General features: G+C 42.2%; 8 protein-coding genes across 21 annotated transcripts in view; 2 read left to right on the forward strand and 6 right to left on the reverse strand.

Annotated features, from left to right (window-relative positions):
- The window catches only part of LOC119032749 (tetraspanin-8-like), a 9,056-nt gene extending 8,933 nt beyond the window's left edge, over positions 1-123 (reverse strand). Inside the window, exon 1 of the mRNA XM_037122260.1 lies at positions 1-123. This exon is cut by the window's left edge and continues 33 nt beyond it. Within this exon, the coding sequence (XP_036978155.1) occupies positions 1-66 (66 nt within the window). The 5' untranslated portion in view covers positions 67-123.
- Positions 124-13,606: 13,483 nt separating this feature from the next.
- LOC119032524 (CD63 antigen-like) lies at positions 13,607-20,744 on the reverse strand. Of its 3 annotated transcripts, none has more exons than XM_037121839.1 (11): positions 20,638-20,744; positions 20,166-20,262; positions 18,868-18,950; positions 16,828-16,893; positions 16,515-16,640; positions 16,360-16,434; positions 16,001-16,096; positions 15,733-15,839; positions 14,978-15,080; positions 14,793-14,876; positions 13,607-14,603 (listed from the first exon to the last, which is right to left on the reverse strand). In XM_037121839.1, exons 2-11 carry the CDS (start codon positions 20,191-20,193, stop codon positions 14,481-14,483), a joined length of 891 nt encoding a protein of 296 aa, XP_036977734.1. In that variant the 5' UTR covers positions 20,194-20,262; positions 20,638-20,744; the 3' UTR covers positions 13,607-14,480. The 3 variants fall into 3 exon arrangements, with proteins under 3 accessions (XP_036977734.1, XP_036977732.1, XP_036977735.1); XM_037121837.1 differs by lacking the exon at positions 20,638-20,744 and adding an exon at positions 20,377-20,523; XM_037121840.1 differs by lacking the exons at positions 20,166-20,262; positions 20,638-20,744 and adding an exon at positions 19,068-19,212.
- zgc:161973 (uncharacterized protein LOC556635 homolog) lies at positions 20,651-79,570 on the reverse strand. 5 transcript variants are annotated; one of them, XM_037121785.1, is made up of 11 exons: positions 79,363-79,570; positions 62,436-62,489; positions 49,771-49,833; positions 49,016-49,120; positions 48,564-48,800; positions 48,044-48,244; positions 47,841-47,964; positions 47,632-47,714; positions 47,184-47,329; positions 46,959-47,083; positions 45,633-46,346 (listed from the first exon to the last, which is right to left on the reverse strand). In XM_037121785.1, the coding sequence occupies exons 3-11, from the start codon at positions 49,776-49,778 to the stop codon at positions 46,080-46,082; spliced, it is 1,296 nt and encodes a 431-aa protein (XP_036977680.1). In that variant the 5' UTR covers positions 49,779-49,833; positions 62,436-62,489; positions 79,363-79,570; the 3' UTR covers positions 45,633-46,079. The 5 variants fall into 5 exon arrangements, with proteins under 5 accessions (XP_036977677.1, XP_036977680.1, XP_036977681.1 ...); XM_037121782.1 differs by lacking the exons at positions 45,633-46,346; positions 62,436-62,489; positions 79,363-79,570 and adding exons at positions 20,651-20,750; positions 50,085-50,787; XM_037121786.1 differs by lacking the exon at positions 62,436-62,489.
- Positions 22,889-33,340, reverse strand: LOC119032531 (tetraspanin-8-like). 2 transcript variants are annotated; one of them, XM_037121850.1, is made up of 9 exons: positions 33,186-33,340; positions 32,595-32,716; positions 26,084-26,146; positions 25,775-25,894; positions 25,552-25,626; positions 25,370-25,465; positions 24,313-24,423; positions 24,130-24,213; positions 22,889-23,145 (listed from the first exon to the last, which is right to left on the reverse strand). In XM_037121850.1, the coding sequence occupies exons 2-9, from the start codon at positions 32,649-32,651 to the stop codon at positions 23,068-23,070; spliced, it is 684 nt and encodes a 227-aa protein (XP_036977745.1). In that variant the 5' UTR covers positions 32,652-32,716; positions 33,186-33,340; the 3' UTR covers positions 22,889-23,067. The 2 variants fall into 2 exon arrangements, with proteins under 2 accessions (XP_036977745.1, XP_036977744.1); XM_037121849.1 differs by lacking the exon at positions 33,186-33,340 and having other exon boundaries at positions 23,026-23,145; positions 32,595-32,729.
- Positions 33,399-39,141, forward strand: LOC119032515 (E3 ubiquitin-protein ligase TRIM21-like). Of its 2 annotated transcripts, none has more exons than XM_037121812.1 (3): positions 33,399-33,511; positions 37,299-37,557; positions 37,783-39,141. In XM_037121812.1, exons 2-3 carry the CDS (start codon positions 37,308-37,310, stop codon positions 38,862-38,864), a joined length of 1,332 nt encoding a protein of 443 aa, XP_036977707.1. In that variant the 5' UTR covers positions 33,399-33,511; positions 37,299-37,307; the 3' UTR covers positions 38,865-39,141. The 2 variants fall into 2 exon arrangements, with proteins under 2 accessions (XP_036977707.1, XP_036977708.1); XM_037121813.1 differs by lacking the exon at positions 33,399-33,511 and adding an exon at positions 34,618-34,842.
- Positions 50,940-71,742, forward strand: dyrk2 (dual-specificity tyrosine-(Y)-phosphorylation regulated kinase 2). 6 transcript variants are annotated; one of them, XM_037121753.1, is made up of 8 exons: positions 50,940-52,704; positions 58,242-58,482; positions 59,820-59,923; positions 63,425-63,767; positions 63,874-64,037; positions 64,513-64,902; positions 64,994-65,084; positions 66,012-70,647. In XM_037121753.1, exons 4-8 carry the CDS (start codon positions 63,443-63,445, stop codon positions 66,659-66,661), a joined length of 1,620 nt encoding a protein of 539 aa, XP_036977648.1. In that variant the 5' UTR covers positions 50,940-52,704; positions 58,242-58,482; positions 59,820-59,923; positions 63,425-63,442; the 3' UTR covers positions 66,662-70,647. The 6 variants fall into 6 exon arrangements, with proteins under 6 accessions (XP_036977648.1, XP_036977644.1, XP_036977645.1 ...); XM_037121750.1 differs by lacking the exon at positions 50,940-52,704 and adding an exon at positions 52,774-53,768 and having other exon boundaries at positions 66,012-71,742; XM_037121751.1 differs by lacking the exon at positions 50,940-52,704 and adding an exon at positions 52,774-53,768 and having other exon boundaries at positions 58,242-58,399; positions 66,012-71,742.
- A 5,619-nt stretch (positions 79,571-85,189) lies between the features above and the next one.
- On the reverse strand, positions 85,190-90,307 carry LOC119032537 (interferon gamma-like). The gene is made up of 4 exons (XM_037121857.1): positions 90,001-90,307; positions 88,949-89,020; positions 86,630-86,881; positions 85,190-86,000 (listed from the first exon to the last, which is right to left on the reverse strand). The coding sequence occupies exons 1-4, from the start codon at positions 90,118-90,120 to the stop codon at positions 85,863-85,865; spliced, it is 582 nt and encodes a 193-aa protein (XP_036977752.1). The 5' UTR covers positions 90,121-90,307; the 3' UTR covers positions 85,190-85,862.
- An 8,866-nt stretch (positions 90,308-99,173) lies between these two features.
- On the reverse strand, positions 99,174-113,673 carry LOC119032540 (interferon gamma 1-like). The gene is made up of 7 exons (XM_037121863.1): positions 113,527-113,673; positions 113,196-113,328; positions 111,728-111,784; positions 111,042-111,182; positions 101,477-101,551; positions 100,707-100,952; positions 99,174-99,503 (listed from the first exon to the last, which is right to left on the reverse strand). Exons 4-7 carry the CDS (start codon positions 111,159-111,161, stop codon positions 99,414-99,416), a joined length of 531 nt encoding a protein of 176 aa, XP_036977758.1. The 5' UTR covers positions 111,162-111,182; positions 111,728-111,784; positions 113,196-113,328; positions 113,527-113,673; the 3' UTR covers positions 99,174-99,413.
- Positions 113,674-116,131: the final 2,458 nt, after the last annotated feature.

Genomic DNA, 116,131 nt, shown 5'->3' on the forward strand with positions numbered 1-116,131 from the left:
TTTGAGGCATCCGTTAATTTTCCCCATCTTCAGTTTTTTGAGGCTCTCAGAGATGAAGCAGTTCATGAGTGTGCATGTAACACAGTGTGTGCTGAGATAAACTGCCTGTCGAGTCAATGTGAGCACAGAGCTGCGTCACACAGAGCTGATCTGCAGCCAAACCAACTGAAGTCCTCACAGGTCCCACGCAAGACGTCCAGGAACGAGTCCCGGCTTGAAGTCACACAGAGAGAATAACCTTCATACACCTTGTGATTCATTTGAACTTAAAAAGGTCAAAAAGACCAAAATAGACGATTAACATGCAGCACACAAAAAAGAATGAAAGAGAGGAACAACTTTTTTCTTTTAAAATGACAGTAATTGATTGTGGCCTGTGAAAATCAGGTTTATATTGTAGTGATTCCACATCCAGGGATTTAAACACAAACTTCAGAGACTTCGGAACAAAATTAAGATTATCTGTCTACAAAATTATCTGCTGGGAGAAACTAGATGAAGCATCTGACAGATAAGGACAGGAAGTGAACAAGTTGCTGTCAGAGATCAGCTTGTTAATTGTTTATTTTTCAATGTTTTTGTTCACATTCCGATGAAAAAGGCAAAACAAACGTGATGGATGGCATAAAGAGTCCACATGGTCTCTCTCGTCAGACACAGCAGCTCAGTCAGTGGCCTTAACCTCTTCGGACCCTGCGTCCATTGGAATGGATCTATATAAAACATCAGTTACCAAAAACAAGTTTTTCCCACTTTGTATTTATGTTGAAGAGGAATCAGCCAAAAAAAGGTGTTTTTAAGATTCACTGTATGATGGTCAACCTCCTCCACTGGTGAGAGTTTCTGACCGGAAGCGATCTGCAGTTAGTTTACGTAGTTTGGACTTTTATTAATGTTGAACTGTTGAAACAAACATCTTGGTTAGACTCAGGCTCCAGAACATCTTGGTTAGGTTAAGAATGCAACTTCAAACAGGAGGGTCACTGACAAGGCTGCTGTATTTAACAAGTGGTGAAATCTTCACTTTTACTCAAGTTTTACATTTGGGTGCTTTTTACAATAATCAATAGTTTTGGTTTCACACAGGTGAAATGACGTGCGGTAAGAAAATCTGGCCTCCTGGTTGAACATCCTGTGGTTACACCATCCATCCACATTTGCCTCCTTCCATATGTGGACTGTCTTTCTCATCACAGTACACCAAATTACTTTCTTTTTTCTTTTTTACTGTCTTTCTGACTGTACTGTAGACATCGATCTTTGAAAACAAATCTAAGTTACATTTTTAGTAATGGTTATTGTTTCCCTTCCCGGTGATGAAGGAACATGTGACTCAGTGCAATAGTGCGTCTCACGGATGTGTTTTTAATAGTTTTAGGAAGGAAGATCCATCGGGACTTAAGAGAAAAAAGTCTGTCTTTACCGACACGGGTAGGAGAGGTTCTTGTGAGGAAAATGTAAACATCTGTCTGTTTTAGGAAATTCATTCATTCAGTTATTTTGTTCAGGTGTCAGAAGAAGATTGTTGTTTTTGCTTGAGGTCTTTTATGGGTTTTTTTGTGTGTGTTGCTGCCTCACACTGTCCGCTACAGAGTCTAAAGCAGCTCGGGACGTTTTTCCGTTAATTGTTTACTCCAATGAATAAACCAGGGTTAGCAAAACAGTTACAACCTGCGTTTGTATGACTGTTCAAACAAAGTAGTAGATGCAGAGGTTGAGAACAGAAACAGAACCACTTGTTCCCCAAACACCACAAAACACACAAAACCAATTTCCTTAGTCATCTAAACAGGAATGTGGAATGAATCTGATGGACGTCCGGGAGGGCTCATCGTCTTCTTCCTCTTTCAGTGAGAGCAGTGGATGAGTCATGTGAGTTGCTCAAATGATTTCAGTCTTAAAATGAATCTGTTTGCTTTCACTGCCATGTTGTAACATTTGCAGGAAAAGGAAGCTCATCATCCACCCTGAGCCCGCGGCCTCCTCGGGTCAAGAGGGTCTCAAGTGTCAATGAATTCAACATGGCAGTGAAGTTGACAGTTTAAAGGCCTTAAAGATACAATGCTAACTGTTGTTTGTACTTGTATCATGTGGAAGCTTGATATTAAGTACAAAACACTTGATACTGTGTATAAGAATCTGACTACAAATTACTTAATACTGAGTACGCTAAAGCTGATTAAGTACAAAAAAACTTGACATTGAGAACTTTTTGCTGTAATTAAAGCAAAAAATACTGTTTTGTTTTTGTTAAATATTGTTTCCCAACTCAGCCTGACATAAATGAGTGATGACATCATGAAATATGATGTAATTGGAGGTGGATAATAACACCTCAACAAAGATGTTGAATGAATGAATGAATAGTTTTATTTTGGTCACAATATACATACATAAATATACACAAATACTTAAATTATGTGCAGTCAACTAACAAAATATTACCACACATGCTTCCACTCAATAAGATTTTAAACAAACCCAAATGTTAAAATCCCGTCGTGTCCTCTCTAACTGATCTACATCTATGAAGTGTTTACCAGAGGTCTGATGGAGGAGACCACACCCCCTGTGTTGGGGGGGGGGGCTCTATCCTTCCTGCTGAAGTCTGAAAGAATGTGAGGAGAAAGATAATATGCTGCTTGTCTCAGAGGGGCGAGTGGGTAAAACAGCTGGAACAGACAAATCCAGTGTCAGAAACAAAGTTCTGAGAGAAGACAGGAACCTCTCAGATGTGGTCAGTATCCGAGTGTGAGTGTCAGATTCAATGCTTAAAAAGGAGGGGAAAGGGAAATACTGTGGACTGAACAGAGGAGCTGGCACGCCTCCAAACATCCGAGCTGTCACTGAACAGATACAGATGCTGAGGAACAAAAAAAATTGTCTTCTGCTGGTCCGTCCTTAAAGCCACGGTCCAGGAGTAAAGCTGCTGTCATCAGATCAGATGACATCAAGGCGTGAAGGTTACCTGAGATGAATTTGGTAGTTTTTTTGGACACTTACAAGCAGCGGTTGAGAAACAGCCCGAGGCTCTTCACTCCTCAGCCCGGTTTTCACTCTTTGCTTTCAGTCAGAACGTCTTAAAGGAGAAGTTCACCTACAAAACCCAGTCCTCCGATCCTCCCTCCTGATGATATGAAGTCAAGTGAAGTGTCGTAGTCCACAAACAGCGGTCAGCCTCAGTTTGTTGGTCTTGGTGGTTTCATCTTGTCCAGCCTTATCAGACACCTGCAGACCAATCAGAGTCCTGGATTCTCTGCAGCTTCTATGTCTGGAGTTTGTCTCTGCGCTCAGGAATGTGCAGGTCTGTGCACGGCGCTGTCGGGATTTACGAGACTTATTGTTAAAGGTTTTTTACGAGAGGAAAAGCTTCATTCTGGTCCCAGTGATAAACACCCACTCCACAGGACGCAGCAGACTACACAGAGGAAGTCACTGAAAACCCGAGTTAAAACTCTGACTGCAGGGAAAGTTGTCTATTTCATTTAGAGTTAAGATTCTTCTTTTTGCATTTTTAGATGAGAGGGAAATAGCTCAACAACTGCCAGCAAGATCCTCAGAAAACATTCTGTAGATAATTGTTTTTCTTTGAATTGACTAAATTTGATGATCCGGTTAGATCCAGACCTTCAGCTCAGAGATGACTTATCTGAGAGTTTTACTTCAAATGAACGAAACTCCACATCACCATCCGTGGAGGAGGAAGACAGCGTTGGTGCTTCAGCTCCGAAACTTTTAGTTCTGCTAGAACCATCATCCAAAAGAAAGTTAACAAGCTTGTAGCACTCGTAGCTAACAAGTTCATGAAGTTGCACTTTTAAATATCAGATTGTGGCTATAAGAGCCTGAGCCTCATTCTGAGTTTCACCCCTGTATTAATGCCGAATTCTAACATCATTTTGTGTGTTTTTTTGGAACGTTTTGGGGTTTTTATTGTCATGATGTTGTTTTATTAAAGGTGCATTAAATTTGATGTGCAGGCAGGTCACTAGATTCGTCTCAAGTCTGTTGACTTTGAATAAGGCAAGAAAACAGTTCGACGATGTCAACGTTGTCACTCTGGAGCCAAACATGCAACAGATGTGACATTTTCAGTCCTTGTGGGTAATTCTATGCTCTCTTGTGTTTTCTCATCTTATTCTAACATTTCAACCTGCTGTGGTTTCTGGTCATGACTTCAGCTGGAAACATCCTTTCTGCATGAAGCGTGGCGTGTGGGCAGAACACCAGACTGATGTCAGCAGAGTAAAGATGTAAATGTTACATTGCGTCTGACGTTCCTATTGATTGAACATTTAAAGGTTCATGCTATAAATAATATGTCAGTAACAGGTTACAGGCGCTACCACCTGAAGTGAAATGTTCATCTGTTTGTGTGAGAACCCACCACACCAACAGGCCTGCGACCTTCAAAACTTGAAGGAAAAAAAGAGTCTCCCATGTTTGTTCGCCTCCCAGAGGATACGATCATTAGAGTGGAGCGTGAACTCTGGCCAGGAAGGAAGCTGAGGGAAACTCTCCACAGCCGGAGAGTTTTCACCCAGATACTGAACCAACCGAGAGACGATGACAGCAGGCAGAAAACAAAAGGAGGATGAGAACACAGATCCAGATTCTCTGGATCTCAGACTGTCCTGACTGACCAGCTTCGAGCTCGTACATCAGACTGTGATCTTCTGTCCGCCGGCTCGTCGCAGCGCAGGTGATTTTACAGAATCAGGTCAAACAACACAAAACTGTGTGGCGGCGTGCCGTTACAGCATGCGAATGAGGCCACGACGCAGCGCTGTGGCCCTCAAACACTTTCCGTGGTTGGCAGCTTCAGAAGTAAGACTGGAGGAGGTCGGTTGGTTTGTACTGAGAATGTTCTTGTGGCTTTCACACCTCCCAAGCTAAACTGGATGGAAAGTTCCAAAGTGAATCACAAGAACAGGAAGTGGCCACAGCTTCTGATCAGCAGCAGTCAGCGGCCTCGTCTCCTGTTCTCTTACAGATACGTTGTGTTGTGTACGACTCCAGCAGCTTCCACTAGTTACTTATTGAACTAATTGTTCCTGGACGCTACAAACCGCAGTCTGGATATAGATTAAATACCAGAACACACTTGTGGTATAAAACTGCATGTCAGACGCTGCAAACGTCATTTTAATTCAATTTATTTAGGCGTGTTCAGTCTGAGACGACCAGAAGAGTTTAAACAGGCTTAAACCACAGAGGACACTTTGCCCTCCAACAGGAAGGAGAACCAAACACAGACGAGGTAACTTCTTCATGATAACTGACAGAACTGAAGAACAGGTGAAGGAACTGCAGAACAGGTGAAGGAACTGCAGAACAGGTGAAGGAACTGAAGAACAGGTGAAGGAACTTAAGAACAGGTGAAGGAACTGAAGAACAGGTGAAGGAACTGAAGAACAGGTGAAGGAACTGAAGAACAGGTGAAGGAACTGAAGAACAGGTGAAGGAACTGAAGAACGGGACGTTCGAGAGGTAAACAGAAGTCGGCTCGTCCAGAGAGAACAAAGAAATGTGAGCAGAGCGACGCTGAGGACAGAATCACAGTCACCTGTCGCTCCTCACCTGTCTTAAGCCTTCAGAAAAGGGCGTCGCCTCACTCTGATTGGCTGAGAGCTGAACCAAGCTGCTCTCACTCAGTCATCAGCAGCCGGCCTGCACACCTGAGACAGGTGAGGAGGAGGAGGAGTCTGACTGGAGCTGCAGGGGAAGAAGAGAGAGAACCAGAGTGATGAAGGCAAAGGTTGTACTTTTTATCTCTCTACTTTAATAACTTCAGTTATAGTTACTCTTCAGATTACTTTCTGCATCAGAGACAATCGAGTCCATGTTCACAGTAAAGTGACTCATTTTATCAGCAATCAGATAAAAAACACAATAATTCCAATAATCTGATGATTGATTGTACTTTCAAATGATTGATAAACTTTTTCAAGCAGCTCACAGTTGTTCTTGAGTAAATGCACTCAGTTACCATCAGGTGTCTCCTTAGTTACTATTGTCCCTCAGTCATGATCAGGATCTGGATCCAGAGTGAGTCCACAGTGCTCAGACTGTCCAGTGCTCATGATTTGAGATTTAGTGTTTTCCTGATGGAAGACGAGGCGTGTGCGGTGCGGTGACGGATGAGTTACTCCAGCCGTCGTCTCCTGGCGGTGTTGGCCTGAGTCGTGTCAGGTGGGAGGTGTCGCGGCCGCTCTGCTGACAGCGGCGAGGACTCTCCTCGTACGGCCGAGCGGTCGGACTCTGGATTATCTCGGAGACAACGGCGACACTGATCGAGAGGTCGGCGTTTATCTCACCGTAAATAGAACGAGAGATCTCACGTGAGTCTGAGACGACCGCAGTGCTCAGACAAACAAACTCTCTTTGTTTATATGTGGCGGACCCTGCCACCTCATTTTCCTCCGAGCAGTTTGTTTCAGTCTCAGTTTATTGTCCAAAGCGACTCATTTAAAATAAAACAAATTAAGTAATTAACACAAACGGAAGCTGCAGCCTCCATCTATCAGCTCACGTGAGGCCGGTGAGCATGAACAGAACCGGGGAGTGGACTCGACGTGGACACCTGCCCTGAAACCTCCACACACCTACGTTACAACATCACTGCTATTTTAAACCTGTGTTACTGTGTTATCTACTGAGAAACGTAACGTGTCACAGGACGTTAGAGTTACCAAAGATTCCAGTCAAACCTCTTCGGGACTCGTTGTGCATGTGGGTTCTATCGTCCAGACGGCGTTTGACTCTACATGAACCTTTGAACGTGTCGATGCTCCTGAAGGTCCAGGCCGAGGGCTGCAGGATAAACATCCAGCAGACGGTTAGAACATCGTTCTTTCTACAGCAGTTTGACGAAACGATCCAGGAGTCAAACGGTTCGCCTCTGATCTGTTCGCTTCACGTGCTCGCCATCCATTTCTTCTGCCAAGTACGACGGACACGGCAAACCAAAACCCTTCAGAGAGCCTCCGCAGAATGTAAAAGGTGGGACATCAGAGTTCGGTCACAAACAATCCACCATCAACAAACTCCTCCGGCTGCTGTAAGAAGCTGTCCTGTCTGATGGATCGAATCAAAAGACCGGTGCACTTTCTCCAACATCGAATCTGATTAATCTGTCGGGACACAGGAAGCACTCAGCTGATTCTACGCATCCTCAGCTCCATCACAGAAGAACTGTGGGAATGTTTCTGACTCACTAAGTGTGTTTCAGTAAATGTCAGGCTTTTTGGCCGGCGGATCGTTCTTAGTTAACGTTTTTATTGTCAAACACAATCTCGGTTTTATGGGGGAGAAAGTTTCTGCTGAAGGTCGTCGTCGTCCGTCAGTTAGATGTTGAGGTTTGTTTTTGTACAGGTGGAAGTTTTATCTAAAGGTCAAAAGTCCAGCGAGTTGCTGCTGAGAATCACTGAACAGAAGCATCTGATGCTCTCCGACACGATCCTCCTCTGGACTCTCCTGCTTTGCTTAGTTTTCTGCCGATACTCCCACGACCTCAGCAATTACAGACATGTCATGTTGTTGTGTCGAGGACGCTGAACTTTCTATTTAAAGCGCATTTACTGTGACGAGCTGAGAATAGACGAAGGACATCAATTTAACATTTCCTGTGTCACTGACAGGCGATTTATTGATTCTCCACAGACTGTTTGCTGTCAGTCAATCAGTCGATCAGTAAAAGTCAGAACCAGACACTTTTACAACTTGAGCAGGTCTGGACCAGAGTCCTCCACTCATTTATGTACAGAGAGCCGACATTTCCCCCGTGACATGGAGACAGTGTAGAGAAAACCAGGACATGCGGCGACATCAGTGAAGCAAAGATGGCCGATCGCGTGTCGCACGAGTCCTTCAAAATGTTTTGCAGTTGGTGTCACAAAGCTGAAGTCTGACAACGCAGCAGAACAGACACTTCAAATAATAATGTTTGAATTCACGTGCGAGTTGATGTAATATCAAAAACAATAATCAGCCTGCGGTCGCGGTCGGCCATCAGCAACCACAACGTCTCCTCTGAAACGTCTGGGTGGGAGAGAGAGTGGAGCCGGCGGTTTCTTTAATCGCTGCGGCTGGAATATTTGTATTGATCTGATTCCTGTGAGTCAACAGACAGCTTTCCTCTTTCAGCCTGCATGTGTGAACAAACCAGCAGATGAAGGAAGCAGAAGTGAGGAGCGAGGAGGCAATCTGTCAGAGCAAACACAGCTGCAGGAAGTCAGGCCATCATCGGCCTGCCGGCGCCGTCTGTCCACCGGCTGCTAACTCAACCATCTCCACGTTATCAAGTCAAAGACACCGAGAGCAGAACGTGTCAAACACAACAGGGTGAAACGTTCAAACCCTCAGAAACTCAGGACATTAGAAAACAAGTTCTTCATCTTCCTAGCTGAATTTTATCTGTGGAGTTTATCTTGATGAATAAAACGAGTCATCAATCCAACTCAGTTCTCCCACAGAGGGAAACCGAGCGATGCTAACTTCAGGGTGAGCCTACAAAATTATATCACCCCTTCAACAATAGCAGCCCAAAGAACACTGCTGCCAGAGAGAGACGTCAGACAGGACGCCTCAAACTGCAAACAAGGTCCATTATGGATGTTTTACATTATATTATAAATCCAGGATGTCGTCAGAGAGTCGTCACTCTCACGCTGATCCTCCCGTCTGATATTCTCTTCTCTCGTCTCCAGTGAAGAGAAACGGCTGCTGATGACAGCAGAGAAAGTTCTGAATGATGGAAGAGAACAAAATGAGGGATGTAGGCGCGTCGCAGCTTCTGGGAAATCAAGTGGCTGTTGAGTTCAGACTGTACAAGCAGACGGAGCCGCTCTGTGTTTAAAGGCCTCCATGATTCCAGAGACGCCATTAAAAAGAAATCAGGTCTGTATGAGATAAACACAGACAGCAACACAGAATCAATCTTGATGGACAGCAGGCCGAATTTCAAAGTAAAACTCGTTAGCGACGTTAGCATTCAACCACTTCCTAGCAAACATGCAGTTTGATTCCATTACTCAGTGAAAAGTGTCCAAGATGTAACTGTGATGTAATTTATCGTATCAAGCTGTCAAACAGTAGCGTTAGCCGACCGTTCGACTAACGGAAGCTATCGCCTCAACCTTTCTTTGACGTTCTGCTCGATCGGAACAGAAACTATTTTCTCGCCTTTTCATTTTTTCGTGTTGGAGATAAACGTCACGTCTGACTTGGATCAAATTTGACTAAACTTGCTGCGCAGTCTGTTGGTTTTTAGAGTCGCCCTGATGTCTTTAGATGTCTGATGTCTTAAATACCTTCAGTAAAAACTGAATCTGCAAGATAAAAATTGCATCATAACGCTCAGAAGATGCTGCCAAGATGCCAAAATCCCCAAACGGCTGTTAGGTTTCATTTTGATACTGCGTGAGTTTTATTTTGTCTGTCTGTGACTTCACCAGCTCACTCATCTGAACATCCATCACAGTTAAATGCACGTTTTCAGAGGCTGGCAGCGAAACTTCTTAGTTTGTTTGTTTTACACAGATTTGCAGGTAGCACCGTGTTTTCTCTCCTGGGATAACAATCTGAACTGTTGCAGATCTGCAAAAACAAAAATCAGTTAGGTTTCATTCTGATATTTTCATTTTACCAGAAATGAAAGCTGCTGTTCACACACAAAGAGGATGTGCAGATCGAGGCTTGTGAAGAGTTGTGACACAGATTCAGGATGATTATGTAATAAAAACACCAGACGTGTTGGACCAGTTGGACATGAAACGAAACCTCCCTGAGGGGCTGTAAGATGCTTTATATTCTGTTTGTTTCCCTTCTTAGATTTACTATCATTCAAAACAGGTCAAACAAAAAGGCTTTCCCATGTGCCTCGGATCCTAAAGGTGTATTTCTGACACACTGGAGGCCGGAGAGACTCAGTCCGGTTTGTAAGACTTTGAGTCTCGCTCTGAAGCCGTGGGATCGAAGGGTCGACAGACAGTTTATGACGAGTTCGGAATGACGACGCTGTTGAAATACTTCATTACAAGTAAAAAGCTGAAATCCTACTTGGTATTTGTTGAGTTGTGTTCTTACATTATCTCAAAAGTTGCCTGTTTCGTCCTGGATTTAAAAAAAAGCTGCTGAATGTGACTAAATTGAACACAATTAAAACTTTAATATTTGTGTCCGAGTCACGTCAGAGTTTTGTTGTGAAGTGAGTTTGAACGCAGGACGGTTTGTGTTTATCTGCTCCAAACAGCAAAATGAGCTCCGGGTGTTTATTCCTCCACTAGTTCCGGATCTACTCGACTCTCTAGCTGGAAGATTTTCAGACCAAGTTGAGGAATAAAAACGTTTCTGGTTCTGTTGGTTCTGAGCTTCTGACTGAATCATTTTATTGAATGAGAATCCTTTCGTTTATTCAACCTGTAGAGACGAGCGGTCGCAGCAGATTCATTTTAATTCCTCTTTAATGTCAAACTGCAGAATCCGCCCACGTAACAGAAATAAGAAGGTCGGATGCTGAAGCTCACCTGAGCTGAGTCGCCCTCCACCGACTGAACTTCACCTGTGCTGACATTTAACTTAACTCACATGACTGAACATGTTAGTCATGCTGTTCAGTCCAAACCTTTAACTGTCAGCAGCAAAACCACTTCTGTCTGAGAGCGTTAACAAAGCCTGAAGAGGAAATCGAGGTTTTGGGAAATTCAAGTGTTCTCATTTAAATGCAACCGTCTACTTGTTGTCACCTGCATTAACGTTCCTGCAAACCCTGAATATGTTGCAATACGTTGCAACACAGTCCTGAACAGTGGTCTCTGGTTTGGTGTCCGGCAGCTCTGAGTTGTTTCTCTCTCTTCAGATGAAAGTCAGCTCGTGAACCAGGAACATGAACAAATCTGAACGTGGCTGCAGAAAGAATGAAGCGTTGTTCTTAACGTGGTTGTGTCGGTACTTTGACAGCAGAACGTTGATGTGTGGTTTTATGCCAACCGACAGCTGCAGGGCTTGACGAATGAAACCGGATCACACCTAACCGTTGGGCCTCTTTTACCGCACCTTTTTTTGTTGTTTTGTTTTGAACTCTTCATGCGGTGATTGATGAACGACTCCATCAGCCTCAGTCCTGCTGCTGCGTCCACGTCACGCTGCAGCAAACATCCTGTTCCTGACTGACTCTGGACTTCCCACCTGATCCTCTTGTGGGTCGACAGGACGTGTTTGCCTTTGGCGGCACCAGGGCTCCTGTAATCCACCTCCGGACCTGAACGTGTGATCTGAAATCTCTCTGATTACGTCGTCGATGCCGAGTGTTTACTATCCGTCACATCGTCAGGAGTCTTCTGCAGGCATCAGTTCGACTGAGCTCACAGCTGTTAGGACAACAGCACAGATCTCAGAGCTGATGGTGGTCGAGCGATGCTCCTGCCACAGCAGATCAATACATGTTAGCAGGATATTTTAGGAAACCATCTGTAGCGCCTGACAGGAAACACACCAACACACCTCATCCTCCTGCTGCGGCTGCGACAAAATAATCTGCGGTTCATATCTGACTTCAGATGTGTGAGCGGTAAATGTTTAGACGACTTTCAGTCAGAGATCGCAGCGATGATTGAGGAACGAACGAAGTGACAAACATGTTTTCATCTCAGCTCCTCCAGATTCAAGATCTTATCAGATATCTGAGCTGGATTAGCAATCATTAGCACTTTAGCACTGTAGCATTTACAGATTAAAGCAGAGTTAGCGCTCATTAGCTGCTCGCTGTCTTACCAAAATTAGCATTTATTAGCAGTATTATTAGCATCTCTTAACAAAGCAAAGCTAACATCTATACTCCATTTACTGTAAGCCTTTAACATTGTTCATTAGCAAAGCATCACCTGACTGAGGAGGTAACTATAGCAACTATTTTCCTCTCCTGTTTTTTATATTTAACTTAAAAAGCTTTATAGCTTCGACCAAACTGAGAAACAGTGATAACAAACGATATGAATATGAACATTCGGTTGTTAAGATCATTAACAATAACAACAGAGAAGCAACATGACAGACTGGAAATGTAGCTGCAACAACAGCGTTAAAGACTTTCAGACGCTCCTGTGGTTTCCTGTGCAGGTCGAAGGTGTGGAGGATTTTACAGTCGTCGGTCATCAGCTGCAGTAAAGAGGAAATTCTGCAGTAGAGGGTCTGAAACCGAGACTCTCACAGAATCAAAGCCACAGAAACATGTCGGCCTGAGCTGCTTCTACAGACGGATGGAAACCTTCACTGTCTCAGGCTGGATCATCAACCTGCCGCCATGTTGGGATTTAAACTTCCCTCAGTCACGCAAAAGGATGAATTATCACATTACAAACATCTCAAATACTTTATTATTCTCACTTCTTATATTCAAGTGTATAAAAGTGTATTTTTATCTTGAACAAGTTATTTGCACATTGTGCCACACTTCACAAGAAACATTGCACATTTTACTCCCTGATTAAACATCATTGCAACAAACTGTTTGTCAGACACAGATGGAAATAAATTAATGTAGATCATCAGCTGAATTAACAAGAAGGTCCAAATAATGCAGAATGAGTCAGAGACAGAGTTTCACAGAGTTTATAAAGTGTCTCCAACTCAACAACTCACTAAATTTAGCGTTTTTTAAATGGAGTCTGGGGACTTTCTCCACGGGGACAAAGAAGTCGCCTATATTGTTCCTGTTTAGTGTCTTTGTAACATGTGACATGTTTAGATCAATAACATGTTTCTTATTTCATAAATGGAGTGTAAATGGTGAAATCAGTGTAAACAGTGTGTTCAAACAGCTGATCAATGTTGGCAGGTAAGACTTTAGCACTTTAGACACAGAAGCAGACAGGCTGGTACAGACATGCTGCCACAAACTGACACTTTTTACAAGGAGACAAACAACTTCAGCTGAAACATTTAATGCTGAATTTACAACAAGGACACAATGAGTCAGAATCTGTCAGAGACTCAGTTTCATAGTGTTTATAAAGTTTTAAGCTATGGAACAACTCCTTAAATCAGCTGATTTGTTTAGGGAGTCTGGTGACATGTGGTTAGTAGTTGACTTAATGTATCATATTTAATGCTGAATTGACAACAAGGAGACAATGAGAAACTGTCAGAGAGTTTCACAACATTATAAATTTTGTTTTAAGTCAACAACTCTTAAAATCAGACAATTTGTTAATGGAGTCTGGTGCTGGTTACATAAAGCTGTCGTCATTAGAAGCTTGTTTATGTGTTCAGACGTGTTTACTGGTGGTTGAAGGTACTTTTGGCATTCTGGTTAAATGGGCAACAGGTTTCAGTAATGAGGTCACTGTGTGTGTGTGTGTGTGTGTGTGTGTGTGTGTGTGTGTGTGGGGGGGGGGTGTTTGTGGGTGATTTGTTCATGTAAATAGATAAAACTGTTTTCCACAACCCTTTATAACTGAATCTGTGAAGAAACAGGCTGAAAACTGAAGAAATGAATCTTGTTTTAAACACTAACGAGCCGCCGAGACGACGACCTGCCGCATCATTCACATCGTCACCGCCATCTTGTGGCTGCAGAGGGGAACTACAACAACAGGCCACACAAACATCAGAGACAAAATAAACTTTATTTATAACACACCGCTCACAGATGAGAGCGAAACAGAGACTCTCCTGGTTTAGATGTCGACAGTCACACAAACATCTGGACTGTTTCCTCGCAGCGTCACAACACTGATGTCAGTGTGAGACGACATCATCACTCCGTCTCTCCTCCTCTCTGCTTTCGATTGTAAAAAAAAACAAAACACAAAGAGCAATAAAACCAGTAAATCGTCCTTTAACACGGACACAAAACATGAAATATGTCTCAACAAGAACATGGAACAAGATTATAAAGTTCAGAGGAGACGAAACAACTGGCACCATTATTAGCTTCATCACTTTGTGTAAGTTAGCATAGCAGCTAGCGTAGCAGCTAGCGTAGCAGCTAGCATAGCAGCTAGCGCAGCAGCTAGCATAGCAGCTAGCATAGCAGCTAGCAAACAGCGAACCTCGTCTCTACTCGTAGCTGAACCAATTATATCTGTTAATTAAACTGGATTCTCTCAGCTGTCGTGGTGAATTTCAAAATAAAGGCTCATCTTGAAAGTGACGATTCAGATCGATGTTTTCTCTCTTGGATCGATGGATCGTTACAGCTCTGTCGAGCAGCCCGACCTCGATGGATCCACACGGTTTGTAAATGTCGGAGGGGACGACGCTGAAAAATAAAATGTGCTCGGTTTTCTTAAATTAAACGTTTTCTACCTGAAGCCGCGAACTGTCACCTGCCAACGAGACGTCGTACAGCTCAACCAGGAAACAGTCCGATATAAAGCTTCTGAGTGGATGTTGTTGTTGATCATCGCAGCTGTGTGGAGCGATGGTTCGGGTTCAGGCGACGGGTCGGAGGTCGGAGGTCAGAGGTCAGGGGTCAGGGGTCAGGTGAGGGAGGGTTTGGGTTCGTACTTCACTCTGTTGAAGTCGTCGACGGTCGTTTCTACCGGAGGCGTCTTCCAATATTCCTCCAGACCCAACGCCAGACACAGAGCGATGGCCGTTATCTGCATCACACACACACACACACACACACACACACACACACACACAGATAGATCGAATCACAAGAATCTGAGCTTTCTTATGATCTTTGGACCGAGTGACTGAAAACTACGACGTCAACACGGAGAGAAAAACAGAAGTTAGAAGAGAAGGTGGTGACGCTGAGCGGAGGACAGTGTGTGATGACGTACCGCGATGGTGGCGAAGGCTGAAATGATTCCTATCCTGAGTTTGATCGGGAAGCTCAGGTAGCTCTTCAGGATGGGACCGCAGGGCTGCAGAGGTCGAAGGTCAGCACTCAGCATTCACAGGACACAATGTCAGTGTAAAAAAAACAGGAGCTACAGAAAAGTCAGAGACAGGAGACGTGATTTACCTTCGAGTGAACCCATTTCTCTGTGACCCGAGAGGTCCGAGGTCGAAGGTCACCGTCCGCCATCACACAGGCTCCGTCTGAGCTCGTGTTACCAGACTGACGGCTGCGACAGGAAGAAGAGAAGAAGAAAAAGAAACTGAGGCGGCGTCTCCAGATCATAACCGAGACCGGAGACACAAAAACAAAATCAAACTGTTTTTTAGCTGATTTGCTGCTGCAGCCTCATGATGTCATCACCTGTTCAACACCTCTGGAACATAAAGACAAATTCTCCTGAAACTGATCTGTAAGATCAAATCTCATCCTTGAACTAAAAAAAACCAACAGCTCGCTCAGGAACTCAAACTCTAAAATCTCTAACAACTCCACAAACTTCCCGAACTTTTCCCTCCACAGCTGTTCATCTGAAAATGAACAATTTAAGTAACTGTTAAACTCTAGAAGCTCAAAAGTTCTACAAGTAACTCAAATAATGCAGAACCATCAAAAGCCCAATAAGAAAATGAAAAACTGTCTAGAAAACTCAAAAATTAACTCAATATTTCTCAAAATCTCTCAAAGCCTGAGAACAAACAAAACGACCAGATTAATTTCTCAGTCGCTCAGAAATACGTGAATGAGAAAGAAAAACAAAACTTTCTTTAAAAACTCTAAAACATAATTGATGTATGAAAGTGTCTCGTACGTGAACGACCCGCTTTAACAGAGTCAGAACTCTTTCAGGCTGTTGGAGAATCTGGACAGCGGGAGGTTACCTGGGCGGCAGGTGGGAGGTGGGCGGGGCGGTGGGAGGCGAGCAGAGGCAGGAGTCAGGAAGTTGATCCTCCCAGTCGTCAAAACTCCTCAGACCACAACACGAGTCCTGAGACACACAGCGACACCGTGAGACGCAAAGTCCAGTTAGGTTCTTGTGGTTCTGACCAGTTCAATCTGGATTGAAGATGTTCTGTGAAACATGAGCTAAAGATTGAAGAGAGCTAACAGGCTAACAGGCTAACAGGCTGCTGTTTCTCCGTGTCGTACCGACGTCTGCAGCTTCTTCAGTTCGCGCTGGATGTACGGCTCCGCTTTGTGGAGAGGAGTGACGTTCAGGAACACCTCGTCCACGGCGCCGTCCAACTGCACAGCACGAGACAGAACAACGCAGTGACGAAGGGAACAGGAGGGAGAAAACATCGGTACACAATCAGAATCAGAATCAGAAGCGTTGGTGCGTCTCTGCTCCAGAAACATGAAAACAGGATGTTCACAGAGAGGAAACACACGTCAGTCTAAATGTTGGTTCTGATTCTGGAAGAGTTCTGAAACTGTTCTGATGTCTCTGAATCGTTCAGTGTCTGTGATGAGCCCTGCAGGGGGCAGCAGTGCACAGGAAAAGTTACCTGAGCCTGGACCTGAACCAGCGGCGAGGCGACGACCATCAGAGCCACAAACTCCACAAATATCAGAGCCGAGAACTGAAGGAGAGGATGAGAGGTTAGCTCCGCCCCCTCTGTGTGTGTGTGTGTGTGTGTGTGTGTGTGTGTGTGTGTCTCACCACCAGCAGCAGAGGTTTGAGGTCCAGCGTCGCAGCACAGACGCCCAGAACAGACAGAATCACTGTGATGGGACCGAAAACCTGCAGCACCAGAAGACCATCGCTGCTCGACAACTGGTTGAACAACTGGGAGAGACACACACACACACACACACACACACACTTGAGTATTTCCATTTTCTGCTACTTTCTTTACTCAGTTTATTCTTGCCGACTGTTTGGATCCAGTATTCAACATGTACATCCGAGTCAGTGTTTGTTGGCAGGAAATCTTTAACACGTGTTGTGACTGAACACTCAGAGACACGTTTACCTCGGCAACCGGCGTGTTGCCATCGATGGAGGAGAACCCGACTCCGATCATCACCACGCCCGACACCTGCAGAGAGACAGAACCGGGTCAGACGTGGGCTCAGGCGGCTGCGACCCGGAGTTTGTTGTTGTTCACAGGAAGTCTTTAACAGCAGAGACATTCCTCTCAAACTGTCGTGTTTCCCCGGAGACGCTCCGTCAGCTGGGAACTCTGACGCTCAGACGTCACAGTTTAAAGTTCCCAGCTCTGTTTGCAGAACAGTTCTACTAAATGTTCTGACATGGTCGGCTGAGAACAACAGACACAAACCAAACAAACACAGACTGAACCATCGACATCATGAGAAGACTGACGGCCGGGTCGACAATCAGCTGATGGAGAGTCAACAACAACACGACTGGAGCCAAAACAGGAAGCAGCGAGCAGAGTTATCAGAGATCACTGCAGTGTTTCACAGACGAGGTGAAAAGGAATGAGTGGAGGAAGCAGAGGGAGGGGAGAGGAAGAAAACAACAAGAGGAAGTGATAACGCACTAATTACACAACTCAACATGTCTCATGTGACAACCTGTTCTCAGATCAGCCATCAAACAGCATCAGAGTATAAATACTGCGTGAATACTGCATAAATACTGAGAATTTATTACTCTGACATGTGAACATCACATGCCGCCTTCCCAACATCAGCAGACTGATGTGGACCAATCAGACGCAGCGAGACGAGACAAAGACGTAAAAGCCGTAAGAAGCCGTAAACAGACAGAGAGGGAGGCTGGAATGTGGAGAAAAGGCGTGTTAGTGTCTCGTATCTGCAGAGAGTTTCTGATTTTCTCTCTTTGTTGCTGCTCGGGACGCTTTACCAACCCAACATGTGTCTATTTGACGTCCTGGGAATGAGACTCAACAATCAACTGTCTTTGTGGTGCGTTCAGGAACAGCTGGGACAAATCCTACTGATTCTACCTTTAACTTTAATAGTCTTTGAATTCTGTTAATATGACGTGAGCTTCAGTTAGCTTTGAGCACAAATGTCCTTCAGAGGGAGACTTTTTACTCTGATACTCTGAGTCCATGTCAGAGCCTGTAGTTTGCCATCACACTTTATTTTGAAAGTCTAACAGGATGTTGTGTATTACGTATTATAACCGACACTAGAGGGCGACGTGGAGCTTCAGTTTGAATCTTAAGGTCACTGAACAAGTTGTTTAGTTTGAAGCTGGTGGTGAAAATCTGCTGGTTGTTACTGAGCAAATAAACTCATAGAACTCACGTTATTAATAACACAGTAACAAAACTTATAAACGATTTAAGTGAAATCTAAAATATGTAAATATCTAAAGCAGCATCAGTTTCAGTCACATCATCAGCATAAAGAAACATGTTGAACAAACTGACACAAAAACTGTTTCATTAGTTTAAGAACATCATCTGTTTACATGGAGACTCACAAACGTCTCACCATAATCAATAATTACAGTCAGTTTGTGGTTGTTTGTTATTTCTGTAACAAACTGAGTGATAATCAATGAGTTGGTTTTTGTTATATTGCAGTCCTGGGTAAATGAATCTAATTGCATTTTACTTTATAATCTGATCCAGATCATCACTGTGTTTTTGTTTGTAAAATATTATTTCATAAAACAATGTGCAAATAAAGTTGTGAAATAAATGAGCAATTATTAAAAAAAACATCATGACAAATGTAGTGAAAGACTGAATATGAAACTGAACCTGCCAAAGAAAAAACACCTTAAATTACACATTGAGCAGTTGTTTTATAATAACTTCTTTATTAATCAGCTTTAATTCACATTTTCCTCCAGAATAAAATTCCAACTGTAAAAATTAAAAGAAGCTAAATTAAAAGTTAGAAGTTCAAATTATAAACTCAAATACACATTTTCTTTTCTTTCCATTTTCCCATCAATCTTTGAACTAATGAACATTTGAGCAGTTTATTTTTTCACCCCCGTCCCAACCAATCATAAACAAGCTGTTAGCAGTTAGCGGTTAGCAGTTAGCGGTTAGCGGTTAGCTTACCATCAGCAGCACAGTGACACAGATGGCGAGACCTCGTAAGTAACTCCTGCAGCGAGCCATGACCGCCGTCTGAGAGAGCCGAGCTGAAACAGAACCAGAGAGACCAGAGAGCAGCTGAGAGAGAGAGAGAGTGTGTGTGTGTGTGTGTGTGTGTGTGTGTGTGTGTGTGTGTGTGTGTGTGTGATGGATGTTGTTTAAACCTCAGGAGTGTTTGGCTGCAGGACGGAGAACATGACCAAGTTTGGAAGATCAGCTGGAGAGGAGAGGAGGAAACGAGGAGAGGAAACAAGCAGAGGAAACTAAAGTGGAAAGAAGGAAACAAGGAGTGGAAACAGGGAGAGGAGAGGAGGAAACAAGGAGTGGAAACAGGGAGAGGAGAGGAGGAAACAAGGAGAGGAAACAAGCGAGGAGAGAAAACAAGTAGGGAGAGGAAAAAAAGGGAGGAGCGGAAACAAGGAGAGGAGACAACAGAGGAGGGGAGGAAATGAGGAGAGGAAACAGTGAGAGGAGGGAAGGTAACTGAGGGAGGAAACAAAGGAAGGAAACAAGGGAGAAGGAAATGAAGCAAGAGGAGAGAGGGAAACAAAGAGAGGAAACAAGACAGGTCAGGAGATAAGAGGAGAGGAAGCTAGGACGGTTAGGAGAGGAGAGGAGAGGAGAGGAGAGGAGAGGAGGAGAGGAGGAGAGGAGGAGAGGAGAGGAGAGGAAGAGAGGAGAGGAGAGGAGAGGAGAGGAGAGGAGGAGAGGAAGAGAGGAGAGGAAGAGAGGAGAGGAGAGAAGAGGAGAGGAGAGGAGAGGAGGAGAGGAGAGGAGGAGAGGAAGAGAGGAGAGGAGAGGAGAGGAGAGGAGGGGAGAAGACAGGACGAGAGGAGAGGAAGAGACGAGAGGAGAGGAGAGGAGAGGAGGAGAGGAGAGGAGGAGAGGAAGAGAGGAGAGGAGAGAGGAGGGGAGAGAGGAGAGAGGAGAGGAGAGGAGAGGAGAGGAGAGGAGAGGAGGAGAGGAGAGGAGAGGAGGAGAGGAAGAGAGGAGAGGAGAGGAGAGGAGGAGAGGAGGTGACTCCAGGTAACAGAATCATTGATGAGGGATGAAGGATGAAATCAGGACTCCTCCTCCAGGTTCCATCTGATCCGGTCCTGGTTAAATACTGTGACTGGTTTCATGTTGAAGGTCGTGTTGACGTACGCTGCAGCTAGCATTACGTTACTACGTTAGCATCAGTAGCTTAGTAGCTCACACCTCCGAAACATCGAAGGAAACATTGCAACAACATCTCTGATGTTAAATCAAGATCCACTTACTGATATTTTCTGGGAATTTCAACCACATCTCAGCGTCTTCCTCAAACGCTCCGATTGAATTTTGCGATCAGGTCGGGTGACTGAGGAAGACCGGGAGCTGCAGGTAGAACCCAGAATAAAACCTTTCACGACTGACGCAAACATAATTAAGTCAATTAGACCAAAACCAAAACAACATGCAACACATGGTGACGTGTGAAGTTCTGCTGACCAGATAAGATCAAATCAAAAGGAACAGAGAGGAATTCAGTGGAGTCGTTAAGCAAAGCGCCGTGTTGACTTTAGACTAAAAATAACTGGAGGGGACGAACCGACTGGCTGACCATGTGTGTGTGTGTGTTTATGCCCATAAATGTGTGTGTGTGTGTGTGTGTGCTGGTTTCTCGGCAGACACTCGCTGTGTTTAAAGAGTATAAATATCCTGACGAACAGCAGCGATGGCGATAAACAGCGACACACTCCAGCTGCTCACGTGATGGAACACTCGCATCCGTCAGCGTCTGGCGGTTCTGCTATGGTTCAACACATTTCAGCCTCCAGGGGGCGCTGTGCAGGATTCACACTGTGAGCGGCAGCCAGTCCATCCTGTTAATACAACAACAACGTTCAGATAGAGACACTTTCATCGAGGAGTTTAACTTTTATAAAACTGGAGGAAACATGGTGGAGTTTTCTGCATGTTTGTGCTGTGAAACGACTGAAACACAGCGACACCTGCTGGAGACAACAAGTCTGAGCAGCTGTGTGTTATCAACACATCTGGAGTCTTTGTGTTGCGTTAACTGCAGATGTTAATGTGTGATGTGCTGATTAAATGATTAGCAGTAATTAACTGGAGGTGTCATCAGTTCATCTGACACCATCGGCCCGTTTCTGTTGGTCGGTGGAAACGTTTCAGATCTCTGCAGGCAAGTCTTTAATTTTCTACGGAATGTTTTATCATATTTATTCTGCGTATTTGGCGCAACAGTTGACACAAAGATGGACGTGTGGTGGTTTTGTGTCTCTTTGTGATGATTTTGAGTCTCTCGGTGGCAGTTTTGTGTCTTTTTGCAGTAGTTTTGTGTCTCTTTATGGTGGTTTTGTGTCATTTCTGGTGGTTTTGAGTATCTTTGTGATGTTTTTGTGTCTTTTTGCAGTGGTTTTGTGTCATTTCTGGTGGTTTTTGAGTCGCTCTATGATAGTTCTGAATGTCTTTGTGATGGTTTTGTGTCTTTTTGCAGTAGTTTTGTGTCTCTCTGTGGTGGTTGTGGGTCTCTTGTGGTGGTTCACTATATAAAACCAATTCAAGGAAACTCCCAAAGGTCCAGTGACGCTTTATAAATGCTGAATGTTGAACTTTACATACTTGAGTTTTCATTCCTGTAATAAAAGGACAGTTTGGGGGGAAGTGAGTCCTGGCGTTTCTCAGAAACTGAGCACTTCACCTGTGACAGACGGAGCTGTCCTTCATCACTTCTCCTCCTCAGACAGCTGGAACGATGATAAAACCATCTGAAAACAGCTGCAGACGTTCACACAGGAACATCAGGTTCAGTGTGTCATGATAGCAAACGAACGACATCCTCTGTCAGGTTTTTATCACAGTGTGCAGATCAGTGATGCTCAGAGAGGCGAGGGGGACAAAGAGGCCGGGAGTCAGAATCAAGTCATTTATCTTTGTGACTGAACTTTTATTTGGAGTGTTAAAGAATCTCTCTCTCTCTGGTAGGAGAAGAGTTTAGGATAAAACAGACAAGCAGTTTTTTAAAACTTTTCTGTAGTATGACACTTCATGTCCCAAACTAAAGGTGACAAAAATACACAATAAAAACATTCTTACAGTTTTCAACCGGTGCCAGTACGAAAAAACAAAGTGTTCACATATAAATGCAACAGCAACAAGATTCAGTGCAACGACTCAAAGACAAGAAACCAAGTCTGCTCCACAAGATTAAACCACTTTTAAATCAAAAGTTAAATTTAGTACTATAACAATTTGGTCCAATACATTACATCTATGCTGCAGAGTTCAACTGAGGGCGTATTGTTTGATAATGACAGTGATTTATTGATCTATTTATTTTTAAATATATGATGAGAAGCTAAACTTCCTGAGGATTACTGTGTGGAAATGGCAGCAGACATGAGACGCAAAGTTACAGCAGTAAATGTTCGGACAGAAACTACGGAAGCCCATCGCTGCCAAAAAGCTTTCATCAACCGAGAAGAAGAGAAAGAAATACAGCTCTCACAGATATCTAATTACTATGATTTAGCACATAATATTAATAATACCACATTGGATTGTTTGCATACAGAAATGATCTAAAAACACTTGGCTGAGAGGATTCCAGTTATACTTCAGGCACAGTACAAGTTTCACTTCACACAAAACAAACGTTTGCATCTTCTGAAGAGGTTCGAACTGACGAAAATCCAAATTGTTAAAATGAAAAATGTTCCTTTTTTAAACCCAGTCAGACATTTTCTAATAATTTCTAATAGATGAGAAGAAATTGACTGATGTTTAAATCGTATGAACCTACTTTTGTATTTTCATTTGCTCTTTTTTTTTGGCAGTAACAGGCTTCCATACATAAAGTCCTGCACAGCACAGAACTGATTTAAACACCAGTCGATCATTTTCCACCATTTTGTTCCTTGAGGCTGCAGTGTGAAGGGAAACAGAGCTGAGTGGTTTGTTTCTGTGTTTCTGCTGAAGCTGAAGGAGAACTTTCATATTTTGGGAGAGACGATCGTGTTGCAAGCAGTTTTATTTCTGTGCATCCAAGATAAAAAAAACAAATTCAACCAAAACATATCAGCGTGTTCCTTCACAGTAAGAGCACAGGTCGAGTTACAGAAGCACTGAGGATACATGGTGCATGTTGCAGCTGATTGGCCGCGGTCACGTGTGTGTTCAGGCGTTGGTTGTGGTGCCTTCGCCTTTCTTGCCGATCTGACAGTAGAGGATCATGGCGAAGACCATGCCGAAGATCTGCAGAGAGAGGAAACGCATCAGAGGAGCAAATCCGAGAGACGACCATCGTACTCCAAAGTTAAATACAGGACGTGTTTTCAGCAGGATTAATCAAAAACAACTGAACAATTTTCAGTGAAACATGGATGGAGGAACGTTCTGAGACCAGAATACGTCCCGTTAACGTTTGGTGTGAATCTGGATAAAGGAGAGAGCCTGAAGTTTTTCTTTAGCGTTCAAAGAAATGTTGTCTTTCAACATTTTCTCAGAGGTGCGTGAGTCCTGATGAAGAAAACTCTGGTATCTATGATGCCAGTTTAATCTGACATAGAGCCATTTAAACATCCAGATGTAGCAGATGTTGGCTTAGACTTCAGGCTTGGATTAGACATTTGCAGGAAATTCAGTGTTTCAGGTGTAAAATATTGAAAAATGGCTGAAAAATAATGTGATGATATTGTTGGATTTGTCACATTAAAGTGAAGGAAACTGATGTCAGGCGTCAGGAGTTCATCCCAGCCTGTATTCGGTCACCTGGCTTTTATTTGTAAAAATATGGTCCACTGACCTCAGCGCTGAATTTCATCCAGTACAACATGAAGGTTTGACAGTTCTAGACAGATTTAGGTCTTATTTAACAACCACAGACTTTCTGTTCAGGAAGAGTAAATGTGTCGTGTAAGTTTCCATCACCAGGCAGATGAGACGATGTTCCAGATCGTGTTTACAGTTTCAGTCTCAGGTATGAACCATATAGTTTGGTTGTCTCCTAAAAACCTGAAGCTCTGAAGTATATTTTTACTGCATGTATTCTTATTTCAATGTGTATCATGTTAACGTCTCTTCAGATGGCAGTAAAGAAACTTGATGTGGCTCCAGGACACAAATCATCTGCATGGATTTTTTTTCTCCTGGGAAATTAAACTGTATGCCTGTGTGTGTGTGTGTGTGTGTGTGTGTGTGTGTGTGTGTGTGTGTGTGTGTGTGTGTGTGTGCGCTGACCAGCAGGATGGCGATTGCAAATGCGATTCCAATCACAACCTCCATGTGTTGCTCCATCAGACTGATGATTCTGGTGGAACAGGGCTGCCGGAGGAGACGGTGATGTTATTATACATCAGGTGGTTTTATGTTTCAGCTGATATTCAACCACTGACATTTTCCCACAGACCATCTTAAACTCACCGTGCTGTAAACTCCGTTACCGTTGCAGTCTGTGTCCGTTGCGTTGCAGCGGCAGGAGTTTGGAACTGGCTGCCAGTCTGCCGGTCCGTTCACCAGACCACAACACTTCAGCTGGAGGGAAGATTGTTCAAAAGTCATTCCTGCAGATTGATGATTTGTACCCTCAAATAACAAATCACTGACAGATGAATCATCACTGTGCACAATAGTTTCATTTCTATCAGTAGAATACCAATGTTATCCTTTTTAAAAACAAGTACATAGCTGACAAGTTGTCGGGGAAAAAAACGTGTAGTTTACGTTTCTACAAACCAGCGATACGTTCACATTTATACGTCACAGCCTGAGGACCATACGGACATTTTCTAAAACAGCATGTCATATACAGCATCTTGTGATTTTCCTATCAGCAGGCAGAGGGGATGAAGAGGATGGTGGTGAAGCTACAGGCGAGAAGGTGTGCGATGCCTGTGTCTGACACCTGTTTTAAAGGAAGCCTTGGACAGTTTCCTGCCATGTTTGTGGTGAAAAAAAAATAGGTATTTTAAGCCAAATCACTGTGTTTTTATACCTTAACCACTTATACCTTTTGTGTTTAAATCTAACCTGATCACACACATACAGCATCTATGTAAGAAAAACGGGGCCACTGAACCAAAAGGTAAAGAAACCACGTTTCAACATGTCTGGTTCACAGAAACACAACCTGCCAACATCCTCTGTTGCTGTTTGAGTTGAATATTGGACCAGGACTGAAAACAGCCTTCGGAAAAATGCTTTAAATCGTGAAATAAATCCATGTCTGATTCTGATGCTTTAAAAATAAAACTCTGGCAACGCTACATGTTCAACCAGACGTAGAAAGCTCAGGTGTAAACTCTTCCCCTGGTCTGATATTCGGTCGGAGCTACAACAACCAGTCACGGCTCTGCTGCCACCTGCTGTGACATTCAGCAAAATGCAGTTTTGAGTGAAAATGGGAGAATTCTGTGTCTTTGGCTGGAAACGAGTCACAGCTCAGAGGACAGAAGTGTGTGTGTGTGTGTGTGTGTGTTACCTCCGTCTGCAGTTTCTCCAGGTCTTCCCTCACATTAGCTGGCTGAGACGACAGCGGGGTGAACTTCTGCAGACGTTCCTTCATCCAGTCCTTCACCTGCACACAACAAATTCACAGTGAACCTTCCTGAACGAGCTGACGAGACGACAGGTGCCTGACGATGGCGTCACTTCCTGTTTTACCTTCTTCTCCTCCACAGCTCCCAGGATTCCTGCCGCCAGCAGGAGGATGAAGATGATGAGGAGGCTGATGAAGAACTGAGGCAAGAGAGAAATAATAGATGGGTTGAGTTTCTGATCACTTCATTAACTGCCTTCTGTTCTTCCTCTTCCATGAAATATTCATTAATTGATTCAGAGAATATCTGATCAGATCACGTAGGAAGAATAATGTGATGATTCCCACCAGCAGCAGCATGCAGCGGTTCTCTCTGATGGCTCCACAGCAGCCCAGGAAGCCGAGCACCATGATGATCACTCCGATGGCGATCATCAGGTCGATGCCCGGAAGAGATTCATTGGTGATCTACAGACAGGAGACGGTGAATCAGTATTTTACACATATAACAACTCAAACATGTAACAAAAACAACATCTGCACTGTGAAAAGTTCAGGAAGTTGGATTATTTTTAGGTGAGCTCAGGTTTAGATGAAGATCTTCACACACATGTTCAGATTCATCATCTGCATCAGATAATAAACTGTCAGGCTCACCACATTTCCATCCTTGCTGACTTTCAGGTAGATGGAGACACCCAGGATGATGCAACCACTAATCTGTAGGAAGAGAAAGAAAGAAAGAGGTCAAAAGTAAGAACAAAATGTGCAACAAGCATCACTTCAGTTTATTGGGGAGATCTTGGCGACATCTGGTGGACAAAACCTGCAGCGACGCCAAAACTTCACACAAGATCCCTCAAAATCTTTATTCTGCAGACCTGTGACTTTTCTTCATCTTAAGAATGGAGCTGCAACTTGCCATCATCGAAAAATCAGTCCAAAACCCAAAGACTGTAATTAATGTCAAGAAAGAAACCATTAAAAAAAAAGAAAAAAAGAGTCGAGGAGAGAACAGAGTTCGTCTTTAAACTTTGAGATTAACAGAGTGCAGCTTTTCTAGACCTCAGGATCGACAGGTGTGGAGGAAAAGAGACAAAATCAGGACCGAGACTCCCGCACATGATCCTCTTCACTTGCTCTTAAGTTTAACGACATCAGTGTTTCGGTTCATCAGGTGAGCTTGACCTTAAACTTTTGGGAATAAAACTGTGATTGAACTTCACTTCATGAGTGAACAGAAGAGATGGTAAAAATGAAAGACGCTGGAATAAAACAGAAAGAACCAGAGTTTCTGGTGAGGGTCAGGGTTTGGGGGAAATAAACCAGCAGTCAAATTCATGAACGTGAAGTGAAATTCACTGTAAGTTATGTGTGAACACAGACAGCTTGTTAGCCTCACTGTAGCTAGCTTGATAGTTTGTTGAATTAACCAGGCTAATCCACTGACACTCCTCCTCTTCACCTCTGTTGTCACCTGGGGGTCGAGTCAGGTGCTGTCAAGATGGTGAACATGGTCAACATTAGCTTTGTATGTTAGCATGCTGCTCTTCATATTAACAGCTCAACATTAGAGAGCTCCGTCAGTCTCCGTCAGACTGCTGTAAACAAGCTACAGCGCTTCTCTCTACGTTACATATTATGTAACTGACTGACACATTTCTTTATCAGTTCTTACATTTGTCGAACAATAAATGGAGCTCGACAGGACGGAGATCAAACTGGACCGAAGCCAAAACGAGCAGCTGATCCTCGGTCGGGATCAGGACTCTCTCTGCTCGGTCTACACAGAGATGCTCCTACATGGGCAGGGTTGAGGATTGATGACCGACATGTATTATTCAGGACTTGTACAATTAGCCGACACAAACAAGCTACTGTGAGTAATTATCTGCCATCAATATTTCATAATCAGAGCTGTCAGCACGCAGCAGACGGAGCCGAAAACCAGAAAGCAGGCGGAGGACACGTCGCATGGGAGGCTAATTACAGGATGTCGAGGAGATGAAGACACAGAAACACTCTGCTCGAGCCCGAGAGTCTGTTCATTCAAATCAAAATTAAAAGCTGAATTTCTTTCTCTATGTCGCAAAAGTGCTGTTGGGTTATGTGAACGAAGTGTCAAGTAAAAGTTGTTTATTTGTTAATCTTACCTTTTTATTATATTGTTAATTGCAATATTAGTGTCTTTTGGCTGCTGTGACTAAAGAAACGTTAATGGAATTCTGATTCTGAAACTTAAATTCAAAATGGCTGAGTTCTGGTTGGATTTAGGTCACGGCCACAAGAGACGTTTCTGAAGGCGTCGCTGAGATCCAGGTGAACCAAATTCCAAACATGAAGGTGAAAGCAGTGCCGGGGCTGCGTTTCAGGGGGCGCTAGTGAGCCTTTATCCCAAGCCCAGGACCAAAATCCCTAAAATACATAAAACCCAGGGCGTTTTAATTTTGTGTGAGTACATCTGGCAGCTAAAACAAACTTTAAACACAGATAAGAGATAAAAAACGTTGGATCATTCACTCGACTTGTGAATGAACGGAAACAGACGTGACCTCTGTGCTGTGTAGCACAAACACACATTCATCTAATGTCACCACACCCTCAGCCTATTTATACTGCACTCTGATTCAGGAAGGCTGAATAAATACAAAGAGCAAGCTGAGGATTCAACTGCTGTTTCTCAGTCACACCTCCAGAGACACACGCCTGACCAGTGAAACCAGTGCAACCACAGTCCCAGTTTGGACAGAGAGTGAATAAAATCAATGCTTAATGCTGTTAGGCTGCACTATGTTGACACGCCGTCATTGACTAAACACGTTTGATATCCATTTAAACGCGGCTATTTTCAAACCACCAGCTGAATCTGCCGTCAGCTCTGTGGACCTTTGTAGCCCCTTGTTCTTCTGTTCCGCCACAACTTTAGTTTTTCGGTTTTCTCTCAGCGCTAAAAGCCCCAGCAGACAGATTACAGACTAGCTGGTGAACACAGTGAAACACCTTTTGTTGTTCCATTTGCAAAACAAATAAGTACTTCCTTAAATAAACCTCACCACTGACTCACTGCACATGGAAATCAAACCCTAGTCTCATGGGTCCAAACCAAACCCAAACTTCTCACACTGAGGACTTTCTGGCTCTTTCTACCATGTTCTGTCTTTTCTCCTGTTTTTATCCGCCCCATCACACTCACATCCTCTAGACGGCTTTATTAAACTCTATCTTTGTGGCTGACTTGGTTTCACAAGCAAAACCAAAGTACAAACAAGCAAAAGGATAAATGAGGCCGTGCTGGTTCATTCATCCTCTGGGGACCATGAATGTCTCTACAGAATTTAACCATTTAGAATTTAAGCCAAGTGTTAGCATGGCTTTCTTTGGAAAAGTAAACAGAGCTGCAGCACTGTAATTCAGATTGTTTGCACAACAAACACAAAGGCGGGCAGCCCGCTGGTGGCAACAGCGCCTGACGACAAACCGACTCACACCAGGTTTGTTTTGGAGACATCTGCCCTCATACGATAAAGAGCTTAGAGACGACACGAACTCAAACTGCTCCAGCTGATCAGGATCGCTGTGGTTTTCACATCTGCAGGTTTTAAAGAAGACCTCGTACTCTGCTTCTTCTGTCTCTCTGCTCGTTTTTACTGTCAGTCCTGAATTCCACTGGCTGTAATTTAATTTTGGATTCATCACTTAATTTTCCCCTTCTGTAACAAAACGGTGCTCTTTGGACGCTACAGGTCTAACCTGTTCTGTAGTTTCATGAAGAGACCTTGGCTGCTACGAGCTCCCGTTCTTTGGTGCCTGCATACGTGAAGCAGCGCTGCTGAGCCAGTCTGGCATTTGCTCTTTTTACAAGACCTTTATTATCATCTTGTAACATGAACACACACAGAAAACCCACAGAACTACATATCTGATCTGAGTGGGTGAACATAGAACCAACCCTCTGTGTTCGCCGCAGCGTGTCAGCTCTCACACTGAACCCAGATAAAGGAAATGATCCTGTGTAAATCACATTCTCGTTTATTTACAAGCCTTTACGTCCCGGCTGGGTTTCTGCACACATATCAATGAATTGTTGAAATCACTGAGTCACAAAGTATTTCCCCCTCTTGTGAAACAATGAACACCGTGATAACAAAAAAAACAACATCTCTCAATTGAACGGGAGGTGGGGGCGGTTCATTCCTCAGGAGTGACTCACAGAAGTGGGTAACAGTGGTGATGAGTCACTTTGGAACTGAAATACAAAGTGGATCTGCAGACGAGACGGTGTCATTACACAATAACCACACACAGGATTGTGGCAGTGACACAACTAACAGCAGGCTGGTGTGAACAGTCACGAGCCACCGAGCTGATCAAACACACCCAGCAGGGTTTTCACCACATGTGAGATCCATTCAACAAGGACAAAGTTCAGACAGACACTGTACAAGTGATGGCTGACAGTTCTCTTCTTCAGTTTAACTTCAGGATGAACATATGAACCTGACAGGAACACATGATGATTCTGGGAAAACATGGAAACAAACTACGTTTTTCTTATACTCGTCTCAAAGTGGACAAAGAACCAACCAGCACCTACTAATATCTGGCTTCTGTCCTCAGTAGGAGAGCAACAATCAGCTCTCAGCTGCAGGTCAAACGGCTCTGCAGCAGTCCTGCGTGTCCAGCTCCAACTGGCTGTCATGAACGTGCCGCCCGGGTGGACACAGTGATGTTCGCTCTAGTTCTGGTGCGACGCTACGACAGGTGCTGAAGTTAAAGATGTAATCTAATATCAATTTCCTTTCTAAATTTGTTTCTGAATGTAAAATTCAACAACCTCAACATACTGTAAGCTCTGTAGTACTACTTCTCCTGCAAGAATGGTCCCTGAATGCAGCATCTATTATTCATGGGGCTTATGTGCACTCTGCTAAAAGGCGTTAATGTACAGAGGCAGAGCCACACATTACTGCTCACTTCTTTTTCATCAGAGGCCATAAAAGCGCAGCTGTCTGACAAGTTTCTCTGTTACGAGTTCAGCCAAAGAACAACTGCAAACTAATGTTAAGACAAAACAATGTAGATAAAATAAGTGACGAGACGTTTCATGATATTTTCCCCACACAGTCCCCTCAGACTTCATGATGGTTGCATTGTTCAGTATCACTTTGCGACTGAGAGCTACAGCAGAGCCACAAGTTAAGAAACTACAATAAACGGGCTTTACAGTAAACAAGAAGCCGACCCCACCCTCAGCATCAGCATCATTAGGTAAACACATCATGTCCACCATGTCCACTGAGTGGTTAGAATCAAGTTAACATCGATTTAGCATCATTTCTGGGAACATGATAGAAGGACTGAAATAACCTCAGCGGGCAGCCGGAGGTTATTTTAAACAAAAACGTGGATCTGGAAAGTGGACGACATGGTAGCACTCATCTAAAAAAGGAGAACAAGAAGGATCTGACGCAGGAGATCTGCAGAATATTTTGAAGCCTCAGTGGTGGAACGTAAACAGAGTACATTCACTCAAATACTGTATTTCTGTATAGCAGCTTTCTTTTGGCCGCTGGACCACCATTAAGTTTATCCTGGTGTCTCTCTGATGGATCAACATTTTGACCATGTACACTTACTGAATGTTCCTACATTTCCCAAGATGCTTCAGTCGATTTAATGATGTCATCATTAAGCAACCAAAGGCAGAAAAGCAGAAACCAGCAAAGGAGGTGAGGTACTGCGTTTACTTCCTGTTTTATTCTGGTGATTAAAGCCACTAAAATGTTTGTCACGTGCTGAACGGTGGTGTAATAACAGCAGGACTGCAGGAGAGTCCGCTGGTTCACAAACAGCAGCAGCTACGAGCTAATTTTAGCCACCTGCATCTGGTCATATGCAACCACGCAAGACTGTAGCCACAACACACCTACCCAGTTCAGGTTATTAAATAAACTGGTTATTTCTTTATTTAAACATAACACAGCAATACATTATATCTACGCTAAATACGAATTTTAAATTAAATTGAGCTGCGGCTGGAATCTAATTCGTAGTGAGAGGACGGATATCAGTTTCATCTCTTTATGTCCAGAGATGAATTCAGAAAGTTTCCACAGGTCCAACGTGCCTGAAAGGTTTGATAGGTTAAAGTCTGTCTATATGATCTAAATAGTCTTGAAATGTACGTATACGTCTTACTGACAAAGCAACAATTTTAATGAAATGTCAACGTTTACAGGTTTAACCGGAGTCTCTCAGAGGCTCAACTGTCTGGTGAAATTGAGGAAACACGGGACAAACTGATTATAAAGTTGATATCTTGTGTTTAAAGTTATAGTTCTTCAGGGAGACTTACACTGAAAGTCGTCTGACTAACAACCCTTAAAGTAGTTGTAGGTAGCTCCATCTCCAACCTCCTCTCTCCATACCTAAATTCCACCATTTAAAACAACAACAATACCTGCATTGCTACAGCGTTGTTACAACACACCGACAAGTACCAACACGTTTGTGTGGAGCAAGATCTTAAAGACTGATTGGAGCTATAGAGTAAGCAGCGTCTGGGTTTGAGTGGAAACTCCCAGCAGAGAACAGACAACATCAACTCATTCATTTAAACTCTGAGTCGTGATGTCAGGCTGCAAACGCTGCCGGGGCCACACCCAGAAACTGACTGAATGTTTGCCTGTGGAGGGAGAGGCAGATGATAGAGCCGATACAACCTGTTCTACAGTACTGACTGAAATAACAAAAAGCTTGAGCTGGATGAAAAATACAACACACAAAGTTTAAAAAAGATCAAAGAGAGAAACACCAGTTTGACAGAGTTCAGACATGAAGGTCTACGTTAAAACCTCCAACAAAAACCCCAGAACACAAATCAGGTTGAACATTTTTGAAATAAACAAAAACAAAAATAGAGTAAACAGCAATAATATTCTGACCAAGAGAAACTTCTAACTACTTCAGTGACAAACTAAAGAAACCTCCTCTTGGAAATATAATTAATGTGATTTAAACATGCAACATTATCTCTGAAAATGATATCAACCATTTCTTCGTATATCAACACATGTCCCACGCTCTGCCTGAAAATTCAAAGTGTTAGGAGATTTGAAATCACACAGAAATATACTAAAATTTAAAGTGTTTTGACTTCTAGACTCACCCAGAACAGAAGGTTGAAGAAGAAGAGAAGATATTTGATGCATTTATTCACAGCCATGGTTTCAGTTCTTCCTGACTCGTCGTTCCTCCTCCGGCAGCTTCTCTCGCTCAGACTGGTGCCTCCTTAAAGCAGAAGCAGAGAGACTGACTGAGGCTCGACCAGCCGGCTCTACCTGTTTCCTCTCAGAGAGGAGGCGTCCCTATCAGCTTTCCTACCCTGAACCCTCCTTTTCTTCCTCTGTCTTTTCTTTTCCAACCCTAGCCTCTCATGTTGTCTCTGTTAGTTGTCCGGGTCACCTAACAACAGAATATATAATTCAAGTGCAAAGTCATTCAGAAAAACATTTGTATTTCTAAATAAAATCTGTCCTACTTTAGTCTGAGAGGTTTGGTTGGATAACTGCACAAACCTGCTGCTAAACTTACCAGAAAAGTTTAAACTGCTTATGGAAAAGTCTTAATTTAACACTGATGCCTATATATGACCTTCATATTCACACTGAGACTAACAGTGAGAAGATTGTCCATTTCTTCTGAGTTATTAGTCTTGCTGTTAACCACGTGCTTAGGAAAAGAACACGCTTCGTCTTACCTGCTTCTGTTGCCACAGATGCAGCTGGAAAATATCGCGGTTACAGATGTTGAATGCCGCCGCGTGTCGGTTTCTCTGTCATGATTCTGTGTCTTCTTCTTGTGTTTTGATTTTGATATTATGCTCTTGTGTGCTTCTCCCTCTCCGTGTTTCCCCCTTCGTTACCTCACCTGTCCTTTTGCCCTCCTCACTCGTCTCACCTGCTCCTCATCTCCTCGTTAGTGAGTCTGTATTCAGTCTTTTATCTCCCTGCACTCTCTCCTCGTCAGTTCTTTTCATGATGTCCTTGGTATTCCTGGTCTGTCGTTCCTCGTGTCTCCCTTTTGGTAGGTTTTTGGTTGCTGCTTTGTTTAAGCTGACACTGTTTTTTGGTCCATGACTCAATTTTGTTTTTCTGGTTTGTCTAAATAAAGCTTGCTCTTGTTTCTCCCCCATCCTGCCTCTAGTTTTCCCCCCTCAGTCTAACAGTCTCGAGCTTGGCAGCCTTCTATCCAAACTGAAACACCACCAACTTCTAATTCTACACAACTGTGCTGATCCTGTCATCTGTCATCTCATCGTTTTAATTTGCTCTAATGTAAACTCTCTTTTCACACATTTCAGACTAAACACAAACTATAGTGTAGATAGATATAACTATATTCAGTATATTTCTGAGGTTTGCTTGTAATGAACCACAGAAACACACTTAAATCTAATTTAGCATTTGAAGCATGTTAGCAAACTGGTAATCCTCTGTGGTGGATGTTTGTTTTCAGCTACTTTAACAGTGTAAATTAATGACAACATACAGTGCTGAAAATCAAAAATCGACAGGATGAGTTTCTTCAGTAAGTTTGTCTCAAATGAGTCAATAACAGCAGTTTACTGTCAATCTGTGGCTGGAAAACACAGCAATCGATCTCAGCGGAGAAGATCAAATGAAAACAAATATTTAAATAAGAGTCACACTTTGAATTTACTCTGGTCCCCTAGAATGTTTTTATCATGTCAAATAAAAACGTGCTGTAAAGCTGAAGTAGTAAAACTCATGGCACGGTCACTACAGGGACAGAAGAGATGACTATCTCCATCTAGTGGCAGCTGAACAGGACTGCAACCCCACCAGCAAACACTCCTCTACCAGTCTGACCACCAGTCGGACTGCAGATACAGTCCTCAGGTAGACTAAAGGTCCAGCTGGTTTAAAACCAACTTATCATAAAACTGATGTCTGATCTGCAGATCTGTGTTTATTCAGTTCTGCCTCAGATTAGAGCCGCCCTGATTAGTCAATTAATCATTTGGTTAATTGCCTTAATGAAAGCATGCAGTCGAGCTGGCATGGACTCCACAAGTTAATGTGAAATCTGATCTGACAGTGCTCCACAAAGCTTCTTGTGATGTCATTGACAGCTTGTCTAAACTTGGTCTCAAACTTTTGGACCCTACTGGAATTTGAGAGGAGGGATGTGTCCGTGTGGCTGAGGGGGAGAGGCGGGATGAGAGGCGGGATGGACGAGTATACGTGGATAATGAGGCGGAGAGAGAAAGGATAGATTTCATGTGCTGCTGCAGCTGCGTGGGAGAGACAAAGAGTCCAGAGGCTGACAGGCCGAATCTCTGCACATCTGTGTATAATCTTTCCCTTCGAACATCGGCTGTTTTTTTCAGAACGGTAATATGATTTACATCTTTGTACGATTTCCACTGAAGGTTGGTCATCGTTTAGTCTCTGTAGCTGTTCCTGTTGTTGCAGCTCTTTGTGTTTGTAGAGCTCTATAATCCATTGTGACAGTGTGTGTGGTGGAATGTTAAGTTGCTGTGCTTTTTAAGTGTAGGAAAGTCTCCGTCATGGCGTTGTTATAGTGGTAGAAGAAGAACTGGGTTTTAAGAGTTTTAACTGAGTGTTGTTGGCTTTGGCACAGTTTCAAGAAGCAGCTCCTTCACTGTGTCATCTACAAGTGTTAGGAAAAGGAATTTAATAGGAATTCGCTTGGCGCTTCGCTCTGCAGTGGCAGCTTCAAACACGTGGGTCTTTAGGGGCTCGGGCCCAAGTTCACTAGTTTAGCTCTGCCAGAGATTTATTTAACATTATCAAAACGTTCATCAAGTGTCATTTGATACTTTCTCATAAAATTATTGATCCTCGCTGCTTTAAGGTGAAGGAAAGATTGTGGCTACAGTTAAAGATAGCAGCCATTAATGCAGCAGGTCTTAGATGGATGCAGTTGCTCACACTCACTTACTATGATGCTACAGGTTGACCTGTAGTATGCTACAATCAATATTTTTACATTAGATCTTTTGATATGAATAATGAACCATATGATATACTGTTGAGAAAGGTTCGTCTCAGGTATTAAAGTTTTCTTAATGATTACAAATGTCAATATATTATATTAGAGTTCTCTTATCTCTTGAACCTAGAACAGAAGTTTCAATTTTACGTCTGAAAATGCTCACGTTACTGTAACAGGTTCTGCTTGCTGTAATCACTCAGTTTTAGTCCTACTGGCCCTGAAGTGAACCAGTCTTCCAGTGCTTTAAATGTATAATACACAGTTCATGTTTATTTAAATGTAAGGTTTGAGAAGTTTCATCATTTAGTCATTAAAAATGGCAGAAACTTTTCCACATTGTTTATTTTGTCCAACCAACAGTTGAAAACCCAAAGACTCCTCATCTCCTTCTGTAAATGACAATGAAAAGCATCCAATCCTCACATTCAAAAAGTTTGACAATTTAGCTTGAATTTGAACAATTTTCTTTCTTAAATTGACTAATCGCTGCAGCTCTGTTCAGCAGTTTGAGTAAGACAGAGAAAGACTTTGTTCTAAAAGACAAACTTCAGAAGAAAATCACTCAATTTGCATGCCAGTATAAAAAAGAGGAACAATTATAGCAAAATTTCATTATGAACAAATTAGACTTTGTCCTTGAAGCCCCAGCATGTTTACCAGCTATTCTCCGTTGCCCCTGTGCCAGTTTGTAAATGCGGTGATACTTCCTGCTTCCTGCCTGAGCCATATTAGTATGAACTGCAGCACGCAAGCAATCCGGTCTGATGTCATAGTTTTTTCATGCTGCGAAGCTAAAAGTTTCAGGGTTTACTGCAGTCAGACACTGAGAAGAGAAGCAGCAGTTGTTACCTCATCAGCGCGACTTTAAAAGGTAAGATAAAGTTCAGGACACACCTGGTAAATGTACCATGACCTACTTATGGCAGCGAAGCAGTAAAACACACTCGTATCTGAAAACTGCGATGGGTTTATCAAACGGTGTTTATTTAAATTCCGTTCTATCAAAACCGTTTTCATGTGCAAGATCCAGCGTGTCAGTACCGGTCTCAGAATCCTTACAACACTGTCAGAGCAGGGACAGGTTTTTTCCATTCTTCTGTCTCTACTGTTATTGAGTCTGAGTACAAATTTGCATTAAGATGATTCAACACCGCAGCCTTTGCGGATGTCAGACGTGTGAGGTTGTGAGTCCGTTTGTTGAATCTGATGTTAAATTAGTGGGCTGGAGATAAGTTTCTCCCACAGACACATACAGTAAGTTTTGTGATTATTTCATGATTTTCAAGCGAGTGTATTTTATATCTAATATAAATACTTGGATATAAAATTATAGCGCAGCAGTTTGTTTCCAGTTTGGAGGGAGATAAGTTTCAGTATCATTTTATAGAAAACGCAATAAGTCTTTGTTATTGTTTCCTGGAGAGTAAAAGTGCATATCAACACCGAGTCACCAGGGCTGCGTAACACACTGATATTTTATTGTTATTGTGATTTGTGACTATATATTGTGTCAGATTCTGGATTTGTTACATCGTGATATAGCATCATCTTCGTTCCTTTTTTCCGGTTGTAAAGGCTTCATTACAGTAAAGTGATTCATTACCAGACTGATCTACTTGTTCCAACAATCTTTGTTGATCAGAAATCTCACTGTGTTTATATTTTGTGAAAGTGCCAATAAAATGGGAAAAAATAAAATATTAAAACTTTGTTATCTATTTACCGAGGAGAAGCTGATTTGTATTCAAGAAGCACATTTACAACATTTATACTCGTGCAGTGGAATGAGTAAAGATAATTAATTTCCTCCAATTTCTTTTATATTTTGCAGTAATCCTTAATGGCTAAACTTTCGGAGGAGCTGTTGAAAACGTTAATGGACTTAACAGAAGAGGAGTTTAAGAAATTCAAGTGGTTCTTGAAACAGGATGACATCCCAGTGGCTCGGCTGGAGAGGGCAGACAGGCTGGACACAGTGGATCTGACGGTACAGAAATATCAGGGTCCCGGCGCTCTGACGGTATTTTTAAAGGTTTTAGAAAAAATCAGCAGGAATGATCTGGTGCAGAGTTTGAGAAAAACACAAATAGGTAAGTTGACGAAGAGGCCTGACATGCATCTCAATTTGTACAATAATTATGGATTGATTATTTTCAAACAATTATAAAGTTTTAATTACGATGCAACTAATGTTCCAAGCCAATTTCAACAATAATCAGCACATTTTAACGGACAGATTTCACCCAGGTGAAACCCAAGGAAGCCATGATCTTTTCATGACTGACCGGATGTTTTTGTGTTCTGCCTTGTTTTAGACACCAACAACCATCACACAGTTCCTCTCACAAGAGATCGTGAAAGAAAGAAGGCCGAGTTGGGGGCTAAAATGAAGCTGATGATCCAAGAGAGACAGCTGAAGATTGAAGAAATCAGACGCTCAGCAGAGCTCAGCAGCAAATCTGCAGACAGACACATTGCAGACAGCGAGCGGGTCTTGAAAGTATTGCTGCAGTCTGTCATGAGAAGTCAAGCTAATCTCATTGACGCCATTAATGAAAAACGGAACACGACTCATAAACAGGCTGACAAATTCATCCAAGAGCTGGAGCGGGAAATCTCTGAGCTGACAAAGAGGAGCAATAACATCGATCAGCTCTCACAAACTGACAACAATTTTGACTTTTCGAATAATTATATTCCAACCACCAAGAATTGGACAGAAGTGACTATTCACCCACCATCTTATGAGGCAAGTGTGGGGGTCGCTCTGAATCGGCTGGAGGAAGAATTCAGCACAGAGAAAAAGAAGCTGATTGCAAAGGCCAAGCTGCACAGGCTCCAGGAGTTTGCAAAGGATGTGACTTTAGATCCTGATACAGCAAATCCTTTCCTTATTTTGTCTGACAACAAGAAACAGGTTTACTGTGGTGACATAAAACAAACTCTCCCAGAAAACCCTAAAAGATTTAATACCGCTACCAATGTCTTGGGAGAGCAAAGTTTTTCTTCAGGAAGATTTTACTTCGAGGTTCAAGTTACAGGGAAGACTTCCTGGGATGTAGGTGTTGTCAAAGAGTCGATCAGAAGAAGTGGATCGATCAGTGCAAGCCCAGAGTCTGGCTACTGGACTATATGTTTAAGGAACGGAGATAAGTACAAAGCTTTTTCTGCTGATCTCAGTGTAAAATATCAGCCGAAGAAGGTAGGAGTGTTTGTGGATTATGAGAATGGTTCAATTTCTTTCCATGATGTAGACTCTGCAGACATTATCCACTCGTTTAGTAACTGCTCCTTCACTGGGAGACTTTACCCATTCTTCAGTCCCGGTTCTCGTCATGGTGGTAAAAACTCCGCCCCTCTGATCATCTCGCCCGTCAATTATGCTGATCAGATTTGATAAATCATCCCTTGGAAAAACTGATTCCTCAATTAAATAATAGTTTGAAAAACCATCATGTATCGGTGTTTGGTTGGTGTACCAGATTGTGCCACTAGGTGGTGCCACTTTCTTTTAACGTACTGGAGACAGACGTGAGCTGTCCTGCTTGGCTCCAGAGTTCATTCTCTTGATGAAGAAATTGTTCTGTGCATATCCGTGTTCGAAAAGTCCTGTATGAAAAGTCAATGTATTGCCCAGGATGGTGGAGGAACACACAATAAAGTAATATCCCCAACTCGTCGGTCTGTTGGCTTTCTAAGTTAAGTGAGTGTTGAAGAAAACGTAAAAGTCTGTCTCAGAAGCTTAACTAAAATGTATAGATATACATTGAGCTTGCAGAGAGAGAGAGAGGGTGGGTCAGAGATGATGAGCCAACCAAGAATAATGTGAAGATATCATAATCATAATATGATTCATCAGGACTTTGCAAATCCAGCTGCCTTGCAAGGCAAACTACACTATGCTATTTGGTAAATCCATCTCTCTAAACAGCATTTCCCCTCCTGAGCACATCAGCCCAAGAATATACCTTTGTCATAAAACTGAGGATAATTTATTTTCTCATACTTTTGCACATGACCAGAGTCATTTTCTTACTATGCACCTAATGCCAGTGGGCGAGATGTAAATGGTAAGTGTCTTCAATTCAAAATCGAAAACTGTGGCCATAAAATCTTTATTGGCAGCTATTGTGTTGATACATGGAATTTGCCCCTGAACAGAGTTCAGCTCAATAAATTACAAATCATTCAAAGGTAAAACCAGACAAATGATTGGACTGCCAATTAAAACTGCATTACTCTCATTTAGTTTGAGGATTTTGCATTAAGAAAGCAATGTATCATGGTTTGTTTGAAGCCTGAATGTTGCCAGGCAAGTAGGTTTCTGTTCACAGTATTACTGCAAAAGTAAGTCTGAAAAAGAACTAGTAAGACCAGTTAACAGGAATTATCTGTGAAATACCTGATGAGTGGTAAGAAATGTAAATATTAAACACATTTGAGCAGATTACAAAGAATAAGTGGAGAGAATAAACCACTGAAAAGTGAAAGTTGGGCAAGTTTAAGTGCAACGTATGACAAGAGGTGACAACGGTAAGTTTATTTGTGTTCATGCGTATACTGATTCTCATGGAAAACATTCATCATCTTGAAGGTTCTACATCAGTGTGGATGACACCACTATCCCCAAACTTAAGTTTAAGTAATGGGCCTTGTATGTGCTTTGTATTATTTTTTTATGTATTTATCCTTACTTCTAAAAATGCCCAATTGCTACTTCCTTGATTCCCATTGTCATGTCCTTTCACTTGCACTTGCCAGTTGAGACTTTAGTATTTTATTGCTACTACATACAGTGAAATTACACTAGAAATCATGGGCTGTATTATAAAATGTCAAAGAATCATAACAGAGTCTAAGATCAGCAATAAAGCCATAAGGTTAAACTAACAATAGGTGGAGTATGGCTTTATCAGTGGATTCACACAAGGATTCTAACTTGAAAAATGTAATGCACATAAAGTTTGCCTTTGCTTTTAAAGGAAATACAGGTTCCTGATATTGCTGATAAGATGACAAGTGAAGAAATGCATGCAAGTGAAACTGAAATTTATACTTTAAAATGTGGTCAGCTGCTGTTGAAGTTCATGAGAGGTCTCACGTCGAACCTTGCAGAGAGGAAATCAAACGCTGCTATGTAAATGTTTAGCATCCTGTTTGCTTTTATTGTCCATGCACTGTGGCTGAAACTTTGAATTTATGATCAAGAGGTGAGATGTAGAGACGTTAGTCTGACTCTGACATTTTGCATATGTCAAAAATATATTGCAAAACTGAGAGTGTGAGTTTCATTTTAAATATATTTCTATAGCTGTTTTTTTTAACAACTCCATTCCCCCAAAAATATGATCTGCTAATCCATTTTTTTCATACTCAGACAATATATTTAACGTCATCACATCAACTTCTGGTCTGATGTGCTGTACTTACGTAAGCCCAACCTCAATAAGGAACCTCGTGTGAACATTACCCAAAATGGTTAAGGAAGGGCTTTTAGCTTTTATGGTTAGAAGAGTAAGTCAAGGTTCAGAAAGAAAGAAACCACCTTTTCTTCACTGAAGACCACAAACTTCATCCATAAACTAAACAGAGACCTTTAGAAGTGTTCGACTGAAGAGTTTACTTTGACTGATTTGACTTTCTACATGCAGTAAATACTCAGTGCTGAACTCTACTTGGTGAGTTGAGTACTAACAGATGTTAAAAACACTTTTGTTCAGTAGAAAATCCTTCGATCGTATTGATCTTTTAAACGATTACTCGGCCTGTTGCGACTCTGACATTTAAGTACAGTGCGTCATTTCACGCCAACTCACGCTAAAGTCCAGAACTTTTCAAGTACATGTCATGGATTTTCTTGAAAAAAATAAATAAATAAAAATAAATCATTATTTCATTATAATAGTTCATTTTAAAATCATTACAATCAGTAGATTTATGGGACCTTGCAACATCCTATAGCTCTACTCTAAATACTAAATAATAAAGGTTCATTTTAAAGGTTTTATTTTTGCAAGGTCTCATTCAATAGAAATTTTAACAGGAATTTCTTTCAAGAAAATCCATGATATGAACTGGGAGGCCCTGGCTGAACTGGCATGAAATAACCCAATTATAAGTACTCTTATTGGTAATAATTATCACCAATATTAACTATGATTGCATTGTTAGTACTGCTGTATTTTTGTGTTTCGGCCTCATCAGTTACTTGTTCTTCACTGGATAATCCAGTCAAACAACAGGTCCCGTCAATAAAGATTTCTCGTACGTATATACCAGCTGTTTATTCGTCTACATGTCCTACAGAATATCAGTGTGCCACCATTACCAAACTTCAATTTTAATTTCTAGTAATGATGTAGCTCTCTTTTTGCCTAAAATGCCGAGCTGTCATACTGTCATTCACTGTACCAACAATTAAGTACCAGGAGGAACATGCAGGTGTTGTAATGGTACCAGATCCAATGAAAACACTGAAAGTGAGGCTATGACCACAGAATCATTTTAATGAAACTATCGGAGGAGGTAAAAATGGTAAATTATGGAAATTTGGGCAACTTCGAGCAAAACAGAGGAAACGGCTTTCTTGATTGTCTCACTGTCAGAATAAGCAAAGTATATCAAAATACTGTATGAACACAGATTGAACTTGTCTCTGCTGTTGGGCACATTGTGTTATGAGACAATGTGTGGTGATGAACTTCTTTAATCTCTGCTGGAATGTTTACTGTGCTGTAACAGTTGTATCATCTCCAGTGGATATTGAGGCTGCTGCCTCTCTCTTGCTAGCATCTACATATTGTTGCTGTTGTATATGTTGTGTTTAGGTGTTATGTGTAAAACTGAATAAATAACTGATCACATAAAAAGTGCCTCAAAGTTTGACCTGATTTGATCTATTAAGTTGTTTCTCCGTCAGAACACAGCTCCTGTATGGGCCGAGTTAGTTTAGTGTGGTGTCTGATCAATCGCTTCATAAAGCAACAGGTTTCAGCAAATGAATCATGTAAGATGAGTCCAGCTGTCGTCTGTGGATGTTTCACTCTTACCTCTCAGACAAGGGTGCAAACTTCCAAATTTAACGGGCTATACAAAGGAAGACGGGAAGGCATGAGGGTGAAACTGAGATTAAATCATTTGATGTGATCATCCACTGTCAGTCAGGCATTTAACAGCCATTCACGAGTTCACGTGAACCTCTGGTTAACCCCGCAAGAGGGAAGTCGAACCTTTTCCCTGAACTGAAGCTTTCAGAGTTCACTGCATTTGAAAGTCTAAATCTAATTCTTGGACGTCATAAAGTCAGACATTAGATTGACTCTGACATGTTGCCTCTTACCTGTAACAACCAAGTTGAAAAAGGTACAGTATATCTCACTTCAGCAGTCCAATTACAGTGTAAATGTGTTTGTTTCCTACTTATTTGTCTCCCACCTCAATGAGGAAGCAGAGCTTAATGACAAGAGAGAATGAGGGAGGGGCTGTAAAAAATGAAACACTGCTGAGAAGTGGAGGCTCCTGAAAGACATTACGTTTTTCACGGGGCTAGTGAGGCTGGAAATTTAACACAAAGAAGGAAAAGACATCCGACTTCCCTTGAATGAAGATAACAAACGTAATCTGGAGTAAATTTTTGGTATAAAATACTGAGTGTTAAATTTTTACTGGATTGTTCATCTTTCTACATTTGAAGAACCTGGTACTGAATTCAGCTTGGTGAGTTTGTGCTTTTCTAATCTATATTTTTCTGCTCAATGAGATGCAGTAGAAATTTCAATAGGTGGTCTTTGAAGTGTGTACTTTGTATCCTTTTTTATTCTGTAGAAGGCTCTTTGAAGTTTCTTCATCTTTCTTGTAATTACTGATTTTCTGATAACATAAAATTTAAGGATAATCAGGCCAACACGATGTTATAAGTAAAGATTGTAGAGTACTCTCCATTTCACTAACTCTGTACTTTAAGATACAATTTTCACAGTAGGAAAAAGTAAGAACTGGCTTGGCATAAATTAATTCGGTAGTGTGTAATCTGACAGAGGTCACATAACCACAAATAAACCAAATCTCTATTACCTCACAGGGAGCCAAAATGACAAAGCCGTTGGTAAATCTATGGAAAACACTGCAACAATTAAAAGATGATGAGTTCAAGAAATTCAAGTGGTTCCTAAAGCAGGACGAGGTATCCAGCATCTCAACAGCTCAGCTGGAGAAGGCAGATCGGCAGGACACAGTCGATCTGATGGCACAGAAATACGGCAGCACGGGAGCAATAACAGAATCCATGAAGGTCTTAGAGGAGATCAGCAGGAACGACCTGGTGCAGAGTTTGAAAAGCTCCTGTCTGGACCCAAAAGGTAAATTGGGGGTTGGTAAAATTAATATCTAAATAATCCGAATTGTACAATGCATTGTATATAACAATATTCTATCAATAAAAATATGATTTTAAAAAATCTTTAATCTTGGTGAACTGGCTTCACAATGGAAAAAAAAAAATAACTGAAAGAAGCACAAGAAGGTAGCAAAATGTCTGCAACTAAGTGTCAAGTTAAATGTCTAAAAGATTGTGAAGCGCAGGTTAATATTTCTGAGTTGAATCCACCCAGTTTGGAAGTCTGAGGCCATTGTTCCCTGCCAGAGAACAGTGGACTGCCTCCTCTGTCTGGGGGATGAGCTCCTGCCCCAAGCAAAAGAGTTTCTCAGGGTATCTCAGGGTCTCACAAGTGACGGGAAAATGGAAGTTAAGCTTGAGTACTGCAGGCACTGAGCCAGACTGCTGTGGTCAAGGGGAAGCTGAAAAGCTGAATCTGTGCTTGTGACCGTGACCATATGCGACGGTGTATCGTTTTGCACGTGACACAAAAGAGTTTTTAAAATTCCAAGCAGCTGGACGAAGACACATCTCTTGAAATCTGATTGTCATCACATTTCAAACCACCCCTTAATGTGACTTGGAACTGACTTGCAAAAATCACAGCTCATGTTGTTTTTGTGTTTTCCATATTTTTTAAGATCAATTTGTATACAAAAGTGGATTTGCCCAGAAAATTTAACTGGGCTAGTGGTCCGAACGAGGCCCAAGAACTCACTGCAACCGATAAAGACATAGTCACAAGCTACTGTTTATTTTAACAACGAATTAAAGAGATATGACCTGTGAATCAGTGAGCTGTAAGAGCTGCTGGTAGGCAAATTTCATTTCCTTTTGACTGAGCCAAGCTTAGCTTTTCTACTGTTAAAATGTTAATGCTAAGCTAAGCTAGCCGGCTGTAGCTTCATATTTGTAAGACAGATACAAGCATAATACCAATTTCCCTTATCCCACTCTTGATAAGAATGCAAATCACTGTATGTTGATAAATAATAATGGTGTGACTGTCTCTGTTTTAGACCTCAGGCCACAAGACTATGAAAGAAAGAAGGCTGAGCTGAAGAGGGTCCAGTGGTTCGCAGGGTTTGTGACTCTGGATCCGGATACATCACATCCTAATGTCATCTCCTGCAGTGATGGAATGCAAGTACATACTGGTGACATAAGCAAACTACTGGACAACCCTGAGAAATTTTTCAGGTGTTTCTGTTGGAGAGGACAAAAAAATCAATCCGAATGAAGAGACAGTTAACCTGACAACGATTACAAGACTTTATAGTTGAGGAGTACAGATGAGTCCAGTGCAATATGTCAATATATGAAGCTGCATCCTCAGAGGGCCGATCCCTGACTCCACTATTTCCTCAGTCCTGAACTTATGATGGTGGTACAAACTCTGCCTGTCAATCACACTGATCAGACCGGTCATTTGTTTTCCAATCAGAAATCATCTGTCATTTAAAATATAAATTGTAAAAGGTATTCAGATAAAACAAATAAATTCACTAGATCCAAATTTGTATTTGCATCAGTCAAGATCGAGATCTATGCGTCGCTTATGAGAGCAAACTGATGAACAACTCATGTCACAATGCTAAAAGATCCTGGCTTCATACCCTCTGGGGTCTGTTCTGGGCCAAGATCCATCCTCCATTCAAGTTTTGTGGAAATTTGTTCAGTAGTTTTTATATAAGCCTAACTCTGTTAATTCAACCAACAAACATGAAGTCAAAACGGAAAAATAACAGCAAAATCTCTGATGGTGAAAAATGTATGTTCAACTTCTACAGATTTTTTTTAAGAGCTGTTTATTAGTCACATGAAATTCAGCCATGATTGAGACTAAAACAACTCACTGAAATGAATATAAACTCAATAAGCACTGAAACTGTAAATGAACTTAATATTCAGTGGTTTACTCTTTTTTTCCAGGATCTAGATTTAGTCTCATCGGTGTCATTTACACTTTGCACTTTGTAAACATGTAAAAGAACCAAAGTATTAACAGCCTGTATTATAAAATACAAACAAAGAATGTTAGAAGCTTTTCTCCTCAAGTTATGTTTGAATTTTACTACCGGAAACTGTCCAAACTCGTAAAACTAACACACTGATTCAACACATTGTTTAGCTTCTGTATAACAAATGCGTGCAAATACGACAAAGTAGGACATTTTACAAACAACTCATTAAACACTGGAATCACTCAAAGTCACTGTATCAGAAGTGACACAGGCTTCAGTACTGTCGGCTGAAGCGTTTGTTGACTTTGAAAACTGAAACATAGACGGTGAGGCTGATGAGGAAGAACTGCTTCTGCTCCTTCAACCACACCAGCTTCATCTTCACCTTACCCTCTGCGTTCTGGTACTCCATCACAAAGAGCTCGCCACTGTAGTCGACAGACGGCGAATTCTTCGCCATTGTGACGTAAATGGGCGAGCTGACGCACCAGAAGGGTTTCTGGAACTCGTCCAGCAGAGTCAACGTTATGATGCAGCAGTTCTACGCAGCGCAAAAAAGAACCATCAGAGCTTTAAAAGGAAAAAAATGGATGTGACCCGTTTCTTCCACACACAGCCGGGTCAAAACGCAATCATAACAGATGTCTTCGACCACAGTTAGTGCAGGTTTGTGCATCAGGTTACCGCTGCATTTAACTTTAACAGCTTGCTAACACTACAAGCAATTATACAGTCTAGCAGTGATTTAAAGTCGACAGATGTATTGATACTTCGAGATCCTGTTTAAATCACTGGATAGTTTAAGAGAAAACAGATTTTAGATGTTAGATATTTAGGTGATTACAAATGAGTTGTGCATTGACTTTGAAATTTAAGATGTGCCACCCTTTTGTTTTTTTTACATATTACAAAATGTATGTGTACATCTGAGAGAAGATGGAGAAAAACATATATAACATGTTGATTAGTGAGCTGTAAAGCTGCTGACAGGTGGATGTTGTCACCTTTTGGACAAAACCAAGCTAAGCTCCCTCACCGTGCTTCCAGCTTTAGGTGAAGGGCAGTGATTTAGCACACTTCAACATACTGATGCCACTGGCTGCATGTGTGTTTTTGGTGTCTGAAATGTCTTTGTGGTTTTGGGTGGATGTACCTCCACTGAGCCCTCCAGAAACTCGCTCTTCCAGGGCAGCTTGATGTTTCCAGACAGCGACCTGTGCTGAGACAAGTCGTTCCTGTTGATGACCCTCAGCTCCAACAGTCCACGGCTGATCTGATCTGATCAGAGCGACACATCGAACTTTAGGTATTTACAGCAGTTTAACTTCAATAAAAATTGAAATTCTGTTGACCAGATTGCATTGTGTAATCAGGTTACCTGTGCAAAAGGAGAGCTCGCGGAAGTGTCCCAACATGATCTGAGTGCCGGTGTTGTGCAGGACGAAGTGCAGACTGTAGCCGTGCAGACCAAACTCAGGGTCCGAGTTATCCACAGGTGGGAGGTCCTCAGGCTCATAGTACGGGCTGCAGGAAGGGACAAACAGGGTGACGAACAGAGGAAAACCTGAACAGACTGATGATGAATACTGCAGAGAAAATTGTACAAGGATTGAACACACAGTTTGATTTGAAAATAAATCCTTGTCAATATTTTTAAGTTGCACCCTTACACATTCTCAGCTGGGTTAATACAGCTGCAGTGACGTGATGATACCAGCAGAGGGAGCGCTCGGCTTACCATTCTTAAAATGACAACTGAGGAGTACTTTGGTTCTGAAGGAAAACTGGATGTTTGTTTGTCAGTCTGATTTAAGTGGTGAACTTACCAGGCTGGATATCCCAGCAGACTCTTCTCCACCAACTTGTGGAAGTGCAGGCTGGCCATGATGAAAGCAATACTCTGCTGACCCTGCAATCATTTCAAAGTCAATTACTCAAATTCTACAAAGGATCCAGAAAGCTCCAGAGACTCCGCATACATCAGGCTGAGTTTATACAAAATGTGTCCAAAAGAAAACTAGAATAGTTGTTTTACCCTCCAGATGCCGATGATGAAGCCGGGCACCAGATGCAGCAGTCTGACCAGCCTGTCTTTGCCGAGGTGCCAAACACGCTGAGACTTCAACTCCAGCTTTGAAATCAAAGAACGCCAGGCAGGCCTGATGGAGAGGATGAGGAAGGAGTGGTGAAGGTGCGCTGTTGGAAGGGACGAGGCGTTGTAGAGGAGAAGTGTCTTACTTCCTGACGTCGGGGATCTTCAGCCGCTCCTTCCGGACTCCGTGCAGCTGGATGTTGTGGATGTGGTGATATCTGGGGAAGCTGCCTTCACTCCAGCGGACGATCACGGAGGACTCGAAGAAATACGCTCGACTCTGCCCCAGTGTGATCTCCCGTCCCAAACAATCAGTCACCGTCAGCTCCCAGCACACGTTCATGTTCCTGGGGGGAAAGAAAAAAAAAACACGGTGCCAAAATAACCGGATGGGACTGATATTCAGGTTTGTCAGTGGTTTCAGCTTTTTAAAATATGCAGTGTGTTAAATTGACACTTTATCATGATAACTACTACAAGGAAGTGAAAAGGGGCTTTAGTAAGAGAAGAGGAGTGAGAATCTGATTAATCATGCAGGTGATAACTCAAACAATTTGGCAAAAGTTTCCATGAACCTTCAGTGAACTTCATACTACAAAGCCACTGTTGCGCTATCACACAGGGAAAGCAGCACCGCTGAAATCAGAACTAGACTGCCTCTCGTACCTGAGGACCCACTCCGTCTGTCTGGGCAGCCCAGTGTAGGGACTGTTTTCTCTCAGCTCTCTCCTCCACTTGTTCATTTCATATCCAGCTGTGGTCCTAAAGTACAGCCTCTTCCAGTTGCCGGCAGACCGGTCCCCCACGTCCTCCGGGTCATCCTTCAGCGCTGCATTATCCACCGACTTTGGCCTCCATGTTTGAGTCCCAAACTCTGACATGTAAATCTTCTGCCACATGACACTACAGTGAAAGAAGGTGCAGACTGACTGTGCAAGTCCTATTGTCCATTTTTTAGACTTTAAAGCAACATTACAAAAATATTCTGTATGTAATCCTGTTCTGATCAGCTCATTAAAAAGGTATAGAAAAATACACAGAATTAGCTGAGCTGTCTCATAAAATCTTGGTTTAAATACTCTTTCTCCATAGGACTGTGCTGACTCCATCAAACTTACTCATCGTTGGCGAGCGAGTGGAAGAGCTTGCTGACGTGGCTGATACAGAACAGCGAGGACGCGTCCAGGTACGACAGGATCTTAATCAGGATCTCACATGGCAGCCTGAAGAAAAACAAGCTCCTTAAAATTAAGTAACTGTGTCCCACCTGTTTGTTGCTTTGGTTATTTCCTTAACAATTTTGTAATTATATTAAAAAAATAGACAAACCATTAAAATACAATTATAAAAAACAGGCGTATGTCATTCGACCAGTGTGAGAAGCAATCTGGCATACATTATGAGCCAATTGGTGAAAATACCTGGAAGCAATGGACAATAAAATGCTGATTTAAATGTTTTTGTAAATCATAAAAACTAGAGAAACCAAACAAATCCAATAAAGAGAAGTGTGTCCTCATTGCTATCAATTAATTACTCATTAGAAATCAATATCGGTGTATCACATTAGGGCTACACAGTATGGTCAACAAGTGATACTGTAATTGTTTTGACAGATACTTCATGATTATTATGGATGATTCTACTACACATCACAATTGACAAGACAGCTAATGGTCGCTGCTAACAGAGCTAACTGCTGATCACTGACAGCCAACACCAGGTAAATCTGACTCCACTGGATCCAGAGAGACAAAACTACCAAAAGTCTTCACAGCAATATTTTTAAGTTTACATGCGAAACACACAGTGACCATAAATTCAGTAAAAGGTCATTCTGTGAAATTTGTTTGGTTAATGTTAGCTAACTTACCTTTCCATTAAGTTTTCCTTGCAAGGAAAACTTTTGGGAAAATCCTCTTCCTCTCTGTCTGTTCTGGATACAAATAAAACATCTTTAAAAAAAAAAAAAATATATATATATATATATATATATATATATATATATATATATATATATATATATATATACATATATATATACACACACTGCTAGGAAACACTAAAATCCCGACAATAAATGCAGCTGGTGCTTTGGCGTGGCTGACATGTGGCTAACGTTTGAATGTAGCCTAGCTAACGTTAGTGTGATCGCCCGGCTTCACGCGCTGCTCTCCACCCCGTCACCTGCCATCTTTCCCGCTAACGAAGCTCGGTGAAGCCTTTAGCTGCTTCTTCTTCTTCTGCCTGCGGCCCGTCTGTCGTTTACCCGGACCCGACTGTCCTCGACCCGGACCCGACTGTCCTCGACCTGGACCCGCTGTTCCCCTCCCATGACTAGGCTGGGCGGGTTTCCTCTCCAGGCCCTCCAACAAACTCCGATAAAACTCCCCTCGTCCGGCCGCCATTACGGAGTTTGTTGCAAATAACCGCCTGTCGCGGTGAGGAAATCACTTCCGGTCAAAGTTATCTTTCACAATAAAATGATTTATTTTATTATTTTAAATTGTATTTTGTAATAATAATATTATGTTTACATAAAGTTGTTATTAAACTGTTCTTCTTCATCAATCTTGATATTTTTTCCCCTTTTATTTATACTGCTGTCTCTAAACAGATGTTTTATGGAGTTTGGACAATTCAAGCTTCTTTACTTTATTTGTATTTTCTGCTACTTTACATTTACTCTTTTATTGTACTTTTTTTCTGCTCTCCATGTATTTAATAACTCTACTTACTAGTTAATTTGCTGATTGCTGCATTAGAGTCAGTGTAGTGCATTTTTATAATCAATTTACTTCATCTGCAATCTGGTAAAAAAAAAAAACTAATCATTTCTCAGTAATCTTTCGTGTTTTAGTCTTACCTGGAAAAGAAAGAGGTGTGGTAATCTGTGCTTATTTAGTTACTTCAGCTAGTGTGTGGGTGTGGGTGTGGATGGGTGTGTGTGTGTGTGTGTGTGTGTGTGTGTAGTTTCGGGTTTCATAGCTTTTAGTTAAATTACAGAGAGACTTACGTAAGACTCACACACACACACACACACACACACACACACAAAGACTGAGCAAACTTTACTGTCATCTAAACACTGCCCAGGAGGAGGACTATAGCTGACTCTGATGTAAACAACTTGTTGGTCTCCAGGCAGCCACACAAACAACCACTCTCTGTGAGAGACGATGTCCTCCTGTGGAAGCTGCTGGACGAGCTGGAGGTGCAGAACACCGCCCGGCTCTGCTGCAGCTTGAGCATCACTCACTGTTCTCCGGGACGAAGGTGGTGAGTATCATTAGATTTAGCAGCACTTAGTCTGGCTCCATGGTGTGAGGCATCAGTTTGGTTGATGTGGTTTTTCCTGCAGGTTCATTAATCATGTTACTCTGAGTGGAGCAGCTGTACAGTCAGATGTTTCAGCAGCTGTTTGCTAACAAGGAGAAACTTTTCCTTTCAGAGCAGAACATGAAACAGACTGCAGGGGTCAGAAACAGATCAGGAAACATTCACAATTAAACAAAACAATATATCAAATGAAAACAACTTCCTCCTGAAACATGAGCATTTCATATCTGCTGCAGTGGTGTACTGTGCTATGAATATAACACATATGTAAGTATATATATGTGTCATATAGTGATATAGTGGAAACATTGTAAAGTAAAACAAACAACATATATATCCATATATTGCAGGGTTACTCAAATTACATTTGATACTGTTATATTTGAACTGTGTGATAAGTAAAATAAATATATACAAGTTAAATGTTCCTTTAAAAGATAAAACTATAGAAGCTTTTTTTCTGACAGTTATAAAAATGATTTTAAAAAATAATGAAAGTTTATTAATAAAGTTTATGAATTAAGAGATAAACAATACATTTGTAAGTGATGCGTTAAAACAAGAAGGCTGACTGACAGAACATGCCATAAAACAGGCAAAACCACAGAAAAAGAAAGAGATAGGAGGCAAAAAAAAGGGGCAAAAGTCATAATTATGAATCATGAAGTCATCGGTATCAGATAAAAATGCGAAATTACGAAAGAAAAAGTACAATTATGAAATAAAAAGTTATAGTTATGAGCTAGAAAGTCCAAATTATGAGATAAAAAAAGTCATTAATATCGGATGAAAAGTAGAAATTACTTTATGTCAGGGTAAAAATTCATAATTTTGGGATGAAAAGTCAAAATGATGAGATAAAAGTCAATAGTTTGATAAAACGTCATCAATATCAGATGAGAAATAGAATTTACGTGAGCAACGCATAATTATGGGACAAAAAGTCAGTATTATTAAATTAAAAATAACATTTTTTAGATAAAGAATCTAAATTATGAGAACAAAAGTCACAATGTGTACCATCATTTTCACCTTGTGTCATCATAATTATCACTTTCCAATCTCATTAAATGGGATGTTATCTAATAATAATTCCTTTTTCTCATCATTTCTGTGTGTTTGTTTTGTTTTTATCTCATAATAATAATCTAGCAGAGGATGTTGTGTTTCATCACATGTTCTCTTTATGGCCTCTCTCGGCTTCCATACTAACGGCTAGTGTGCGTGCGCAGGACGAAAAGGAGGATCTGCGGGTTAAAAACAGCAAATTTAAGGCCGAGCAAGAGTTATTTTAGTCCTCCTGTCGTCTGAAGGAGTTAGTGAACAGACGGATTAGAAGAGGAGGAGTAGGGAGAAGGAAGAGGAGGAGCTGCAGATGGAAGAGGAGGCGTCCTGTCCGTCTGTGTCCAGAGGAGAGGAGCGGCCGCCATGTTAACCAAGAAGCCCGGAACCTCGGTCCTCCCGACGGGTGAGCACAGCCTCTTGTAGCCGGTCGCAGGGCGCCTGAGCCCGGCCAGTGCTGCGGGGACACACCGCTGATCCCCCGCTTGGGATTTCGCTCTGTTTAAACCCGTGTTAATTAAACCGTAATGAGTTAGAAACGGGAGAAAACAAGTGCAGGGAAGGGCTGGGAGCTGTGCTAGCTAACAGCCAGGAATAGAAACTGCTCGTCTGTCTGTCTCTGCTCATTGAATTATCTGTAATCTTATAACGGACAGACCGAAGACAAGCTGCGGTCTGAAGGGACAAAACAAGCCGAGTAAAAGCAACCATACTGGGGGCTGCTCCAGACGTCTTCCCCCCTGTCTGTGAGGTTTATTTTTAGCTAGCGTTAGCTAACCAACAGATGAGAGGTGACAGCAGCAGCACAAACAGGTTCCTGCTGTGTGAAAGCCTGCAGATCAGCACCAGATCAGTGCTGAGTGCTGGACGTGATCTGCGTTTCTTGGGGTTGTGTGTCATGTTAGGATTGCTGTTTGCTGTTTTGTGTGTGTGTGTGTGTGTGTGTGTGTGGTGTGTGTGTGTGTGTGTGTGTGTTTTGTTGGTTGCTGGGTAATTTCTGGCCTCCAGCTCAGCAGACAGAAATAAAGCTTGTGTTCAGTTCAGTCAGAGGTCAGTTGGCCTCTCTTTGGTCTTTAAACGTCTCTATAATGGATAATTTGAGGCTCTCAGCTCAAAAATATGACACAAGAAAAGCTTTGTACCATATATGAGCTTGATAAACACAAGCTAAGGCTCCTCAGGACTGTTAAAGCTGATATAGTTAGCTGATATTCCTGCTGGAGCTCTGTGTTAGCTCAAACTGCTAATGTTTCTATTTATGCCATTAGAAGACATTTACTCTGTTTGCGCTTTCTAGCATCGTGTTGCTATGTGATATATTTCTAATGTTTTAAATGTAAATATAGAATATTTTTGTTGGTTGGAGACTGTTGTCATTTAGCAATAGATTGTTGTAGTAGTGAGATTTCAGTTAGCATTTTGCAGTGTTAGTTTGTAACACATCCAGTTCTTTCGTCTCCCTGAAATAAGGTCTGTAATATATTTTCATGTTTTCTTCTGCCATAAAATCCATGAGTAAATGTTCCACAGTTTGCTAAAAACAGAGTCAGAGTCATATGACCGTGATGTCGCCTGTTCATAGCCTAACATTAGCTTTTTACTGCTAGAGATTTAATTCACGCTTCAGAAATCACAAAGTGGAGATGATCTTGATGAACACAACCTAATTATCATAAACTTTTGTTTGAGACGGATTATTTTCAGTAATAATCCAAAATCCAAGCCAAAAATCTCATAGGCTTTTTGTGAAGGGGAACCAGAGCGATGCTAACTTCACAGTCTGAAGCTCCTGTCATAGCGATGTAAACAACAACAACAACACTCCCCCAGTCATAGCTACACTGCTAACTGAGCTAACAGCAGCTACAGTTAGCAGCTACAGTTAGCGATAACTCTGGAGATATGCTGCCCCCTATTGTTGAGTATGAACTGGACAGATGGCACCCTTATAGTTGCTCACACTAGCTTACGTTAACGTTGCCTTGGCTAGCTAACATTAATGCTGGGCACATACTGCACAACACAGCCATTATTACACTTTTGCTGCAAACTAGCAACTACCAAGACTCTTTCTGGTTTCTGGTTTTGCTTGCCGGGTCTGATGTGCAAGATTTAGCTAGTTTGATCTTGTTTTAACTAATCAGGTTACTACCTGACTATCTGGTTGTGAGAACTAGCCGCATGTGGCTAGCTAGCAAGGAGGCCTGGGATAACTGATTAGCTCAGGTCCACAGGTTGTGCTTAGCTTATGTCTTGTTATGTTGTACAAGAGTTAGGAGTCGTGCACACAGTGTCACACAGAGACGGACATTGTTTTTATAGCCTGTATTTCAATGCCTTGTTTATGTGCTGCCAATACAAACTCAGCATTTCCTGTATCTGTTTCAAATAGACAGAAACCAGTTTTTTCCATAGAGAGGCTTTTGTTGGGAAACATTATGAAGATAATGTTGTGCAAAACTGCATGATTCACATACTTGACTTCACTCAGCTGACGTCCTATTTAATTTCAACAAGGTGTGTTGTTGTTGTAAGAAATTAAAATAGTAAGTGTAACAGTTGACCTGATGGACTGTGATGCTGCTACATTCTCATTCATTGGCTCCTGTTATGTTCCTCGTGAGAGTGGCTGAGTCTCATGTGACATCTAGTGGGGATATTTGGTATCACCGCTCTGTTTGGGTCTCGTTACTGACAAGAGCAAAAGCTGTTTCACAAACTTGCTTTGTAGAGTACTAAGGATTCGTACTGATTAATGTTGTTCCTAGAAACTCCAATGCTGCGAAGGACAGAAATATAAATATCAGCAGGTTGACTTTGAGTTACTTTGTGGTTGGAATCTCCTTTCCTTTAATATCCAGGTCACTTTCTGTGCTTTGCAGGTCAGGTTGGTTTTTTTTTTTTACTCTGCACCTCTGTTGGTTTCTGTCGGAGTGTCACAGCGCTGCATCTGTGCGGTCACGTTGCTGCACATTTTCCCACTCGTCCTGTCGAGCAGCATGCCGAGCGTGCTCGCCGGCTCTCCGGCATCTCCAGCTCGGTGTCAAGTTCACTTTTAGCACGCTGCTTTTCCACTCTGTTAGCGTGCATCTGTCAGGCTCGCAGCGGAGGAGGAACACTGCATGTGCTCCCCAGTATAGACCTCTGCTGCATTATCAGTTTGTACTGTACGAGCAGAGAACAGTGTCGTCGTGTGCTGCAGAGCTGATTAGAACTTCAGTGATTAGTTAGTTGTCAACTATTAAATCCACAGCAACTATTTTGATCATTGATTCATGGTTTTGAGATTCCAGCTCATTAAATGTGAAGATTTTCTGCTTCTGTGACAGAAAACTGAATATCTTTTGGTTTGTGGACAAAACAAGACATCTGAGGACATCATTTTGGGCTTTAGAAAACAGCATTTCACCATTTTCTGACATTTTATAGACCAACAATTGAATCAGGAAATAATCAACAGATTTATGGACCATGAAAAACCTGTTAGTCAGAGCTGTAGAGCTCACGAGGGGCTGAGAGGACAAGAACCAACACTTTCCTTTAATTCAGTCAAGTCTAATCCAATATCAGACCCGCTAATGTCTCTCGGTCACTTTTGTGCAAAATGACAGCACATACAGTAAAATGACAACAAACTGCCAATGATTTAGTCTAAGAAAATGCTCATCATTATCTCTCAGAGCACAAAGTGACATCTGACAATCCAAAACCTGAAAAAACAATCCAGAGAGACTGAAATAATATATGAATTATCAAAAAATTGGCATTGTCACAACTTGTCACTGCAGCTTTCAATCTGACTGTTGATCCTTACTTATCATTGAATCTATCATCTAACATCTTGTGTCTGAAAATAGAAAAACAATGCAGACATATTTATTTACAGAGACATAAAACTGCACATGTGCAGCTTGTAAGCAGCTGGAGTGAAGCTGCAGGCATGTTTCCTGGTAGTGATCAATAATTTAGCCTATAAAATGTCTGCCGCGTGTGCTGAACCCCAAGGTGACATGTTTATTAGCCCAAAACTAAAAGATATTCAGAGGTAAAACTGTAAATATTTGCCTCTGAGAAGACTGAACCAGAAAGTATTTGGTATTTGCTTGATTAATTGCTGAAAGTCAGTTACCAAAAATGTTGTTTTCTTTCCATCAGCCTCTCGTCTGATCAGTAAATCAGTGAATCTCGTCTGTGATGGTCTGATTGAAGTGCTTGTGTATTGATAACAGATCAGAACATATTGATTGATTGGCGTGGCCCCAGTCATTAGCAGCATCACGATGCATTAGAGGCTTTTTGTTTTACTGCAGCGTGTTTGTGCTGCGTCGGCTCTTTCGGTCCAGCTCTGGTTGCAGTCTGGAGGCTGTTGTTCGCTGTGTTTCGGCGATCTTTGTCGTATAGCGGGTTCAGAGCCTGTCGGCGGGGTGCAGTGTGGTTCTGCAGTGGTCGGATGTGATCCGAATTGTCCTCATTAGCAGGATTACAGAGAGCGTTCAGATTAGAGGCAGAGAGCAGCAGCAGAGACCATCTGTCTGCTCTGACCGGCACGAACACAGGAAGCTGCTGGGAGCTGGACGGACGGTGGCCTGCGAGGGTCTGCAGCTGAACACTTAATTGACGTATATCATTACAGTGATATGAGGCTAAATATCACGGGAGATACTGGAGATCATTATATGGTGATATGTGTTATCGTTTCCTGGTTTTAAAGGCTGCATGTTGTGATGTTTGATTTTGAAGTGTTTCAAAGAGATTTTAAACATTGAGAATCATCATGTACTGTGACGTAGTCTAAAAATACAGCAGTGTTATCTAAAGCCCCAGATTTGTTTATTCCTTTTATAAAAAAGCAGTTTAAAACTCTATTACAGATGTTTCCACCGGTCCCCACAGTATTGTTCATTATCTTGAGTTAGGCTGAAACTAAATATTCATCTTTATTATCGCTGATTATTTCTGAATGAATTGATTTATCGTCAAATAATTGTGAACAAGATACCAACCAGGGACCGGAAACATTTGCAATCCGTGAGTCTCAACTGATGTCTTTAAATTGCTTCTTCTGTCCGACCAACAGTCCAAAACCCAAACACTCTTCACATGCTGTCCGAACTGACAAGGAAAAGCAGAAAATCACATTTAAGAAGCTGGATGTTTTCTCTTGAAAAGTTTGTTAGATATCAAAATAGTTGTCAATTAATGCTGCAGAAACACATTCGCTGTTTGGACCGATAACAGTTTGACATTTAAGCTCTGTGACGCAAAACCTTCTGATATTTTATCGACTAATAGCGTGATGAAGAAAACAATCAGCAGATGAATTGATTTCATAAAGTAACCCTGTCTTTAACAACCCTTAGTGGGAGCACTAGATTAAGTTAATATCTAAGTTTAATATCTCTAAATGACGCTTGGGTTTACGTCCATAAACATTTGTTCTTAGAGATAAAATGTGCCTGAATGTTGTAATTTAAAAATTCAGCTGATTCGATGTGAATATTTTCTGGTTTCTCTCGTCGGTGACAGTAAACTGAACGTCTCTGGTTTGTGGACAAAACAAGACGATTGATGACTTCACCCCGATCGACATTTTTCAAGATTTTCTGACAGCCAATTGATTAGTCGAGAGAATAATTGACTGACTAATCAGCTGAGGGGAACAGCCATGAGCTGAGTTGGACCGAGTCCACCCCGCTCAGTGTTTGTGTGTCTTCCCAACATCTGTGTGGAGAAGAAGCCGTCTCAGTTAGATCGTGTTTGAGCAGAGTGTAACAGCTGGACGAACCAGATGTCTGGGTCACTTCGTGTGGTTGTAAAATGGACGTAACATCTGACTAAAGGGAAGCCGGTCAAAGTACAGAACTTATTATCACTTGTCATATTAAGATAGTGGTCTGCTGTGACCTCTGACCCCACTGTGTTGTGTTTGTTTTAATGTTAAAGTAGGTGAAGCTGTAGAGACAGACGAGGAGAGACAGAGAGATGTGGGCAGCGTATCAGGGATTATCAGGCTATATTAAACCCTTCATCCTCCTTAGACTGAGTCAACCTGCAGGAGCCACAGCCTCCAGACCAGACCAGACCGGATCACTGTGGCCCGGGTCAGTCCGCTCCAGCCTGCAGCGCACGTCACACCCGCTTCCTACCCTCAATTAATCTGTCCACTCAGTGTCCACCTCATTAGGTACACCTGCTACATCTAATGCAGTCTGATACAACAGCTCTCACACACGTTCAACCAATCAATAATTATATTCTGTTTGGATCAACAGTGTTATTAAACTGGACGGCCTTCTACTGAGAGGTGTTTCTAACGTTTTTATCCCACTACGGTTACTATGATGGCAAACAAGAACCATTGTAGACAAAAATATAGAAATAAAGGAACTGAAAAAACTTGCACCTTCAGCGCTGTTGTAGCAATAAATAAATAAATGTTTAGGAGAGAAAGAAAGAAAGAAAGCAGCTGGGGCTTGTGGGTAATAACGAAATTGTAGATTCCCAAGAAAAGATATTTTCTGATATTCTTTGAGATCAAACTGGGAAATTTTCCAGATAAAAACATACATTCACTGAGATTATACATTCATAAACTGATCCAACACATCGTTTCTAAACTTTTATCCGAGCCTGGGCAGAACCATCGGGTCAGGGATCTGTGCTTCAGTGATATATAGAGTAAATGAAATACGTGTTGACTGATGCATCACAGCAGAAAGATGACAGAAGTTGACAGAGTTAATGATTAGCTGTGACTGGTGCGAGGAAAGAGGCGGAGCTCCGGCTCGGCTAAAGTGCTCTTTAACAAAAGTTTCTTTATATAGAGACGGCAATAAAGTCCACGTCCCCGTCAGTCAGTCTCTGTATGTGTTTGTCTGTTTATGTATACATCTGTCTGTGTTCCGTCTAAACATATCTGATCTAACCCTGGCTGGATCTCAGTGAAATCCCTCAAGTCGACACTCCTCCACACGGGTCGGAGGAATTCTCTCTCTCGAATGTTTGGGGAGACTGGTGAGCGCGGTCCTGATGTGTGCGTTATGTAAGCAGCTCATTCTGTGGCGGTCGTGTCATATGATACTTGGTATGTCAAAAGGAGGCATCGACACATCTTGTACTCTGAAAGGTTGATACTTTGTCATGTAGTCAGCTTCTAGTGTAACATCACCGGTTAATCAGAGAGCTCAAACCTGGCAACCCGGCGGTGAGGACAAGACTGTAGGGATGCGGTCAACAAACCGCTACGTCGCTAACTGCTGCTAACACCACAGAGTCTCCTGGAGACACCTGCAGGACACAACATGTAAAAGTCACGAGACTTTGAAATGTTGAAATTGTCAGCTTTTGATGAACGGTGCTCGGCTAGCAGTTTCTCCCCTGCTTACAGTCTTTGTGCTAAGCTAGGCTGAACACTAGATTTATCTGTGACTGTACTGGACACCCGGAAATGAAACATATCAATCTTCTAATCTGAACTGAAAGAAAATAAAAAAGTTAACCTTTGTATCTTTTTGTTTACAGGCAAAGTGGGCGAGCCAGTCTACTCCCCGGGTCACAGTGGCTCTCAGACGACGTCACCTGTCGCCCTGCCGCGGCTTCGCAACAACAACCACAACCCGCTGACGGTACGAACACACTCGCATCTTTCTTTCTGCTCTGTGTTTACAACCCCCAGTTCATCTTATTTTACAGCCGTGGGTAAAGTAGTGAACTTTAATCCCTAAAGGAACGAAAGAACTTCCTGTTAGTGCACACCGAGTCAATCAGTCGGTCTGTTTACTGACTATGTGATCAAGTCAAGAAACTCCTCCGACTTCATTCTGGTTTGACATTGATTGTCAGTACTTGAAAATAAAGGTGTTTTGAGATCAAAGTTGAAGCTCGCGTGAAACTTTGTGCACACATGTTGAACCCTAATGAGGTTTGAGGTTTGTTGCTTCACTGCGACATGTCTGCAGCGCTGAGCGGAAAGAAGAACAGTCATATTTTCCAAAGGGACAAGAAGCAACAAACCTCTGGCAACTCAACTCTGCATGAATCACACTGCAGAGTGATTTAAAATCATTTTACAGTGTGATTCATCTGCACGTCTGAACTAAAGATCTGGTTAAATGTAGGAACAGAAAGCCCTTTTTTCCCCTCACATTCACCCAAGATTATGAAATTAAATGTTTACAGCTTGTTCACTTTGTTCCGTAAAACATAACAAGTCACCATCTTTCTAAAGAACAATGGAGCTGCAGTCTCCAATAAGGCTGGATATCAGACTTTGTTACTTTCCTGCTGCTGACCAAACTAACTCGTTACTGTCAAGAATTGAAAAATGTCTCATTCTTTTTCTGCCAAGATCTAACAGTGCTGATGATTGGCTGCCTCGAGGCCCAGAGCCAGCCAATCACCACGTGTATGGTTCTGAAATCCAGATCATTCTGGTTGTTTCAGCTTCGTTTGCGTACGAAACATAGAGCCACCAGCCTGCGGCTGTGGCAGAGACTGATATCACCGGGTCGGTGTTGTTTATAGAACGTCATGATTAATGTTGACTGGAACATCGTAATCAAATTTTCTTGAGGAACAACAAAATAATTCTGTTCACGAAATGACGACAAAATCTGCTTGAAACATCTTATTATAGTTGGAACTTCCATTGTCACGAACTTCACTCATTACTTTCCGTTTGTTTTAATTTTTCCATCAAATGTTGGTTATAAAAAGTTATAAATGGAATGCAAATAACTAGTTATGTTAGGACAAACACATGTCTACAGGCACGACTTCTTCCATGAGTATATATTGCCTGTCCTGTCTCCCCCCGAGTTGTAAAGCTATGACACTATAAAACATGCTCATGTGCTGTAAAAGAGTCGTGGCGGCTGTAAAATGTTGTACTTTGACATGGCGAGCTGCAGTTAGCCTGTTAGCTTCCTGTTAGCACTGTGAAGCAATGAGCCTGAGCAGCAGTCCTCTGGAACAGTCAGCTGTAGCCACCCGGCTAATAATAGCCCTCGGCTCCAGGATGCTTTAAACAGCTGATTGGTTTATAGGCTGGTGTGAAGGACGGACACACACACGCAGGACTAATGGTATGAAGGAGCTGATGCAGCATTAATTTACTATTACCCTCAGAGTGATGTCCTTGACTATTAGCATTAGCAGTGTTTCCTGTAACATATGCTAATGGAAGCTTTTATGAAGTATGGTATTAACTTCCTGGGCTCTGTATCACTCAGCCCGGCTATATATTTAATGAGCGTGGCTCATATTTAATTGGCCTGAGCAGGTTTTATAACCTCTGATAACCAATATATTAGAGGACTATCAGTCGTTTCAACAGCAGGAGCCACAGCTGATGTGTTCAGGATTGTGTTCCATTGATGTGATATTGTAACATGAGACTTTACGTGGTCTTAAGGAAACACGACACTCTGTCATGATATCCAACATCTGTTTTTAAAGCAATACAGTCGGTTGATGTCATTTTACCGGACTGTTCTATTTGTCTCTTCCCACTTATATCGACTCTAGTGATGATTATTGATCAGAAGTCTCATTGTGAATTTATAAGGTGCTTTTGAAGAGATTTAAAAGTTTTGAAATACATATTGTGTGTTGTGATGCAGCCTGAAAGTATTGTGATTCAACTTGTGATTCAACGTGTTGATTTCTTGACCTTTTCTAGACAAATTGTTCCGCTGAGAAAGTATCTGTTAGATTAATGATCTGTGTTAGGTGCAGCCTGAGTCATTTTGTGTGTGTGTGTGTGTGTGTGTGTGTGTGCGCGCACTTGCATGTGTGTGTGTGTGTGTGTGTTTAAGGTGTTGCCAGGTGAGGGAGGAGTCAACAGATCAAAACACTCGTCTCTCATGTGTCATCGTCTCTCCTGACAACACTAAACACACGTGTGTTATTGTTTCGATTTTTCCCTCTCCCGACTCACTTCCTTGTTTTTATGCAGCAGCTCTCACACACACACACACACACACACACACACACACACACACACACACACACACACACACACACACAGCAGCAGCAGCAGCAGCAGCCCAGTTCAAAGACCTGCTCTTTACCACAAAATAACAATGACTGTGTGTGTGTGTGTGTGTGTGTGTGTGTGTGTGTGTGTGTGTGAGTTACTGTATCTGAAAGGACCCAGGTGTGCTGGTCTCCACGGCAACAGAAGGTGACTCACTGAACGAGAGACAAAGAAACAGAATGAGAGAGAGAGACAGCTGTGTCTCTGTTTGTCCATCGGTCACAATGAGACTGTGTCAGTTCTTCATTTCAGGGAACAAATTAGTAATTTGGGGCTTAAATTAACCGTGATATCTTTCAGGCTTCTGTGTTGTGTTCAGGAACTTGAAATGATTTTTCTGTGTTGTTGGGTTTGGATTTTCAGACCGAACACGTTTGCCAACAACAGTTTTAATATAACATTTTCATTGGACTGCGTCGCCACACAGAAATAACCTCACTGTGACAAAATGATTAGAGGAAGACGAGGAAACGTTCTGCAGCTTTAAAGGAAAATCTCATCAGTAGAGATAATTATAGCTCATTTGTTGAGGATTCACAGCTTGAATAGCGACCGTGCAAAATCTAAATATGAATCACAGTACTGATTCTTTTATGTGTATTCTCAGCTCAAGTTTCACTGGATCAGGCTGAGATTTAAAATAGTTGCTGCAGAATGTTTACAGTAATTAAAGTAATAAAAACACATCATTTGTTTCCCCCCTAAATGACAAAACCTCTCATTTTTCATAAAGTCATATTTACACAAAACAACAAAGCAAATCTGGGCTAATCCTGCCGACAACAGGTTCAGGCAGATTCTTGCGAAATGGACGGCAACATACCAGGAAGTATTTAAAGAGGTCAAACACAAACAGTCCATCTCATCAGTAAACAGTCTGATGTGATGGCGACGGGAAAAAGCAAAGAAGGAGAAGCTGACTGTCACAAGACGGGATAAACTAATAGAACTGTTGATCAGATTTAGTTTGGTCTTAAATTACTTAAGCGAACTGTCATCAGTGAACACTGAATTTAAAGAATGATCAACAGATGTGATCAGTGAAATCATTCAGTGTCTGATCCAACATCTCTCTCTGTGTGACCCTCAGGGAGGCTCTAAAGCCGCCATGTCGGACGCCGTCCAGCTATCATCGCAGTCGCAGGTCCACGTCACCCAGCTGTACGAGGAGAACACCAACAAGCGCCCGGTCCTCACCTCCCAGCCCAATGGCCTGGCTCCGCTCAGCTCCACCCGGCCGGGGCTGCCGCTGCCGGACCGCCAGACCTCGGCCACAGAGCCCGCCCACCACTGCCGGCAGGGCAGCGCCGCCTCCAACAAGTCGTCAGACGGCAAGCCAAAGCCCACCTCGCTGACCCCGGAGCAGGCCATGAAGCAGTTCATGGCCAAAATGTCGTCGTTCGAGCACCACGAGGTGTTCAACTACCCAGAGGGTGAGAAGTGATTCTGGTCTGACAAAGACACGTTCTCACTGATGCTGATAATAACAATAATCTGTAGTTTAGAATGATAAACGATCATGCACTCATTTCTCCTCAGTGTATTTCATTGGTCCAAACGCCAAGAAGAGGTCGGGGGTCATGGGCGGAGCCAACAACGGTGGCTACGACGACGATCAGGGATCCTACATCCACGTTCCACATGACCACATCTCGTACCGCTACGAAGTCCTCAAGGTCATCGGCAAGGGCAGCTTCGGACAGGTAATAACTGCTGCTACTGTCAGCATGAATACTGCTAATGCTACTTTCACAGTGTGTCTAATTTCAGCGTCAAAGTGTGAAATTAAAACACGAATATAATGAAGCTGTTGATGCTGTTAGGATTATAAAAATACAAGATTAACAGTCACGTCTGTTGATTTAAATGGTTTAAAGCCACCATGTGTCACAGCAGTTTAATCCGTCCTGTCAACAACAGATAGACTGACTGGAGCTGATCATTGTTGGAGAAAAGCAAAAATCATGGCTGCACATTGTTTGAATACTTGATTAAACTGCAGATATTTGACGTGGAACAAGCTCATATGAGTATACACGACATATAAATGATATCACACGGTCGAGTTTTCAAAGCTGAAAAGTGGATTTGAAGGTTGACCTGATTAAGCATTTGTTCAAGCAAAAAAACCTTTATAGTTGTAAGATTAATCAGAGCGTCCTGTTTCTCCTCCTGGAGGTGGTGAAGGCCTTCGACCACAAGTCTCAGTCCCACGTGGCTCTGAAGATGGTCCGCAACGAGAAGCGCTTCCACCGGCAGGCAGCGGAGGAGATCCGCATCCTGGAGCACCTGAGGAAGCAGGACAAGGACTCGAGCATGAACGTCATCCACATGCTGGAGAACTTCACCTTCAGAAACCACATCTGCATGACCTTCGAGCTGCTCAGCATGAATCTGTACGAGCTCATCAAGAAGAACAAGTTCCAGGGCTTCAGCCTCCCGCTGGTCAGGAAGTTCGCCCACTCCATCCTGCAGTGTCTGGACTCGCTGCACAAGAACCGCATCATCCACTGCGACCTCAAGCCCGAGAACATCTTACTGAAGCAGCAGGGCCGCAGCGGCATCAAGGTGAGGTGGAAACACACTGCCTTTGTTTTCTGTGCACGTCTGAATCTGCAACACGGACAGCTTTTTAATCCACCTGTCCGTCTCTCTCCAGGTCATAGACTTTGGTTCCAGCTGTTATGAGCATCAGAGAGTTTACACCTACATCCAGTCCAGGTTCTACCGAGCACCAGAGGTCATCCTGGGTAAGATAACTGAGCTCAGCCTGAGGTAGACACCAGGTTTCACTTCATTTCATATCATAAATCCAATCAAAGGGTTCCCTGTCGCTCTCTCTTGTTGCAAAACTTAACAGCAGCAAATCACAAGTACAGTCACAGAGTCTCTAAAGGGGATGAAGATCGGTTCCTCTGCTCCATATATGCATTTAGTTCTGGTCCGGCTCCTTTATAATAATATAATGAAACAAGAGGAGTAATGTGGGGACATTTCCTGAGACTTCCGTGTATCTGATGTGTATATTAAGTTGAATAACTGATGAAGAACTTTATTAATATTATTCGACTCAAATTATAAATGATTAACAGATAAACAGGGCGAGAAGCCGAATGATTCAGGGCTCATTGTTCGATGGTTCAGATAATCTAACAGCAGTTTTCAGAGCTTTTGTCCAATAATCAGAGGACATACCTGCACTGAGCTGCATCACTGAGTCGTGCTACAGTGAATTATCTACTGGCATAAAATCCTGTTGATGGTTCATTTACTTTCACCACAAACAAACACCTCCAGGGTTTCGAGTAGAAAAGCAACGGTTTCCTGGTGATCTCTGGCCGAATGTTTAACCCTGCATCCGAGAGCCATTTGCTCACAAATGACCTGATCTTGAAACGCTCCTCGTTTCAGATCAGCGTCTCCAAATGAGTCAGGTGTGAACACCACCTCAATGTGTGGAGCAGATGATCCGGCTGCAGCTTGTTTCAAGTCTCTGGGAGCTACATTTCACAAAAATCTATTGAAACCAGTCGCTGCCTGGAGGGAAGAAAGTCAATCCATCAGTCTGCTAACTGACGGCGTGTTCCGGATAGTGAACAGCTGGAATGTGAAGTATTTATTAGCGGATCGTTTTGATGGTTGAATTCAGTCTTTAACGGTCTTTGTCTCTCTTCCAGGCTCCAGGTATGGGATGCCTATCGACATGTGGTCTCTGGGCTGCATCCTGGCTGAGCTGCTGACCGGGTACCCGCTGTTACCGGGCGAAGACGAAGCTGACCAGCTCTCCTGCATCATCGAGCTCTTGGGCATGCCCAGCCAGAAGCTCCTCGACGCCTCCAAGAGGGCCAAGAACTTTGTGTCATCCAAAGGTTACCCACGGTATTGCACCGTCACCACGCTGCCCGACGGCACCACCGTGCTGAACGGCGGCCGCTCACGGCGAGGGAAGGCACGCGGCCCGCCGGGCAGCAAGGACTGGAGCACGGCGCTGAAAGGCTGCGACGACCCACTGTTCCTGGACTTCCTCAAACAGTGTTTGGAGTGGGACCCGGCTCTCAGGATGATGCCCAGCCAGGCGCTGCGCCACCCCTGGCTGAGGAGGCGACTCCCCAAGCCGCCAGCAGGAACCACCACGGGAGAAAAGACCTCCTCCTCCAAACGTGGCACCACCACCACCGACGGCGCCATCACCTCCATCTCCAAACTCGCCACCACCTCCTCAACCACCACGTCCTCCTCCTCCAAAACCAGGACTAACTTGGCAGCGATCACCGATGCCAACGGAAACATCCAGCCACGGACGGTTCTGCCCAAGCTGGTCAGCTGAGAGTGAACGCACCCCGCTCGCTGTGGTGGGAGTCGTAATGTGCGCTCACGAGCAGCCGTGAGCAGCCAGCAGGAACTGAATACAGCCGGTCCGTCCGGTTTTAAAGAGCGTTTGGTTTTTTTCACGCTGGTTTTCACAGCGTTATTGGAGTGCGTTCAGGACAGATACTCGGCGTTGGGGTGTGAAAATGTGCAGAATGCCCGGGCCGGGCTGAGAGCCGAGCTGACGGGGGTGCGTTCAGAATCTTCAGTCTTGCCTGAAATACTTGTTTTTATGTTGTGAGCAGCAAGACAGGAAGTGACCACGTACTGTATGTTTGACTGTAGGGCTGCTCAGACAATCAGAACACACCGCTCTGTAGCTCCAAACACACACACACAAACACACACAACAACTACATGGTGCTGATAGAGGGAACAAGGCTTTTACGTTTTTAGCAGAATCTGTTTCGCTGGGCTGATCGATTGATCGATTAGACACCAAAAAGTACTTTTTATGACGTTTAGTCTTACAAGGTAACATCTACAGTCATCTGTAGGCTCATGCAATAGATTCATAAGATTCATCAGATTTATCTTTATACTATGACGGTAACAGCTGCAACAAAACAGCACGGATTAGCTCGCTAATCTTTGTCACATATTATCTGAAATAACTCAGTTTGGGGAACATCGGCGCGTATTTGTCATCACGTTTGACTCAAATTACTTCATAAATAAAACAAACTCAACCTGGACTGAAGCGTCTACCTGTTAGCTGGCTAACTTCATAGTTAGCAGTATGTAGCTAGTATGTAGCTAACCTGTGTTAGCATGCTAGCTTTGTGCCTGTCAGCTGTTAATTGGCTGATCATCACTGGTTAGTGCACAGCTATTTGTTTATGTTTAGCTGTCACTTATTTACCTTTTCACTGGCTAGCAGTTAGCCTAGCAAACTTTAAATCAGTCAGCTAGCTATAGCTGGCTTGCTGTTTGCCTTTTTTGGCAGTCTGGTGGCTAGCCTTAGCCTTCTTTTAGCCATAGCCTGTTAGCTCTCCACTGCCCAGCCTTATGAAGCACAGATTTAGATTTTTATGTGTTTAAGTTTTCAAAGAGACCAGAAGTACGTTTGTGTTGTCTTGACATTTTGTTTCCTATTTAATTAACCAAATGTAATAATTGACGACGCAAAATAGCTGAAGGAGAAGAAGGTGGAGTAAAGGCAGTTTTATGGATGAAATCAAAGGGCTGTTCTTGTTAGAAACCAAAGTCTTTCCTGTTTGAAAGTAGAAAAATTAAATCGCGGCTGCAGCATGACAAGAAACATCATGCTAGGATCTAATTGGCTTAAATTAAATGTTATATTTGATCAGTCTTAGATGTAAAACGCTGCTATAACCTCACTTGAAGCTAAAAGTCTGATCAACAGACTGCTTCTGATCATTCAGAGGCATTGTAAATACTCTGATAGATTGATGTTGATCAAGAAGAAAATGGAGAAAAAAAACTTTGATTTGTAGCAGGCAAAAAAGAAAAAGACATTCAGACGCAGAGCAGAGACGTATTTGTTTAGATGGACGTAGAGAAGAGTGAAATGAACAGTCTGAACAAGGAAGATGTTTTATGAAACTTGAGCTCGGCCGCAGCAAACGCCTGAAGTTGCGTCAGGTTCTGGCCCCGAGCAGAGAAACTGAGCCATCAGTCATATTTCAAACTGTCAGAAGAGGTCGGCTGGTTTTGTAGAGATGTTTCCTTCTGGGTCGGTGGGTTTAGTCTCACGTGTAGGTGGGAACAGAGAGAGAGATTTAAATTTCTATATGAACTGAACATATCATGAAGTCATTCAGGCTCTGAAGCTAACGTGATGTTAGCATGTGACTGACGGGTTTTTCTTTCAGCATTAAAGATCCATATCCGTTAAAAATAAACCTCATACTATCAGGAGAAAAGGCTCCGTCACATCAGTACATGTGAAGAATGAAGCACACGCCAATATTTTCACATTTCATAGATGTCAGAACAACACGAGCCGACGGACTCAATGCTCAACTCATCTAATTCAGATAAACGAGCAGAGCGATGATCAGCTGTCTCTTCTCCTTCCTTCAGTAAAGAGGACAGATGAGGTGTCGATAGCTGTGATCTGTCATTTTGGGCTATTAAAAAAAAGACTGAACAGCTGAACATGAAGCATTAACACATGATGTACAACATTAGCAAGACGCTACTATAACGTACGTCAACAGCAGCTAGTCAGCTGTTGGCGCTCTGGTCCCGCCAGTTACAAACACGTTTCAGTTCCTGTCACTTCTTCACAATAAAAGCCCCCCGGTAACTTGATATGTTACAGCTTTTATTATGAAGCAGGAACAAGTAACTGAACAGTTCTGCCTGAAACAGCTGAAAGTGACACGAACACAACAAACTATCAATGTGATAATGGGGGGGGGGATAATTCTTATTTATTTACTACAATTTTAATTACTATTTATTAATCAAATCTACATATTTACTATGATGTGCAGTTTATGCCGTATACTTGAATGTGTGTGTCTGTGTTTGTGTGTGAGTGTGTTGTATGTAGCAGTGTGTGTGTGTGCGTTTGTGTGTGTTGTATGTAGTAGTGTGTGTGTGTGTGTGTGTGTGTGTGTGTGTGTGTGTGTCTCGATGTTATGAGAGGTTTTCTTAAAGCTTGTTCCCTCACACAAAAACGCGTACACACACACACACACAGATATCTATAAACACACCAACTGTATCCGAACACACTCAGCAGTTTGCGAGGAGGAGGAGGAGGAGGAGGAGGAGGCTGAGGAGGAGGATGAGGAGGTCGTTGTCATGTGCTCCCTCGGCCTGGCGACCACGATGTGATGTAGCACGGGGAGGTGGACGACAGCGACGTGATGCACAGAAGGAACTGATGATGTAAAACACAGACACTACCTGCTCCGCCCATCTCAGAGGAAGCTCCGCCCCCTCCTCCTAGACCTGGACAGGAAACAGGAAGTAACTGAAGGAGGAGGAGGAGGGGGAAGGGTGGAGGCTCCTCTCTGGTGTTTTTTTGTTTGTTTTTTTAAAGATTTGATTGGTTGGTTGATTGTGTTTTTTAATTTTTTAAAAATTTTTTAGTGAGACGAGTGCTGAGAGTCGTAACTTTGTGCCTTCAGTATCTCAACGCCATGCCACGCACACCCAACACACACACTCACAGTGTGATGTCATGACAACAATCTCTGATATATTTATCAAACTCAGAGAAATCAGTCAGTATCAACTTTTGATGTCACAGAGACTCTGAGTTTTAGCGGTCAAAGTCTGCGTGCTGATTGGCTCCTGGTTCGTTTCAGCAAAGCCCAAAGACACCATGTGAACCCTTTGACCTCTGACCTCTGAATCCTGACCCCTGAGAGCAGTGTGATCATGACATAGAGGTGTAGCTGTGCAGAGAAATGAAAGCTTCATCATTGCCAAGAAGAGTCTGGAGGCTCAGACGTAGCTCCACGTTAGCATCCTCAATAATTATTTGTTAAATAATCGTACCACTAGTTCTGTTTTAAAAATATATATATATTTCAATATGAGCTAAAAAACAAAAAAAACCTTTGAGGCAACAGAAAGAAATACTGAAGATGAATTAAAGTCCTGTTTATCAGAAGGTTGGTCAGAACTGTGCCAACACTGAAGCCAAGACAGAACTTTGGATCTGATCCAGTCTGTGAAATAGAGGCCATTTTGGCTCCCTGTGGCACATCTCTAGCAGGAGGATACTTGATTCTCCCAGTTGTCTTGAATGCAACTTAAATATCAGCTGCTGAATAAGAGTGTTTAATGGAAGCCCAGTCCTGCCAGGAAAAGAAGATTGAATTAGTACATCAAAAATGAACATTACAAGTTCGATTTTAGCTTAACTATCGATCAATATCTCACTTTGTTAATGTTTTATTGAAGCTCATTAACACTGCGAAAAGTAAACTGGCTTATGTCAAAATAAAACATCAGAATATTTGACTGAGTATCATCCTGACTCATTGTTTTAATCGTTGGTTTAATTTCCTGGCAGAAATCGGCTTCCACAGGGTTTACAGAGCCGGTGGCGCAGACCAACGCACCAACCACAGACTGTAGCTTTAAACTGATGTCCACTCACATCTACACGTGTTTGTGTGTGTGTTGGGGCGTGGGGGGGTTTTACAACATGGCTGCACAATGTACAGACACATATCAGCCAACTGTCGCCACTTGTCGCCTCAGGACAGACTGCTGACGACAGGGCTAAGCTAACACTAGCCGATCGACCGCTAGCGTCCAGCCGCTAGCTGCTGCACTGATGTTTTCTCTACAGTGAAGCTAACACTAGCCTACTGCTTACTGACTGCTAGTAGCACCTAGCACGTTTGTACATGCTAGCTACAGCCGCATTGAGCCTCTCAGAGGTGCTCATGCGAACTGTTAGCGTTAGCATAAAGTGGTTTTAATACGTTGTTTTTTCATGTTGGTACCTCAGACTGCTCAGTTATCATTATTATGATTATTACTGTTGTCATTGTTGTGACTAACACCCAGGGCATTTGGTTGAATCTACCAAAGTGCATTCCTTTACAAAGCTAGCAGAGAGCTAGCTGCTCAAACGACAGACAGGTAGGTGGGTAGAAAGTAGAACAGAAAGCACACAGTAAGTGAAAAGAGGTGAAATCGGAGGGAAAGCAGCAGCTGACGTTCAGACGATGAAGAGGGACGAAGGACGTGACGGCGTCTCTGTTCCGACAGGCTGCGCTCCCACAGGAACACGACGTCTGGTTTTGCTGACCTCTTGGTAGCATTCAGAAAAAACAAGGCATGTTTTTCTGATCATGTGTGAAAGCAGCTGTAGCCTAACTAGCCTGCTAGCTCGTTACCATGCTAGCCAGTTAGCCTACTAGCTCGTAAACCGTAACGCTTCTATGGGGTGTCTGTGCAGCCAGAGGTTAGCCGCTGTTAGCGTGAAGCTGCGCTGTATTTCTGTGACGTTTGCCAGCTGGGTTTTTTGTGGATTTTATCTGTAAATAATGTGGAAAATGTTTTTGAGTAATTTGGGGGGTGAATGCGCTGCTGTGCCACGCCGCGGCCAGTTTTACAACGTACTGTATCTACTGTACAGAACACAGAAGTCGACACTTTTTCTAGTGAGCCTTTGTTAAATTTTATTGTGGTGGAAAAATATTATTATTATTATTATTATTATTATTATTATTATTAATAATAAAAAAGATTTATTGTTCATGTTTGTGTTCTTTTTATTGAGTCCGTAGAAAAACTTTCATCATGCAAGCTCACAATTAAATTTTTCTTGTATGAGAACATTTAATTCATCCAAAATTAATGTTTGTTCTTTTCATATCTTTTCAACATCATGTTCACATAATGCAGTAATGCTTTTAGTTACCATGCTACCTGCTGAAATGGTCTGGTGACAGCTGTTGAACTCTGTGCCGAAACAGTTGATTTATTTATAAGCTGATCAACAGAAAATGAATCTGAAGCTTCTTTGATAATCAGTAAACTATATTGACGACATGAACTGAGACCACCGCCTCGCTCAGCTCGCCGTCTGTCGCTCTCCTCTTCATCGCTGCTGTAAATAACCCTGCTGTTACTGGCCGTTGTCACGACAACGCGCCTCGCTGTTTCCTGGCTCCTCGTCACACGGATGTGATGTCACTTCCTCATCACTGACAACACTGCATTCAATTAGCACCTGTGGGCATGTGTTGCCATGGTAACCTTGATCTAATCCAGGAAACCCTTTCTGTGTGTGTGTATGTGTGTGTACCTGGGAAAGAAGAATTAGTGTGGGGAGTTATGTTGTGCATTTTTTATTTTTTTTTGTTATTGATTAAATGATAGTTTTAATTTAGATTTAATATAGTTTCCATCAGACTGATATGAAGATAAACTGGTATTATCAGTATTAGCACATCATCTAAAGTGCACAAAATGAATTAACTAACTTTTTCCCATAATTATTACTGTTTAAACTGTGATGACATCGCTTCATTATGTTAGCTAATAAAAAAGCTAATAACATAAGATTGTTACAGCAACTAAGATTTCATTGTTTTAAGACATTTTAATGGAAACTACACCTGATTAATTGTGTTGGGGGTGACGTGACGTCTTCAGATCATCTTCTTGTGGTGTCCGGTGGCAGTTAATTTAATATAATTAAGACGATTTATTGATCAAAGAAGTTCCCGATTCATTTTCAGTTACTCAACAAATTAGTTAATTGAAAGTTTCAGCTCAAAGTCAAACAACTTTAAAAAGACTTTCATCAGATGGTTGATCTCAACATTAGCTCCTAGATTAGCTTTGCTCTTTGCTAACATGTTTGTTAGCCGATCTGATATTGTGATTAAAACGGAGCACAAAATTTGTCACTCTGCACACACCTGCCCCCCCCCCACACACACACACTCTGTCTTCCTCTCCTGTCATTGACAAGATAATTAATTCGCCATGGTAACGAGACGCAACCATGTGATTGGAGCAGCTGTGCTCCATATTTGGCAGCAGGGAGATTAGCTGGAAGGACACAGCTGCTAATTATAGAGGCTAGCATGAAGCTAACAGGCTAACTGCTCGGAGGAGCTGAGCAGGAGCAGCTGCTGCCTGGCTCAAGGGCAGGTGGTTGATTGGGGAGAATTCTACCCATAATGCAGCAGTCCAGAATTATTTACATGAAGTTATTCATTCATTTAATGGAGTTCAGTCGTTATGATTAATACTAATCAGCCTGTTAAACCAGAGTGTGTCTTCTTCTTAAAATAATGTAATAACATTAATGTAATGAATGTCATCATTGCTCCAATAACATTTGATGAACCTGGTGCCAGGATGAACCAGGTCAACTTCCCTCCTGTCTGTCATCTTACATGTGCTACGTGGCCAGAAGACATTGCTGAGAGAACATGTACCTGCCCGACACCCAGACCACACGGAGGACATTTTGTTTCTTCCGTCTCTAAACTGATAACAAATTGTAACGTGTGTGAGATGGTGCAAACACCAAACAACAGTGACGCATGTTTCTCTGATCGAGTCCTCAGTTGGACGAAGAAGGTGATCGGATTTATCTCTAAAATAACCATGACACTGCTCACATGGCTCCACCCACTCCGCCGGGTCAGCCAATCAGGGTGTGAGGGAGCTGACAGAGAGAAAACGTCTGTAGTTTTTTTTACAATTTGTAGAATAAGGTGTTAGTTTTAAAAACACAAAAGTAATCATGTGAGGAGGTGATTAACATAAGCTACAAACGTTAGCATGCCAGGCTAATCAGTTAGCTTTAGCCTGTTAGCATTACATAGGCTAATGTAGCCTAGCTACCAGATTTACCTTTAGTTTTTAAAGCTGGTCATTTTAAAAAAGGAGTCAGCTTAAGCAATTATAAAGTCTGGCAGAAATTACATAAATTTTTAATTTCACCAACTTCAGGCTAATGTTAGCTCATTGCATCTAGACAGCTAACCAAAGTGAAATTTCAGAAACATGCAGATAGAAGATTAAAAATCTTGCTTCAGCATCTTTTCGTCCATTTTTTAAATGCAACTAAGAAAACTGGATTAAAATGTTGATAAAATGTTGTTGAACTGTTTTATCTGTCTGGAGTCTGGACAAATCAGGCGGACCTGAACACTCCGTCACGCAGCATGAATGTGGCTGCTGAGTCAGTGAACGTGTCGGCGAGCAGTGACGCGGTGATAGAGGTTAATCTGGATCCCCTTCTGTTTGGGCCATTTCCAGCGTCGACGCCTTCTGCTGCGTCTCTGATGTCAAACAACTTGTGGGCTCTGTGTGTGTGTGTGTGTGTGTGTGTGTCTATTTAAAAGTGGATGCAGCTCAGAGCTCAGCAGGAGATCATGACGGTCGCAGACACACACACACACACACACGCTGGTAACTTGATAGAGTGTGACTTGCTGCAAGGGATTATGGGTCCAAATTAATATCCACTTACTGTAGAAATGTCAAACCACCAAACCACCACTCACACCGGCTGTAAGTTCAAGATGTAGCCTTCATAATATCTGTTCTGTTCAACTGCTGTCAACACAGTACATGCAAATTCTGTCATTATCTACAGAAGCCCTGGAGGGTCACAGCTCCAACAGTCTGTGTCATTATCACGGAAAAACAAATGTTTTCCTGAGATAAGGAGATACATTAACGTCACATCACAAGAAGACAGAAGAGTTTCATTCTCTTCATATAATCTAATGTTTATTAGATCAGCAGAACCACGTCAGCATGTGAACAAGTACAGCAGGTGATTCTAAACATGTCGGCTGAAGGAGGATCTTTGTTAACGTCATATAAAGTTCATTACTTTGCCTTGAAACTCACAAAATCCACCACAGAGCAGAATGTATGTAATGCTAAGAACGCTAACACTAAGAATTTTAGCTTAGCAGCTAAGATTTTGTAAAAACATATTTTCAAATAATTTGCTGCATCGTTATTTATGCTTTTGTATTGTATTTTCATTAGATGGATATGTTGTCTTAATTAAAAGTAAATTAAATGTGCATATGATGCCTAACAGTACACATCAAATGGTTTTGTGTCCGGAGGTGTTTAGCCTAGCTTAGCACAAAGACTGGAAGTGGTGGGAAAGTGCTAGCCTAACACTATATAAAAAGTATAGAAGTAAATGTTCTTTTGGCCTCGAAGCTTCTCTCTCGTCGACGGGTCGAGGACGGAGCTCCTGCTGCGAAGAAGGTCAGCAGGCTGACAGATAACAGCGAGCCGACTCCTCACACCCCGCCAGCTCTCCCAGCATGCACTGGGCTGTCACCTGAGCAGGTGGAGGGAGGGGGGTTCTGACCCACAGACCCAGATAATGAAGAGAAGAGAGAGAGAGAGCGGTAGAGCGAGGTAGAGTCGACTGATGAATAAGCAGCAGGTGTCACACTCATCACTGGCAGCCATGTTGTCTCCTGTACCCTGCTGTGAGGCTGTTGCCGAGGTAACCGGTGGCTGGACTTGTTTACGTTGCCGCGGTGATATTTGGGCCAACCTGTGTCCCTGTGGCTTTATTCATTTTTAATAAGGTATTATGTCATTTGTTAGTTGATACACAACACAGGCTGGAATGACAACTTAAAGATACAAACTTCTTCATGTGAGTTCATCACTTACAGAACAAATACAGTTATTTACATACAAATATACATAAACAGGGTCAATGTACACAGCAGCAACACGATGTGGATGATAAAGTGGTCGGTATCTTCATCTGGGAAACACTGTCATCAGCTGTGACTGTGAGCACCATGTTATAAACACAGAGTCCAGCTGTAGTCCTGCAATATCTCGGATCAGAACATGGTGCGCCTGCTGAGTGCAAGGTCTCTGTACAGATGTTCTGGAGGTTGAGGTGGAGACGGGTCTCTGTACAGATGTTCTGGGTGTTGAGGTGGAGACGGGTCTCTGTACAGATGTTCTGGGTGTTGAGGTAGAGACGGGTCTCTGTACAGATGTTCTGGGTGTTGAGGTGGAGACGGGTCTCTGTACAGATGTTCTGGGTGTTGATGTGGAGACGGGTCTCTGTACAGATGTTCTGGATGTTGAGGTGGAGACGGGTCTCTGTACAGATGTTCTGGATGTTGAGGTGGAGACGGGTCTCTGTACAGATGTTCTGGGTGTTGATGTGGAGACGGGTCTCTGTACAGATGTTCTGGATGTTGAGGTGGAGACGGGTCTCTGTACAGATGTTCTGGGTGTTGAGGTGGAGACGGGTCTCTGTACAGATGTTCTGGATGTTGAGGTGGAGACGGGTCTCTGTACAGATGTTCTGAGTGTTGATGTGGAGGCGGGTCTCTGTACAGATGTTCTGGATGTTGAGGTGGAGACGGGTCTCTGTACAGATGTTCTGGATGTTGAGGTGGAGACGGGTCTCTGTACAGATGTTCTGGGTGTTGATGTGGAGACGGGTCTCTGTAAATAGATCTGTTTGTGACTGTGATCACAGCAGATGATCTTATGTTTCTCTTGTTGTTTCTCTGTTTTAAATCAAGTCTCCAGCTGCTCCAGTTGTTCAGCAGAACGTTGCATCTCTGATTTGCTGTGAAGCTCCAGAACTGTTCTGTGGACTACCACACTTCACCAGACTTTATATCATCAGGAGGGAGGAGATGATAACTGAGTTTTACATTTCTGGATGAACTTATTCTTTAAAATCAAAGATCTTCTGTTTGGATCACTTTCACTCTGAACTCTTCTAACTGACTTCACTGAGTCTAAATCAGTTCACACACTGTGCAGACTGACGGGCTGATTCAGTCTGTCGGAACAGAGTTTGTTCTTTGTCTGTTGAGTCAGATGTTTCACCTCCTGCAGACGGTTTGAAACACTAAATATAAAACCAGCCATGGAAACTGTCTCTCTACCTGCCTCCCTCTCTGTATAATTGAATATAGACTCCAGCCGAGGGTCTCTGAGTTCAGGACAAATGGAAAACTGTGTGTGTGTGTGTGTATGTGTGTGTGTGTGTGTTCAGATGGTGTCAGATTTGTCGGGCCAGAGGTCAGTTTATTTCCAGCGTCTCTCTTCATCATACAGTCGTCTCACTCTCTCTCACACACACACACACACACACACACACACACTCTCATTCTGATCTGTCCGTCATTCGCTGCTCGGCGTGAAAATTACTGAACGACCAGTGTAATAAATTACTGACGAGCAGCGAGTACAGTGATGTGAGAAGTACCCAGACGTCACACTTCAGTTACAGTAAATGTTGTTGTTGTTGTTGTTATGATGTTGAGATATTACTTTGGTACGAGTGAAAGTCACGCTAAAACTAAAACTACTTGAGTGAAAGTTTCTGATATCAAATGTAGTTTTCTGTCAATAAGTTTTTGCAAATTAACTAGTAACTAAAGCGATCGCATCATGTAGTGGAGTAAAAAGTATAAAGTAATATTATAACACGATATCTTTACTTTTACTGAAGTGTGACTTCAACACTGCAGGTGAGTTGAGGTGTTAATGATCAGATTGATACTCTGCTGCCCTCTAACGTTACAGATCTGTCACTGCACCCACCGTGACACAGCTGCAATATAAAATACTGCTTCATACTTCTACTCCATCACATTCAGGAGGAGGATACTGTACTTTTTACTCACATTCACTTGATTTACTTTAGTTACTATTAGCAGAAAATTGAAATACTCGTCCTAGTATCTTTGGTAGAAAAGTACATTTTAGTAAACTACTCAACAGTTTCTAAGTACTGCTGAAATCTTGGGTTTAACCACAGGACCGATTGGACCTCGAACTCCAGAACCTCACACTGAGGCCTCATCCCGTTTAAAGCTGCAGTCTGGAGTTCTGAGGACAAAGTGAGCCAGAACATCTGGATGAGGCCAGCTTCCAGCTGGAGTCATGAGACCGAGGAGTAATCACATAATCAGTCTGGACTGCAGGTATAGGTAAGTGTTATAAACAACTCTGTGTTGGCATCAACACAGAGGGTTTTATTTTGAAAAGTAACTGGACCTGACCTGGTCTGGCTTCAGGACCCACCATCACCCCTTAATGACAAACTGCGACCCAAATTAAGGAAAATGTCCAATGCCATAACACTTCAGTAACTATACTATTGAAACTATTCAGTCACTTATTCAAGCTGTACAAAATAAATTAAAAAAAAATTTAAAAAATAAGACTATGAAAACCAACACTGCACCATGGAAACAATTCTTCAGCAGCAGTTTTTATCCACAAACTCAAATCAAACAAAAAGTGCAATTCAAAAAGTGTACATAATTATTCTTTCTTCTGATTACTTTATCAGTAAGTAAATACTGAAAACCACTGTGCAGCACTCACAGCAACCTGACAGCAGGTGTAACATGACATCACTCAGCAGGTGAAACATGACATCACTCAGCAGGTGTAACATGACATCACTCAGCAGTGTAACATGACATCACTCAGCAGGTGTAACATGTCATCACTCAGCAGGTGTAACATGACATCACTCAGCAGGCGTAACATGACATCACTCAGCAGGTGAGATGTGACATCACTCAGCAGGTGTAACATGACATCACTCAGCAGGTGAAACATGACATCACTCAGCAGTGTAACATGACATCACTCAGCAGGTGTAACATGACATCACTCAGCAGGTGTAACATGACATCACTCAGCAGGTGTAACATGACATCACTCAGCAGGTGTAACATGACATCACTCAGCAGTGTAACATGACATCACTCAGCAGGTGTAACATGACATCACTCAGCAGGTGTAACATGACATCACTCAGCAGGTGTAACATGACATCACTCAGCAGTGTAACATGACATCACTCAGCAGGCGTAACATGACCTCACTCAGCAGGTGTAACATGACATCACTCAGCAGGCGTAACATGACCTCACTCAGCAGGTGAGATGTGACATCACTCAGCAGGTGTAACATGACATCACTCACATAAACTTTCAACTGCCCGGTCACTTGAAAGACACTTTTGCTAACCAGTAGCCACAAAGACAAAGCTAAACAACGGAGTTAGCCTACAAGCTAACCAGCTAGATTTAGCAACAAGCTACGTAGCTCGACTTCAACATCGTACGATGATATGCACTATTACAAGTATTACTGTAACCGCCGCCATCTTAGCCTTGTGGTTACACCATAAAATTAAACATATATAAAGCAGGTTCTTACCTGTCCAGCAGAAAAGCAGCTAGCTCTGCGTCGCTCCTGAGTCCTTACAGATCCCGCAGCTCCTCCACCTCTGAAATGATGCGATATTTATTTATTCCTTGTTTTCTTTCTGGCTCGGTCCAATTCTTTGTTTTTACACTAATTTTCTTCTTCTTGCTCTGTTGCTTCTCCGCCATTGTTCGCGGTCTGAGTTTGAACCTCTCTGAGGGGGAAGCTACCAACAGCGTATGCACGCGCATGATTGACACTCCTCAGACACGCCCCTCGGCTCTGATTGGTTGTGTTGATTCAGGAGCGGGAAGACTGGATGGTTGTATGTTGTTCTACTGTCAGGTCATAATGACAACTTTAGATTAATTATTATAAATGAGAATAGATGAATATAAAGTATTTGAATTAAAGGTTTAGTTCACCCATTATCAGCCCTGCCTCTATGTTCTGGCTGTAGTTGCACCTTTTGTCCACCAGATGTCAGCAGAGACTGGATCAATCACTGTGAATCAGCCTCCCTCCACACCTGATGTCTCTTTGTGCCACTCACCACCTGCTCCTCTGCTGACATTTTATTGTGACAATATCCACACAGGAAAACAACAAAAGAAGTGCAATTGAGAGTTTAGCATGTAAGCATCCTGAGTGTGTTTCTTTAACCTTATTGTTTCTCTGCCGTCCAATCGGATCAGAGCAGAGGTCGGTTTCACAAAACTGAGCAAAAAGAAAAATTAAAACTGTTGATTTGGCATTCATGTCTGTTATCGAGGACTTGAGTGAAAAATATCAAAACAGTACCACTAAAATAGTTTTTTTCTTTATTATTCTAGATTAATGAATAATTATTATTGATGATAAGAGGATGTAGCTGAGCTGCCATCGTGATGACCTGATGCTCAGAGGAAGCTTCCAGCCTGACCCCAAATTTATTTCTGCTTTTTATTCTGCTTAGTATCACTGATATGAAACTTAACTCTTTGTGTGTGTGTGTGTGTGTGTGTGTGTGTGTGTGTGTGTAGTTGCTGTGAACCCGCTCAGAACTTCCTTTGCAACAGGAAACAACACATAACTTCATGGAAATGCCACATTGCGTTTCGGTTTGATATGTTAATGAGGGGTGTGTGTGTGTGTGTGTGTGTGTTAATGACACTCAGCACATTCAGTGACACCATGAAACCATTGGGGACAAGCATACATTTAAAAAAAAAAAAAAACATGAATCATCTTTTTCACTCACCTACAGAACTTCTGGTTCCCTTAAAGTGCCGGTTCACTTATCACATACATTATTTTCATATTCTCCTATCAACTGTAGTGGTTTTTATCTCTGCATGACATTCAGTTTCTTCCTCCTCATTTCCTCTTCGGCTTACTCGACTGACGTGTTCTGCACACTTTGACTCTGAAGGTTTAATGATGTTAACAAACATCATCTTCATCTTCAGCGCTGTAACCGACGTGCAGCAGCTGAGTGAGAAACGGCGTAATAAACACATGAACACAACTCGACTGCGTTGACCAATCCTGTGACTTTATCTCACTCAGTCACTCACGCAGTCACGGACAAACACTCGTGTAGCTGCTACGGCCAAACATCCAGCTGCTTCACACTTTCAAATGTCAAGCTGCAGTCTTGAACAGTGGTCTCTGGCTTCGCAGCCTTCTCGCCCACCATCCTCCACTCTGACCTCCAACATGAACGTCAGCTCGTCAACAGGTGGAGTCAACATGAAAGGACGCGTATTGGCGAGAAGGCAAAATGTTTCGGGTGACACTCAGAAACGTAAACATTATAATCCAACAACTGAGAAAAGAAACTTCATGAAACTGTCACAAAATAAACAACAGGATTCATTTTGGCTTTTGTCTGTTTAGGTTTAGGCCTCAAAACACATTCATGTTTCACCTGAGGAGACCTGACTTAGTCGCCCCAACACGGCTGGAAACTTCCTGATGTGTCTGGAAATATCCAGCGGTGTGACTCTCACAGACTGAGACCGTGTTGAACAGTGGTCATCCTGCAGGGTGAAGTCAGCTGATCTTACCAAGCTCTCCAGCTCCTTCTATAACTTCCATATTTGTGTGTCGTTATATATATAAATCTAAAACCACAGATATTCATTTGAAGTAGTTTATTTCTGTGCAATTTCAGTGTAATTTCTCGGGTATGTCTTATCTCCCTCTCATCATGAAATCCTCTCTCTGTGGTTAGATAACGATCTCTCTCTCTATGAGTGTCAGGCCTTCTCCTGCTGATAACATGAACCAGAAACCAGAAACTGTGACTCAGGTGAATCTGTTTGTCTGCCGGCTGCCTTAACAATTGATTATCAGTCAACATTGTCTGTGTGATATGTCTCTTTGTATTTTTTAAATGATTAATTACTTGCTTTTTAACCAAATATATGTTCTCACACCAGTGTTTTGTGTTTTATATGGTTATATTTGAAAAACAAGCGTCTGTAATCTGTTATTGTAAAATCCACTTTGATGACTTTGATCAAGATTAATCGGTTGAATTCTCAACAGCGATGAATCAATTCATCATAAATATTCCTGCCAACGCTACTGATATATTAACATGCTAACAATGCTGAGCCAAGATGCTGAATATGATGAACTCTATACTTGGCCTTGTGAGCTCATTAGCATGCTGATGTTAGCATTTAGCTCAGAGCTGTTAGCATCACAGTGCTGTTAGCATCTCAGAGCTGTTAGCCTGTTAGCATCTCTGCAGACTGAGCTTCATCAGACTTCCCTGCTGGAAGAACCAGCATAGATCAGCACCAAAACACAAGAGATACTGGCCTTGCTGGTTTTGGTGCTGGTCTATGCTGGTTCTTCCAGCAGACTTACTGGCGACAAACAGCCAGAGCATCTTGACTGTGTGCTGACGCCCTGCAGTCGGTTTGCAGCAGCAGTGCAGGAGACCATCTGTCATTTATAGATGTGCATCAACTCATTTCCTCTCTGCTGCAGAACGCTGACTCACACTGAAACACACACTCAGGCCACAGAAACAGAGGTGGGGGTGAAAGTCTTGTCATGTTTCCATTGCTGTCCTGCTGAAGTGCCCTTTAGCACCGTGGAAGTCCGCCCCTTCATGGACAGTATCGACTCATCATGAGTTTATAGCTGCCTGTTACCTTCAGATCTCAAAATCTTGTCCTGTGTTTTCACCTGAGGAAAAGTAACATGTGGTGTTAAAATATGACTCTAAAAGTGAAACTCTCGCCAAAATGCAACTCAGGCTTTTTTTGTGAATGCATATGAGTCAAACCTTCGTGTTAAAGCATAATCAGAGGCACTTTTAAGATTTACCGTATTTTCGTTTTCGGGTCAAACTCATTTTCAATGGGAGTGCTACGGGCACTTTTACGATAGCATCAAAATCTGTATTTTTAAAACAGTAAGAAGTCTGGACACAACATGAAACTTTGCTGGTAGCATCACCAGGGTCTCTACACATGAACACCAGCACTGACAACATTGTTTGTGTACACAGAGTTACTAAAAATAAAGTTTTTGAACAGCTCATGTTAGCAGCAGCTTGTTTTGCATTTTGGCGAGTGTTTCACTTTAAGTCTTAAAGTATCTGATATTAACAGAACTTCAGCATTAAAAGTACAAGTACACATATTTACATGAAAGTATCTACTGTTCTGTGGGTCGACCCATTATCAGATCCAGCGTTCATCTTTTTGTGGATTATCAGAAAAGTGTTTTTTAGCAGATAAAGTCTATTTTATTCCACTGCAGAAGGCCAGAGATGAAATGTAACTGAGTACAAACGTTGAACTTTTTACTCACATTTATTTGATTACTTTAGTTACTAGTTACTTTGCAGACTACATGCTGCATCAGAGCTGAAGAAGAACAATATTCAATAATTACCGTAATTTAAAATAAACATGAATTCTGATATAAATGTTGAATATTGGATCCAGTAATCAGTCGACACATTATAGCACCACTGAACTCCTGCTCAGGAATCTGTTGACACCACAAAAGATGTTAAATAACACCAGACTGATCCTTTAAGTCGAGTCATACAGCAACACAGCAGAATAAGTCCAGTAAAGTTAAAAGTGTAGATATTTTGGTTTTGTGAACATTGCATCTGTTCTCATCTCAACAGAGGGAACTAACCACAGCCCGACACAAAGAAAGTCACAGAACACCAACTTCTCTTTTAAAAGACATGATTGTAAGTGTGTATGTTTGTTTGTTTGTTTGTTTGTTGGTCAGTGACGGTTGTGAAGTTGTTTTAAGCCTTTTGTTTATCGACCACACACACAAACACAAAGCGAGCGCTCTGCTCTCAGCTGCTGGGGAAGCACAGCGCGGGTTCTTAGAAATCACAACCTCACAAATACACAGAGCAGTCAGGGTGCATTGTGGGTAAGGGCTGCAGTTACAGTAAAAGAAGGCCACCCCCCATTTAGCAGAAGTGATGTCACAGGAAGTGACATCGTGGCTGTGGGTTGGAGGGAGGGCGGGGGTCTGAAATACCTCGACCCGCCGCTCTGCCTGCAGACGATCGTGGTCGCTGAGCTGCACAACAACACAGAGACGCAACAGTTTGTCTGACTGATGGTTTTAAAGTCTGAAGATCAGTTACACATCATGTCTACATGTCTGTCTGCAGCAACCATCACGACTCAGTTATATGGAACTTTGTGGCACTTTAGAAAAGGTGGAAAGTAACACAGCACATATACTCAAGTGCACATTGGGGGTCCTTGTTGATGTTTACATTTAGTCTGATAACTAATTAATATTTGCTGTAAGAAGCCGTAAACAGACAGAGAGGGAGGCTGGAATGTGGAGAAAAGGCGTGTTAGTGTCTCGTATCTGCAGAGAGTTTCTGATTTTCTCTCTTTGTTGCTGCTCGGGACGCTTTACCAACCCAACATGTGTCTATTTGACGTCCTGGGAATGAGACTCAACAATCAACTGTCTTTGTGGTGCGTTCAGGAACAGCTGGGACAAATCCTACTGATTCTACCTTTAACTTTAATAGTCTTTGAATTCTATTAATATGACGTGAGCTTCAGTTAGCTTTGAGCACAAATGTCCTTCAGAGGGAGACTTTTTACTCTGATACTCTGAGTCCATGTCAGAGCCTGAACTCTGTTACTGGACTGGAGGAAACAAGATGAATCAGAACTTTTCACAAGAATATAAGAACATCACTAATATTTTGAACAATAGAAAATAAAGTTGAGACAATAAAGAGTAAAAGGAGGAGGTCATAGATGCGTTAACGTTTCAGGCCACACGCTTGCAAACATTTACATGCACAAATGCTTGCATACAAAATGCAAACAGGTCTGTTAACTGGAGTAAAGAGGATGAGTCAGTACTTCTACAAGAGTATCTGAACAGTAAAGAATGTCAGAAAACATGCAAATAAGATGCATGTTATGCAGATGACAGCTAAATATACCTCACAGTGTGAGTGACTGGTGTCATTCACATAGTTTGTATCAGCCTGTAGATTTCTCCAACTTCCACTTTTTCGGTGCACTTTGTGAAGATTTATGACCTTTTATCTCTTCTGACTTCGAGTTCCTTAGAATTTTTTTTTTTGTTCGCACACAACAGTGTCACAACCTCAAGATCACGTGATATGATCTTGAGGTTGTTGAGATGATATATGATTTGTCAAATGTATGACTGGTTGTGCCTGAACTTCCTTATTTGCTGTGAGAACAAAGACTCGTCAACTAACTCCGACTTTCTGTCTAAGAAAACCAAAAATCAAAAGCAATCTTGACATCATCATCACAAAGTCTTGTCATTCAAAAAAAGTCAAGAATCAGAAAATGAAGTTCATCTTTTTTTATTCAGTTGCTATTTGTCTACATGTGCCAATCAATAAATATGCATAAATAATCAACAACCATTCACAGGAGTACGTCTAACAATAAATTACTTTAAATATATAATAAATATGATTATTATAACATGTTAGAAAAATACAAAAATCCCTGAAGAGTTATGTACATCTAGAGGCAGCGTAGCTGTGCTGCAGTAAAGTACCGGAACGCTCAGAGGACTCGTAGTACGATTAAGTACGTCAGCATTAAACTAAGGTGTACTTTGTACTGTAAACATCATCAGACAGTTCTATTTTACCGTTAACACAAAATCAAAACATCCAATCAGAGAGCTTAAACTATGATTTTATCTTTTCTAAACATTAAATCATCTGCAGTTTTTAGATAAGTAAAAATGAAGAGATCAAGTATTTCCAGGCAGTTTGATTGATACTGTGACTGAACCAACACGCTGCTGTCAAGTAACAAAATGTACAAAATCTGTCAGACTGAGGCTGCTGGTTCACTCAGATTGTTATAAATATATATGAAATCTATAAAAACAGATACAAATCTCAACAGTTGGCACATTGTTTGAAATTGAAATATTTTCTGGTCTTATTCTGTGACTGTTTTTGCTTTTTTCTATTTGAGTTTTGTTGCCGTTCTGTTGTGCCTGTTTGCTGTTCAGCCTCTCAGCTGACTCTTCCTCGCTTGGCGCCGCCGCCGCCGCCTCATCTTGCTGTTGTCAGACAATGAGCTCGCCTCCTCATACAGCCACGGCAGCTCCCACAATGCTTTGCTCTGGACGACAAGGTTGTCCATCTAGAAGAGCGAGAGAGAGGTAGGGAGATAAATGTATTATTACTTTGTTGCATTGTAACACATTAAACCTTTAGTTAAAATCCCAATTAAGGTTTATGTCGACTACAAAGGGATTATTAGGGCTTTATACACTCTAAATAAAACCTACAGCAGCTTTACTCCAAACCCTTCACTACAAAGTCCTCCTTTAACTCCAACATAAACCTTTTAATCACCTCACTTTAAGTCTTAGTTTAAGGTCTACATAGGCACCACAAAAGCCCTAAATAAACCTTCCATAAGTCCTATTTTAAGTCTTCCATACCCCCCTGATATAAACCATACAGCAGCTTCACTCCACTTACTTTACGTCCCTCTTAGACCCAACAGTAGGATTTTAAACGCCTCACTTCGAGACTTTGTTTACACCCTACATAGTCACCAAAAAACCCTACCTTTCCATGAAGGTCCGATATAAACCTTTAATGCCTTAGTTCAAGCCCTTTAAGCCTGAAAGTCCTACTTTAGGGTTTAAAGCCCTAGTTTGAACCCTACATAAACCCTATTAATCCTTACTTTAAACCAACATCAGACCATCCTTAGATCTAGTGCATGAAAATACATTCTTTTTGTCTTAGTGTCTTCTGTACCTGGACATGTTTGAGATCCTGCAGTCCACGCAGAATCATCTCCTGCTCATGGAATTTTTTCTTCTTCAGCTCCCGGACCTTCTCCAGGATGAACTTCAGGTCGTCCCTGACATCTCCGCTTGGTCCGGCTCGATCATAACTGTCGGTGCTGATGGAGGCGGTCTGGGGACTCGCTGTGGGCTGCTGCTTCAACATGTGGCCAAGCAGCTTCTCATATGTGTCCAAAATGCCACCCATGAACAACAGCTTTGTCTGGAAGACAAAAACAGATTAGATCAAATACATGATCATTTAAACTGCTTTAAAGCAAACAGCACTGATGGTTTATGTATGTTTATCATAACACAAATGTAGCTTTTGCAGCTACTTTCAAGTCACAGGAAGTTTCTTATTGGAAAAATCAACTGAAACCAAAGCCTGCTAAAAAAAAAAAAAAAAAGAAAGAAAAAAAAAGAAAGAAAAGGGAATTCAATCTTTCTTTGGAAAGCGCACACATGTGTAGTCATCCCTTTCCTTGTTTGACAAGTTTGTACCACCCTGGAGGTGCTGAAACCTTCACAGTGGAAATGTCAGGTCTCCCACACAGAAGTTAAATTAAGTTTTGTGTAGGCCTTAAAGGGGAAAGCCACTCAATGAAAATGAATGTCATAATCCAACATTAGTGACAAGTTTGGATGTGGAGACTCAAAGAGTTCAACAAAGTCTGACAGTTTATGAATGCTCACAATTGCTGAGTTGGTTTAAGGTTTGGTATGGTGTGGTAAAGCTCATTTAATCCATATGGAGGCAATAGGCACATATGAGATATTCAATTAACATGTTAATTATTGCCTAAAATAGTGTTTCACCTCAGATGAGTCACAGGATGACACAACTGAAAGAAGCTGAAATGTAACACCTGTGTTGTTGTGGTAAGTGAAGTACAACGTGGGAAAACCCAGAGGGGAATGTGGTCGTTTGTGGCCTTTAAGTTTATGCAAAATTCAACTTTCTGTTTGACAGCCTGCATCCAGTGCACCACCTTGAATGCATGAATATGTTGAGAATATTCTGTTGGCAACACCCTGATGATTGGATGTGCAGGATTCAGAGACGACATCACATCCATGATATCAGTTCAAATAATGAGCCAGAGCCGATCACAGTACTGAAAATTGCCTAAGAAGTCAAAATGTTGCCGAGCTGGAGCTGGATCATGTTCAGGCCTCCGGATTATTTCGACACAAAATCGGCCCAACGCAACTGGATTCCTGACACTCTCTCAGAGATGAGAGAGGCTTTTACATCATGACTGACAATATTATCCGGTGCACAAATCAGAGAGATCGCAAACATTACTTTAAGAAATCAATTTACGCTCTCATTACTTGTTTTCTTTGAGCAGTTATCTAGTTTTCTGTTTGACTGCGATGGAACAGGCCGAACTCACTCACATTAGCGCCCACGTTAATTATTTATTCATCATAGCCTGAACTAATGCTAGATACCACAGCATCACAGCCAGCATGCAGTGCAGTCCAAAGATCTTATCTAAGGTATTATCTCGTTAGCCACATGACACACAAGAAGCAGCAAACGACTGAAGCGCTGCAGACGATGACGTGTAAAGATTCTGAGGCTGATGTGAGTCAACTCCGTTTTGGCGCTCAGTACTCGAAACCAGCCATGAGTGGCTTTGCGTTATTGTTGGTGAAAAGTGAAAGTTTGACATGAAGTTGAGTGAAGTTGCACACAAGGTTGCACGATGCAGAGCCAGCAGGACACGAACCACCAAAAGCCTCAAGACAGAAACTGTTGACGGTGTCAGACTGAGCTTCGAAAGAGAAACCTGAGGAAAACACCAGCCGGCTGCTGACTCAGGGATTAGAAGACTTGGAAGTTCACTAACTGTCCTTCACTGTGAAACCTTCAATCAATTAATAATCTTTACAGGCCAGGCCTTGGGAAATATTAAGTTTTTCCCTGATCTGTCTTTGGAGTCAAGAGGTAATTAGCCTAGCATAGCATAAACACTGGAAGCAGAGGGAAACAGCTAGCCTGGCTCGCTCCAAAGCTCACAACACACAGCAGTGAATGTGTGTGGTAGACTGATCAGAACCAGGCCCGCTGTTTCCTCCTGCAGCCAGTCTTTTATGCTAAGCTAGGCTAACTTCTTACTCCACCTTTGACAGGCACAACAGTGTTGGCAAGAAAACGAACACGTGTCCAACACGTTGAACGGCTGGAGTTTGGATTTGTGAATGGTGTAAATAAACCCAGATAGTGACTTCACAGAAACTTAACAATCATAATCTTTGATACACAAAAGTTCATATTTACCTCCATCTTGCCTGCTGGTGGCTCTTTGGGGAAGACTTTGTTCCCGTCAAATCGTTGCTCATCGTCAATTCTCTGCAAAGAAACACAAAGAAACATTTTTCCAGGTTAGGCGTGATGCAGACGATGTGTTGTTCTATCTTCAAGGAAGCACATCAGTGTTTTTATAATATACAAGCCCCAAAAGATATAAAGCAACTTTAACCCTCTGAGAGCTCTCTGCAAACTGAAATTGGTGGTGCATTCAAGGACACCAGCAATTTCAGACTTTGCTGTTCGCGAGATCTGACATCATAACAAAAAGAGCAACATGTTGCATATGTAGTTTTAATGACTGTCCTTAATGGTGCATTCAAAGACACTCTGACAAAATAATAAGCAAACCAGTTCTGAAAAAGAACACGTGAAGCTGATCATTTTCTTTGTGAGACTTTTACCTAAAAGCTGTCGTCTTGGTGCGTTCAAGGACAATAACACATTTGAGATTTGAGTGTCTTCAGTTGCAAAGCATTTCATTGACAAGTTAATGAAATCCTAAAAAACAATCGATCCTAAAAACAAGGCGAATGTTGTTCCTTGGAATAAAGATGTTGCTTTCAGCTTCCGTGTCTCAAATCTCAGAAGTCATAGTGTCCTTGAATGCAACATCAAACAAAGAAAGGACCCCTGCTGTGCACTGCGTCACCACATGACTGTTGATCCACTGAGAAAAACATTGCCTAATATCAAAGTTTGCAACAGATAATACATGCAGTTAATGGACTAAAATGTAAAACAAAACAGCAGAACAGTCCTTTAAACAAATGTAATGTGAATATCAAATGGAAAAAAGTTGTGTGTCTGTTTGTGTGTGTGTGTGTGAGTGAGTGTGAGTGTGTGTGAGTGTGAGTGTGAGTGTGAGTGTGCATGTGTGGTTGTGTTTGTGGTGAGCGCATCAGTGTGTGAAAGAAGCAGGAGGAAACACACAGTCTGTGTTTGAAGTACGAACACTGATACTACGCAGCAGCGGTGTCGTACTCGCAGTAACGGGCAGAAGTACGAGCAGTAGTACTCACGTAGTGCCGCAGGAGGCTCTGGATGGTCTGGTTCATCTTGGGTGGGATGTATGCACCTCTGACCTGGCACAGAACCACCATGAGAATCAGGCAGATCGCTGCCCTTACTGCAGAAACCATCGTATCACCGATTGATTGTAATAACCCTGTTAGAGTCGCTGGTTCGATTCCCGAGTCTGTCCGGGCCTGTCCTGTCAGTCGGCTTCGATTCCGGAGGTCGGAGGCAGGTGATGGATGCTGTGACAGTCGTGTGTCTTCTGCCCTGAAGTTGGCCCTGAACTGTTTGACTCGTCAATGAAGCCTACATTTATAACTCGGTGAGAGAGCGAGGCAAAGGGGCAGAGAGACACAGACGCACACAGGGGAGAGAGAGCGTAACGCTGCGATGATCTAGGTGTGAAAACTGTGGTTGTGCAGTTTCCTTTAAATCACCATAGTTCATAGAAGTGGGTGAGGGGTCTCCCACTCATGCATCTCAAACACAAACCATTAGCTCACAGCAAACACTCAGCATCCCCCACTGGTTTTACCGTTCTCACTGGTTGTACTGGTCATACTGGGGTCAGTGGGATGGAGGCCGGGTTGCATGCAGCCCAGCAGAGTGTGTTCACCTGCAGCAGAAGCCACTGGAAACAGTTCTGCAGCCGGCGCTGGAAATCATCAGATCCTGCAGAAAACCGGGTGGAAACCATTACGCATCCGTCGCTCCTGTGGTTTTATTTGGAACACTGGAAGGTTTCTGATGCTGATTTATGTGTGATGAAATATTATGTTTCAACATGACAACGAATGAAATGAATAACAAAATCGATCATTATCTCCTCGCCCTCGTCAGTGGGAGTGTTAGAGTCTGTCGAGGCCTCCGACGCACTCGTCACCACGACGACCCGCAACCAAGAATTTACCCAATTTGCAAAAAAAATTCCGTGTTCCTCTTCGTCAATTTTTCAATGTGAATAACTTTCAAAAGCAGAAGAATGAAAACTTCACTCTGAAGGAGAACTGTGTCGTTTTGGAGAAGTGAATGAATGAATAAAAATAGATGTTCGTTGTTTTGTCCTTTAAGGTCAATTTGATCATTTTTTGTTTGTTGGATCTCACAGAAATCAGACAGTGAAGTGACTTTTTTTATTCTCATGAACATTTCTTCAAGGCCCCGATGCCTCCATGTTGGCACAACTATAAATCCCTTTAAGCCTCCCTGTGGTTTAAAGAGGTTAATACTCTGGATGCGACATCCAGAACATCTGTACAGAGACCCATCTCCACCTTGACTTGACTGAAAACAAAGAAACAACCAAAGAAACATCAGATGTCTCCAAACAGCTGAAAAAAAGAAAATAAAATACATGTGAAAAGGTTACTTGTGCAATCTGTTGAGCTTTTACGCCTGTTTTAACTCCTAGTTTTGGTTTTAAAGGCACAATAACTGTTATTCTTTAATCTCACTGTTTCTGACTGAACAAATAAAACAGGTTCAGGTTTATCCGACACTCCGTCAGCACTGATGCATTCAACACATCGATGATACTGATCCAGAGCACACCAACTGGGTTTATTCTGCATTATTACTCTTATATTTGGATACTCTGATTTGAAAAATGTCACTTTGTAGTGTGGAATGACGGTTCTGTTCCAGTAAATGATCAAAATGCTTCATCAACCACTTAATGAAAAGAATCAAGTGAGACTGGGTTTCATCCTTCAGTCTGTTCTGTTAGCAGGTGTTGACACAACATCTGTTTGGACTTTTTCATTCATCGACTCGACATGCGAGCTGGACTGAGTTCTGCTCATGGAAGCTGTTAGAAACTGTGACGTGAACCACAGGAGGTTCATGCTAGTGGGGCGCGTTAGCCCAGAAGTGGGGCACGACTTTGGTTAGTCAGTGAGCTGCTGGCGTCTTCATGATAATACTTGTTCCTGTGGTAAGTCAGCTGACAGCTGACAAGACTTTTATCTACACATTTAAATGTGGTATTCAGTGATGTCAGTTATTTGCTGGTTCCACGACTGGCACCAGGCGGGGCTCACAGACTGATCATAAAGTTAACCATCTTAACTAAGAAGGAGGAAATTATGATATCAACATGAAGTAAAACAGATTAATAGCATCAGCAACATGCAGTAATCCATCTGAGCGAGACGACAACACATCAGCATGTGTTGCAGTTGAGAGAGCATGAAAACTAGTTAGCAAGAGAGCACAGAAGCTAAAACAGTTAGCTTAAAATAATGAATAACTCTAATAACTGATGAATGGCAGAGTTTGATAATTAGCTAAAAGTGAAACAAACAGTTCTAATAGGAAGCAAACGATAGCTAAAAGTATGCTGATATTTAAACATAAGTATGCTGATATTTAAACATAAGTATGCTAATATAAATGCACAGATGAAACAAATGGTTAGCTGAATTAAAGAGGTAGAAGATTTGGATAAACAGTTGTCATAGTGGGCAAAGATGAAAGCTGAATGTGGACTAATTGTTATGAATAATCAACAGTTGGATAAAATACTTAAAACACTTAAATAATACTTACTTTAAACCAAAATGTACTTTAATCTTGCTAAAGTTATGGATCAACAGCTGAAGATTAGGCATAGACATAAACAATTGTAATAAACTGATGAAATAGCTGCAAATGGATCAAAGTTTGTTGGTAGTATGAAAAAATACTGTAACAGTGTCAGCTTGTAGCTGATTCAGCGTTAACGTGCATATTTTATCTTAAGCCTGTAACACTGCAGATGATGGGGATGAGTGGTGACCTGCAGCCGAGGCTGACGGGCCCGACGAGAACAGGAAATAACGTCATGCAAGTGTTTCTAGTGAATAACACACCTTGAGCAATCCCTCGTCTGGCTTAGAGGAAACACCCTGAAGCTTTTCTTGTCAGCTGCTCACAACTATTTATATAAACGCAGAGAGTGTGATAACTGTCCGGAAGCAGACGAGCTCCTGGGCAGCAGCGACGCTCATCGCAGCGCTGCCTACCTGAGGGGGAAAACCTGCTGCCAACTGCAAGGAAACAAGAAGAAGGAAAGTGCAACAGCCAACAAAAGTGTTTTATTGTAAATGAGAGGAGGCTGCTGTGATGTGACCAGTTAACCAAAGGCTCCTTCTGGACTTCCACACATTATTCACTCTCACTGACAACAATTCAAACTCAGTCTGATGTGTGCTGGTAGCTGGTCACACAGTAAAACTGCATTTGGAAAATATTCAGACTCGGGTTGTAAAGAAATCACATTTAAACGCAGCTGCTGATGAAAGTTGATCAAATGAATCTGTGACTCTTACTGAAGTTCCCCTGAAGCCTTTATTGATCGGGACAAACAGAGTGAAAGGACCCAAAGTCTGCAGAGGCCACGAGAGAGAATCTGAAAACACAAACTCACAGAATTACACCCAACGTTATTAATTATGATGGAAGTCTTTCAGAGGTTTAAATCCCTGACGACAGAATCGTCTGATGGAGGAGAGAGAAACTGAACCAGGGTAACCCTGGAGACAGGTGCACCTGAGGGACGGACAGACAGGTGATCTGTGTATTAATACGTGTTGAAAGCATTCAGTAGATCCAGCAGTGATCAAAAAGAAAGTAAAGGACTGACTGGTCTCTTCCTGGTCCCACAGTGGAACAGTTGGCGTTCTTGTCACAGGAATCAGGTCTACAGGAGTAGAAGTTGTGGAAAAACCAACAGATTTCCATCAGTGGATTTGTTCCCTTGCTCTGCTAGCGTCATCGACCAATAGCAAGCCACGTTTAGCTAACAGCTCATTAGCCGTGCTGCACCATCGAGACATACTGAATCTCCTCTAGACAGCTGATGGTACAAATGTCACCCTACAGTGAAACTTCTCTGCCCTTCAAAGTGTTGGAAGCAAGTGAGCAAGATTCAAAAGTTTTATTTCATTTTCTTAATAACTGACTATTTATGTACAATCTTAAGAAACAAAATGCAAGAAAAGGAGATTAAAAGGTATCACACAAAGTAAGTTTGGTCCTGTGTTGTTACTTTGAAGAAAACAGAAAACGATCCATTCTTCTTTCCGACAGAAACAACGACGATAAAACCACCAGGAGACGTCGTTTCCTCGCAGCAGGCTCGTTGATTTGGGAACAGTGATCGAGATCATGTGCAGAGTCGTGAGGATGAGTTTGTTTGTTTGTTTGTTTCATGTAAAATGTTTCTTATTATAATTTAATCCTCCCTTTAGATTTACCTTCAGATAGATCGATGGACTAACAGCTTACAAGCCTTCATCCTCTGACCTTTGACCTCCTCATTTTGGCTGCAGCTTTAAAAAGTGAAACTGAAGTGAGTGTTGAGCTCAGCAGGAAGTAGACAGAAGACATTCAGGAAACAGGAAGAAAAACAGGAAGCAGACAGGTAGATTTTGGTGTTGACATTCAGGTGTGAAAGCGTAGAGCACATGGGTATCCCCTACTCACACCAGCACAGGAAGAGGTTTCACCCGTGAAGTTCGTCTCCGTTTGGAGGAATTCACAGACATTTCTCTTCAAATATCAACCTGAACGATCTTCTTCTGAATTTCTGCTGAAGTCTTACAAAATGTGTGAAAGTCCTCGTGGTGGAACAACAACTTCACTTAAAACGTTCCCTTTCTGATGAGCTGTGATCATGCTGGCAGATGTTAGTTATTACAAGAGGTGGTTGGTATCAACTTTTAGGATTTTGTGATCTCGTAAAACATTTTTCAGTGCAAACACAATTCTTCCTTCAACCGTCTAAAACTGTTTAACATTATTAGATCGTTAAGAGATTTTCATCCATAATTATCATCATGTTTATAAGTCCACCAAAAAAGTATTTGCTATGTTTAGAATATTTTCACCACCTTAGCTCGCAGTCAAACAGTTTCTGAGTTGGTGTGTTGAGCTCACGATATGTAAGAGTCCGATGGAGCCGGAGCTCCTGGAGGAATAAACACCTGGAGGCTCATCAGATTCTGTTCTGACCCGAAGCCGACGGGAGGAGAGCTGACGGATGATAAAAAAGTAACATCTGCATTATTTGTTGTACATACAATCAAAACATCTGGGATCCTGATGTGTTGTTTCCCCAGTAAACACACCGTCCTCTTCTACAGTCGCAGTTCCTTCTGACCGGCTGGCTGCTGCTCTACTTGGATCAAACTCGACCTCCAGAACCGGGTTTCGGGTCGGAGTGTCTCTTGGCGGCTGGCTGAACGTCCAGAGGCCTTCTGGGGGAATCATGGTGGCAGATGTTGGTTATTACAAGAGGTGGCTGGTATCAACTTTTAGGATTTTGTGATCTCATAAAACATTTTTCAGCGCAAACACAATTCTTCTTTTAACCATCAAAAACTGTTTCTTTAACATTATTAGATCTTTAAGGTTTTGTAAGAGGTTCAGTGTATATTAGCCAGCTCTACCAAAGAAAAGACATGCCAATATCAGTGTAACTATTCGCGACATCTAGAATACTTTCACCGCTTTAGCTCGCAGTCAGGTAACTCTGAAACTGAAGTAGAATTTCTGACCAGCAGCAGTGTCTGTGTGGTGTGGAGCTCATGATTTTATCGTATTTATTGTTTGTTGGGCAGCTCTGGAGGAGAGTCGGGTAGAGCCGGAGCTTCTGGAGGAATCAACACCTGGAGGCTCATCAGATTCTGCTCTGACCCGAACAAGTCACATTCTCTGACTTCACAACGTTACCTGGAGTAAACTCGTGGATTTCTCTGTTTGAACACTGTTGGAAACATCTGAGAAAATATAAAGAACTCAACATGTAGAACAAAGAACAGAGGTCGACAACGCAGAAATCTTCCACATGATATCTTTACCGTTCTTTATTTAGGTCACAGTTGATCTGAGTGTGAACAGTTGGGATGTGTTGAGGTTTGTACTGACTCAAAGGAGGAATTCAAACCAACTGTCCATGTTCGTCAGTCAGAACCGTGATTCAGATTTTCCAAACGCTGGAGCAATCCGGACCTTTTTCTTCAGGTGACGTCACCTTTTTTCTCCGACAGAGTAAAGTCCCGTCCTCTGATTCGCTGTGAGGGGAAACCCCTCCACGCATCACACATGACACCTGACAGGAGCTGTGGTTTAAAATAAAGTTCAGACCTGTTGAGGTCCGTTTACACTTCATCAGCTCTGGATGTCTGTAAAGGTTCCAGATTTAAGAGAAATGAGCAGAAAGCTCTTTCACACATGTTGAAACTGAGTATTTTATTCATCCCTCCACTTCAGTCCACGTCAGGTAATATGTAATATTCTACTACAGTTTACAGGACAGTGTTGTTTTGTTCATTTTGGTGCTTTAGGTGCCTGAAAACTTCTAAAACCAGATTATATTATTATGTAAAGTGTGACGTCGAGCCCAACGTTGCAGGTGAAAAGCCTTCAAGGTTTCTGTGTAATTTCTGTTCCAGTCAACATTTTCTTGAGATGTTTAATATTCCAGGTTCGCCCTCAGTAACAACCCAGCAAAACCAAAACACCAACACAGTTATCAGTTATCTGCTGATCCGTGTGCACGAGGAGCGTTTTCACAACGTCATCGTATGAAGACAGAAGTTCAGTTAAAATATGAAAGAAAAAAACTTTTTTTCTGCTTCAGGCAACATCGTTGTCATGGAAACAGTAAAAGTTTTCATGATGACACGTCAGACGGCTTCCATTAAAGGTGCAACATGTCATTTTTCACTTCAGTGTTCGGGCAGCTTTTTTGTTCACTTATAGAAAAACAAATATTTGTATTACATTCAAAACATTCAAATTCAGAGCTGCATATTAGGGATAAAAAGGTGGTAAAATTTATCTAAGGCATCACAAAAAAACATGTAAAAATAAGGAAAAACAATCTTATGAACAAGAATTTTTATTTTTGAATATCTATTATCAGAAACTGGAGAAGAAACACAAAGACAAAGTCATCATAGTCATAAAGTCATAACTTTAACATCCAACAGATTTAACTGTTAGATGAAATTAAACTGCATCAGATTTGTCAGGTCGGGATTAACGGGGGAAAAACTAAAAGGTTTAGGTCAGGAGGAGTTCCTCACGGGACAAAAGGACAGCGAGGGAAACAAAAGATGAGCTTTATTAAACCAAAGCTGAGAAATACAAAAACCACATGAACGGGAAAACCAAAAATGACGAGGGGAAAAACCAGGCAGCACCTGAGGCTAAAACAGTTCAAATCAAAATGCAAAAGTCCAAAACAGGAGACAAATCACGGGGAGAAAATAAGCAAACACAGAGGCAACAGACAAGAAGAGCAGCGAAGACACAGACTAAATACACAGACACTAACGGCAGGACGAGGGACAGGTGAGGAGGACCGACAGGTGAGATAACGAGGGGAAGACAGATGGAGACAGAGGGACACTTCAACAGAAACACACGACTAATTAACATATAATGTAGTCAGATATTAGAAACTGCTGATTCATGTGAGTTATTGATTAACGGGCTGGTCGGGGTCGCGGCTCTGACTCATGTTTCAAACCAGAGCTGTAACCACGATCCATCCTGTTACCGCCTCGTTACATCATGAGGCGAGGGGAAGTCCCTCCGCACGATTGGTGCAGGGGCCGGGGAGCACTGTGATGTCAGCGTGATGTCACAGGAATGAATCAACAGTGATCCCACACACAGAAAGAGAGAAACCCCAGATTTAAATATTCCACCATGTGTCACTGAAATGACAGCGGACACAGAGCAGCTCGGTTCTGACTGGATCTGTACCGACTGGACTGAATCATGTTTCTGTGATGAAGCTGTTTCTCCATCTATTGATCTTCTGATGGTGTCGTTCTTTTCATCCGGCAGAATAAGTGTTTGAGTGGTGGAGTTGAAACTGTTTTTTGTTTCTTTAGTTCTGTGTTTCTCTCGGCGTGACGCTGTTCACGCTCTGGTCCAGAGACAGAAACCACTCAGTCAGAAAACATCACGGTTTGACTCAAAAACTGTTTTGGTCGCCACAAACACAGCTGCAGGTTTGCTGAGGGATTAGGTCGACATGAAAACGGCTTAACTTACCCGATTTAAATCATTTAATCAGCTTTCTGATGACAAACCAGCTGCAGACGGCCCACGTCTCAGTAAGGACATCTGCTTTAATCATCACAGTCACAGTTAGAAGTGTCCCGAGGACTCAACACATGATCTTTATCTCCACAAACAGCTGCAGGTTTCTAGTTTTGTTGTCACAATCACGGCTGATGACGGACAGACTTCCTGTCAAAATGATTTACTTTGTCCCCTTGAAGAAGCTGGAAGTGTCTCCAGGTCTCATAAAAAATATCCCTTTATTGTATTTGATGTCATGCTGTGTCTGCAAAAATTCAATAAACAGATTTGAAAAAAAAGAAAATGTCCCTGTGCTGTCGTCTGAAATGGTCCTGACGACTCGTTTAAATCACACGGTTTGGTCTCTACAAAGGAGGAAGCGTCTGGAGGATCATTAAAAACACCTGGTTGTGTTTCCACACTCATCGCTGAAGACGCCCGACATCCTGTGAAAAATATGTTTCTGTCAGCACAAACTGGGCTGGAGGTGATCCAGCTGCTGTCTACATGTGGTGGCCGACTGGCCGGTCGGTTCGACACCTGCAAACACCGAAACGAAACGCTCAGGTCTGAGCTGTGGTCACTGGTTTGTCAGCCGGTTTGGACAAGCAGGACCTTCACTGATGCCATGCAGGGCGCCAGCTGCACATCAGGAGCTATTTGGGGTTCAGTATCTTGCTCAAGGACACTTCGACATGCAGCTCAGCTCGCCCGGAGCTGGGATTTGATCCAGCAACCTTCTGATCACTAGCCGACCTGCTCTACCTGCTGAACCACAGCCAGCTCGAGTGTCACGGATCAAGATTCACTCACACTGTTAATATCACCGACTTTTATTCAGAACTGGTCTCTGACGTCTGGACTCTTCTAAACTTCAGGCCAAAACAATCTCTTTTTGTCAGGAGTTCGACTTTTCACCTCGCCAGCATCATTATCATTTTCACATGTGACCAGAATACAACCGAAACCTGTAAACATCAGACGTGTGAAACCTGTTTGCTGTGAGAACGTGAGAAAACTGCAACAAGCAGCTGTTTGGTCGGAGAAAGCTGGAGGCTGAAATATGCTGCAGTTAAAAAATGGAAAGTGAAACTTTAAGTCGATGCTGATTTCTGCTTTTATTCAAATCAATTGATGAAAAATGACAACAAAGAAATAAATTACGTTAAATTAATCATAAATTAAAATACATTAAATTAAACACAAGACGTAACTAGATTAGATTAAACTAATGAGAGAGAGAATCCAATTTCCAGCAGGTGATCCAGTCGAGAGCTCCGGGTCATCATCACGTGTGTCGTCGTCGACGTCATTTAGCAGAGGAGTGGGCGTGGCCAGGTCAACAACGGCGGTCCACAACCACAGACGCTGCCTGGAACACCTCTTTGAACTGAGCCAGAGCCTTTTTCTGAACCAGCGGGTCGTCCACCTGCAGACACGGAGGGGAAGAGTTCAGGTCCAGTTAATGTTCTGTTCCAGGAATCAGAAGGTTCCTAAATGTTTTCATTGTTTGGATTTAATGTCGTCTTTCTGGCAGAATATTATCAGAACACACAGAAAAATAAACCAAGTTGGAATATCAGCATCATCACTGCAGGACATGATGGTTGTCCAGTAACACCAGACTCCCTTCACAAATCACTGGTTTTAAGAGTTGTTGACGCTTGACTTAATGAAACAGCTACAACAGACTCTAAATCATTGATGCCTTCTTGTAAATTGAGCATTAAATCAGAACATGAAGCTGTTTGTTGTGTTAAGTGTAGTATCAACTACAACACAGAGACAGACCACACACGAAGCTTCCAACTACAACAAGCCACAAGAGAAACAAAAACAAAAACTATCACCCACATTCTCTCTCGGCTCTGCTGAGTCATCAGCCAACATCAATTAAACTAACCTGCACCCTGTGCAACATCACCGAGCACTACGTGACTTTACGCAGCCGGCAAAACTGAAGATTTTTTGCAAATTAAAACAGATGCACAGGAAACACGACACGAACGTGACGCTGCAGAGAACTCGAACACCTACTCGCCAGAAACAAACCCGTCAGAGAGAGAGAGAGTTTCCATTTCTACTGAAGAAACGACAGAAACACAACTGATCAGACTGAACGAGATCAGAGCCGGAATCAGACAGACAGACAGACAGGCTGTCAGACAGGCTGTCAGACAGGCTGTCAGACAGACAGACAGACAGACAGGCTGTCAGACAGACAGACAGACAGGCTGTCAGTCAGTCAGACAGACAGGCTGTCAGTCAGTCAGACAGACAGACAGACAGACAGACAGACAGACAGACAGACAGGCAGACAGACAGACAGACAGACAGGCTGACAGACAGACAGGCTGACAGACAGGCTGACAGACAGACAGACAGGCTGACAGACAGACAGGCTGTCAGACAGACAGACAGACAGGCTGTCAGACATACAGGCTGTCAGTCAGTCAGACAGACAGGCTGTCAGTCAGTCAGACAGACAGACAGACAGACAGACAGGCTGTCAGACAGGCTGTCAGTCAGACAGACAGGCTGTCAGTCAGTCAGACAGACAGACAGACAGACAGACAGGCTGTCAGACAGACAGACAGGCTGTCAGACAGGCTGTCAGACAGGCTCCTCTCACCTTTATCTTGTTCAGCTTGTTGACGACGTCCTCTCTGTCGTGGCTCGGATGGTTCAGGTGTCTCTTCAGTGCCTCCATCTTCCCCCGGAGCTCCTTCAGATCTTCCTTCACCTTGGACCTCTGAGAGTCGGACACCTGGTCCAGCAGAGCCAAGGTGCCGGGCTTGTGCTGGTGGTGCAGGATGTTGGAGAAGATCCGCATGTAGACGTCCAGAGTGACGTTCATCAGCCTGAGCTCTTCTCTTCCCTGTGGAGGAGCGCCGGAGTTCAGACATTCATACAACACAACATGTGACAGAACACAGAGCAGAACCGGACTTCAGTCTTCATCCTGCTGCATTTTATAAATCATCAGTCCTGATTTTGACGACCGACATGCATCTTCTTCTAGTTACAGTTATTCTTAAAGATTCTGACTGATTCAGTTTGATGAGTCACAAGATTAAAACGATGAGGATGAAGAGAGGAAAGAAGCAGCTTTTAGTAGCTTTAACAAATTCTGGGCTCTTTGTACGACTTTGATTCTGCAGGTTTATTTTATTCCTGCTTGGTTATTTTTATTCAAACGCAGTAAGTAATGAATCATTAATGAGTCGTTCCTTCAGTATTCATAAATATCTGTGAACAGCTTTCTTCTTCAGTTGTTCTTAGTTGACAATAAACCACATTCTGAGTGGCACAAAGTAGTGATGACTCGTTAAAGACTAATTAGTTAATCATTAGTAATTTCCTGAACCAGGTTGACTCTTCTGTGGGTGTTACGCTGCGTACCTGGCAGGAGGTGTTGAGGCTGCTGATGACAGAACTGAAGGGAGGATTGGTGATGACCTCCGCCTGCGTCAAACTCTGAAACACAGATGAATTAAAAAAAACAACTTTTGATTAATTTATATTAATATTCAGGTGAACAACATGAACATATACAGACAGGAGGTTCGTACAGAAGCGCTCAAGGTGTAAATGAGTTTTTGCAGTGTTTAGTTTTAAAAAGGTGGATTTATACATCAGACAGAACAAACAACACAACAAAACTCGTTGCTGATTAAATATGTGTAGAAATAGTTATTCATAAGTTTAAATACATGATTATAATTATTGTTACACTTTACTTTCGTGAAAGTCAAAGTCACTTATATTAATGGTGCTTGAGTAAAAGTTTAAAGTATAAATATATTTTCATGCATTTTTCTGATCGTAATCCGTTTGATTTTTAATCAGACTGGACTCAACTTCAAAGAAACAATTAAATTACACAATGAATTAAGTTAAAAGTTCAACATTTTTCCCGACACGTCAGTATTTGATGCTGTCGGTCCAGAACGAGACACAAAAATCAACTTTCTTACAAACTGAACCGTTAAAGTTTCTGATATTCAACATATCAAGTGTAGTTTTGTTACGACAGACGATAGTAAAGTTTGAGAAGCAAAAGAACAATTAAATTATACACAGATTCACATGTATGTGTGTTTTAAGGGTCAACCGATCACCGATATGGCTGAATATCACATCGGATGACAGATTGTTTAGTTTCTCTCTGAGATCGTCACACAGAGACACTGTTGGTCTGTAATCAGCCCAAAATGTTAACCGAAAGTGTCGTTATATGACGACCTGGTAACGAGACTCGTCAATCAACTCAATCGTGTTCTCTGCCTTCAAGTTATCTAATAAGTGTTGTGTCGTAAAAAGAACAATATTTGCCTCCAAAATGTAAAGGAGTGGAAGTACAGAGTCAGAAAATGTAAATATTAAAGTACCTCAGAACTGTAGTCGCACTGTACTAAGTTACATTTCATCATGTTGAGATACTAAATAATACAGTTTGTCAGTTCTACATTTCATCAGCTGTCAAAAAAGACGGTGTAACTAAAAAGCAAATATCTGAAAGTGAAAGCCTGCATCGCTGCAGAGGACGTCTGTGATTGTAATCCAGCCACAGAGGCCTTGCTGTACACAACATCATTCTAACATGTTAAACAGACTAACAATGAGCTCAAATCAACAACTGTTTGATCTTAGAAGACACAGAAGGACGAATTCAGAAGTTTAAACTGTTTAAACATGAGCTGCACGAAGACCTGTAGAGGATCGAGCATCGAGCCTTGTGGTACGCCACAGCCAAACTCACCAGCACCGCCGCGATGGACTCATGGGTTTGTCTCATGTTGTCAGAGACATACCGAGCAGGACTCCCAGCTGCAAACACAACTCCCAGTAAGACCAGTACAGACAATGAACCACAGCACGAAGACATGATGGACCACTTCAGTATGAACTGCGTTCGATTGGAGCAGAGAGAAGATCAACCTCCGAGTAAAGCTGAGAAGCTGGTTGACTAATTACTGACGTTATCTGTTGACCTGTGGGACTATATATACAGATCAGTGTGCGTCTCATGGTATATGTGTGTGTGTGTGTCTGTGTGTGTGTCTGTGTGTGTGTGTGTGTGTGTGTCTGTGGTCTGTGGGCTTTCAGCAGCAGCACCAGAAACGGCAGCATCGACATGACTTTTCCTCTAAAACTTACTCTGCTGCTGCTAAACTCACACACACAGGAGACTCCCTGGTCAGGTTTCCATTGACTTCCATCCTCTGAACACACACACACACACACACACACACAGAGCTAGTAGACTCCCTGGTCAGAGTGGTTTAACTGGAGGGAGACCAGTTCAGCTGAAAAGAAAGATTTACCTAGAAACCTGTGTGTGTCACAGTGCACACCAAGCAAACCTGAGCTGAACCAGTCGTGCCAGTAACATCACTGTGTGTGCGTGTGTGTGTGTGTGTGTGTGAGTGGTTCATTAAAACCTCATCTAAGCTTTGAAACTTAACAGACCTGTTTGCATTTTGTATGCAAGCTATGGTGCATGTAAATGTTTGCAAGCGCGCTGCAACACTGTGTCTGCAGAAAATGGCCCGAAATATTAACGTGTCTACGACCTCCTCGTCTTCAACGTTTCGACTTTATTTTCTATTGTTGAAAATATTAGTAATGTGCATATTCTCAGGTAGAAGTAGAAGTTCTGATCCAGCTTGTTTCCTCCAGTACAGTAACAGAGGTCAGGCTCTGACATGGACTCAGAGTATCAGAGTAAAAAGTCTCCCTCTGAAGGACATTTGTGCTCAAAGCTAACTGAAGCTCACGTCATATTAATAGAATTCAAAGACTATTAAAGTTAAAGGTAGAATCAGTAGGATTTGTCCCAGCTGTTCCTGAACGCAGCACAAAGACAGTTGATTGTTGAGTCTCATTCCCAGGACGTCAAATAGACACATGTTGGGTTGGTAAAGCGTCCCGAGCAGCAACAAAGAGAGAAAATCAGAAACTCTCTGCAGATACGAGACACTAACACGCCTTTTCTCCACATTCCAGCCTCCCTCTCTGTCCGTTTTACGGCTTCTTACGGCTTTTACGTCTTTGTCTCGTCTCGCTGCGTCTGATCGGTCCACATCAGTCTGCTGATGTTGGGAAATAACAAGAATCCAGAATTCACCTCAGATGCATCAAACTAAAGGAACGAGGCTGTTTTCAGTTCAGATATTTGTGTGCAGATGAAGGGAGGAAATATCAACAGTTAAGATAAAGTTCAGAAACCTGAATCATTTACAGAAGTACAGAAACAAAATACGTGTACTTGGTAACTTTACACCTCCAGCCTCAATCTTTGGATTCAGGTTCTTCAATGTGAGGATTTGCTGCTTTTTCTGTTCTTTGTGATTGTTAAATTAATATTTTTTGGTTTCCGGACTTTTGGTCGAGCAAAACAAGAAGCACAAGACGTTTGAAGCAGTTTCACAAACTGCAAATATTGTTGAACATCATCATTATTTTACGTTCCAGGACGTAAGATTGATGGCTGATGAGAGTAATCTTTGGTTGCGGCATTATTAATAATTTTGGCTGCAGCCTCACGAGTTCACCTGCACCCAACGACCTTTGCATGTATTCCCGTCACGGGAATGCTGACATAACTGCCCTTTAATTTAAAAACGTCTACGCAGTCGAACTAGAGTAATGACGTCTCGGAAAAAGTAATCAGATCATATTGAACTACTTCTCTATTAATTTTATCAACATATTGGCTTCTTTACTGCACCATTATGCTGTTGCAGCTGATCGCGGTGGAGATAAATGTCATTAGATTTATTTCCCGTCAGTCATCTGACGTAATCTCTTCACACCGATCTGTTCTAATCCACCACAACATGCTCCGTCATGTGCAACAGTCTGCGCTTACATCAATAATGTCATTTTGATAAGTTATTCCAACAGTCATCTCTATAACACACGTAGTCAGAGAGGAAAGACACAGAGCAGCCTCAGGATGTTGTGAAACAGGTCAGAGACGCTGTTTTTAACTTTTTACCTGAAAGTGTTCGGACGCCATCGAGCTGTGGTCTGTACATGCTGCGTCAGCGTCATTAGAAAGTCCCTGCTCTGTTTCTCATGTAAACCAGGTGGCTTTGGAATTGAGAATGGGCCTTTACTTTTTTTTTTTCATGGAAAAACTGCTAGTAATGCTAGCAGTTTCCCCCTGCTGTCAGTCTTTGTGCTAAGCTAAGCTAAGCATCAATACCTGGGTTCTCTTTAGCGTACGTTCTGTAATCCGTGCTGGTTGATTTGGACGATTAACACTTGAATTTCCATGATTTTATAGGTGAATAAAGTTGATGATTAAGAACGTAATTTGTCTGGAACTGAGCTTAACTTGGCCTCTGAGTAACAGTGAAAGAAAATGCTAATTTTACAGCACCGATCATCGCTAATTCATGTTGTTCTAGGACCGTCACTGAAACTTCACAATATATTCACGAGCCACCTGTTGCAGGAGGAGGCTGAGCGACGGGCGGTGCCGTTGTTACAGCCAATCAAGTCGCACCACTTGCAAGGAAACCTGGAGACGATCTCAGTCGTGTCTGTAGCAACAAAACCAGATGTTTCTCACAGGAAGTCGGACCATCTGCATCCATGATCATGGCGACCAAATCAGGGATGTTTTCTAACCAAAGTACAAGTCCTGATACAGACTCACACTTTTCTAATCATAAACAAGCAGGTTAAAGTCCAGAGATCCCAAACTGATTAGAAAAGACATGTTTTAAACCCTTTTTTAAGCTAAAAAGATGTTTGGTGTCAGAATGATCTGTCTTAAATATCAAACAGGTGTAATTTTAGTGTGTCCACATACTTTTGGCCTTCTTACTGTATAAATGTGTCAGAATCGTCACTGCAGGAGGAAGAAATGTGCTCAAATGCTTCTCTACATGTGGAAATATGATTCTGGAGGTAAAAGTGCTGCTGGTGAGAATGTTGTAACAGCAGGAAGAAGCACCGACCTGCATCATCGCTGCTGGTGGAAACGCCACCACAGAGGCGAACAACGAAACCTGAATCATCACTGTGGGCACAAATGCCAGTAGTATGGGTACGAAAAATTATTTCTAGGAATTACCCAACAAATTTGATTTGCCTTTTAATCCAGATCAGACGTGATGAGTGTTTATCATTTATAGTTTGTACGTAATTGTATATCTAAATTTGTCGCGAGGTGAATTTCCCCATTTTCTTAAATCTGCTTGTGACCATGGCAACAAGAGGAGCAACATGTCTGATTGTTACCAGCATCAGAAATCAAGAGAAAAGGCCTCAAACTGCAGCGTCGGTCCAGATTCTCCATCCATGGATCCATTAACTCGGACTGATTGACCTTTAAAGAGCTGCAGGATGGCTGGAGCTGATTCCAGCTTCAACTATCACAAAAGTACAAAGTTAAGCAAAACATAAGCAACAAAAACATCGAGTGCAAGGACGCAAGTTTTTAATTTGGTTTGCAGGAAATGAAGAAGGTAAAAGGAGAACTCTACAATCTGTGGTTGTCTGGGTGAACATGTATATAGAGTCACATGTCATCTGCATAATGTTGAATATTCGTTAGTGAAATAAGAATTAATGGATCATTCTGGTTATAGATTCTGATTTAATTTCAGAATCAATGAAGCTGCAGTGAAGAGGGCCTGCTGTTGTCTCTCGTCACGTCTGTGTTGGTCTGTCACGATATTAGCAGGATTATACAGAATAAAGATATTATAGTGATATCTAGAAGTGTTGTAGCCAAACACTCCAGTCGTAGCTGCGTGCTAACAGCTTCTGCGCTACGCTACTGCAACAAAATGAGAATGGAAAGAAACTGAAATTATAAGATTATATTTTTGAAGTCCCCGTACTCGAATCGCGTACAAACGCTGTACTTGAACGCATCAAAAAGACGTCAGCTCACATCCAACGACCTCAAACAGTCTGAGTCTTTGTGAGAGGAAATAACTCTCCGCACTAGCAGGTGGCAGAAGTCTGCATGACTCAGGACGGCTGATACACAAACTAATACAGCCACGTGTGATCAACGCTCAGGAGAGGCAGGAGAAGATGAAGTTTATCACATCATCTCTATTAGTTGACAACTTTTTATCTCAGAGATTTGGTGGTTTTGAAGCTTTCAGATAAGTTGAATGGCAACATGTTGAGAGCAGCTGCAGGCGCTGCTGACTCATCTCTGAACCTTTATCAGTAAGACTGATCTGATTATAGTCGCTTTGTTCTGTCTTTGAGCAGAGTGACAGATTTCTGGCACAATGATGCGGTTTAAAGGTTGTTAGTTGGCAGAGATTGTGCTCGAGGGGATCATGGACCCTTCGTGACGGTGTTGTACTTTTTAAAACCAAGAATTTCAGAAGTCTGGTGGTTGTCTGAGCTCAGAACCCAACAGAGAACTTCCATCAGAAATCTGGCTCGTCTTAATGATGCAGAATGTCCCGTTCACTTGAATGGGCCTTCCCAACGTTCGGCGGTCAATTATTTTCATATAACTGACCATCATCAAGGAAAGTGGCCTTTTTGCGGATCTGTAGTCTACTTCATATTGACAAAAACGTACTCCTAGGCCACGAGTATGGATGAGTTTCACATTAACTTTAGTCTTTGGAAAACGCAGTGATTTCGACTCTTGGCAAAAGGCTGAGTTGTCGTCATCGGTCAAGAGAAGAAAAAGAGATGAAAGCAGCGAAGAGGGAGAAGCGAAACGGCACAAAGTTGTGGATGACAGATAAGAGACGTTGATAAAATAAAAGAGGATCCACATGAACTGAACACAACAGGAACACGGTTGTGGGCCACGTCAGGTTAAAAGACTGTTAGAGGACTTGAATTTTAGTGGACGATTTATCAGCTGTTCTAAACAATGTTCTGTTCAACGTCTTTGTCGTCGGTTTGGTGAACTAGATTTCTCTGCTGAAAAACACTGAATGGTAACAAATAAATTTTAAAAAATTTTCGTGGTGGCAAGTAGCCGTGTAATAAGCAGGATAACGTCTAGAACATTAGACTTATTTTCCTGATAACGACTGCCGTTTTACACATCACTTACATACGCAACACAACTCCAAAACTGACTACAGCCTGAAAAGACACACAGGTAATGAGCCCAGTTTAAACAAAATCAGCGATCAGATATTTAGTTTAATGCTGAAGAAAATATTTTAAGACAAAAACAAATCATTATTTAATGCATCAGTTACAGAACAAAGAAAATCATGTGGTGATGCATCAAATGGTGCATGCATGATGAAGAACGAAAATGCTGCAGGAGCATTTTCATCTTTTACTTTGGTTCACCCGCAGAAACATTTCTGCACATCTGACACACACACACACACACACACACACACACACACACACACACACAGACAAACACGTGCGCACCCACTGGCTGTTGGCATTCTAGGTAAATGCTAATTATCTGGAATTAACCACTCAACTTCTACATGTTAAAATTGTGCCTGTGTGTGTTTCCTAGAAGTCTCAACCAGTGTTTTTTTTTTTTCTATGCACCAACCGTCAAAACACACACAAACACACACAAACACACACACACCCCCCACATCCTCTCCTGTGTGGTGGAGGTTCAAAAACACAGCGGACTGATTGAAAAAATGTCGCCTGGATGAATTCTGGAAGAACGTGTGAAGAAAATGTTTGCAGCCGTTTGTGTTGGAGCTGAAGTTGATGGCCGACTGTCTTCAGGTCCTAATCGTAGATTTCCCAGGTTTGACCTCCGTCTAGACTCTGCTGGTAGCTAAACCAGCAGAGTCTTACATGTGGAAATCTACCAACATGCATGTTGAAGGTTGCAGACTGCTGAGGCTAGCTAGGCCCGCCGTTTGTCTCTACTTCCAGCACGTCTTTGTGCTAAAATCCAAGTTCGAAGATTTCAAAGTTAACATATTTAACAGGTCAGGTGCAGAGCGACACGTTCACCTGCTGGATGTGTTCCATGAATTTAAGTCGTTCTCTCTCTTTTAGCTCCATTTTTGGTCTCCACCAGCTCCTTTCTGTCTCTTTAGCTGCTGAATGCTCCGCTGTGTTCACCAGTTAATCTCTATCACAGTTAAATGTGCCCCAAAATGAAAATTAGGAGCAAAAGTCGACCATTTTCGTTGCTTTTGTAAACCGTTTTTTTCATCTTTAACAGGTATAATATGACTGCTGTAATAGTCATATTACATGATGATGCGTTCAGTTCTGTGTTGTGTCAGCAGGTGTGGGCGGAGTCACGGGGGCGGAGATCTCGCTGTGAGTGTCAGCAGTTTGTCCTGACGTTGAGCGAGAGTTTCCACGCAGGTAAGGGAACGGACCGGCGTGACTCAGTTCTGGTTTTAGGTGCTTCCATGAACTCAAACTGAATTCTGACCATAAACCTCAAAGTCCAAATCCACTTCTTCTCCACTTACATGATCTCATTGTTTCCTTTCGTTTTCCTTCCATCTTTTTCTTCTCCTCTACGAAAAGGTTTGTCTTTCCTATCCAGTCATCGTCTTCTCCGCTCTTAGTTTTCTCTTTTTAATATCTGTTGTGTTTCTCTTCTGCTTTAACTCTTTTCTTTCTTTCTTTCTTTCTTTCTTTCTTTCTTTCTTTCTTTCTTTCTCTGTTAAGACATGTAGAGATGAAGCCCTCCTATACTGTGCATATTCACACGTTGCAGTTCCACATCTCGACCATCAGAGGGAGACAACAGTCTAAACTCAGTTTACTGATTAGAAACCACCATCACTCAGCAGTGCCATGAAAGAAATCAACTTTATTTCACTTTAATTCACATAAATAAAGCTACAACAATTCATATGAAAATATTGTCCTTCATGTACTACATATATTAAAGTTTCAAGTACTTTAAACACTGTAATCTGAATACTCAAATAAAAAATATATTATAAAAATACTTTCTGACAAATAACTTATCTCTTAAATAAAGCTACATAAGTTAATATTCAAAATTCTAACCAATACATTAAAGATTTCAAATTTAAAACATTTTCAGAAGCTCAGTCTGAAGTTGTACAACTCAGTCTGTAAAATCAAAAACACTGATGATGAAGGTGACGAAGCTCTACTGGTTGTGTTTCTGTGCCAGCTCACTAATCCAGCTGAGGACGTAGTTGAACTCTGTGACGGCCTTCAGGGCTCGTTTGTCTCTCTTCTGCAGGTAACAGATTGTTTTATTAGTATATTTATAAGTATAATCTTGAAATAAATGTTATTATTGATGAATACGAGCAGAAGAGGAAGAAGTCTCAGTACATGTAGTTACTACAGTAATAACACCTGCAGTGGGAGCAGGATTAAACACAGCAGGAGCAATAAAAGTAAAATAGCTATAATAGCTGTAGTTAGCAGCAGCATTAGCAGTAAATGCAACAGCAGTGGCAGCAGTTAGCATTAGCAGGCCTCGTGCTGATCGTTAGGAGCAGCAGCAGACACACAAATATTTACCCTTTTGATTTTCTTCTCAACGTCCTTGATGAGTTGGAACCACTGTGAGGGCTCAGACGAGGAAACCTGAGCACAGAGAGCGTACAGTCGTGTTTACAGTCGTGGCTGCAGACCTTTAGACAGAGACTCTGCAGTTTCACCACAACAAAGGCTCGTCTTCACGCTGTTATGGTGCCAACGGAGGCGCGACGGTGCGCATCGCGATGATAAGATCTGTGTGGGTTTTGTTTTTTTTGTTTCCATCTGTCAATCTAAACATGTCTCCTCCGACTGTTTACAATCATAAGGCTGCTGTTATTAAGTGCTGTGATTGAGATCCTGACCCACCAGGCACCCTGGACAGTCACATAATTAGGGGATTATCAGTATAGAAGGAGGTCATCGGTATAGACGGGGGTCGTCAGATTATCAGTAGAATCAATAGAAGAGGTGATTTTTCAGTACAAGTGTCCAGAGACAGTAACAACAACAACTGGAGGCCGGAGTGTGTTCACAGCGCTGGACTCACACAGTGCTGCAGCGTCTGTTGCAGGCGGTACAGGAGGTCTTCGTAGTGGAGGGGGAGGAGCCTCCTGACGACCTCTCTGCTGAACACGCTCCTCTGGTACACGTCCATCACTTCCTGCATCTCCAGCCAGCCAATCGTACGCTGAGGAGAGAAGAGACTGCAGTCAGCAGGCCGATCTGAGTGCTACCTCAGGATGGTTTCTGCCACAGCGAACATCCAACACCACCCGAGACGAGGTTTAAATGTTCTGACCCGGAGAGTCTGAGGAACACCAGCGCTGATGTTCTGTGTTTGGAAGTTTGCACATAAAGAGAAAAACCACTGCGTTTAAGGAGCTAGCTCAACGTCTGCTGCTAACCGAGAACCTGGGTTGAACGGAGGCGGTTGTGTCGTGTTTCGGTGGCAGGTTAGACACAGTTTGGTGTTCTGACAGTATAAAAATGGAGATGGTGAAGTCTGGCGTGTGGTTGTGGTTGAGGTAAACCAGACGCACATCATATTAGCTGAAGGATAAAACCTCTGAAACAGCTCTCCAGCACCAGACTCCATTCAAAAAGTCATGAATTTTAATCAGACATCTGAAGACAATACTGGGCCCGAGCCTCTCACCTTTAACTAATTATACTGTGTGATGGACTCATTAGCTGATTGGACAGACATGTTGACAAACAGACAGGTTAACTGACCTCAGAACAGTCGGTACAAAACCTGGGCAGCAGCCTTCTGGATATTGTCTTCTCTCTCTGCAGATTAAAACATCAGACTCGTTAGTTTCACATTAACGGCGGTTAAAAGTAGAAAAACTCGACCGACTTAAAACTTCTTGATATTTATTGTCTAAAAGTTCTTCGCCTGGAGGAGCGAGCGACACGTTTCAGAAACATTATGACAACGTTCTCATTAAAACATGCAAATGATTCGAATTTTATCACCAAACTTTTCAGAATAAGTTCCATGTTGTAAGGAGGCCGAATAGCGCGGCTGCAATATTGGTAATATCATAATCAATTAGCAGGTGTATCAATAAGCTGACGACTGAGCAGCTGGGAGTGAAAAAGTCTTTGATGTGAAACCTGCAGCTGCTCACACCGTCACTTCCTGTCTGACACCAAACATCAGCTGAGAGACGAATCACAGCTGCGCTCATCAATATGACCGATCAGATCTCATCTGATCAGGTCCAATAAACGCTCGATGAGGGACTTTTATTTTGAAAGAACTGATTATTGCTGATTGATTGGCGTTCAGAATATTATTCTGAAGTCCAAAACTTTCTCCGTGATGTGTTCGCATTATTTTGACCACCAGAGTGTTTGATTGATAAGCATTAAAATCATTGATCGATACATTAACTAATTATATAATCATTAGTAGTTATTGACTAGCTTGTCAAGTAAGTGATGATTCATTGATTGATTCAGTTTTACACCCTTTGATCTGATGACTTAGCGAGCATTATTTATTGATCAGCATTCTAACTGCATTAATACAGATCAATAATAAACAATCACAATCAATAATTATGTGTGATTGATCAGTGATGATGTATTGACAGACAAAAGGATCTATTGATGATATATCTTATCCTGACACACAAACTGATAGGCTGATCAATAAAGGTTATTGAGACTTCATTCAGGGCAAACTGAACTATTTATTGATTAGGCTAATCAATAGAAGTTCTAATAGACAAATCAAAAGGAGTTTTTCATTAAACGTTATCCAAATATTTCTTGCAAAGTAATCAATACTTGATATTACTGACCTTCAAAAGACTGACATTTCAATCAATAACCAATACATGATTGATCTTTACTGAGCTATTTATTGATCAAGGTAATCAACGGAAGTTATCATCAAGAGACAAATCAATAGGAGTTATCAAGTGATATAAAGTATAGATAAACAGACAAATGTGTAAAAGTGATTATTGATCTTTAATCGATGTCGACCTGAGTGAAAACTAATATATTGATTGGAGGACTAATCAATAATTGTTATCATTGCCCTTTTAAGGAAGTAACCTGACAGATCAATAAGACTGATTGACACTTACAGTTTGTACTCTGACTCATTACTGACCTGACATTACTGATGACTGATCTTTCTGACTAACCTCTATCAGAGTTATTGATCAGCAGTTATTGATCTTACCGGCAGGCTCTTGATCAGCTGCTGCGTGCGGTTCCACAGGTCTCGGATCAGCTCGGGGGGAACTTCCTGTTGGCAGGTGACGTCTCGCTCGGCCGTCACGGCGAAGCTGAGGAGGAGAGCGAGAGCGGCCGACCTGACGAGGAGGAGAAACATCTTCAAGTGTGGCGGCTTCACTCGTCTGTGCTGCCTTTATACCTCCTCCTCCTCCTCCTCCTCCTCCTCCTCCTCCTCCTCTTCTTCGTCTCTTTCTTCTCCCCCCCCCCCCGCTTGTACTCCCCCTCTGTTCTTCTTCTTCTCCTGTTTCAGAATTTTCATGATGTCACCAACTCACCGAAATTCCCGAGAAATCTCAGAGCTGATGTCACTTCCTCCTCCTCCTCCCTGCCTTCCTTCTCCTTCTCCTTCTCCTCTCTCCTCCTGTTTCCTCCTCTTCCCTCCACAATTTGCTGACTCCTCTTTCTTTGTTTCCTTCGTTCTTCTCTCTCTCCTCCTCTCCTCCTCGGCCTCATGTCTTCATTTCCTCTTTATTTGTCTCTGCACTTTTATCTTTCTCCTCCTTCATCTCATCTATCTTTCCTTTCTTCTCTCCTCTCTTTCCCTCTCCTTGTTTCTTCTTCTCCTCCTCATCCTCCCCATTTTGTTCTCCTCTTGCTGTTCTCCTTCCTTCTTTCAACTTTTCCTTTCACTTTCTCCTCTTCTTCTTTGTCTTCTCCTATTTTTGTCTTCTATTTCCCTCCTCTCCTCCTTTTCTCTTTCTCTTCTCCTTCTGATCTCTCCTCCTCTCCAGTTTTCTTTTTCCCATCTTTCTTCTTCCTGTCCTCTCGTTGGGTTTCCTCCTTTCGTTCTTCCTCTGTCGTCCTTTAAATTTGTCTTTGCTCCTCTTCCTCCTCTCCTTTCCTTTATCTCCTCTTTCCCTCTTCCACTTCCTCCTCACCCTTTTTTCCTTTTTCTCTCTCCTCTTCCTCACCTCCTCCCTCCCTCTCCTCTGTCCTCCTTGCGCTCCTCTTGCCACAGTGATGATTTCACTTCCCGTCAGTTTTGACGGCTTCTTTTGTGTGTTTTGGTGTTTAGATGTGCGATCAGATAAAAGTAGGTCGCCGCTTTGATCGAGGAAACAATGACTCTGCACTTTTGTTTTCCACATCTGCAGGTTTCAGAAAGACGCCGAGTCGCCGCTCAACAAAGATTAAACAACGTCAGCAGGCTGGCACCATAGAAGAAGACCTGCTCAGGTGTGTGTGTGTGCGTGTGTGTGTTGGCAGTAGTTCCTGGAAGTCAGAACGTGAAACAGGTCAAGCAGCCGCAGCACCTGCCGCCTGTCTATCTGTCTAACACTCGACATGACGGATTTTTGTCTATTCATGCTGTGGTTGACTGACAGGTGATCCGGAGCAGTGCATGCTGGGAAAGTCTCCATCACACACTGAACTGGCGACTATGTTTCCTCGAATTTGCACTCAACAACAGGGTTTTCCCGGCCGTTAAACGTGAGATCAACGTCGGGAGCATAAAAACTGAATTAAGTGACTTTTTTCCAATCTTGTAGTTTTGATTCGCCCGCAGCGTAAAGAGCTGTAACCGCCCCTGCTAGCTTGTAGTCTTACGTGGTCCAAGGTCAGATTTTATAATAATATCACTGAAAATTAACACTTAAAAAACAAGCAGGCGCAGTCAGTCGTTGGCTGTTGTTGGCTGCAGGGCGGGCAGAGAAGCACGGCTGCAAAATAATCTACTCAAGTAAAAAGTAGCTTATTTAAAATGTTCCCAGAGTGAAAGTTACGTGTTACTCGGTGGGGGAGCTGGTTTTCAGGACTCTGCTTGCTCAGGTTTTTTCTGGTTCCAGGGTTCGATTCCCATGCTGCCGACGTCAGTGTAGACTTTAATCTTTGATGGATGTTTCCTCTGTGAACAAAAACCAAACATCATCACATGAATCATCAATACCATGTTTTCATTAAACATAACAGTTAAAATATTTTTTATATTAATAGATCAACTCAAAGTGTCATGTAGAGGGAGGAGACTACATCATGGATGGGTCGCTGGCAGACTATCCTGCATATAAGACTACTGAATAAAAAGCATTCATCAATATATCAATCGATCAATCTTTATCTATATAGGGCCAGATCACAAAAACAGTCATCTCAAGGCACTTTACACCTACAGCAGGTCTAAACTTTACTCTTTAAACAGACCCAACATAGAACAACACTAGAAGATATTTTATTAGCCAAAACTTAATAACTTTTTGGTGCGTTTTTGAATGTGTTAATACACTCATGAGCAATTTTCAATGCGTTTCATAGCAATATTAGCATAATTTCGTGTGAAATTAAGGAACGAGTCAAATTTAACTGTTTAAAATGAGGCTTGCTAGCTTACTACCGAGTTAGCTCACGTTAACTAGCACTGTAAAGCTAACTGCTAACACTGACGTTAGCTTACCATGACTGGGTGAAGTTATTAATGTGGATCCATGATTAGCTGCATGTAACGTTACTTAGCTTCACCTGAGGTTATCTCACCTGCACACGGTTGGAGGTTTCTGTCGGTGTGCAGCTGCGTCTCGTTCAGCACGCAGTCCTTTAAATATGGCCGTGAACTGGCTTCATGGTCTCCGTGTCGAACCTTCTGATCTCCATCTTCTTTCAGCTCCTCTGTGGAAAAACGTCTCGATGTTTCTGACCTTCTGGCGCTGCGGTTGTCCAGAGCCAATCAGATGGACAGTTACGCGCAGACGCAGTGCGAGCTCATCTCTTTTTTTATTTTTTACTTATTTTATTTTTTTACTCTGTAACGGAAGTAATTTAAAATGTAACGAAGTAAATTACTTCCACTTAAGTAAAAGTAAAATTACTGATTTTAAAAATTACCCCAAAAAAGTACAAGTACACTAAAAAAAACTACTCATTTACAGTAACGACAGTAAATGT

This window comes from Acanthopagrus latus, chromosome 14 (assembly GCF_904848185.1).
Source record: "Acanthopagrus latus isolate v.2019 chromosome 14, fAcaLat1.1, whole genome shotgun sequence".
Classification (NCBI taxonomy): domain Eukaryota; kingdom Metazoa; phylum Chordata; class Actinopteri; order Spariformes; family Sparidae; genus Acanthopagrus; species Acanthopagrus latus.

Excerpts from the sequence above, each read along its gene's own strand:
- zgc:161973 (XM_037121781.1), bottom strand. The coding sequence starts at position 50,305 with ATGGCGGCCGGACGAGGGGAGTTTTATCGGAGTTTGTTGGAGGGCCTG. Across the intron at positions 49,121-49,770 it reads AAGGAAAACTTAATGGAAAG|GCTGCCATGTGAGATCCTGA; the intron begins GTAAGTTAGCTA and ends GTTTTTCTTCAG. Across the intron at positions 47,330-47,631 it reads CTGCTGGGATATCCAGCCTG|CCCGTACTATGAGCCTGAGG; the intron begins GTAAGTTCACCA and ends CCCTTCCTGCAG.
- LOC119032515 (XM_037121812.1), top strand. The coding sequence starts at position 37,308 with ATGGCTAAACTTTCGGAGGAGCTGTTGAAAACGTTAATGGACTTAACA. Across the intron at positions 37,558-37,782 it reads TTTGAGAAAAACACAAATAG|ACACCAACAACCATCACACA; the intron begins GTAAGTTGACGA and ends GCCTTGTTTTAG.
- dyrk2 (XM_037121749.1), top strand. The coding sequence starts at position 52,665 with ATGTTAACCAAGAAGCCCGGAACCTCGGTCCTCCCGACGG. Across the intron at positions 64,038-64,512 it reads GCAAGGGCAGCTTCGGACAG|GTGGTGAAGGCCTTCGACCA; the intron begins GTAATAACTGCT and ends CTCCTCCTGGAG. Across the intron at positions 65,085-66,011 it reads AGCACCAGAGGTCATCCTGG|GCTCCAGGTATGGGATGCCT; the intron begins GTAAGATAACTG and ends TCTCTCTTCCAG.
- LOC119032540 (XM_037121863.1), bottom strand. The coding sequence starts at position 111,161 with ATGCAGGAAGTGATGGACGTGTACCAGAGGAGCGTGTTCAGCAGAGAG. Across the intron at positions 101,552-111,041 it reads AACAGACGCTGCAGCACTGT|AGTTTGACGCAGGCGGAGGT; the intron begins GTGAGTCCAGCG and ends TCTGTGTTTCAG. Across the intron at positions 100,953-101,476 it reads GCCTCAACACCTCCTGCCAG|GGAAGAGAAGAGCTCAGGCT; the intron begins GTACGCAGCGTA and ends GCTCCTCCACAG.
- LOC119032531 (XM_037121850.1), bottom strand. The coding sequence starts at position 32,651 with ATGGCTGTGAATAAATGCATCAAATATCTTCTCTTCTTCTTCAACCTT. Across the intron at positions 24,424-25,369 it reads TGGAGAAACTGCAGACGGAG|CTGAAGTGTTGTGGTCTGGT; the intron begins GTAACACACACA and ends TCTTCCCTCCAG. Across the intron at positions 24,214-24,312 it reads GTAACGGAGTTTACAGCACG|CCCTGTTCCACCAGAATCAT; the intron begins GTGAGTTTAAGA and ends CTCCTCCGGCAG.
- LOC119032537 (XM_037121857.1), bottom strand. The coding sequence starts at position 90,120 with ATGGTTTCTGCAGTAAGGGCAGCGATCTGCCTGATTCTCATGGTGGTT. Across the intron at positions 89,021-90,000 it reads AGAGCCTCCTGCGGCACTAC|AGAATTGACGATGAGCAACG; the intron begins GTGAGTACTACT and ends GTTTCTTTGCAG. Across the intron at positions 86,001-86,629 it reads AGGATCTCAAACATGTCCAG|ATGGACAACCTTGTCGTCCA; the intron begins GTACAGAAGACA and ends TCGCTCTTCTAG.
- LOC119032524 (XM_037121839.1), bottom strand. The coding sequence starts at position 20,193 with ATGTGGTTGAAATTCCCAGAAAATATCA. Across the intron at positions 18,951-20,165 it reads GAAATTCCCAGAAAATATCA|CTCGGCTCTCTCAGACGGCG; the intron begins GTAAGTGGATCT and ends GTTCTGTTTCAG. Across the intron at positions 16,894-18,867 it reads GTGTCACTGTGCTGCTGATG|GTGTCGGGCGTGGTGATGAT; the intron begins GTAAGCTAACCG and ends GTCTCTCTGCAG.